This window comes from Myxine glutinosa, chromosome 8, assembly GCF_964187855.1.
Source record: "Myxine glutinosa chromosome 8, kmMyxGlut1.1, whole genome shotgun sequence".
NCBI classification, from domain to species: Eukaryota; Metazoa; Chordata; class Myxini; order Myxiniformes; family Myxinidae; genus Myxine; species Myxine glutinosa.
Window position 1 is genome coordinate 121,058,128 of NC_136268.1, and position 132,435 is coordinate 121,190,562.

At 47.2% G+C, this 132,435-nt stretch overlaps 2 protein-coding genes across 4 annotated transcripts; one reads left to right on the top strand and one right to left on the bottom strand.

Annotated features, from left to right (window-relative positions):
• The first annotated feature begins 13,611 nt into the window (after nucleotides 1-13,611).
• LOC137432889 (N-arachidonyl glycine receptor-like) lies at nucleotides 13,612-59,274 on the top strand. Of its 3 annotated transcripts, XM_078783719.1 has the most exons (5): nucleotides 13,806-13,896; nucleotides 46,102-46,161; nucleotides 52,878-53,100; nucleotides 56,275-56,519; nucleotides 58,168-59,274. In XM_078783719.1, the coding sequence occupies exons 3-5, from the start codon at nucleotides 52,909-52,911 to the stop codon at nucleotides 58,661-58,663; spliced, it is 933 nt and encodes a 310-aa protein (XP_078639845.1). In that variant the 5' UTR covers nucleotides 13,806-13,896; nucleotides 46,102-46,161; nucleotides 52,878-52,908; the 3' UTR covers nucleotides 58,664-59,274. The 3 variants fall into 3 exon arrangements, with proteins under 3 accessions (XP_067981295.1, XP_078639845.1, XP_078639844.1); XM_068125194.2 differs by lacking the exon at nucleotides 46,102-46,161 and having other exon boundaries at nucleotides 13,612-13,896; XM_078783718.1 differs by lacking the exon at nucleotides 46,102-46,161 and having other exon boundaries at nucleotides 13,806-13,876.
• Nucleotides 59,275-69,977: 10,703 nt separating this feature from the next.
• LOC137413188 (mu-type opioid receptor) lies at nucleotides 69,978-79,495 on the bottom strand. The gene is made up of 2 exons (XM_068098589.2): nucleotides 79,439-79,495; nucleotides 69,978-71,627 (listed from the first exon to the last, which is right to left on the bottom strand). The coding sequence occupies exon 2, from the start codon at nucleotides 71,567-71,569 to the stop codon at nucleotides 70,520-70,522; it is 1,050 nt and encodes a 349-aa protein (XP_067954690.2). The 5' UTR covers nucleotides 71,570-71,627; nucleotides 79,439-79,495; the 3' UTR covers nucleotides 69,978-70,519.
• Between the last annotated feature and the right edge of the window lie 52,940 nt (nucleotides 79,496-132,435).

Consider the following 132,435-nt stretch of genomic DNA (forward strand, 5'->3'; position numbering starts at 1 on the left):
GGAGAGACGGATTATTTTTTGTAAAAACAAAATCTAAATTATAAATCCACCAACAAAAACATATTTCAAACCAAAACTTATTTATTCACGTAATACTGATATACACATTGTTGACGATAGAACATTGTTGGTTACTTCCGGTTAGCGACGGTTGCCGTCATTTTATCGCGGTGAAAACAACTCCTGAGCAACGATTTGATTGCAGTTGCTTTATGTGATACTGTCCGTAATTTTAGTTGTGTACTCCACCCAAATGTCGTTAAAATCCCTGGAAACATTTAGTAACGATGCTAAACATCATTGTGAGGTGAAATTGGATGTGATTGGGCGAGAAAATTGTCCTTATATGAATTCAGCAGATGTTTGGATTGACGATCCAAAGTTATGGCCACATATTGAGTATGCTGACGTGTATTGCTACTTGGTAAAAAGCCAGGGTGAGTTGTGTTGGTGATATCGGAGTTCCTGAAATGATTTCCTTCTGCGTAATATAAATAGAGCAAACTCTATGGTTATGTATATTGTATGTATGTAGTATGTATGTATGTATTTATGTATGTATGTATGTATGTAATTGTATGTATGTATGTATGTATGTGTGTGAGTATATATGTATGTATGTATGTAATTGTATGTATGTATGTATGTATGTATATTATATGTATGTATGTATGTATAAAATGTATGTATGTATAAAATGTATGTATGTATGTATATTTGCGATACAAACGTCTGCTTATTCTTCTTCTTCTTCAAATTATATAAAACCGAAAAACACGGTCCTTGAAGCCGTGAGGGGGTGAGGCGGTGAAGCTGTGTGAATATATATCTATTAATTACGTACTATTTGAACATCAGTTGCAGCCTGTCTATTAATTACGTACTGTTGGAAAATACCTTTCGACCCTTTAGAGTTTAGACTGCTGAGACACCTTAGACCTTTGAAGACCCTTAAAACCACCGTACCCCAAAACAAGATGAAGACCCCAAATACCCAGAAGACCCAAAATACCTCGAACACCCAAAATACTTTCTCCTTCCTTCCTTCCTTCAAAATTTTTTTTCTCCTTCCTCCAAATCCTGGTGGCGTCTGGTCAAATCCCTTTCTGGTGTTTGTTCCCCCTCCATCCCCTCCCTGACTTCAAATGGCTACACAGTTGACACCGCACGTGACAAAGCCAAATGCCTCAACTCTATGTTTGCCTCAAAATATTGTGTCCCAAACCCATCTCTCTCTGTTGCCACCTTACCCAGTCGAACCCAACTGCTCCTGGACTCTGTGTCCTTCTCTCCTGACAAGGTGGAGACGTTTTTGTCAAACCTCGACTCTGATTCTGCAACTGGACCAGACTGCATCAGCCCACGGGTCCTAAAATCCTGCTCTGCCGCTCTATCTCACCCTCTCTCTGTCCTTTTCACCCTCTCTTTTGGTCAAGGTTATCTGCCAGCATCTTGGAAATCAGCAAACATTACTGCTTTACACAAAAAATGTGCAAAAACAGATCTTTGCAAATACAGACCAATCAGCCTGCTCCCAATTATAAGCAAGGTCATGGAATCCATCATTTCTTCAGATATCAAATCCTTCCTCTTCTCCAATGGCTTGATCTCCGATCATCAATTTGGATTCAGACCAGGTCATTCTACTCTGGACATGCTGCTTCTGCTGTCTCAACAATGGATGGAGGTCATCAATGCCAAACAGGAAATCAGAGCTGTCTCCCTTGACATATCACGTGCCTTCGATACGGACTGGCACCCAGCTCTGCTCACCAAACTGTCCTCCTATGATGTCCATGGAAATCTCCACGCATGGCTTGCGGACTTCCTCTCAGGTCGTAGTCAACGTGTGGCCCTGAATTGATTTCTCTCATCTCCCCTTCCTGTTCAGGCTGGAGTTCCCCAAGGCAGTGTTCTGGGCCCTGTGCTTTTTCTGGTCTTCATCAATAAATCTCTCTGACTCTTTGGAAAATCCTCTCTATCTCTTTGCTGATGACTCCACTCTCTGCCACTCCATTCCTCATCCCTCAGATCGGCAGTCTGCAGCCTCCTCACTCTCTGCAGACCTGGACAAAATCACAGAATGGTCAAACAAATGGAACATGTCTTTCAATCCTGACAAATCTCACACTCTTACTATGTCTCTCTGAAAAGACCAACCGGACAACCCTCCCATCTACTTTCTCAACAATCCTCTCCAAAAAGTTCTGTCGCTCAAGCTTTTGGGTCTCACTATCTGCCATGATCTTTCCTGGGAAAACCACATTTCCAAGCTGGCCTCCAAAGCCAGTCGTCGACTGGGCATCCTCTGTCATGCGAAGTCCTTCCTTGGCACACCTGATCTCCTCACCACATACAAGGCTTTCATCTGCAGCTCAATGGAATACTGTTCTCCCCTCTGGGCCGGTGCTTCTGCCTCACACCTAGCTCGGCTTCACGCTGTTGAAACCAAAGCTTTCAGAATCATTGGAATCTCCCGCGATGAAGCTAACTCTGAGGGCCTTTCACCTACTCACCACAGGCAGGTTGGTGGTCTTTCTGTCTTCTTCCGACTCCTCTCTGGCCTTGCTTCCCCAGATTTCTCTGTGCTCTGTCCCCCAAATGTTCCGACAGGTCGCACAAGATCTGCCAGCAACCCTCTTATGGTTAAACTGCCAAAATCTAGGCTCTCTGCTCACCTTCACTCTTTCATTCCTCTTTTCTCCCGCCTCTGGAACAATCTCCCCCACTCCCTTCAATCCCACTCCTCCCTCCAGGTCTTTAAAACAACTGTTCATCACCATCTCTTATCTTCCCCCATCCAAAACCTTGATCTTTTCTACCCCCGCTAATTCACCCCAGATCCACTTTTTTGAAATTCCAACTTCTTTCCTGGAAATCCTTGCAGTGTCCATATGTTTTATGCCTCTCCCACCTCGCCCCAAGCCCTCTCCCTCCCACAGATCTCTCGATGTCCCTGCTCTCAAATGTTGTGTTTGTGTCCTTCCCCCTCTCTCCCATCTTGTCTACCGCTCCCCTTATTATATGTTTTATGTGTCGGTTTGACTTTTTGTGTGATTAATGTTAGCTCTTTCACGAGCCTCGATCTTGGATGCAAAAAAAACAAAAAAAACATACACCAAAGGACCCAAGAGACCCTTCAAGACTCTTGAAAACCCAAAAGACCAAATAGACCCAAAAGACACTAAGATCCCAAAGACCATTGAAGACCACGAAGACTCTTAAGAGCCCAAAGATCCATAAGAAGCTTTAGACCCATTAGACCAGCTTGGGCCCTTGACCATTTAGACTTTAGAGCCTTAGACCACTTGGACCTTTTTTGGTGATAAATAAATTACAAATAAATAATATGATCAATATTACAAATAAATTTGTACAAAATAAATATTTGTATTTTGATTGATGTAAATCTTGACAACACAGAAACTCAAGTGCAGTCATTATCCTCAGTTAATACAAGCCCGTGCCTCTGTAGCGATGTGTGGTGAGGCGAGTGTGGTGAGCCGATCCATGCTGGTGTCATTAATAAATGTACTCAGCCATCAATGTTATGTAATTAGTAGATGTACAAAGGTTTCAATGGTATGTAATTAATAAATGTACTCAGGTGTCAATGGTATGTAATTAATAAACGTACTCAGGTTTCAATGGTATGTAATTAATAGATGTACTCAGGTTTCGATGGTAAGTAATTAACAGACGTACTCATGTTTCAATAATATGTAATTAATAAATGTACCAGGTGTCAATGGTATGTAATTAATAAACGTACTCAGGTTTCAATGGTATGTAATTAATAGAAGTATTCAGGTTTCATTGATATCTTTTTTTTATTATAATGGAGCAAACGTATATGGTTATGTATGTATATTTGTGACCAAAAAAACTTCTTCAAATTTATTTAACAATTTCTGTAATGTTTATCTATGTTAAGCGAACCGAAGAAACACATTCGCGATTTACCTGTATTCATCAACGTTAATTTTTTTGTTACTTGCTTAATCAAGATTGAGATATGGGAAATAAAGAAAATATGCAGCGTACAAACTCGGCAGGAAGTCTGCTCGGCGTAAGTGGTGTATTGGGTGCACGTCTGCTCTATAATGGCTGACAGTTTGACTTTCCCATCCAGTTTTTGATAAATTTGTAGAGACCCTTCCCACTCTAACTGATCATTTAAAATAAATATAAATTTATGCTCAGTTCCCTTTTATTTATATGTGTTGGGTTCTGACTTCTGATTTACAGTACCTATATATTCAGTCAGAGCACAAAATGCAGTCATGGCCAAAAATATTGCCACCCTTGCACTTTTTTCAAATAATGTACCATTTCTTCCAGAAGATTGTTGAAATTTAAAAATATTTTGGTATCCACATATGTATTTCTTTGGTTTGCAGTGGAACAAAACAAAACTAGAGCAATGCATCTGTGTCGCCAATATGCCTCCACATAGTCCCACAACGAGTAGATGCCCTCGTTCACTGTCCTAAAAATAAACAAGTTTCATTTGAATCCCCTCAGCCGTTTTCAAGTATCAATTTTTCACCAACCATGGCAAGTTTCACATCGATTGGTGAAGCGGTTTCAGAGAAGGGATTTTTTAAAATATTGGCTTTCAAGCTAATATGGCTGCCATACCACATGACATATGATCTTTAAAAATGTAGATACTGCATATGTATGGGTAGGGGATCACGTTTGTGAAGTTTTGTGTTGATCGGATAAGTTTCGTTTTTCTATCCAAAATGGCTGCCAAACCACATGACTTACGATGTCACCATTTTCAAACTGTATGCAACAATGGTGTTAGATGATATTTGTAAAATATCGCATCGATGGGGTAAGCAGTTTCAGAAATATAATTATTTAATATTTTCCTTCAATCCAATATGGATGCCATACCATGTGACCAATGATGTTTTCGTGATCATCTTTTAATCGCCATGCCTAGTCAATGGCACACGTAAAGTTTCGAGTCAATCAATTTGATGGTTTGGGAGGAGATGTGTTTTTAAGGTTTTAGGTTAAATCCAATATGGCTACCAAACAATGTGACCCATGATGTCATAAATTCAATATTTCAATAGAAATCGGTCATAGACCATGTGCATGCAATTTCAGATATTAGATTAAGGAATTCGATTAAAACATTTTTGGCTGGTATACCACTTCACCTATGATGTCATCATTATCATGATTTTGTTCTCCATTGGGAGTGCTTGACAATGTGCCAAGATTCAATTTTTTCCATTCAGTGAATGAATGAATGAATGAATGATCGTTTTAAGGCCATTTTCCCCGCTAGAGCGGGGGTTAGCCTTGCGGGCCCCATGACAATCATGGTTCCCTGTTTGCGGCAATGTTTTTATGGCCGGATGCCCTTCCTGACGCCAACCCTTGGTCACGCTCTTACGATGCACAGGGATACAGTGTGCCTATTCTGAATCGGGGTACACACCATGACCATTCATCCCAGCAAGCTGGTACTCAATTTGCCGACCTCGGAAGGATGACAGGCTGGTTTCAGTGGTTTCCGATAAAAAAATATTATTATTATTTGCGTTTAATCCAAGATGGCTGCCATGCCACGTGACCTATGATGTCAGAATTATCATAAAAACATTCTGCATAGGTGTCACTCCTATCCTGAAAGTTTCGTATCAATTGGATATGTGGTGGCTCAGAAAAACGAGGTTTAGCCCGTACGTACGTATGGACGGACGGATGTATGGATGGGATGAACAGACGGACGGACGGACAAACAACCTGAAAACACATCCTCTGGCCACCTTCAGGGGCGGAGGCATAAAGAGCTGAAAAAATTACTAAATCTTAGCTTATTCCACACAGAAATCCTAAAAAGGCCCGCACAATATTATTGGCCACTTTTAGAAGTTGTTAGAAATCATGAGATTTCAAGCAGATGATTCTCCTTTACTTTGGAATTGAACTCACCTGTGGTGAGTTGCATGTGCCTGCAATATAAAAATCACTCATTCAACCAGTTTGAATGGATAAATAGAGTCATTTTGCTGTTTTGTGTCACTGTGTGCACCGCAATGAGCATGGTGAAAAGAAAGAAAACCAGAGAATTGTCTGAGGAGGTCAGACACAAGATTGTAGCCAAGCATGGACAATCTCAAGGCTATAATTCCATCTCCAGAGACCGTGATGTTCCTGTGCCCACCATACGCAATGTTATCAGGAAGTTTAAGGCCCATGGCACTGTAGCCAACCTCCCTGGACGTGGCCGCAAGAGAAAACTTGATCAAAGATTGCAGCGAAGGATTTTTCAAATGGTGGAGAAAGCACCTCGATCAACTACCAAACAGATTCAAGCTGATCTTCAGACACAAGGTACGACAGTTTCAACTCGCACCATCCGTCACCAACTCAATGAAAGGGGGTTCTATGGTAGGAAACCCAGAAGGACCCCACTGCTGAGAGAGAGAGAAATAAGAAAGCCCGACTGGGGTTTACAAAAACACACCTGAACAAGCTAAAATCCTTCTGGGAGAATTTCCTGTGGACAGATGAGACCAAATTAGAGCTTTTTTCGTAAAGCACATCATCTCTATGTTTACAGAAAACAAAATGAAACCCTCAAAGAAAAGAACACATTCCCTACAGTTAAACATGGAGGAGGTTCAATGATGTTTTGGGGTTGCTGGGCTGCATCTGGCACTGGGTACCTTGAATGTGCTCATGGCATCATGAAACCAGGAGATTACCAAGATATTGTTGCGGATATGAGGACTGTATTTTTTTTTGTATTGTGTGTTTTATTATTATTGTTGTTTATTCTGCGCCTCCTGCCTCCGGAGTTGTGTAAAGATAAAAAGGGCGTCTCGGTAGTTATTCCATAAACACCACATTGCAGGACCCGATAAAACCCTTGTTCAGTAGCTTATATCTTATTATGTGTTTTAGAGTAAGGCCTTGTCTTCCATTAGAATAATACTCCATTGCACTGAGTGAAAAAGAGATAGATTCCCTTCATTCCCATTCCCAAAACCTCCATTCCCCCTTTCGTCGATTGGCAATTACATCCCCTCCAATTGCCGCCATTGACCACGAGGAAGGGTCGGAGAAGAAAGGCGTGTCTCCACCTCGTCATAGAGGGGAGGAGTGAGCCAGCCCCACTCGACCAACCATGAACAAGGGGTTTGGCTAGAGAGGGCGGAGGAAGAATGTTTGGGGGAGGTTCGCAAAGGTTGAGGGGCGGGGCCTATATAACCCACGGCGGGGCGTTCCCCAAAGAGATGAGCTTTGAAAGAGTTGAGACAAGGAGGGAGGAAACAAGAGCTGGGTCGTCAGAGCTGAGCTGCGTGCTTGAGCCACCGAAACTGCCTCTACAGCAGCTCGAGCCACCGAAACTGCATCTACAGCAGCTCGAGCCACCGAAACTGCATCTACAGCAGCTCGAGCCACCGAAACTGCAGCCACAGCAGCGTGGGGCCTGGACGGCAGTTTGGAGCAGGGCCGCGAAGGAACGGCGGCTGCCCAACGAGCCGATCGTGCTGCAGGACCAGTTGGACCTCCCTATCCCGCCAGCCATCCACCTGCCATCCCTATCATCATTCCCCGTGTAAGTGTGTTCGTAGTCTATCTTTTGTCTTGTCCCTGGGTAGTAAGTAAGCCTGTTAGATAAGCTAAAGATTTCACTGTGTCACCTGCGTCTCATGTCCCTGTAAATAAACGTGACTGCTTTCTTTTTGCTTATATGTGTGAATAATAATAAACCCAGTTACTCCTCCGTACTTCTTCTTCTTCTTCATTCTCGTTCGGTCGCTTTAGAGGTTTCCATATTGAGTAGCTACGGCACGATACGGCCAAAGTTTGGGGTGAATCGGGTTTTAGTCAGGGAAGCACTGTTCGGTCGCGGTAATACCACCGCTCGGTAAAATAACATCCTAATCCGCGGTCCGTAACAATATTTTGGAGCGCAATGTTGAACCCAGTGTCAGAAACTGGGTCTCCGTCGAAGGTCATGGGTCTTGCAGCAGGACAATGACGCAAAACACACTTCAAAAAGCACACAGGAATGGTTCAAGACAAAACGCTGGACTGTTCTGAAGTGGCCAGCAATGATTCCAGATCTATTTCCCAATGAACACCTGTGGGGAGATTTGAAAACAGCAGTTGGGAGATGGCACTCTTCAAATCTGGGAGAACTGGAGCAATTTGCACAAGAAGAGTGGGCCAAACTTCCAGTAGAGAGCTGTAGGAAGCTCATTCATGGCTAAAGAAAGAGCTTGACTGCAGTTATTGTCCAAAGTCTGTGCTACCAAATATTAAGTCGAGGGTGTCAATAATTTTGTCAATGCCATTTCTTTTTATTTTCTGATTTAAAAGGATATATTAGACTCTGAATCAAAAACAAATGTTCTGTAATATTAACAGTGAAATAAAGAATTGTGGAGACCAAAAACTTTTATCAATTTCAACTTATTTTTAGAGAAAATTGTGAGTTATTTGAAAAAAGTGCATGGGTGCCAATGTTTTTGGCTATGACTATATTTGGCTGACCTCCATCACCATCCCCTCCAACACCATCCTCCCCATTCCCCCTTCACCAATCCTCCTTTCCCCCACAAGCTCCGATTCATCATCACCATCACTAACCCACACCCATCATTCCCCACTTCTCCCACTCCCAGAGAAAGCAGGCATGGTCAAAGATGCCTATCCGTCTGAAGCGACGCGTGGTGAGGCGCGTGGAGCACGCTGATCCATGCAAGTATAAATAAAAAAACGATAATGAACCAGTAACTAATGAGACATGCAACGCATACAGTACTATATGCCAATTGTTCCTATGTCCACATCAACACTGCACTTTGTGGAATCCCAATCAATTCCTTTGTTTTGGGCTATTATTGCCTTTACTAGTAAAAAGGCCGTTAAAAATGACGTTTTTTTTTTACAGTTTATTTGACAGTTTAATAGCCGCAGACTTTTTATTATACCTGGTGTTGGCCTAATGGTTTAGGGTGGTGGGCTTGGGATCCTGAGGTCCTGAGTTTGAATCCCGTTCAGCTGTTGAATTAATACCAGGTGGGGTTGACTCAGTCTGTGTCATCCTTCTGAGGTTGGCGAAATGAGTACCAGGGTACTGGGTCTTCTCTCAAGAAGGTTGGTGGCAGGATTTGCACTCCGGCCGCTATAAAAACACCTCATTCCATAGCACACACAGTGGTGTGTGTCGGGATGGTGCTGAGGAGTCGTCCACGGACTCAGTGACGTGCTGATCCAGCATATGCTCCCATATATATTTATATATATATATCCCTTTTATTTGAAAAAAATCTCTACAATAAGTAAAATAACAAGGAATTAAAGAACAAGAAATCAAAGCCAGGAAATCAAAACAAGAAAACAAGACCATAATCAAATCCAGGTCGATAACAATAAATCAAAAGAAGAAACAAAGTCAAGGAAGGAGATTCAAAGACAAATCAATAAAAAAAAAAAAAAAATCACCTTTAGAGGCCATTTTTCCCCGCAAGCGGGGGTTGGCCTTTTTCGGGAACCGTGGTTGTTGTTGTTTTTTGGTCCCCTTTTTGAAGCAATGTTTTACGGCCGGATGCCCTTCCTGACGCCAACCCTTTTTGCCGCCTTTAACGACAAACAGGGAATTACCAGTGAACTGGTACTCAATTAGCTGACCTCGGAAGGATGACAGGCTGAGTCAACCCCCCTGGCGTTAATTCAGCGATCGACCGGGATTCGAACCCAGGATCCTAGGATCCTAAGCCGGCACCCTAGCCGCTAGCCCAACACCAGGGATTGCTACAATAAGTAAAATAACAAGGAATTAAAGAACATTGAACATTGAACAGAGATTGTTCTCTGGTTTTTGATTCCTCATTGATTTGTCTTGTCAAAGACAAATCAATGAGGAATCAAAAACCAGAGAACAATAAACAAGAAAACCCTCACTCATCCACCCTCTGAATTCCCATGGCCTCCACTGCCCCTGGAGGGGAACAAAAGTCAGGAGTTTGGAGCTTCTCTGAAGAGAGCAGGGATGGGGAGGAACAGAGGGGGAATGTCTGGTGGAATCCCTCTCCCCACAGTCCAAAATGTCCTTTCCCGGGATTTCCCCAGCCCAGGATGGGTCGCCCAATGCCCTTGGGGCTCTACGCCCCACAGGTTTCTTCACAGTTTTCTGCTGCTGATAAATTCCCTGTGGGTTCTTTCCCGGAGGGAGCGGTCTTTTGGACTTACAGCCCCTCCTCCAGCACTTGTACTGTGTCCATTCACCAGTGTGTATACTGGCCTCGAAGGAGGAGCCATCACTTTCAGTCCCAGGCAGTGAGGTCTGTTGAATGGAATTCGTTCCCGCCGACATGGTCAGAGAGGGCCTCGACCGCCCTGTCAGCCAGAGACCCAGCTGACCGAGCGGCAGTCCACCTCACCCAGAGCTTTGCAAGTCCCTGGAAAGATCCATCAAACCCCCGGATGATGCAAAAAGTATCCTCAGCCTTGTACCTCAGCACGTCCAACAAAACCGAGCAACCAAATACCTCACTTGACGGTACGGCTCCTTCCTTTGCCAGCACGAACCGGGCGCAGTTATGGCACCTGCTCGCCACGCCGAGGCCCTGGAGAGGGGATGGGGGGACAACACTAGGAATGAGGATGAGTGAGAGGGAGGAGGTGGGAGGCGCGACGCTACATACCTGCCTGGAGGGCGAGGCCGTCAGACAGGAGGAAAGGCGGGGAACACACACCCAACCCGTCCACCAAATTTCGTCCGAATCTGTCCATGAGCTTTTGAGATATCCTGCTCATAGACAGACAGACAGACAGACAGACAGACCAACACCTGATACAGTGCCTTCAGAAAGGACTCACATCCCTTGACTTTTTCACATTTTGTTGTGATCCAGCCTGAATTTAAAATGGATTAAATTAAGATTTTTTCTCACTGATCTACACATAATACCCCATAATATCAAAGTGGAATTTTTTATTTTTTTTTAGAAATTGACTTCAGCCCTAAACCACTATTTTACTTCTGCAATGAAGTCGAGCAGTTTGAACAATTGCCTCCCTTTTCTGATTCATGCTATGAACAGAATACAAACATTAATGTCTTGTTGATGCTTTGTGCCTTGCAAAAGCAGGAATTCCCACAATTGACCATTGAATTCACCTTCCCTATTTGTGGTCATAGTTTCTTACCAGCTGACAGAGCTTTTCGGCGAATTGAGCAGGACATACGCAAGAAAGAAACAGTTATTTTTCCAGAGGAGTACTTCACTATTCTGGAACGGTTAAAGCCAGACATCAGCCCAAGGGTCAACCATGTGAGGCCCACAAAGAAAGCCGATATTACAAAGCTGATTGACGAACTTGCAGATGAGACTGTGCGAGATTTCTTTGAGGATGCTTCGGCTTGATGTGGGACAGCATGATATTGCGAGACGGGGTCTGAAAGACAGCGATGATCAATAAGAGTGAAAACAGTGAATGTGGCTCAAAATAATAGTCTGTTTGCAGTAACCCTTCCCTGGAAAATGACCCTCCAGATTCAGAATTTCTGGTTAGTTCAACGAGTTTCTTTAACGTGGTAGGAAGTAACAGCTTGCTTGCCATTGTCCAACGAGTGGGTGTCGAATTGCCGCAAACAAACAATTATTTATTTAAGCCCGGTGTTATTTCGAGCCAGATTCCTCTATGCTCTGAATTTATGTTTGTGGATAAAGCCATGATATGGATGTTTTTTTTCACCAATCTTGTTGTTTTTTACGGAAACAGTATTTTTGGGTTGGGATTCGGGGTGGTGATGTTGTGGGGATGGATGGTTTGATCAAATTCCAATATTCCAAGGATTCTGAAGAAAAAAAACAAAACAATATTTTTCTCTATTGTTCAGTGATACCAAACATAAGGAACTACACATTTATATCAGTGCGTGATTCAGTGGTTAAAAAGAGCTCCATGTATTAGATATGTATGGATGGAGAACCCATCCTCCAATACTGGGAATGTTCGTGTATGTTAAAGATCACACTGTCTTTCATGCAATGTAATCAAATAACTGACCAAATACAGCACTGTAGTATCAAGAGAAACGCAAAAAGACAAAGATGGAGTCATCAGGAGGAACCTGGATAGGATGCATGTTTCAACCGCTACTCCTCTACCCTCAAACCCATCCAGGCGTGGCAAGGTGAACCCTGCAAAAACTATTTGCAAGAGTCGCCCCCTCTATAGACAAAGAAACGATAAGGAAAGAAAGGAGAGATGGAGGACAAATAGACAAATAAATCATGCATAACACACACACACACACACACAGATGCACACACACACCACACCTGAAAACACCTACCCTCACCGAACCTCACCTGCCGTACCCTAACCACGGAATGTACACAGCAATTCACCAGCACGCAAATCAATACACAGGCCCTCCATTTTTTATGAAATTCCCTTCTGTAAACACTAATGACACACTTCCGGGTTTTTTTATTTATTTATTTATTCCAAAAAATAAATTAAAACGGCTAATGAAAAATGTAGAAGACAAAGAAACACAGATCAAAGACAAAGAAGAACAACACAGGACCTAGCCTTCAGCAGTTACTCCACAAATCTCAAACGCTGCAACGCTTATCCACCTTGTGCGTTCTCCACTACCCCACATCGTTACCTGCATAAGTGAGTTAACACTGAGACCCTGCAGAAATGACAAATTCGGACCCAAATCACCTTCTGCCAAATATGTCAGGCAAATATTACTGCCAAATAAAATCATCAGTTGGTTCCTCAAAGTCTTGGGCCAGAAACATTTCCCAGCAAATCTCATAAATTGCTCACCTCCACTCATTTGTTCCTCTTTTTCCCACTTGTGGAATCGCCTTCCAGACTCTCTTCAATCTCATTCTTCCTTCCAGGTCTCAAAGACAGCTGTTCACCACCATCTCAGGCTATTCCCCATCCAAAGCCATGATCTTTTCTACACCTGTTAAACCACCCACACCCCTCCCAAAAGTTTGCTTATATGTCCATCTTGTCCATCCTTTGCTTTCTTCCCTACTCCTCATCGTTACCTGCATCCCTTGTTTGTCCATCTCCGTCTATGTTCTCTCTCCACCTTGCTCTTGGCGTTCCCCTTTCTCCTGCTTTTCCCTTTGTTAGGTTGTGTCCTGATTTGTTTTGTGTCCGAGCTCTTCCATGAACCTAAACCATGTATATAAAAAATATTGGAGACATTAAAGAAGTAACAGTAATTTGAGAATAGGAATGGTATCTATAATGGAAATGCGATCGAATTGAATTCCAGAAGAGTTTACTTTTTTCCCTATAACTATGACAAATTGTCTGCTAAATTGCTATCACAATGTCCTGGGAAGGAATGACAGCCAACTCAAGTACTGTAAAATGCAATATTGTAGCGGCTACCGCTGGCTTTACACAATCGCCTTGCACCTACCGAGGACGCGGAGCGATCACCATGCCGGGCTCGCCCAGGGCGCCCGGGCATGTCCAGACTCGCCTTTCCAGGTTTCGCCCAGGACGCCCGGGCACGCCTTTCCCAGGCAAACGCTCCTGGATAATGTGTATATATATTGCTGCCCGATAAACGGGCTTTTCAGAGTACCCGAGTTGATTTGACACAATAAAGAAACTCGGACGAATTCCAGCTTTTTGTCGCGTCCATTCTTCCGATTTACGTTGGAGCGCAGCTCCTACAATATATGTGTTCTGTCGCATCAATTTCAAATAAAGGAAGCACATGTTGTTTTAGGGAACTTAAAATCTAGGAAGTTACTCAAAAGAAAAAGTGCACAGATATGAAGTTGCTGTTAACAAATGACACGTTGCCTGTCGTTTCACGCCATTCATCGTTGCTCGTTCTGTGAGTTGTTTCAAAGTGAAGTGAGTACCTTGTGCAAATGGTATTTAAACTACTTGTTAGAATATGTATTTGTGAGAAGTAGCAAATTACCAAATGATTGTCACTGCCTCAATTTTAGCTTATTTACTTGTTGATATTGTAAAATTTGCTTTATACGTTGCTTGTTCCGAGTTGACCGATTGCTATAGCAGTATAAACCAGAACGGTACTCGGTAGAGCGCACACCTCCGCCAGGATAAACAGTTTATGTTTTGTATCCCACTCATCGGCCAGATCTGGATTCGGACCTGAACCAAAATCTAATTGGACTGTTCTTGTCAACTAACAAACTCATCCACCTAGATTTGTCATAATTCGTCAATAACTTTTTCAAATATCATGTGATATATCACTTTTTGTCCGATCTCTCAATGGTGAAGAATCACTTGGAAATTAAATAACTCTCGTATCCGAATCCATATTCAGATCTTCACCCAAATCGAATCAATTCGTCCTTGTCACACCCACAACCTGTCCAGCAAGTTCCGTCCAAATCCGTCCATAACTTTTTGAGTTATCCTGCTATGTATCGTTTTTGGTCCCATCTCCCAATGGTGAAGAATCACTTAAAAGATTTTACTAACCGGAACCGAATCCGGATCTTCACCAAAATCTAATTGTTTCATCCTTGTCAAATACACTACTTCGCTGCCAAATTTCGTCCGAATCCGTCCACATCTTTTTGAGATATCTTGTTCACAGACAGACAAACAAACAGACAAACAGACACGGGTGACAACATAACCTCCATCCACCTTCTGTGGCGCAGGTAATTAATATGAATAATACAGACAGACAATGCTTTTTTTTTTTCTTTTTTTTTTTTTTTGTATACTGAATCGAGGCTCGTGAAAGAGCTAACATTTACTTCACAAACAAATCGACCAGACAAACAAAATACACAAAAAGAGGGAGCGGAAGACAAGATGGGGAGAAACGGGGAAGCACACAAACACAACATCCGAGAGCAGGGAGATGTGTGGAAGGGAGAGGGCCCGGGGGGAGGAGGCATGGGAAGGGAGGGGGGGCGGGAGGGAGAAGTATAAAGCACAAGGACACCAAGGACGTCCAGGACAGAAGTTGGTATTTCAAAAAGGGGAATTGGGGTAAAATTAGCGGGGGTAGAAAAGATCAAGGTTTTGGATGGGGGAAGATAAGAGATGGTGGTGAACAGCTGTTTTAAAGACTTGGAGGGTGGAGTGGGATTGAAGAGAGTGAGGGAGTTTGTTCCAGAGGCGGGAGAAAAGAGGAATGAAGGAGTGAAGGTGAGCAGAGAGTCTTGATTTTGGCAGTTTAACCAAAAGAGGGTTGCAGGCAGATCTTGTGCGACCTGTAGGAATATTTGCGGGACAGAGCCCAGAGAGAGCTGGGGGGGGCAAGGCCAGAGAGGAGTCGGTAGAAGACGGAAAGACCACCAACCTGCCTGTGGTGAGTGAGTGAGAGGCCCTTGGAGTTAGCTTCATCGCGGGAGATTCCAATGATTCTGAATGCTTTGGTTTCAACAGCGTGAAGGCGAGCTAGGTGTGAGGCAGGAGCACCAGCCCAGAGGGGAGAGCAGTATTCCATTGAGCTGCAGATGAAAGCCTTGTATGTGGTGAGGAGCTCAGGTGTGCCAAGGAAGGACTTCGCACGACGGAGGATGCCCAGTCGGCGACTGGCTTTGGAGGCCAGATTTGAAATGTGGTTTTTCCAGGAAAGATCATGGCAGATAGTGAGACCCAAAAGCTTGAGTGACAGAACTTCTTGGAGAGGATTATTCAGAAAGTGGCTGGGAGGGTTGTCCAGTCGGTCTTTTCGGAGAGACATCGTAAGAGTGTGAGATTTGTCAGGATTGAAAGACATGTTCCACTTGTTTGCCCAGTCTGTGATTTTGTCAAGGTCTGCAGAGAGTGAGGAGGCTGCAGACTGCCGATCTGAGGGATGAAGAATGGAGCGACAGAGAGTAGAGTCGTCAGCAAAGAGATAGAGAGGATTTTCAAGAGAGTCAGAGAGATCATTGATGAAGACCAGAAAAAGCACAGGGCCCAGAACACTGCCTTGGGGAACTCCAGCCTGAACAGGAAGAGGAGATGAGAGAAACCCATCCAGGGCTACACGTTGACTACGACTAGGGAGGAAGTCCACCAGCCATGTGTTACGTGGTCCTCCCGGTAACTACCTGGTCTTGGTGACCCCCGGACCGTGGGAGGGACCCCGCCAGAAAGATATATGGTTTATACGCTTTCGTAACGCAATCAATATGAATTCCGGTCAAGAAGAAACCCCACACCAAGGATCCGGAATAATCAATAATATATTCACTGAGCAATCAACAACCATCAACAATGCACAATCAATATTACAACCATGTGAACTCATCTACACAAACTCTAAGATGGCCATCTTAATCTTATACATTCCTCACGTGAGCCCCACTCCTGACTCCCTCCGTGGTCAATGTCTCTCCTCTCCGCACACGGGCGGTTGAACGAGCCCCGGGCGGACGTGCTCTAAACGTGCCGTCTCGGACTGGGGCCGCGGCTGCAGCGCACCTCCTTGCCAAGCCACGGGGCAAACCCAGCGCGGCGTCCAACGTGCGCGAGGCCCCAAGTGCGACTCTTACGCGTCCTTGTAGATGGGCAAAAACCCAGCGCGGCTTCCGACGCGAGAGAGGCCCAACGTGCGGACCCGTACGCGTCTTTGTAGACGGGGCAAAACCCCGCGCGGCTTCCGACGCGAGCGAGGCCCAACGTGCGGACCCGTACGCGTCTTTGTAGACGGGGCAAACTGTCCCGGACGCTTGGTTTCGTGCACGAACTCACAGTGACTGGACGTGTCCAAAGGTATTTACCGCCCAGGTAACTCCTCTCGCCAGACGTTTCGCAACGGCGCGTTTTCCGCGCAGCGTAAGGTCGATTCCACCTTCTCGTCGTCGCGGGCGAGGAAGAAGAAACACCGTCCTTTTCTCTCCTCGTGTCTTTTCTTCTTCCGTTTCCGGCCACTTCCGTTTCCGGCCACTGGTTCCGAAGGGCTCCTGACCCTCCCATCACAACAACCCTTAATATAATACACACGGATAAGCAACCTGAATGGTAATTTACATACATTCACCTAAATATGTAACACTCCCCCCCTTCAAGAAAGAAAGTTTGAACCCAGCGAAAACTTTCTTTGCCGGCCAATTTGGAGAAACAAACCAGATCACTCAACCCCCCCACATTATCAGTTCCCCCTGGGCACAGTTATCACTTAAAAATAAAGCCAGTTAAGCCACTCGATAGCACTTTTCCGGGAGGCCAAGCCGAGTATTCACTACATGGATGCCTTTAGGAACGCGGAGTTCACGGTTAGTCCGTGCAGGAAAGTTCTCTACATGGGCGCCTTGAGGAACGTGGAGTTCACGGTTAGTCCGTGCAGGAAAGTTCTCTACATGGGCGCCTTGAGGAACGTGGAGTTCACGGTTAGTCCGTGCAGGAAAGTTCACTACATGGACGCCTTTAGGAACGGCGTTCACGGTTAATTCGTGTAGGAATCTTGGCTCGGTGGCTCCGCCGCCTTCAGTGCTTCAACTTCTCAGAACGTCCCTAATAATTAGGGTGGGACCACTGGTCCCTGTAGTCCCCGGAATACCGGTCTTCTTCTCGGCCACTACTTTGCCAATTCTTCCTTCGGGAGCGGCCGTAACTCAGGGAGCCTCCATAATAATATTGACTGCGGCCACCACCAAAACTACCGCCCAGTTGTCCTCTCCTGTAGACCTCTCGACGCCTACGAAATGCCTTCCCTACTGTTATGGTCCGACCCTCCAAATCCTTGCCATTCCAATTCTTCTCTGCCTCTCTGGCGTCTTTTGTGCTGGCAAACGTGACAAAGCCGAACCCTCTTGACTGTTGCGTTTCCCAGTCTCTTACCAACCGCACTTCCACCAGCGGCCCATATCTGTTGAAGACAGAGGTCAGAACTTCTTCCTCTGTTTTGAAGTTCAGTCCCCCTACAAATAACTTGGCACTTTTGTCACCATCCCGAGCTGGTGTGGTGTTATTTTCCCTGCTGGGCTCTTTATCAACCCTCAGGTTACCATAAACTTGACCCCCGGCCAAATCATTCCCGAGAACCACAGATACACCCTCTACAGGAAACGTGGCTTGTAAACCGACGGTGACCGGTCCTGACACCAAATCGGACTCCAACTGGATGACCTGAAGGGGAGCACTAACACCGCCCCCGATCCCCTGTAAACGAACACTATCCCTCGTTGCCGTCTCCTCGGACCATGGCAAAATGCCTTCAAGCATTAAAGATTGATGGGCCCCTGTGTCTCTCAATATCCTAACCGGTCTCCGGTTAGTCGAGGCTCCATCCAGTGACACAAACCCCTCGGAAATAAATGGTTGGTAACCCTCTTGATGGCGATTTCTTACGCTAGCCATCGCATTCGGAGTTGTAATAGTCGGACTCCGCTCTGGGTTGTCCCTTTTCATGAGGTAACAACTGGACATCAAGTGTCCAGGTTTTTTGCAAAACGCGCAAGTAGGCCCGGAGGAAAAACTCGGGGTCTGCCTCGGGCCCCCCGAACTATAAGTTTGTCTTGGGCCCGCATCCCTCTGATTTCGAACCGGTGGGGTATCATAGTTGTCCCCATAATCATCTCGAGGCCGCCGCCATGTATGGTCGTTCTCCGCACCTGCTGTTCCCCACCTCCCCTGCGGAGATCTAGGCGAGGAGTTAGGTTCGTGGACCCCTATTCGGTGGGTTAAGGCATAATCATCTGCCATGGTGGCTGCGTCCCACAACTTTGGTACCTTCTTTTCCTGCAGGTACACTTTGATGTCCTCGTGGACACACTGCTGGAATTCCTCCACCAGGATCAAGTCCCGCAATGTCTCGAAGTCTTTCCCGACTCCCTTTGACTCACACCACCGATCAAACATGTTTTCTTTCACTCTGGCAAACTCCACATGGGTCTCACTCTCCCTCTTCCTGGCATTCCTGAATTTTTGCCTGTAAGCTTCCGGAACCAACTCATAGGCTTTGAGGATGTGCTTCTTCAGTACCTCATAATCTGCACATTGGTCCATTGGTAGCGCCGAATAAATTTCCTGAGCTTTCCCCACCAGCACACTTTGCACGAGTATGGTCCATGCCTCCTCCGGCCAGTTTAATTGTCGAGCCACTTTCTCAAAGTGTGGAAAAAATTTCGCGACTTCTTTTTCACTGAACGGTGGAACCAGCCTCACATGTCTGCCCACATCCCAGGTTTTCTGGTTAGGTGTCGACCCCGTCAGCAAGGGTGGTGCCTCTCCCCGTTCTCTCATTAACTCCAGCTCCTTGAATTTGATTTCTTGCTGAAGCTGCATGTCACGTTCCTTTAATTCCCTTTCCGCTTTTCTCTCCTCTGCTTCGAGGTCCCTTGCAGCTCTCCTTTCCTCTGCTTGTTCCTTTTCTCTTCTTTCCTGGAGTTCTCTTTCCACTCTCCTTTCCTCTGCTTGTTTCTCTTCTCTCCTCTCCTCTGCTTTCCTTTCTTCTTCTGCTCTTTCCTTTTCTGCTTTCCTTTCTTCTTCTGCTCTTTCCTTTTCTGCTTTCCTTTCTTCTTCTGCTCTTTCCTTTTCTGCTTTCCTTTCTTCTTCTGCTCTTTCCTTTTCTGCTTTCCTTTCTTCTTCTGCTCTTTCCTTTTCTGCTTTCCTTTCTTCTTCTGCTCTTTCCTTTTCTGCTTTCCTTTCTTCTTCTGCTAACCTTTCCTGGAGTTCTCGTTCCACTCTCCTTTCCTCTGCTTGTTTCTCTTCTCTCCTCTCTTCTGCTTTCCTTTCTTCTTCTTTTAACCTTTCCTGGAGTTCTCGTTCCACTCTCCTTTCCTCTGCTTGCTTCTCTTCTCTTCTCTCTTCTGCTTTCCTTTCTTCTTCTTTGATCCGTTCCTGGCTCCGTAATTGCAACTCCAGTTTCCGGAGCTCCACGTCTTCTGGTTCTTCGGGTAGCCACTCCCAGGCTAACTCGTCCCATTTTCCTAATCCCACCATAGATTGTATCACCGTGGCCTGCAACTCTGCCTTCCTCAAATTAGTTCGGACCTCCAAGTTAAAATGTTTGGCCAATTTCAAGAGATCCGACTTTAGCAATGCTCGGAACTGTGCCTCACTCGGGGTTACCCCAAAGTTCTGTGCCACAAACGCCATGGTGCCTATCGTTAACACCTGTTAACCTTCACCCCAAGACTTTCCCCAATTTCTCAAAAAAAAAAAAATATTACCAATTAATAATTAATTAATAAATTTTAATTACCAAAAATATTATTATTTTATTATTTTATACACTTTTAGATCCCGGACGTAGACCCAATTGCGAAACCGCAAATCGTAATTTGGACGAGCCCCCAATTCTGTTACGTGGTCCTCCCGGTAACTACCTGGTCTTGGTGACCCCCGGACCGTGGGAGGGACCCCGCCAGAAAGATATATGGTTTATACGCTTTCGTAACGCAATCAATATGAATTCCGGTCAAGAAGAAACCCCACACCAAGGATCCGGAATAATCAATAATATATTCACTGAGCAATCAACAACCATCAACAATGCACAATCAATATTACAACCATGTGAACTCATCTACACAAACTCTAAGATGGCCATCTTAATCTTATACATTCCTCACGTGAGCCCCACTCCTGACTCCCTCCGTGGTCAATGTCTCTCCTCTCCGCACACGGGCGGTTGAACGAGCCCCGGGCGGACGTGCTCTAAACGTGCCGTCTCGGACTGGGGCCGCGGCTGCAGCGCACCTCCTTGCCAAGCCACGGGGCAAACCCAGCGCGGCGTCCAACGTGCGCGAGGCCCCAAGTGCGACTCTTACGCGTCCTTGTAGATGGGCAAAAACCCAGCGCGGCTTCCGACGCGAGAGAGGCCCAACGTGCGGACCCGTACGCGTCTTTGTAGACGGGGCAAAACCCCGCGCGGCTTCCGACGCGAGCGAGGCCCAACGTGCGGACCCGTACGCGTCTTTGTAGACGGGGCAAACTGTCCCGGACGCTTGGTTTCGTGCACGAACTCACAGTGACTGGACGTGTCCAAAGGTATTTACCGCCCAGGTAACTCCTCTCGCCAGACGTTTCGCAACGGCGCGTTTTCCGCGCAGCGTAAGGTCGATTCCACCTTCTCGTCGTCGCGGGCGAGGAAGAAGAAACACCGTCCTTTTCTCTCCTCGTGTCTTTTCTTCTTCCGTTTCCGGCCACTTCCGTTTCCGGCCACTGGTTCCGAAGGGCTCCTGACCCTCCCATCACAACAACCCTTAATATAATACACACGGATAAGCAACCTGAATGGTAATTTACATACATTCACCTAAATATGTAACACATGCGTGGAGATTTCCATGGATACCAAAAGAGGAGAGTTTGGTGAGCAGAGCGGGGTGCCAGACTGTATCGAAGGCACGTGATATGTCAAGGGAGACTGCTCTAATTTCCTGTTTGGCATTGAGGACCTCCATCCATTGTTGAGAAAGCAGAAGCAGCATGTCCAGAGTGGAGTGTCCAGGTCTGAAACCAAATTGATGATCAGAGATCAAGCCATTGGAGAAGAGGAAAGATTTCATATCTGAAGCAATGATGGATTCCATGACCTTGCTGATAATTGGGAGAAGGCTGATTGGTCTGTAGTTGCTGGGATCTGTTTTTGCACCTTTTTTGTGCAAAGCGGTGATGTTGGCAGATTTCCAAGCAGATGGAAGATGACCTTGAGCAAAAGAGAGGGTGAAGAGAACAGAGAGAGGGAGTGAAAGAGCGGAAGAACATGATTTTAGGACCCGTGGGCTGATGCCGTCAGGTCCAGTTGCAGAATCAGAGTCGAGGGTTGACAGACACTTTTCCACCTTGTCAGGAGGAAAGGACACAGAGTCCAGGAGCAGCTAGGTACGACTGGGTACGGTGGGTACAGAGAGGGATGGGTTTGGGACACAAGATTTAGAGGCAAACACAGAGTTGAGGCATTCGGCTTTTTCACGTGCGGAGTCAGCCGTGTGGCCATTTAAGGTGAGGGAGGGGATGGAGGGGGAACAAACACCAGAAACAGATTTTACCAGACGCCACCAGGATTTGGAAGAGGGAGACAGATAAGAGAGTTTGGTCCTGAGGACGGAGAGATATTGTTTCCTGGCTCTCCTGAGGGTGGACACACACTTGTTTCGGGCTTTGTGAAAGGAAATGAGATTTCCTTCCGTTGGATTTGCTTTCCAGGAGACGAAAGCAAGTTGTTTCTGGGCAATAGCCTCACCACAAGATTCCGTGTACCATGGACGGGAGGAAGGGTATGACAACTGAAGACGAGAAGGGATAAAACTGTGCATGAGAGAGAGCAATTTACTTTGGAAGAATTCCCAGGATGAGTTGATGTCAGAGGCAGTAGAGATGGGAGACCAGTCCAGATGATTGATGGTTGCTTGAAGACCGTGCCAGTTGGCCTGAGTGAAATGCCAGACTCGTCGACGCTGAGTAGGCTCTCTGAAAATGGTCAGAGAGATGTCCACTTTAACAAGCACATGATCAGAAGAGCCGATTGGAGCAGAAGAAGAGCAGCAGACATTTTCAGGGAAGTTAGTCATAACCAAGTCCAGAAGAGAAGATTCTCCGTTGACTGAGATCCGGGTTGGGAAATTGACAGATTGTGTCAGTCCCAGTGAGTCACAGAAGTCCTTTGCTGAAGAGCCATGGCTGGTGAGAGAGGTACCCACCCCCAGCCAACTGGCATGGTGACAGTTGAAATCACCACATATGAGGAAGAGAGAGTTGGGATGGGTAGATAGAAGTTGGTCCATATTATCAGACAGCGAGATGTAGATGGAGTCATCACTGTTTGGTTGACTGTACAACACGCATATGAACAAAAGGTGGGAGTGAAGGGGAAGCCGTAGCCAAAGGTATTCCTGGGGGTGAGGTGGAGAGAGGGCAGTGCAGGGCGAGTGAGGAAGAGAGTTTTTTATAAAGATAGCAACCCCACCTCCAGAACGAGGCTCAGGTCTATCATACCGGAGGAGGGAGTAACCTGGGAGAGATACCAAAGAATCAGAGACATCATGAAGGAGGAAGGTTTCTGTTAAGCAGATCACGTCTGGTTTGTCAGAAGCAACCTGTATGGAGAGATCAGTTAAGTTTGAGCGAAGGCCCCGGATGTTTGAGGTCCATACTGTTAAGGAAGAGGAAGGGGGAGCATCGGATACAGAACAGGGGGGGGGGGGGAGCGGTAGGGCAGGATGTGGAAGAGGAGGAAGAGGTAGGGAGAGCTGTTGCAGGTGTGTCAGAGATTACAGAATAGCTTGGAGAAAGGGAAGAATGGGGCGGACAAAAGGTTTGATGGTGTTTGGGTGAGGCGCAGTGAGGTGTTATTTGAGGAGGGGGAAGAGTGAGGCAGAAGGTTGAGGAAGATGAAGGTGAAAGTTGGAAGGGGGAAGAAGCGGGGAGGACGCTTTGAGGAGGAGGGGTGAGAGGGGAGTCTAGGAGGGGAGGAGTGAGGGAGAGTGTCGGAGGAGAGGGGTGTGGGGGGAGTTTAGGAGGGAAGGGGCAGGGGGGGAGATTTGAAAGGGATGGGTGTTTGGGAAGATTTGGGGGGGAGGGGCAAGGGGGAAGATTTGACAGAGATGGATGATGGGGAAGATTTGGAGGGGAGGGATGAGATTGGATTTTGAAAAGTGTACGATTTATGGGAAACGAACATTTATTGCAAAATGAGTTTCTTGAGACATTGGAGTCAAAAATACGTTTGAGGACGCTGAAGGATGGGTGGAGTTCTGGAGAGTTTAGGGAATGAATGAAAGATGCACTGTAAGAGATGGAATTTTTTTTTTGAATGAATAGAATTGGTGAGCAAGTCGAAAGCATCCTTTTATAGAAGAAGTAGAAAAAAGTGTTATAGAATATGACATAATAATAAAGTTATTCAGGGGGCAGATGAAACATGTATTAACAACTTGATCACGTGATCTCGAACAACGTGGTCGAAGAACGAAAGAACAAATAACGAAGAACGAAAGAGCAAAAGAACGAAGAACGAAAGAACAAATAAGAACGTACAAGCGGATAAGAACAGGGAAGGGAAAAAAATTTTTTTTTTTTTTTTGAGATTTTAAAACAACTGTATGGGTGAAAAGACCCTGAAAAACAGAGACCGACAGTAGTTGCAGCGCGATCGAAGAACCGCTGAGACAAAAAACAAAAGCCTCAAGCCAAGGTCTGAGGACACGGTAGCCTACTACTACTAGCACTACACTAGGCCTCAGAATACACGATACGAAAAAAACCGACGGTTCTGTACACAGGTATGAAAAACCAACACCGAGAAACCTATTAAAGTCACCTCAATAGGTACATACACCGAAAGAAAGATAAAGATACGCCAAAAACACAAATGTGAAAGATCACTTAGCTTCGAAAGCGTGAGCGCATGGAACAGCTTCGAAAAGACGTGACCTCGCCGTGATCTCGCGAGAGCACTCAAAAAAAAAAAAACCTAGCCTAAAAACCTAGCCTAAAAAAACCTAGCCTAAAAAAAAAAACCTAAAAAAAATAAAAACCTAAAAAAAAAAAAAAACTATTACTATGATATTCCTATTACTATGACTACTCTTGTAATGGCCCTAGTTATCCGAGGAACCTTATTGGCCCATGTCCTTTATGAACTGAACTTGACTATCCTAATTTAATTTGTTCAATGTTTCTTTCCCACGAATGCACTAGCTTCTCTTAGTTCTATATATGGTTGGATAAGGAGGGAAAAAAACATTTGTGAGCTCTAATATAAGATGGTGAATCAAAATATTCTTCCCCTATTCGAAAAGTTTCCAGAGCCAAAGGAATGACTTCAATTCCAATGGCATCAGGAAACTCACCCCCTCCGGGGAAATGTCTGATACTAGCTACAAACAGCACGGCGAAGGACTAACATCTGTGCCGAGTTTCATCGGTGCAAGACCATTCGATCATAGTTGGTGGGAAAGCATTTTTAAAAACTTGTATTCCACAATTTAATAGAAAAGTAAAGATGCATTAATTTTTTTAGATGCTCGCCTTGTCATAAAAATTGTGATTAAAAACGTTATTAAAGCAAGAATCCTGACAAATCTCACACTCTCACATTGTCTCTCTGAAAGGACCACCTGGACAACGCTCCCATCTACTTTCTGAACAATTCTCTTGAAGAAGTTCTGTCACTCAAGCTTTTGGGTCTCAATATCTGCCATGATATTCCGTCGTGCGAAGTCCTTCCTTGGCACACCTGAGCTCCTCACCACATACAAAGCTTTCATCTGCAGCTCAATGGAATACTGTTCCCCCCTCTGGGCCGGTGCTCCTGCCTCACACCTAGCTCGTCTACACGCGGTTGAAACCAAAGCTTTCAGAATCATTGGAATCTCTCGCGATGAAGCTGATTCTGAGGGCCTTTCTTTCTCTCACAACAGGCAGGTAGGTGGTCTTTCTGTCTTCCACCGACTCCTCTCCGGCCTTGTCCTCCTGCTCTGTCTGTGCTCTGTCCCCCAAATATTCCTGTAGGACACACAAGATCTGCCAGCAACCCTCCTCTGGTGAAACTGCCAAAATCAAGACTCTCTGCTCACCTTCACTCTTTCATTCCCCTTTTCTCCCACCTCTGGAACAAACTTCCACACTCTTAAATCCCTCTCCTCCCTCCAGGTCTTTAAAACAACTGTTCACCACCATCTCTTATCTTCTCCCATCCAAAACATTGATCTTTTCTACCCCCGTTAAAACGCTCTAAATCTGCCTCTTTGAATCCCCAACTTCTTTCCTGGGGTTCCTAGAAGTGTTCATTTGCTTTCTACCGTGTAACCCTCCATTCTTCCCCAGCCCTCCCCCTTCCACAGATCTACCGGCGTCCATGTTCTCTTCTGTTTTTGTGTTTGTGTGCTTCCCTCTCTCTCCCCCTCTTGTCTCTCCCCCTTCATTGCATGTTTTTCATGTTCAATGTGTTAGCTCTTACACGAGCCTCGATTCTGTATCCAAAAAAAAGAAGAAAAAAAAAGTAATCCAGAATAGATATCATCGTGCAGTTGTTTAAAAAAATTGTCTGCACTAAAACATAAGCGATACATATCAGTAAACAATCTTCTGGCCTCCATCTTGCGGTGTACATATTTCGTTGTTAGAGAAGTCAGAAAATATTTACAGGAAGATGACTTGTTGCACTATAAATATCTCCGGGCAAATTTCAGTCCCATTGATTTTGTTGGCCTTGGAGGATCTGTAGCATACAGCTTATATAAGGATACTTCTCAGTAGGTAGAACTCAAGGAACGAGTTTACATTTGTGGCGACTGAGAAAATTAGCATAATTATTGCAGGACTTGCAGATAAATTTAATAACGATTAAAAAAGGTAATATCAAGTAAGATGGGGCAAGATGCACCTGTTGGGAATGCTTTGTCAAGATCCCCCCGCCCCCCCCCCTCCCTGAGACCGAGAATGCACGAGTTTATTATGATATAAAAATAGGGGGTGTGGAACAACTTGCCCCACTTTTACCTGCAGGGTCATGTTATCGCACTTTACTCTATCACCTATTTTATGCAAGAGTTACACAAGGAAATATCGACACAAGAGGAAAGTAAGCCAAACCCTAATAGAGCATCATGTCTGTGCCAAAATTTGGGTTCAGTTTAGGTTTTGACATCTTATAAAATGGTCATACCTTCCAAGAATCAAGTCCCTGGAGGAGTTTAATGCATTAATATTATCCCCACATATTACCGCACATGCAATAGCACAAAGATCATGCATTATTTATAACCAGCATACTCCAGTTTCGACAAATGTAAAGTTACGGCGATGGGTGCAGGGCTGGGGGGCAGCGGGGCTGAGGGGTGCCGGGGGTCCGACCGCCGGGGGGCGGCCTTGACGCGGAGGCAGAGCTGCTGGCGGGGGTGCCGGGGGTCCGACCGCCGGGGGGCGGCTTCGACGCGGAGGCAGCGCTGCCGGCGGGGGGGGTGGTCCGGATCGAGGTGGGCCGGCTTGAGGTGGTCCACGGAAATGCGATCCGGGGTACCGCCGATGTCGACCGTGAAAAACTTGTCACCGGTCTCCAGCACGCGGAACGGCCCGTCGTACGGGGGCCGTAGCGGTGCCTGGTGGGCGTCGTGCCGGATGAACACGTACTTTGCCGTGCGAAGCTCCAGGGCGACGTGGGACGGCGGGCAACCGTGGTGTGCCGTTGGCACCGGGGCAAACCTCCGGGCGGTCTCCTGAAGGGCGGAGCGCTGTTGTGCCGCGGACCAAGGAGCCGGGGAGTTGGTGATAAATTCACCCGGTACCCGCAGTGGTTGCCCGAAGACCAGCTCCGCCGAGGACACGCACAGGTCATCCTTGGGCGCCGTCCTGAGGCCCAGCAGGACCCAGGGGCCCAGCCGCCGTCGCGGAGGCTGGCCTGGAGCGCGGCCTTCATGGAGCGATGAAAGCGCTCGCACAGGCCATTGGCCTGGGGGTGGTAGGCCGTGGTGTGGTGTAGCCTCACCCCGAGTCCTTGCGCCACCATGGCCCAGAGCTCCGAGGTGAACTGGGGGCCGCGGTCGGACGAGATGTCCGAGGGGGCACCGAACCGGGCAACCCAAGTGGCGATAAAGGCTTGCGCCACCTCAGCCGCAGACGTCGCCGCCAATGGGACGGCCTCCGGCCACCGCGTGGTGCGGTCGACCATGGTGAGGAGGTGGGTGAACCCTTGCGAGGGGGGCAGAGGTCCCACCAAGTCGACGTGCACGTGGTCTAACCACCGCTCGGGCACCGTAAACGGGGCCAACGGTGCCTTGGTGTGCCGGTGGACCTTTGCGCGCTGGCACGCGAGGCACGTCCTGGCCCAGTCGCGGACGTCCTTCCTGAGGCCATGCCAGACGAACTTCGCCCCGACGAGCTTCTGGGATGTCGTCGCGCCAGTGTGGGACAGGCCGTGGATGGCGTCGAACACTGGGCGCTGCCAGCCAGCGGCCACGATGGGGCAAGGCCGGCCGAGGGAGACGTCGCATAGGAGGGCCGTGCCCGCGGCGTCGAACAGCACCTCGGTGACACGGAGGCCCATGATGGCGGTCCGCAAGGCCTGGACGCCGGGGTCGGGGGTCTGGGCCTCCGCCATCCGGGCATAGTCGACCCCGAGGTGGACCGCATGCACGACGGACCGGGAAAGGCAATCCGCCACCGGGTTGTCCTTACCCGCCACGTGACGGATGTCCGTCGTGTACTCGGACACGGCAGAGAGGTGGTGCTGCTGCCGTTCCGACCATGGCTCGGCGACCTTGGCCATCGCGAACACAAGGGGCTTGTGGTCAACGAAGGCCGTGAACGGGCGGCCCTCCAGCAGGTGGCGGAAGTGTCAGACCGCCAGGTGGAGCCCGAGCAGCTCGCGGTCGAAGGTGCTGTACAGGCGTTCGTGCGGGCGCAGCTGCCGGCTAAAAAACGCCAGCGGTTGCCAAGCACCACGCACCCATTGCTCGTGCACCACGCCCACCGCATAGTCCGACGCATCGGTGGTGAGGGCGATCGGTGCATCGGGCGCCGTGTGCGCCAGCATGGTGGCGTTGGCCAGAGCCAGCTTTGCGCCCGCGAATGCCGCGGCCATCGGCTCCGACCATGCGATGTCACCTTTGCCCGGCTTGCCCCGAAGGGCCTCGTGCAAGGGGCGGAGGAGCCGGGCGACCTGGGGCACGAAGCGGTGGTAAAAGTTTACCATGCCCAGGAACTCCTGGAGCCCCTTGATCGTGCGGGGCCGCGGGAAATCCCTGACCGCCTCCACCTTGGCCGGTAAAGGGACGGCCCCGTGCTCGGTGATGCGGTGCCCCAAGAAGTCAATGGTGGCGACACCGAAACGGCACTTGGCAGGGTTGATGATTAGGCCATGCTGGCCCAGGCGTTCGAAAAGCGTGTGGAGGTGGAGCAGGTGGTCCTCCCAGGATGCGCTCGCGACTAGGATGTCGTCCAGGTAGACAAACAGGAAAGGTAAGTCGCGCAAGACGCTATCCATAAGCCGATGGAACGCCTGAGCCGCATTCTTCAACCCGAAGGGCATCCTGAGGAATTCGAAGAGGCCGAAAGGGGTGATGATGGCCGTCTTCGGGACGTCGTCCGGTTGGACGGGGACCTGATGGTAGCCCCGGATGAGGTCCACCTTAGAAAACACGGTCGTGTTGGCCAACCGGGCGGAAAAGTCCTGAATGTGTGGGACCGGTAGCGGTCGGGGGTGGTGGCATCGTTGAGCCGGCGGTAGTCCCCGCAGGGCCGCCATCCCCCGACGGGCTTCGGCATGATGTGCATCGGAGAATCCCAAGTGCTGTTGGAGCGCCGCACGATCCCCCGCCGCTCCAGCGTGGCGAACTCCGCTTTCGCCACCGCGAGCTTCGTGGGCTCGAGTCGGCGTGCCCGGGCATAGACCGGCGGCCCGACCGTGGGGATGTGGTGCTCCACCCCATGTTTAACGGCCACCGCTGAGAAGGTGGGCCGCGTGAGGGCCGGGAAACTGGCGAGGAGGCGGGTAAAGTCGTCCGCTGCCGGAAGCGTGCAAACTAAACTCGCCGGGACGGAACCTTCCAGCAAGCCACTTGGCAAACCGCTCGGTGAGCTGCTCAGTGAGCAGCTCAACGAGCCGGTCAGCGAACAAGCGAGCGAGCTAAAGGTTTCGGCCTGGACGAGCTGTCTGCGCTTCACGTCGACCAACAACCCATTCGCACATAGGAAGACCGCACCAAGCAATGCCATTGGCATGCTGGCGGTCACGAATGACCATTGAAAGTGCTGCCCTCCGAACCGCAGGGAGAGGCAGCGCTTCCCGAATGTGCGGATGGGTGTACCGTTGGCGGCAAGCAACGCGGGGCCCCGGCCCGCGGTTCGCTTGTCGGACGTGGAGGCGCGGATGACGCTTACCTGTGCTCCTGTATCGCAGAGGAAACGGCGCCCGGACAAGGTGTCCGTGATGAACAGGAGGCTGCCGGAACGGCCGACGCTCAGGGTCGCTAATGAGCGCCGGCCTGGTCGTTTCCCAACTTGTCAAACGAGCATGGCGGGCAACACTTCTTAGCCTTGTGGCCGAACCTGGCCTGGAAATAGCACCAGGCTTGCGGCGGCGGGGGCGGTGGCGGCGGCGGTGGCCGCGGTTTTCTTGGCGGCGGTGGTGGTGGTGGGCGTGGCGCGGCAGCGGCCATGAGGGATGCTGTAGCCTCTGCCCCGGGGTTCACGACGGCAGCACCGTAACTCGACCGCGTGTCGCAAGCCGCGAAGAACTTGTCGGCCTCTACAGCCAGGGCGCAGGGTTCCCTTATGTTGGAACCGGCCAGCACGAGGCGTACCTGTAGAGGTAGCTGGCGTAGGAAAAGCGCCCGGAATAAGAAATCCGGGGCTTGGTCACCCAGCAGCGACAGCATATAATCCATCCGCACGGATGGTCGTGTGTCGCCGAGTTCGGGAAGGTCCAGGAGGCGGTCGGCCCATTCGATCTCCGTGAGGCCGAACGTGGCGATGAGGAGACGTTTGAGCGCCCTGTACTTGTGGTCGGCCGGCAGGTGCCGCAGGATGGACACGACCCGGGCGGCAGTGCCGGGCCCGAGGGCGGCGACCACGTGGTAGTAACGGGTCTCGTCCGCCGTTATGCCTCGAAGCTGAAATTGCGCTTCGGCCTGCACGAACCACACGCTTCGGCTGCTTCCCAAAACTCTGGGAGTTTTACTGCGACGGCGTTGTTGGCCATGGCGCGTTCGGTGGTCAGCAACGGCTGAATCAATCGGGGTCACCAGTGAAGTGTGGTGCTGCGCACACAACTTGCTTGCCAAAAAGGTAGGCCACAACGCGTTAGTTAAAACCAAAAGAGTCTTTATTACGAAAGCTCGAACTGCAGCACTGGGCGGGCTCGAACTTAGAGCCCGCATATATGTGCCGAGGCCACGCCTAGTCCCCGGGCGTGGCCGCTCGGTCGAAGGGCGGGGCATGTGCCATCGGTCCCGCCTGGGCCCTCGCGCCACCCACTGGTGCACAGAATTATTGCCCCATGTGCCCGCCACACCCACCCCTTTTTCTTTTTTTTTTTGCAAATTGCCAATAAAAATATATTTTCTACAATTGTGGTCTGATTCAGGCATATATTCATTTTAAGAATGTTCACATGGTAAATGTTTGATAATAATAATAATACTGAAATATGCCATTTGTGTCTGTCCATCTGTCTGATGAATTTTTGACGCCAATACTTTCCGTCCTTACTTATCCAATCTCAACCAAACTTGACAGGATGACCAAGGGTTACATAATGAAGGTTGTAGCGCATTCATTTGCCCCCTTCCCCAAGCGGGGTTTCTCCCCCTGAGCAGGTTTTCCCCGCCATTGCCATCAATGGGTTGCGTGTTGCGGTGTATAGCTGTATTAAGTTGGCTTTATCGTGGCCTTTGTCCAAAGAAGATTTATCGTAGCGTTGTTCCAAAGACGCTTTGAATAACAAAATTAATGATAATGGCATATTGTTAATGCAATGACAAAACAATATTAATACTAATAATGTCCCACTTCCCCGAGGCGTTTTTCCTCATTTCCTGCAGTGATAACGTGAAAAAATAGCTGATAGTTTTACTGGCGTTTCCGTATGAGTAGCAGCTTCTGCAGGAAGAAAAAATATTGTAAACCACAAACACGTATGATTTTATTTTTTACAGTCGCTAATGCTCTTTATAACACTAAATGAAGAAATTTGGAGGAATCCCGACATCCATGAAGTAAGGTTTACTTACAGAACTGAACGAAGATCTACGGTACTCTATATAACCCATAAATGTTGGGTTAATAACATGGCCTTTTCTGCCGCGACCGTGGCATTTTTCGGAGCAAACCTTTGAAACTCGCTCGTGCTGTTTGATACGAAACAAAGGGAGGAAGACCGGGATGTGCTTATTTACCAAGCGGCTAGCTAGCGCTTGCCAAGCCAACCGTTCCTTAACGGTTTTAAATTGAATGCTTGCTCGAATGCTGAAACCACTTGGCGATCTCTCCACAAGAAACTTGGGAAATTAAAACACACACCCAATGTTCTTGAGATCCGTCCATAGATTGACTGTAATCTATATGCCCCAAAGAGGAATTAACCCCTTCTGCCCCTCCCGTAGTTAGCGGGTGAACTCGTAATAATTAATGGCAGTGTGTGTGTGTGTGTGTGTGTGTGTGTGTGTGTGTGTGTGTGTGTGTGTGTGTGTGTGTGTGTGTGTGTGTGTGTTTGTTTGTTTGTTTGTCGTTTGTTGGTATCTCCATTTGCATGGTTCAGTAGCTGGAACGGAGTCCTCCCACGACCCAAAGTATCCACCTCCTCTTCGGTAAGGGATCACGGTTCATGGACCAAGCTGTTCAACTTTTTCAGAGTTTTGTTCCAAGGTCTCTTTTCAGGATCGTCACCGAACCCGGATTGCCTCCAGTTGTAATTCATTTGTGGTAATATTCCCGGGGATTGTTTTTAAAATCTCAGTGAGGTTCTTCTTTATCATTCATGTTGCTCCAATTATAATTTGATAATTATTATCACTGGTACAATTTCGATGCTCTTCAGCTTCCAAGATCTCTTCACCTCATTTTTGAGGTCCTGGTATTTTTTTATTTTTTTTTAATTCTTTTTTGTATACAAGATCGAGGCTCGTGAAAGAGCAAACATTAATCACACAAAAAGTCAAACCGACACAAACCGACACATAAAACACAAAATAAGGGGAGCGGTAGACAAGATGGGGAGAGAGGGGGAAGGACACAAACACAACATTTGAGAGCAGGGACATCGAGAGAACTGTGGGAGGGAGAGGGCTTGGGGGGAGGTGGGAGAGGTATAAAACATATGGACACTGCAAGGACTTACAGGAAAGAAGTTGAAATTTCGAAAAAGTGTATCTGGGGTGAATTAGCGGGGGTAGAAAAGACCAAGGTTTTGGATGGGGGAAGATAAGAGATGGTGGTGAACAGCTGTTTTAAAGACCTGGAGGGAGGAGTGGGATTGAAGGGAGTGGGGGAGATTGTTCCAGAGGCGGGAGAAAAGAGGAATGAAAGAGTGAAGGTGAGTAGAGAGTTGATTTTGGCAGTTTAACCATAAGAGGGTTGCTGGCAGATCTTGTGTGACCTGTAGGAATATTTGGGGGACAGAGCACAGAGAGAGCTGAGGGAGCAAGGCCAGAGAGGAGTCGGTAGAAGACAGAAAGACCACCAACCTGCCTGCGGTGAGTGGGTGAAAGGCCCTCGGAGTTAGCTTCATCGCAGGAGATTCCAATGATTCCGAAAGCTTTGGCTTCAACAGCGTGAAGCCGAGCTCGGTGTGAGGCAGGAGCACCGGCCCAGAGGGGGGAACAGTATTCCATTGAGCTGCGGATGAAAGCCTTGTATGTGGTGAGGAGCTCAGGTGTGCCAAGGAAGGACTTCACATGACGGAGGATGCCCAGTCGGCGACTGGCTTTGGAGGCCAGCTTGGAAATGTGTTTTTCCCAAGAAAGATCATGGCAGATAGTGAGACCCAAAAGCTTGAGCGACAGAACTTCTTGGAGAGGATTGTTGAGAAAGTAGATGGGAGGGTTTTCCAGTCGGTCTTTTCAGAGAGACATAGTAAGAGTGTGAGATTTGTCAGGATTGAAAGACATGTTCCACTTGTTTGACCAGTCTGTGATTTTGTCCAGGTCTGCAGAGAGCGAGGAGGCTGCAGGGTGCCGATATGAGGGATGAGGAATGGAGCGGCAGAGAGTGGAGTCATCAGCAAAGAGATAGAGAGGATTTTCCAGAGAGTCATAGAGATAATTGATGAAGACCAGAAAAAGCACAGGGCCCAGAACACTACCTTGGGGAACTCCAGCCAGAACAGGAAGGGACAATGAGAGAAATCCATTCAGGGCCACACGTTGACTACTGTTACGTGTTCCTCCCCGACCTCCTGGTCTCGGTATACCTCCGAACCCCGGGAGGAACCACGGCAGAAAAATATATTATTCCGTGTCGAAATCAATATGGAAACCACAACAAGAGTTTTCAACAAACCAATAATATATTAAAAATCACACAGGAATAACGATACAACAATGATAGCAATTAACAATACAATCAATATATCTTAAGATCGTACCATCTGTTAAAGTAATATAACTCACCGCGCTCCCAGTGAATATGACAGAACACTCCTCAATGTCTCTATAACTCAAAGGTGATCCCGGCGATGAGGCGAAGAGTCGATGAGGTGAGTAATGAGATGTAGGTAGAGCATGGACCGTCATGTGGTCCTAACCAACATCAAACCGGCGGCGGAAAGGGAAATCCCCGAAGGCGCGATCTAGACGTGCACATTCGCAGTTCAATCAGCGAACCGCCTCGTATTCTTCAAACGCCGCTTTCACGCACACACATCCCCGGCAGACGACCAGAGGGGTGAGAAAAGTTCACGCGTAACAAAACCTTTTTCGGTGAAAACAGCGCGCGGTGCAAAATGGCGGACGGCTCTTACTCGAGCCGAAGCCTCTAGGCAGGATTCTCCAGAACCTCTTTGCCTATACCTGACCGTAGGTTTCTCAATACTCCCGCGATAACACCTATCGCACAAAATTCCTTTCAAGGACTATAAGTTCCCTCGTGATGTTCGCTCGACCACGCTCGCTACGGAGCTTCCAGACACGCGTCTTCTCCAACTTCTGCCTCACGCCTTCTTCTTTCTCTCATCAGCTTCCGGTTCTCGATCCGGTTTCCTGTCTCATTTTTACCATGAGTGCTTTTAACCTTTTAACCACAATAACCATTTCCCTTAAACAACAATAACCATAATACCTAGAACCAGGAATGTCTCAAGTGGATGAAAACCACAACCACGGAAGTCCCGAATCCGTAACACTACGACCAGAGAGGAAGTCCGCAAGCCAAGCGTGGAGAGTGGAGATTTATTTGGTAATTTTCTTGATTTCTGCCTTGTTTAGGCCAAATCGCTGGGTACTGATATGTCAATTAGCAATGCTGTCTTTTCATTTTTGTTCCCGGGTGCTATGTCTGGACGCAAAGCTTGTTTTCTATATTCACGCTCGATGGAATCAGGTCATCTGTGAGTATTATGTCCTTGTTTTCAATGATTGCTTTCGGTGTGTGTGTGTGTGTGTGTGTGTTTGTGTGTTTTTGTCTCCTCCATAAGTCTAAAACCATGAAACCTCAGCAGCCCCAAACTTTGCATGCATATTTAATGACCTCCAAAGGAGCGTATGAATGAAAACTGGATGTTTGGGTGTGTCAAAACACAACTTTTGAAAATGATGAACCGGGTCCTCATAACAAAAACTCCATAATGGCTTCCCAAAATGGCAGGCCGCCATCTTGATCAGCCCACTGTCACATCGCTGAGATCTTAAGCCACCATTTTGTTTTGGCAGAGTCAAACATGCTGGAAGCCTTGGAAAAACGATATACTATCATGGAATAATTAAAGCATACTAGCAACGGTACCCGCCCTATGGGCGGGGCTTCAATTGGGAGGCCCAAATGAAAAGGCAAAATATCAGAAATTGAAGGCTTTTTTATTTTAAACGATTTGTAGCGGTTACCGCTGGATGCACACAATCGCCTTGCACCGGCCAGAACACGGCCAGACGCGCCTCTCCCGGGCATGCCCGGACTCACTGTTCCCGGGCACGCCCGAACCTCCCGGGCACGCCCGGTCTCGTCTTTCCCGGGCATGCCCGGACTCACTGTTCCCCGGCTCGCCCAGAGCGTCCGGGCATGCCCGCTATCGCCTTTTCAGGGCTTGCCCAGAGCGTCCGGGCATGCCCGCTATCGCCTTTCCAGGGCTCGCCCAGAGCGTCCGGGCATGCCCGCTATCGCCTTTCCTGGGCTCGTCCAGAGCGCCCGGGCACGCCCAGCCTCGACTTGCCAGGCCGCAGCCAAACACGCCCGGGCAGGTCCAGACTCGCCTTTCCAAGGCTCGCCCTTGACACCCGGGCATGCCCGGTATAGCTTTTGCCGGGCAAACTTCCCGACATAAATGTGTATATATATTGCTGCCCGATAAACGGGCTTGTCAGAATACCTGAGCTGTTTTGTTTCAATAAAGCAACTCGGACGAATTCCGTCTTTGGTCGCGTCAATTCTTTTGACTCGCGTTGGAGCGCAGTTCCTTCAGATTCATATAAACATCCGTTGAATCATATCACACGCAAATCATCAAAATCTAAAGAGTACACGGCGCCCATTTTGAAAAAAGTTTGAATTCTGCAAAACGGAAGCGGCCGCTGTACGTCTTTCTCAGTCGCACGTTTGTGGGTGAAGAGTGTGCACCGAATCTGTAACACAGAAGCGGCCGCTACACCTGTTTCTCAGTCGCTTTGCACACGCTGCCATATTACTTTGTAGCCGCATGTTTATACAGGAAGAGTTCGTCAGGAGTCGATCTACTCTCTCCTGGTACTTAGAATAAACAGTATTTGTAGAATTTCAACAAAAGCCACATCACTGTTCATATCGGTAAATATTATTCCATCGTGCTTGGAAAAATTGGAAAAATTGGAAAAATTGGAAAAAGCAATATAGCCTAGTTTACTCCCAGGGGTTCCAGGAATACCCACCCAAAATATTGTTGCGATCGGTTGAGCCGTTTTTGCGGTACCTTTGAATGGACGGATGGACATTTGGTGAATTATAGTAAGATAATCAAACTCTGGATTCGGATATGAGGATCGGATCATGTTCATGAAATAAGTAACAAAATCTGGAGTGAGATCTGACAAAATTTAACACATTAGCGATTCTTATAACTAAGTGTATATATCTTACTCAGCTTTCAGCAAGGCTGTCCTTCCTCCTTCTCCACATTGCCAAAGCATTAAATTAAAAACAAAATTCTACTGTTCCAACAATGATATTGAGTGAAGAAACTATTAAGGAATGTCCCAAAACTTTGGGTAAAACATTGTAACTTTGTTGAGTACAATGAAAATAATTAACCAGCAGGATTGAAGGCATTGCTTCCGCAATCACGCCTTTGTACACCATTGGGAAATCTCCAAGTAAGGAAGGCAAGATAAATCAAATTAAAGTTAGAATTAAAAGTACATGTCCCTCCTTCTGCTATGCTTATAGTCTATTTAATTTATTTCCTTCCTTTATAAAGTAGAAAGTACACCAATGGACAAACGATGGCATTTCTCAAGGTAAATATTTGGCGCTTTGGGGTTGTTGTGATGATGAACTTTGTATGTGCTCATGCTTTACTGCGATGTGCTAATGTTTGTAATGTTTCACTTGAATGGACTTCTAATAATAAGTAATAATAATAAGTGCTAATGCTTTACTTTAATGGACTTCCGCTTCCGGTCCCTCGAGTGAGGGGGCGACTTTGACATCTGCACTGCATCAAAGTTTAAGTATTTCCCCATTTGTGTCTTTGTCAAATTTTTACTCGTTATTTTATTGTGTATGTGTTACTGTGTGTTTCTAGTTAGTGTTGGTTTGTAATTCGTGCATCCTTGTGTATTAATTAATCGTTTTCTGTTCTCACCACATGCGCAACCTGGAAACTTGAGGCTTCCCTCCCCTCGTCGGTGTTTTGTCAATTTAAGTTCTTTCCTTCACTGTATTGCTTGTTTCTTAGATATTCTCTTCTCCCCCGAACTTGCCCGAACATCTACCCTTTGACTAACGTTTTTAAATACAAAAAAAAACCAAACATTTTATTATTATTATTTCCTTCTCTCCTCGTGGGCTAGAACACATTCTCCGTCGAAGGTCATGGGTCTTGCAGCCCATGCACCCTTGCACGTGTGCTGTTGTCTCGCCCCGCCCCCTTTATGTCCTTTTCTTCCATCTCCACCCGATACCCGCCTTTCCAATTCTAGTTTCCTCCATACTCATTCAACCCTTTCTCCTTTCTCTGATCCACGCCCTCACTTCAGGGACTTTCCCCGGATTGTTTCTCACGGGTTTGTTTAAATATTTTTTAACTTTCCCCTGCAGTGTTTTATTCAGTGGTTTATTACAACACGCTGTTTTTCTTCCTATTTAAAAGGCTTTTTTCAATTTCCTCATCAAATCATTCCATTTCAAAAATAAATTTCAAGCTCTTGCAGTCCTTCCTTTCTACATTCTCTAAACTCACCTGCATTCCACCCCTCCTCTATCGTTTTCTAACATCTCTGACTTGAAAATCACAATAAACCCAGTTCGTAATAAGTTTTTGTTTTTCATTAATCATCCACTTTCATCATTACCCCTCCCCTTCAAAACTCCCACTTCACCCCTTGCCTTCTAATCTCCCCCCTACTATCTTCCTCCAATTCTCCACCCTCCCACTCCTCCTCAAGGCTGCCTCCTCCCCACTTCATCTCCCTTCCATCACATACCTCCACCTCCTCCAACCTTCGACTTTGCTCTACCCCCACCCCCACCCCCCCTCAAACAACACCTCACTGTGCATCATCCCATCACCATCAAACCTTTTGTCCTCCTCATCCTTTCCTTTCTCCTCACTTTTCTGCAATTTCCGACACACTATCAACAGCTCTCCCGACCTCCCACTTTCACCCCTCATCTAACCCTACCCCTCCATCCCCTGTCCTGTACCCACTGCTCCCCTTCCCTCTTCCTTAACGGTATGGACCTCAAACATCCGGGGCCTTCACTCAAACCTGATTGATCTCTCCATACAGGTTGCTTCTGACAATCCAGACTTGATCTGCTTTACAGAAACTTTCCTCCTTCAAGATGTATCTGATTCCTTAATATAACTTCCTGGTTACTTCCTCCTCTGGTATGATAGACCTGAGCCTTGTCCTGGCGGTGAGGTTGCTGTCTTTATCAAAAACTCTCTTCCTCACTCTCCTTGCACTGCCCTCTCTCCACCCCACCCCCAGGAATAGCTCTGGCTGGGGGTCCCCTTCACTCCCACCTTTTGTTCATATGTGTTCTTTACCGTCCTCCAAACAGTGATGACTCCATTTACATTTCACTGTCGGACAACATGGACCAACTTCTATCCACTCATCCCAACTCTCTCTGCCTCATATGTGGCAACTTCAATTGTCTACCATGCCAGCTGGCTGGGTGTGGGTTCCTCTCACACCAGCCATGGCACCTCAGCAAACAAACCTCAGCAAACACCTCAGCAAACAAACCTCAGCAAACACCTCAGCAAACTAAATATTCACGGACTTCTGCGACTTGCTGGGACTGACACAATCTGTCAATTTCCCGAACCGGATCTCAGTCAATGGAGTATCTTCTCTTCTAGACTTGGTTATGACTAACTTCTCTGCAAATGTCTGCTGCTCTTCTTCTGCTCCAATCGGTTCTTCTGATCATTTGCTTGATAAAGTCGACATCTCTCTGGCCATTCTCAGAGAGCCTCCTCAGCGCCGATGAGTCTGGCATTTCACTCAGGCCGACTGGTAGGTCTTCAATCAGCCATCAATCATCTGGACTGGTCTCCCATCTCCACTGCCTCTGACATCAATTCTTCCTGGGAATTCTTCCAAAGTAAACTGCTCTCTCTCATGCACAGATTTATCCCATCTCCTCTTTAGTTGTCTTACCCTTCCTCCCGTCCATGGTACACTGAAACTTGTGGTGAGGCAGTTGCCCTGAAACAACTTGCCTTTGCTCTTGGAAGGCAAATCCAACTGAAGGCAATCTCAGTTCCTTCCACCAAGTTTGGAACAAGTGTGTCTACCCTCAGGAGTGCCAGGAAGCACGATCTCTCCACACTCAAGAATGAACTCTCAAACCTGTCTCCTTCCACCAAATCCTGGTGGCATCTGGTCAAATCTGTTTCTGGTGTTTGTTCCCCTTCCATCCCCTCCCTTACCTTAAAAGGCTACACAGCTGACACTCCACGTGAAAAAGCTGAATGCCTCAATTCTGTGTTTGCCTCAAAATATTGTGTCCCGAACCCGTCCCTCTCTGTACCCACCATAACCCAGCTGCTCCTGGAGTCTGTGTCCTCCCCTGACAAGGTGGAGAAGTTTTTGTCAAACCTCGAATCTGATTCTGCAACTGGACCAGACGGCATTAGCCCACGGGTCCTAAAATCCTACTCTGCCACTCTGTCTCACCCTCTCTCTGTTCTCTTTCCCCTCTCTTTTGCTCAAGGTCATCTGCCAACATTACCGCATTACACAAAAAGGTGCAAAAACAGATCCTCGCAACTACAGACCAATCAGCCTGCTCACAATGATCAGCAAGGTCAGAGAATCAATCATTGCTTCTGACATCAAATCCTTCCTCTTCTCCAATTGCTTGATCTCGGATCATCAATTTGGATTCAGACCAGGTCACTTTACTCAGGACATGCTGCTTCTGCTGTCTCAACAATGGATGGAGGTCCTTCATGCCAAACAGGAAATAAGAGCTGTCTCCCTTGACATATCAATTGCCTTCGATACGGTCTGCCACCCCGCCATGCTCACCAAACTCTCCTCCTCCGGTATCCATGGAAATCTCAACGAATGGCTTGTGGACTTCCTCTCTGGTTGTAGTCAACATGTGGCCCAGAATGGATTTCTCTCATCTCTCCTTCTTGTTCCTGTGGAATTCCTCAAGGCAGTGTTCTGGGCCCTGTGCTTTTTCTGGTCTTCATCAATGATCTCTCCAACTCTCTAGAAAATCCTCTCTATCTGTTTGCTGATGAATCCACTCTCTGCTGCTCCAAACCTCATCCCTCAGATCGGCGGTCTGCAGCCTCCTCATTCTCTGCAGACCTGGACAAAATCACAGACTGGTCAAACAAGTGGAACGTGTCTTTCAATCCTTACAAATCTCACACTTTTACGATGTCTCTCTGAAAAGACCGACTGGACAACCCTCCCATCTACTTTCTCAACAATCCTCTCCAAAAGTTCTGTCACTCAAGCTTTTGGGTCTCACTATCTGCCATGATCTTTCCTGGGAAAACCATATTTCCAAGCTGGCATCCAAAGCCATTCGCTGACTGGGCATCCTCCATCGTGCGAAGTCCTTCCTTGGCACACCTGACCTCCTCACCACATACAAGGCTTTCATCCGCAGCTCAATGGAATACTGCTCTCTCCTCTGGGCTGGTGCACCTGCCTCACACCTAGTTTGGCTTCACGCTGTTGAAACCAAAGCTTTCAGAATCATTGGAATCTCCCACGATGAAGCTGATTCTGAAGGCCTTTCACTCACTCACTGCAGGCAGGTTGGTGGTCTTTCTGTCTTCTACCGACTCCTCTCCGGCCTTGCTCCCCCAGCTCTGTCTGTGCTCTGTCCCCCAAATATTCCTACATGTCGCAATCAAGACTCTCTATTCACCTTCACTCTTTCATTTCTCTTTTCTCCCGTCTCTGCAATACATACCCTCACTCTCTTCAATCCCACTCCTCCCTCCAGGTCTTTAAAGCAGCTGTTCACCACCGTCTCTTATCTTCCTCCATCCAAAACCTAGATCTTTTCTACCCCCGTTAATTCACCCCAGATCCACTTTTTTCAAATCTTTCCTGGAAGTCCTAGCAGTGTCCATGTGTTTTATACCTCTCCCACAGCCCCCCCCCCCACCCCACACCATCCCCATGCCTCCTCCCCCCAAGCACTCTCCCTCCCACAGATCTCCCGATGTCCCTGTTCTCTGCTGTTGTACTTGTGTGCTTTCCTCTCTCTCCCCCTCTTGTCTCACGCTACCTTTATCATATGTTTTATGTGTCAATTTGTGTTTTTTTGTGATTAATGTTAGCTCTTACACGAGGCTCGATTTTGTATACAATATATATCTCTATATATAAAGGAGGAGTGTCTGTGTGTGTGTGTGTGTGTGTGTGTGTTTGTGTGTGTGTATATGTGTGTCTGTCTGGATGTCCGCTTATAACTCAAGAACTACACATCGGAGAAAAGTTTTAGACACAGATTCGGAATCAGCATAAAAACCTGGTGGTTATAGGCTACGTTTCATTTTAATATCAATGGTTTAAAAAAACCGCGCCACCTGCAATTCCATGGTGGTTTGTGGCGGCGTAGGACGTTCGGGGTGTATTGCAATGGTTTGTCGGGGTTGGCTGTGGGTCCAGAATAGCTCCCATTTCCTCATGTTCTTGCACTTTTATTTTGATTCTTCTGTTACAACGCCTTCCTTATGTACCTTATATCCCCCCGACGAGGCCTCTACATAATTTCATGCGGCAGAATTTCGTGCATTTTGAGTGAAAGAAGTGAGACGAAGTTGTTCTTGTAGGAGGAAGAAGAGGCGCGGTCACTGTGGAGGCCTCGATCGTGAGTGGAAATGGCGAGAATTGCGTTTGTATCGCAAAGTAAAGGATCTGCATTCATTTCTGAACTTGCATTGGTGGATTGTTATACATCTGCATTATTTTTCATAAAAAAACTTTATGTTGAACTTGAAGGCTCCAAGCACGGACTATATATTATATAGCCCTCATTGAGGTAAAAATAAAAGTAAAAAGCCTGCTATCGCTTGCCAAGCTAGCCGTTCCCCCCTCCACTCCCCCTCCACTCCCCCTCCCCTCCCCCTCCCCCCTTCCCCTTCCCTCCCCCCTCCCCTCCCCCTCCACTCCCCCCTCCCCTCCCCCTCCCCCTCCCCTCCCCCTCCCCCCCCCCCTCCCCCATCCCCACCCCTCCCACCTCCCCACCCCTCCCCCCTCCCCCCTCACCTCCCCCTCCCCCCTCCCGTCTCCTCCAACCCCCTCCCTCCTCTTCTCCCCTCTCCTCCTCCCCCTCCCTCCTCTTCTCCCCTCCCCCCCTCTTCTCCCCTCCCCCCCCGTTCCCCTCCCCTCCCCTTCCTCCTCCCCTCCCTTCCCCCGCCCGGCGGCAATGCCGGGTACTTCCCATGGCCAGCTGTACGTGGGCTGCTCGAGGGTTGGAAAACCAAGCAATCTTTATGTCTTGGCACCAAGTAAGAAAACCAGAAATGTTGTATACCAAGAGGTTTTGAGAAATTGAAAATTGACAAAACGTCATGTAGGAAATGTACTGTGATATTGCTCTAAAATATACATGTTCTTTTCATCATATATTTGTATTATTCTTATTCAACCCGGGTGAAGCCGGGTACCTCAGCTAGTATATATATATATATATATATATATATATATATAGTATTTCAAACAGGCCCAGGCCACAGTGTCTCGATCCCCTCACAAGCGCTCATGTGTGTGTGCCTGTGTGTGTGTGTGTGTCAATGGTAGATTATAGCAAGATGTGCTCCCGGCCTGCCCTATTTGCTCCCGGCCCTAGATTCTGACCAGCCCAAAATAATTGAGTGAACAATATTTTTTTATGCAGTTTCTCTTTTTCAAACGAAAATATCTGTCTGTGCATCGTCCAAACTTGGTAATCTGTTCTGTTCTTTCTGAAATAGCATATGAAGTGCATTTATTGCCAGACTCTTAGGCATTAGAATGCAAGCGACGACATCCAACCTGACCTGCTGACGGCCTCAGAGTATGGTACAGAACTCCTTCCTGAATTTGTGGAAGATCGGTTGCTCCCAGATGCTACAGGAATTCTTCATGGCCCCGTTCACAACAACAAGTCCAAACTATTCACAAATTTGAACATGGTGAACGTCACTACATCCGCTGGCAAAAGCAAGACCATCAAAACAGACCATTGCCTCTTGCGTCGACTACTGAGTGCTGCAAGTCGTGGTTGCCATATAAACATCAAATTAATCCTACAACATGAATTCGCCCCAGTCCCTCTTGCTATAGCAACAGTCAATCAGGAGTTATGACCAACAGATAAAGCTAATCTGTGCTATTTGCTATGTGACAACTACTTGCAGAAAAATCTGCCAGAAACAGATGAACCATCTTGTATAATTGTGGATGGTATGGTGGTGATTCAAGCTATCAGAAAACCAAACAATGCTACAACCTTTGGCAAACTAGCAGACAGTTTCTGTGGTATCTGAGAGGCTACTTCAGAGGCTCTCAGACAAGACTAGATGTCGTCTTTGATGACTCTGGAAGGGAGTCCATCAAATCAGAGACTAGAGTGCATCGAATGACGAAACGTGTAGTTGATGGGCCGGCAGTGCGTCTACCATCTGTATAGCAGACTTTCATATCGCTGGTAGAAAAACAAGGTGAACCTCATTCAATTATTGCGGGATCAACTCCTATTGAATGCACAATACCTACCAGATCAACAGGAAGTCATATTCTCAGGTGGAGATTGAATTCCCTTCTGTATCATCTTCTGGGGGGTAATATTAATCGTCTTAACTCAACTCACGAGAAGACTGATACAAAAATTGTTCTTCCTGCTCATAATGCAAAAGTCCCGAATTTCTGAAGAGTAGTAGTGTGTTCTGGAGACACAGACATACTTTTACTGTTGATAAATCATGACACTACCAGAAGTGTGGATGAGCAGTGCGACGTCTAAAGAGAAGCAGTTTGTACCAGTTAGCATTTTGCACGCAAGTCTGGATCCTGAAGTCGTCAACAATATCCTCAGCTTTCATGCTTCAACAGGAACAGACATAACCAGTCAGTTTTGTGGGTATGGCAAGCTAACAGCTTGGAAGACATACCTGAAGTATCTCAAGCTACTGAAAGATATTGGACGCAATCTCGATATTGGTACGGCTGATATTGAGAAGTTTATGATCAAAATGTACAGTCCAACAACGACAGCTACATGTATCAATTGTCTACACGCAGATGTTTTCCTTCAAATCAGTAAACCTGAGAAATTACCACCCGCTCAAGACTGTTTGGCTCTGCACATACTACGCAGTCACGACCAAGCCATGGTGTGATTGAAGGCTGTATTTGTCAAGCCAGAGCTACCCCTACCAGAGGAAAGTGGGTGGGATGTATGATGTATGAAAGTATGATGAAACTGAACACACCTTACGTCCAAAACTAATGACGCTGGATCCTGTTCCATCTGCCTGTACCGAACTCTTGGTGTGTGGATGTAAAACTACCTGCACATCACTTCGTTGTACATGCAGAAAACACAGCCTGCCATGTAGTCCTGTCCTGGGTGCACAGAACAGTGCCTGAACAACCGAGAACATCTCTTGCCAGGAGAGGAAGAATCTGATGAGGTCGAGTATAGATACTGTCTTGACACAAACTCACTTCGATCAAATATCACCCAGTTTATAGTCACTATTTTGCCAATCATCCAAAAATAATTGTTATATTAGTGCGGGAGCCCAGAAACATTTGTTTCACATCTCGAGTACAAAAGGTTTGAGGCCTGGAATATATGCATCTATGATAGGAGACCCCAAAAAGGCAATTCTTAAGTTCTGCAATTCTGCACAGCAACCAGGGGTCGCCACCAAAGACCCCTAAATGTGACTCTTAATTCACAATTTGAGTACATCTTTCAAACTTGTCTTAAAATGTTCTCTATAGGAGTGGAAATCAGAATTCCCAATTCTTAAGTTTTCAATTTGTGTATTAGGTCGCTTAAGAACGACCTAATTAATGCTAATTAACGCTAATTAGCATTTTTAATTCACAATTTGAGTACATCCATGAAACATATGGCAATGTATTCCTTAGGTCATCCTAAATCAAGATCAGTCATTCTTAAGTATCCATTTCATGTATTAACCCACTTAAGAACGCAAAATGTACTCATTGACCCCGTCCCTGGCAAGGTGAGTGTTAATTCACAATTTGAGTACATCTTTCAAATTGGTCCCAAACTGTTCAGTAGATCATCGTGAATCAAGAACAGCAATTCTTATGTGTCCATTTCATGCATCAACCCACTTAAGAATGCAGTCAGTATTGTAACGGAATTTGGGTTGTCACTGGCTGCTATCCCCCCTCCACTCCCTGGCTGGCCCTCCCTTATATGCAAGGGAGGGGCTGGAGTGCTGACCTGAGGGCAGGCCCCAAGTAGACACCCACACCAGTGCTGAGCATGCACACACCTGTCTGGCTGGCCGGATCGAGGGTGTTCAGTTTTGGTTAAGGAAGGAGTTTTGGCCTCCCAGCCAATGGGGAGGCTTCTTCCCTAACTTGAGCCAATTACACCCTAAACAGGAAGTGCCTCTCTACAGAAATGACTGTCCTGCAGTGAATAACTGGGACCAATATACAACATTGTTTGGGGAATAATAACCAGTGACTTAAAGGGAAATATTAACACATTATCAATCCAGGTTTGTGACACTATCTTGAGGGACGAACTTTCTGGGACACCCTGTAGAGGGAGTTGTCGGTTTATCATAGGACCTAATCATGGGGAATCTCCTGCTCTTTCCCTCCATAGATTCTCTGAATCGGCTGCAGAATGTCTGATGTTGCCTGCAATGCCTAGATCACTGCTTAGGTAAGTCAACAAATAGGGTTAGGGTTTGGGGTTAGGTGGCAAAACCCCGGCAGAGGTTGTAGAAGGTGACGACTCCTTGGACATAAATGTGGGGCATTGCTATGGTGAACATCACTGGCGGCTTTAACAGGTGGCGTTTGGGATGAGATGGCGGTAAAGTTCTTGTAACAAGAAACATGGTAACAAGAAATATCTTCTGCACACCCTACCTCCAAACTTACCACCCACATATGGAGGTCTAGCGAGGAGCATACTCTACCAAGTATTGTCATTGTCCAAAGTCCGGGTACACGTAGCCTTTGATGATTACCCTCAACCGTCACTGAAGGATGCAGAAAGAGCCAGACGGGGGACAACAGCCGAGGACAGCAGATCCTACATTATTACTGGTCCAGCACAAAGAAGGCCCAACGATATCAGCAAAGCGCTAACGTCCAGGTCATTCAAACGGGAACTTCCTGATTTTCTTGCAAGAGAATGGCAGGATCAAGCATACGCTCATATACTTGGGACCTGTGATGTCTTCCTAGATGTTCCGTCAGGCCAGTGCTTCCATTTCCACGTAAGCGAAGGAGAGGTCAAGCGAGATACCGTAGACATGCTCAGTAACAACCATGAAGAAGCGGATACCAAGATCTGCATGCATGCAAAGGCAGCAGACACCTCGAATGGAAATGTAGTAATACGCGCCTCAGACACGGACATAGCTGTTATTCTGCTCTATCATTGTGAGAAATTCAGCAGCCACATCTGGATGGATGTCGGTACTACATCCAAGCGTAATCGGAGGCTCATTGACCTAACAGCGATATCCAAGTCACTGGGACCACAACTGTGCAGTTCCCTCCCTGCCTTCCATGCCTTTACCGGCTCGGATTACACCGCAGCATTTGTAAGAAAGGGCAAGGTTCAGCCCTTTAATAAGCTGGAAAAGATGCCCGATGTACAGCAAGCTTTCAAAGCTTTGTCAACAGATGGACTGCCAAGCGAGAAATGCAAGGACACACTCTTGAAATTCACTGCTATAATGTATGGAGCCAAAGAGAAGTCGAAGGAAACGTTAAACGCCTACAGGTTCAAGACCTTTGAAAGAATTTACACGCCCAAGTTAAGAGGAAAGAACCCACTTGAAAAGCTGAAGGGAGCTGATGCCAGTAGTATTCCTCCATGCGAAAGAGAGGTTGCTGCCCACATAAAGCGTGTATCGCTTGTTTCAAGAATGTGGGCCAATGCTGACCAGCCAATCATCCAGCAACACCCATCAGAGGATGACGGATGGGAACTAGTGGGAGATCAATATAAACCCATCTGGTTTGAGGGAGACCAACTTCCGGAGTCGCTCGTTCCAGATGATGAAGAATTAGCTGATGCTGACGATGATGAGGTCCTAGCGCAGTCATCTTCTGATGAAGAGGACGTTGAAGGAGATGGTGATGATGGTGATGTGTAGGTTTACAATCGACCAAACCTGTTCATACGATTATATTCAGTACGGTACATATCCAAAGCATCCTGACAGGGAATTTGTAATGTTTTTGAAATTTTAAGCAAAATAATGTTAGGAATGTTGGATAAAACAACATATATACAATCATGTTGATGTTTGAGATAAATTCAATAATTTTTCGTTGATATAGTTAGTTGAGTTTTTACATACATTAAAATTTGTTTTTAGTTCAGGGTAATTAGCTTAAACATGTTAAATAGTTTATAAGCGATAGTCAGAGATAAAACAGCAATATCGCTAATAGAGTAAAAGTTAGACATTAGGTATTAATTTTTATAAAATTAACATTAAAAATTGGTTTTTTTTCCGAGATTTGAGATTTAATTGTTGATGGGCGGTAGAACCAGGACGCCAATTTACTACATGACTTACTATGATCTGATTTTGAAGCATAATTCATGCATACTAAGTACATTTTTGTGTAGTTTATAAAAAAATAAAACATTGTGTTTGTATACAATCTATGTTTCTCCTTTTTGTCAGTGTGCATTCTTAAGTGGGTTGATGCATGAAATGGACACATAAGAATTGCTGTTCTTGATTCACGATGATCTACTGAACAGTTTGGGACCAATTTGAAAGATGTACTCAAATTGTGAATTAACACTCACCTTGCCAGGGACGGGGTCAATGAGTACATTTTGCGTTCTTAAGTGGGTTAATACATGAAATGGATACTTAAGAATGACTGATCTTGATTTAGGATGACCTAAGGAATACATTGCCATATGTTTCATGGATGTACTCAAATTGTGAATTAAAAATGCTAATTAGCGTTAATTAGCATTAATTAGGTCGTTCTTAAGCGACCTAATACACAAATTGAAAACTTAAGAATTGGGAATTCTGATTTCCACTCCTATAGAGAACATTTTAAGACAAGTTTGAAAGATGTACTCAAATTGTGAATTAAGAGTCACATTTAGGGGTCTTTGGTGGCGCCCCCTGGTTGCTGTGCAGAATTGCAGAACTTAAGAATTGCCTTTTTGGGGTCTCCTATCATAGATGCATATATTCCAGGCCTCAAACCTTTTGTACTCGAGATGTGAAACAAATGTTTCTGGGCTCCCGCACTATATAGTGTCATTGTGCATACTATGAATATCCCAAATGATTACTCAGTGATAAATGATAAATGGTTTATTGGTTTGGTCACAATAAAATTATATCCATTTTCAACTTGGCATACATGGTTTGATTTGTTCAGTATGATGAAACAATAAAGGGATGGATAATTGCTAACATTACATTTAAAGGATAATTGCTAAATTGCTCAATTAAAATTACGATACCAATAAAGGGATAATTGCTAACATTACATTTGTCTAAGCTAGAGTATGCTGGTTATGTAAATTATGTATGAGTATGCTGGTTTTGTATAAATAATCCATGATTTTGTGATCTACCATGTCGGATAATATTTGGGTAATATGTGGGGACTTGATTCTTGGAAGATATGGGCAATTTTATTGGATGGATATTATGTCTTATATTATATATTTATGTCTTATATAGGATGGATATTTTATATTATGTCTCTCTCTCGAAATATCAACCAAAACAAAAATTTGGCAACAAAAGTAGTTTTTGGTTTCCTGGAGTATGGAAAACTGAATCATCATGATATATGTGTTTTATATGCACAGGGGGCGGGCTTATCTACAATTTGGTACTATATGTGCATATCTGGAGTAAATATTCGTGCCGACATGTAAAATTTATCGAATATTGAAATATCATGATTCGCGCACATGACGAGCCACATAAATATGCTCATACGTCGGTTATTGAAACTTTCAGAGAATGACAACTGGGCATTTCTTGTCCCCAAATGTCCCCTATAGCCAAATAAATAGATTTAAGGTACAGTCGTGGCCAAATATATTGGCACCCTTGCACTTTTTTCAAATAACTCACAATTTTCTCAAAAAATAAGTTGAAATTGATAAAAGTATTTGGTCTCCACAATTCTTTATTTCACTGTTAATATTACAGAACCTTTGTTTTTGATTCAGAACTTAATATATCCTTTTAAATCAGAGAAATAAAAAGAAATGGCATTGACAAAATTATTGACAACCTCGACTTACTATTTGGTGGCACGGCCTTTGGACAAAATAACTGCAGTCAAGCGCTTCCTATAGCCATGAATGAGCTTCCTACACCTCTCTACGTGCAGTTTGGCCCACTCATCTTGTACAAACTGCTCCAGTTCTCCCAGATTTGAAGGGTGCCTTCTCCCAACTGCTGTTTTCAGATCTCCCCACAGGTGTTCAATGGGATTTATATCTGGACTCATTGCTGGCCACTTCCGAACAGTCCAGCGTTTTGTCCTCAACCATTCCTGTGTGCTTTTTGAAGTGTGGTTGGGGTCATTGTCCTGCTGCAAGACCCATGACCTTCGACGGAGACCCAGCTTTCTGACACTGTGTTGAATATTGCGCTCCAAAATGCCTTGGTAATCTCCTGATTTCATGATGCCATGCACACATTCAAGGCACCCAGTGCCAGCGGCAGCACAGCAACCCCAAAACATCATGGTGTTCTTTTCTTTGAAGGCTTCATTCTGTTTTCTGTAAACATAGAGATGATGTGCTTTCCAAAAAAGCTCTAATTTTGTCATCTGTCCAGAGGACATTCTCCCAGAAGGATTTTGGCTTGTTCAGGTGTGTTTTGGCACACTCCAGTCAGGCTTTCTTATGTCTCTCTCTCAGGAGCGGGGTCCTCCTGGGTCTTCTACCATAGAACCGCCTTTCATTCAGCTGGTAACGGATGGTGCGAGTTGAAACCGTCGTACCTTGTGTCTGAGGGTCAGCTTGAATCTGTTGGGCAGTTGATCGAGGTGCTTTCTCCACCATTCCAACAACCCTTCACTGCAATCTTCGAACAAGTTTTCTCTTGCGGCCACATCCATGGAGGTTGGCTACAGTGCCTTAAACTTCCTGATAACATTACGTATGGTGGACACAGGAACATCAAGGTCTCTGGAGATGGATTTGTAGTGTTGAGATTGTCCATGCTTGGCTAAAATCTCGTGTCTGACCTCTTGAGACAATTCTCTTGTTTTCTACCTTTTCTCCCTGCTCATTGCAGTATGCACAGTGACACAAAACAGCAGTATGACTACTTTTCTCTATTGAAACTGGTTGAATGAGTGATTTTTATATTGCAAGCACCTGAAACTCACCACAGGTGAGTTCAATTCCAAAGTAAAGGAGAATCACCTGCTTGAAATGTAACTATTTCTAACAACTTCTAAAAGGTGCCAATAATATTGTCACGTGACTACCCTCTGGTGAATACCGCAGGGTGACACAGATGACCAAACGAGCTTTAACTCCAAGGAGTTCAATTCAATAGCGGACCGTCGTTATACGCAGGGGGAGCAAGCGGGGGAGAAGCCGTAAGCGCTTACCTTCATGAGTACACCCGATGTCCTCGACTCTGCAATAAATCAACTCAAACCGACACGGAATTAAAATGTACCAAAATACCAGATTTATTAAAGAAAATGTCGGTCACAAAATAATGCACGATAAAACTATATTCCTAATTTGAGCACTCCCACACAGACCCGAATATAAACAATTAGAAAAATAACAGAAAATAAATATGTGAAGTTTGTGGCACTCAGCTCAAATAGGCTCTTGAATCTCGTCAGGAATCGTCAAAACTGCCTCGCATCCTTGGAGGAAAAAGCGCTCGTTTGTGCGAACTAGGCTCCCTGCGCTTCCGCTCACTCCTGGGTTTGTCGAGAGCGCAGTGAACAGGCCGTACCCGTCCACTCATCGTTCTTGCGCGGGATACCGCAGTTCTCAGTCCGCAGTTCCTTCTTCTCACGATCACGATGAAGATGTCGGAACATGACCGTTCGTGATGAATCTTCCTTGCACAAGTACAATAGCGACCGTTCGCTATGGAATCCAGAACGAGAAGAAGAAAATGTCAACTGTTCCAATTATTTTGTACTTGAGGCTCTGACATCATCCCACAACATCTCCATGTCTGCTCCTATCAGCGAGTTCCACTTTACTAGGCCTTTTTGCCAATCAAACCCGGACCAATCACTGCATTCGGGGAGTGGCTCCATGGCCCTGCCTGATTGAGGTGGTGATGTAGCGGCTGCGGCACCAGCGGTCGTGTTCGATGCCTGGTTTCCGGTTGGTTTTTAATTAGTGTCATTAATTATGGTGTCGATTGCTTGGCTTGGCTATGGTGTGTAGTGCGGTATCATAAGGAACACAGGAAAAGGTTACAGAGGCAATTATATACAGGGGATTAATTTACCCATAATCCCTCACTAATTAACAAACCTCACCCCTCTCATGGGGACGAAGATACAAGCTTACCTGACATACGGTCTGCACGAATTTCGTACTTATGATACATCGAGGTTTCTTCTTCTTCACGACAGTCGGAGCACACTACCTATGCATTCTACCTGGACTAAGGTATTGCCTACCTCCTACAAATGTAACAATATTGTTCGGGCCATTTTAGTATTTCTGTGTGGAATAAGTGAAGATTTAGTAATTTTTTCAGCTTTTTTTGTTTTGTTCCACTGCAACCCAAAAAATACATATGTGGATACCAAAAGATTTTTTAATTGCAACAATTTTCTGGAAGAAATGGTGCTTTATTTGAAAAAAGTGCAAGGGTGCCAATATTTTTGGCCACGACTGTGTATAGAGCGATGCGTGAATGGAATCACAATACAAGCCATTTTATTGAAGTTTGTTCCCAAACTAAATCGTTGTGGACGGATTCGGACGAAACTTGGTGGACAGGTTGGGTTTGTGACAAGGAAGAATTTGTTTAATTTTGGTGAAGATCTGGATCCAGATACAAGAATATTTTTCAGTGATTCTACACCATTGAGAGATGGAGCCAAAAACGATATTTCACACTAGGCCTATATCTCAAGGTTGTGGACGAGTTATGACAAAACTTGGTGGATGAGTTGCTTCGGTGACGAGAACAAGCCAATTCGATTTTAGTTCAGGTCCGGATCCAGATCTGATCTATCAGTGGATACAAAAGGTAAACTGTTCAGCCTGGCGGAGGTATTCTCCCTTCGTAGTACCGTTCTAGTTATATATGTCCTTATATATAACCACATAATTTTGCAGTAAGACCATAAATCACTAAGTTTGACAATGACAAGGTAATGTAAAAGTGTTTAAAATCTATCTTTTTCTCCCAAACCCAGTTTTGGTACTAGATGACCAAGGCATTGACAAATGACACTTGGAATGCTGAACACGTGTGAGGAGACATTGCAGAATGTGGGAAATGGAACGAGTCTGGGGAAACGGGAATTTTCTTATTTCTCCATTATCAGCATCACCACCTGCATTGTACTGTTTGGCTTGAGCCTCGCTGTCAATGGAAATGCATTGTGGGTTTTTGTTTGCACATCCTGTCGGAAAAAGGTCAGTGATGGCTAGACTTTATTCTTTTCAATCCATCCTCCTTCCGGCATTGGCCATTTTATCATTGCCATCTGAAACGATGGCAACTGGTCACACTGGTGATCCCAGGTTCAAATCCCATACTCAATGTTGATTCATCCATAGTCTACTAATGCCCTGGTAATTCTAACTCGTGTAAAAGTATAATACTGTCTTCATATGTTTTTGCCCTGGATGTAATTTACAGACAAGCTCGACCATGAGTCTTGCTTTTTGAAATTGTTTTCTGCGACTTATTGTTGCCAATACTGCACCTGACTTTTGAAATGGCTGACGTACTGTATGAATGCTAACAAGGCCTTTTTGTGCTTTTTGTGTTTAATTTGCTGTGTGTGTTTACACTGACTCGGTTCTGCTCGCGGGGAACTTTTAACCTGCCATTGTTAGTATGAAATCTGTAAGCCAAATAGTCTTTTTAACATAATTTTAGCATTTAGACGAAAGAGTGGCAATTTCAAAACGGTTAACCACAATTGTTCTGTTCCTAAATGCAAATCAGATTTACAGAAATATAGGAAATAAGAGAAATATCCATGGATGAGAAGTGTTGAGTTCCTATACCACTTCCTGTAAGTACAAGTGAGTGGCCGCAGTAGATATAACACACACACACGGACAGATGCTTCTCCTTTTCCAATATTTGCAAAGATCTCATGTAATTACTTTTGTCGCCCAGGAAGCAACCAAACAACTAATGCTGGCATATCAGATGCCCAGTTTAATGTCCATTTGGGGGACGGCACACACATTCATGAATCACCCTGCCTGCGAGACACCAGAATGACGATTTATATCTACGTCAACATTCAAACCCAGGATTAAATATTGTGTTGCAAAGTATACATCTACCAGATGGCTGAGATGCAAGTGTGCAAACTTCTAGGTATCCTGCCAGCCCAATTATCAAACAAGAAAGATGTCGTGGAAGCACGATACTTGCGAAATCCAAATAAACATTTGTTGCCATCGAAACAGCAATTTGGTAATTTGAAAAATTTGACCAATCAAGAGTTTCAGGATGGAATTTTGTTCATAACAAGTTTGGTTGATACATTTTCTAATTGCCGACTTGCAGACAGTGATGTAACGCTACACAATTGTTTGGATTAAACTGCCTGCTGAGTGGATGGAGTTGATTTCTGAACGGGAAAAGCAGTGAAATTCTTGTAGCACCTACATGTGTTGATGAGTACTCTGGTAAAGCTGCATTGATGGTGCAATATTTTGATGTATCAAACTTTTTGAACGATTTTCTCGATTCGGAAGCACTGAGTATATGCAATCTGTTGTCGTCTGTGAACAGTTTAAGATTTTTGATGGTTGCATAGCCGGTGGTTGCGTAGCCAGTGGTTCATTATTGGGTGGTTTGGTGGTGGGTGTTTCGGTGGCGGGTGAGGCCAGGGTATTTGGAAGATTGGATATCTCCAAGCCCGGCTGGCATGTCTGAAAACATGTATGTTATGTGTTAATGGAGTACATATAAGGCAATGATTGACTTCAAAACTCACTTATAGCATTACATAAAATGACAATATTTAGAATTGCAATAACATTGGTACTTAATATCGGATGTGCGTAGACTTGAAACAATTGGGTATGTTCAGGAAACACAGGCACATCTTACACCACAGAGAAAGAGAAAAAAAATGGCCTTCCCTCCAATTAATGATTGGGCCCAATCCATTGAAATGATACTGTTATGATAAAGTATGTTAAATTGATGAAACATTCCCGTCTGTGTTACTTCTCCTGTCATCCGCCACCTCCCTGTCTGGCTGGAAGTTCTAATGGAATGGCACATGGACTCTTGTGGGTCATTTGAGCCTAAGGGACTTTCTTCTCTGAAAGTGTCGGATCAGAAACTTTCTTACGCTGTATTTTGGTTTCATACCTTTCAAATAGAGCAGTTTGTAATAAACAAAATTCTTGGGTGTGAATTTCTGATTAAGACTATTCTTGAACCCTTGCAAGGGTCCTTCTTATATGCAAATGCCAAAGATTTTCATTTTTTTACCCGTGTGTTTTGTATTACGTATCCAATGTAGATGTCATAAAATAATAATGAGCCTCGGACATCAATATATCCGAAAAGGGGTTTTTAAGGGTCTTTTAAAGGTATTGTAGTTGACGGTTATGCCCCTTCTGAACACCGGAAATGTGGAACTCAATAAATGAGTTTTGCTGGATATCAAGGTGATGCAACACGATTAAAGAACATCAAACCTTTCGGGTGCAACTTTATGATTTACCGCTGACCAGCTCTTAGTCTATAAGTACAAGTGTTGACAGCAGGATGGCCGAGAGGCCGTCGAGTCAGTGAGCTATCGTCGGCACCGTGGAGCACCTTCCAAATTCCTGCCCCCACCTACAGAGGACATTACATCAGCAGCACAGTCGTTCCCTCAGCCAATGATGATACATGGAACAGTACCTGAGAAAGGGCTGTACCTCTGCACAACGAAAGACTTGAAGAACTTTCTCAGCTTGCTGAAGGGGCACCTGCTCCTACTGAAAACTCCTGACCAGGTGGGGTCTGTGGAAGTGGTATGGAGGGACGTGTGATACACAACTCCCTGACGTATCATTACTACGAGTGAATGGACTCCTGTACCTGGATTAGGTTCTTATGAACACAGATGGGGAGGACATATCTGGGGCTTATGCATGTACAGGGTAAGTTTATTTACCATCAATCATGTTGAGGGAGTGTTTGGATCTTTGATGGCTTTTATAAATATATTGTTTGTTTGGTTCTGGGGCTACAAGAGAAATTATAGTTTTTGCATCTCTTGGCAAAAGTTTAACCATCTGTCCGTTTGTTTGTGTATACACGAGTGTATGTGGCTCCTGTATATGTGTGTTATATCCACTGTCGACGCTAGGATGTACTAACAGTACTAACAACGGGCAGAACGGAATCACTATAAACACACGCAGAACGCATGCACAAATGGTCTCGTTTAGCATTCGTACGTCATTTTGAAACTCATATTGAGAGAAGCATTTTTGTCCAGATGAGACTTCGTCAGGAATGAAGCTCAAGCTCAGCCAGTTTTGACGTTTGAACCAAGCTTGCCACCTGCAGCACAGTGCACCTCTTCCATTGCTTGAACTTATTTCTGTCTTTCTTTGCAGGTTTATGTTTTTATGATGCATCTGGCATGCATTCACCTGGTATTTTCTGCTTTCATACCGGTACGACTTTTCCTGGTGATATCCCTATATTTGCGATCATGGAACATCCCAGAGATCTGTCTTCTTGTAACAACCTCCGAGTCCCTTTATGCTTTCTGCACCCTTTGGTTTTACGCACTTACCAGCATGGAGCAGTTCCTTTCTGTCACCAAACTTCAATTTGCAAAAAAGCTTCGAAGCATAAGGTGAGGCTTAGGAATAAACTTTAGTTTCCAAACCAATTTGCCATATTATTAGATTTTTGTCAATGTCACTGGTTTTCTTTGGTATTTGGAAGATACAATTTTTGTTGTAATGGAGAAATTAAAATAACCGATGAGAAACATGCAGAACTTTACTTTTAATTTTTAAATGCCAAACAAATGTTCAAGGACAAAACAGAAATTCAGAAACATATTTGTCTTTTGTTTTTTACAATGATCTAAGGCTCATTGAGGAGCTTGTACCTAAATCACAAAAAGGACAAAGAAATTAGTTGACAATAGTGTACTTTTGGCTGACAGGATGGCCTGGGCCCTAGAGGTACGCACACTCACCTCTTAGCTGTCTAGCCTGGCTTTGAATTCCGGCCCAGATATAAACTGTCATCCCGATGTATCACAGGAAGGGTGATTCATCAATGTGTGTGCTGTCCCTCCGATAGACATTAAATGGGCATTCCATCAGCCAGCATTAGTTGGTAGACGTGAAAGATCCCAAGGTGTCCTTCACGAAGAGTAGGCAAGCAAGATACTTGAGAATAGAGAATACTCAGGAAGGTGATGGGAAGGATGGGGGAGGTGGGTTATGTTTTTTGTGTGTAATAAGTCGAGGCTAACACATATAACATATAATAAAGGGAGCGGGAGACAAGAGGGGGAGAGAGAGGGAAGCACAACAACAGTAGAGAACAGTGCCATCGGGAGATTTGTGGAAGGGAGAGGGCTGGAGAGAGGTACGCGGGATAAACAAGATGGCCACTACAGGGACTTTCAGGAAAGAAAACGGGGAATTTTAAAGAGGTGGATTTAAGGTGCTTTAACGGGGGTAGAAAAGATCAAGGTTTTTGGATGCAGGGGGTGCAAGGCAATAAGAGGAGTCACCAGAAGATAGAAAGAAAGGCCCTCAGAATCAGCTTCATCGCAGGAGATACCAATGATTCTAAAAGCCTTGGTTTATACAGCGTGAAGCTGAGCTAGGGGTGAGGCAGGAGCACCAGCGCATAGGGGAGAACAGTATTCCATTGAGCTGCGGATGAAATCCTTTTATGTGCAGAGAAGCTCAGAAGTGCCAAGGAAGGATTTCGTACGACGGAGGATGCCCAGTCAGCGCCTGGCTTTGGGGCCCAGCTTGGAAATGTGGTTTTCCCAAAAGGTCATGGCAGATCGTGAGACTCAAAAGTTTGAGCGACAGAACTTCTTGGAGAGGATTGTTGAGAAAGTAGATGGGAGGGTTGTCCAGTCGATCTTTTCGGAGAGACATAGTAAGAGTGTGAGATTTGTCAGGATTGAAAGACATGTTCCACTTGTTTGACCAGTTTGTAAATTTATCCAGTTCTGCGGAGAGTGAAAAGGCTTCTGCCTGCCGATCTGAGGGTTGAGTCATCAGCAAAATGATAGAGAGGATCATTGTTGTTTGAGCAAGAAAAATATAGAGAGGATAAAGATAGGGAGGTTGATGATCAATGAAAAGATCATTGGTAAGAGAGGGATATGACCCGATATTGTGGTGATCGACCACGTTGTGATAGACTCAGTGATGTGTCAAAGAAGGATTATTTCCTTCTTCTACAGATGCTATAGACGAATACATCTTTGGACCCCTTTCTAAAAGTGTCATCCCTGCTGTGTGCAGATTGTATCACGCTGTGAGCATCTTCTTTTGGCTTCTCGCTGCTGCACAAATGCACATCGTCATGGTGGCACCCAAAGAAAAGAATGCGAGTGCTTGGCATCAAATCCTATCGATTATTTTTGCCTTCCTTTTGCCCTTTATTGTGATTATCGTCTTTTACAGTCACATCATTACCTTCCTCCTCACTCAGCAGTCCAGAGGCACAGGCTCAATTCGCCGTACACCCCTCCGCATCATCTTTACCATCAATTGTATGCTCACCGTGCTCTTCCTGCCCTATCATGTTGCTGTGGGTTGTGTCATGTTGCTGAAGATTCGTAACCCATACACACCGATGATTCTTCGGTCCCTGGCTTTGTTGATGGAGACAAACTCTGTACTCATATTCCCAATTTATGCCCTCATCTCCAAGTCTTTTCGGAAACGTTTCAGAAGTGTATTTCTTTATCGTAAGTATTTAATGAGGTCTACCAGGACTTCTATTTTAACTGAGTAAGCACAAAGAAAGTGTCTGCAAGATCAAAATGCATTTCATTTTTCCTGTGAAAATTGGAAATTTTCCAACTGGCTCCTCCACAGGCACTATGAACGAGTTGGCATTACCTCATTTGTACATAGATGGTCGGAGCCACCTTACAGAGGCAGTTGTAGCTGCCTTGAGTTTAGTAAGGCATTAAGTGGACCGGAGATGCCCAGAGAGCGTGTGGCACGCACAGCCCGCACGACATAGGACACTCATGGGTAGGGGGCACGAGGAGTTCCAACCGGTCAATTCAGCTTAAAGTTAGCAGGGTCCAGAGTCCAGCGGTCTCATTCCTTCCAAGTTATTTTACCTGCTCGAGCAGGAGTTAGTTTATTATGTTGCTTATACCCACCATTCCTTACTGATCCTCATGTTTTGTGTATAACTTGTAGCGCTAAGCTAAGATTGTGTTTTATGTTTCATGCTCCGTTTTCAAGCTTTATGTTTGTCGCATTGTTCTTTGTATGATTTCAGTTGGATTTGTATCCTTGTTGGGGGGAGGGGAGGATAGAGATTGCTCATTATCTATTTATTACATATGCTGTCTGTTTATTATTTGAATTAAACATTTGTGAATAAATGTTGTTGAGGCATCTTCTTTCCCACCTTTGAGGGAGTTAAAAGGAAAAATCATCGGGAATTGTCTGTCGTTGTAAAACCAGCCTCACACACTGGGGGCATCTGCACCTTGATGACGACATCTTCAGGATGAGGGCTCAGTTCCTTCAAGGTTTCAGCACCCTGTCCTGATGACAATATATTTTATTTATTACCTCCACCACTAAAGTTGGATGGATTTTATGTAATCATCCCTGACTGTCTGTCTGTGAGAAGGATATCTCAAAAAGTTATGGACGGATTTGAACGAAACTGGGTAGACTGGTTGGGTGTGTGACAAGGAAGAATTTATTCCATTTTGCTGAAGATCCAGATGCAGACCAGGCCTGTGAGTGGGAGACAAAATATAAACTGTTCAGCCTGGCAGAGGAATCTGCTCTATCAAATGCCATTCTAGTTCTTTATATGTCTAATTATGTTCATACAGTATTTTATATATATATATAGTTACGTTTGTCAGGGGGATTAAACATCACCTTAGAACAGATAGAACTGTATAGACTAAACTCTATGAAGATTTCTCGATGTGGTTTGTGATCGTGCAGGGCAGACACCTTCCACTTCCAGGTTGGATCTGGCCCCTTAATCAGGCTCATTGTGCGAATGAGTCGCGATCATCATTTGGTCCAAAAGATCATTTGGATGACCGAGAAAGTACACAGAGGGGCCCACATATGGTACGCAGATAGGGCCGATGCAGAGGTATCGGCAGGCATACGTGTGCTCGCCATTTTCAGTCACCACGACGTGCCAGCCGCCTCTGGCCACCGCAATGAAGGACTTCGAGAGCACAACCAAATCAGAGGCCCAATGGGACCCATAGATTAGCGATGCCCATGCCCGACATGTGCGACGACCCACAGTCGAGAGAGGCTTCCCCTGGGTACCAAACACATCCTCCTAGTTGTCTTGGTGCATAGGGAGCAAGTTTCCGCGATCTCACCCACTTGACCAGGCCAGGATGGACAGTGTGGAGGACCTACGCTATGCAGGAACCGCAGTTGGGCCACCGCCGCGCAAGGTCGGAGGCAGCGGGGCCCAGGATGACCCACCATAGGAGGTTTGTCGGAGATCCGGTAACCTGGAACCTCGTTGAGACCAACCCCTTCATTGAGAGAGCCCGGACGCAGCGGCCAAAGACCATTGAGTGGCGGTGGTTGTCAGTGTGAAGCCCTGCAGTCAGGGGATATTCACGCTCCAGCTCGACCAGTCAAGACCAGTCAAGCTGCACCTTGAAATGGGGGAGTTGGACATTAACAGATTCCCTCCAAGAGGGGGTCTGTAGGATGTGACGCACTTAGAAATTCTACTCAAGGAAGATACCGTTGTGCTCCGACACAAGGTGCTTGAACTTGAAGAACTGGCCACCACAAGCGTTGCACTCTGATCGAGTGACTGTGTGGTGCGCTGTTGCTGATGTTGGCATCGTGGGTCCTTATTTCTTTGAAGAGGGTGGTGTAACTGTTACCGTAACTTCTGACCGTTACATTGATATGCTCGAAAACTTTCTAAGGCCACAATTCGAACACCTTGAGCTTGAAGAACTCGATGTGTGGTTTCAGAAAGATGGAGCTATGGCACACACAGCTCGAAGATCATTGCAAGTGCTGAGGGAAATGTTTCCGGATCGGGTGATCTCGTTGGGTGGCCGCCCGTTCCCCTGACCTCGCCCCTCGTGATTTTTTTTTCTGTGGGGCTACCTTAAATCACGAGTGTATACTCATCGACCCCAAACTCTTGAAGCCCTTAAGGTTGCTATTCAGCAGGAGATAGCCGCTGTTCCACCCGACATGACCCGTCAAGCCATGGCAGCGTTCAGAAATCGCCTCCAAGCGTGTATAGACAATGACGGCCACCATTTGGAGGATGCCATCTTTAAAACATGATGAATAAAAACTGTATTGAATGAAGTTTCATGTGTGCAAATAATATCTTGATTATCTTTAACCATTTTTTTTAATTTACCTTTGAAATGTGGGAGGTTTTTTTGGGTCACCCTGTATATATCGATGTATAACATGAGAAGGTTTGGCATGTGAGAGGGTGCACATCGAGGTGAAGAAGAAGCTGCCTATGTATGATGCTGATTGACGTTGCATTTTGTGGTGACAAATGTAGCCTCCATCTCCTAAACTGGAACTCAACGTCGGCTTATTTCAGTTTATAAGGGTGATATACGAGTATAACACTGCTTCAGGAGCGCTAAACTTCTGGATTTTTTAACGATCTATAAAATCATTATCTTATTTGAAATTAGGTATATATTTGAACATTCGTGTGTGGGTTATCATGTTCTATGAACTCTCCAGTTTTTCTTTCTTTCTTTTTACCTCGTTGAGTTAGCTCGGCATTGGTTTAACGTTCAAGGTGGCTGACTTGGGATCTTCGGGTCTTGAGAATGAGCCCCTGTCGTGCCGTTGAAATAACATCAGGTGGGTTTACTCAGTCTGTCATCCTTCTGAAGTCCATGGAATAATTATCAGCAAAGTCATGGAATCCATCATTGCTTCAGATATTAAATCTTTCCTCTTCTCCAATGGCTTGATCTCTGATCATCAATTTGGTTTCAGACCTGGTCACTCTACTCTGGACATGCTGCTTCTGCTTTCTCAACAATGGATGGAGGTCCTCAACGCCAAACAGGAAATTAGAGCTGTCTCCCTTGACATTTCACGTGCCTTCGATACGGTCTGGCACCCTGCTCTGCTCTCCAAACTCTCCTCCTTTGGTATCCATGGAAATCTCCAGGCATGGCTGGCGGACTTCCTCTCTGGTCGTAGTCAACGTGTGGCCCTGAATGGGTTTCTCTCATCTCCTCTTCCTGTTCAGGCTGGAGTTCCCCAAGGTAGTGTTCTGGGCCCTGTGCTTTTTCTGGTCTTCATCAATGATCTCTCTGACTCTCTTGAAAATCCTCTCTATCTCTTTGCTGACGACTCTACTCTCTGTCGCTCCATTCCTCATCCCTCAGATCGGCAGTCTGCAGCCTCCTCACTCTCTGCAGACCTGGACAAAATCACAGACTGGTCAAACAAGTGGAACATGTCTTTCAATCCTGACAAATCTCACACTCTTACAATGTCTCTCCGAAAGGACCGACTGGACAACCCTCCCATCTACTTTCTCAACAATCCTCTCCAAGAAGTTCTGTCGCTCAAGCTTTTGGGTCTCACTATCTGCCATGATCTTTCTTGGGAAAACCACATTTCCAAGCTGGCCTCCAAAGCCAGTCGCCGACTGGGCATCCTCCGTCGTGCGAAGTCCTTCCTTGGCACACCTGAGCTCCTCACCACATACAAGGCTTTCATCCGCAGCTCAATGGAATACTGTTCCCCCCTCTGGGCTGGTGCTCCTGCCTCACACCTTGCTCGGCTTCACGCTGTTGAGGCCAAAGCTTTCAGAATCATTGGAATCTCCTGCGATGTAGTCAATGCCGAGGGCCTTTCACTCACTCACCGCAGGCAGGTTGGTGGTCTTTCTGTCTTCTACCGACTCCTCTCCGGCCTTGCTCCCCCAGCTCTCTCTGTGCTCTGTCCCCCCAATATTCCTTCAGGTCGCACAAGATCTGCCTGCAACCCTCTTCTGGTTAAACTGCCAAAGTCTAGGCTCTCTGCTCACCTTCACTCCTTCATTCCCCTTTTCTCCCGCCTCTGGAACAAACTCCCCCACTCCCTTCAATCCCACTCCTCCCTCCAGGTCTTTAAAACAGCTGTTCACCACCATCTCTTATCTTCCCCCATCGAAAACCTTGATCTTTTCTACCCCCGGTAATTCACCCCAGAGTCCTTGCAGTGTTCATATGTTTTAATCCTCTCCCACCTCCCCCCAAGTCCTCCCGATGTCCCTGCTCTCAAATGTTGTGTTTGTGTCCTTCCCCCTCTCTTTTGTGTCCTTCCCCCTCTCTCCCCATCTTGTCTACCGCTCCCCTTGTTTTTTGTGTTTTGTGTGTCGGTTTGTCTTTTTGTGTGATTAATGTTAGCTCTTTCACGAGCCTCGATCTTGTATACAAAAAAAAAAAAAAAAAAAAAAAAAAAAAAGAAAAAAAAAAGTAAGTACCAGCTTACTGGTACAGAGGCATAGCCACACTTCCAGAAATGATGCAAAACAACAACCTTGGTTAGTATGTGTGGGTATGTCTTCTGCGCATTCGGTCTCCGTGTTGTTTTCTTTCCTTTTTTTACTTTTTCATTAAAAACCTTGGAGTTTGTTTACAGAAAATGCATCCTCTTCAGTTACATCCAAATACAAATGCAAATGCATTTATATCTTTTATATTCAAATGAAAATACTTCTGATGCAGTTTTGTAATGCATACAAGATAGATTAATCTAACCAGACATACACACTCCATAGTTGGAACTTTCATCTTGTAAATTGTTTATTAAAGCATAGAACGAAATAAATATAAATACATACATGCACAAAACATTTCAACATTTTTTGATCGCTTTGTTTATTTTTACAGATGACACCAAACTATTGTTACACTTAGTAAACTTGAAAGTTGCTGCCAGACACGTCTGTCCTCTCAGGATAAAGTAATCGTCTATTAACCCTGCAATTACTTTAACAATTAATTCGTAATTACTATATCATCAGTTGCACTTGTAGGGAGTTATGTAAACGTGTAACACCAGTTAAATGTATTTGGAAGATCACAAATTCATTGAAACTGATCAACTGCATTCTGTCAAAAAGCAAATACTTTGCGAACAGATTGAAATTCCAAAGCAAATACAGTGTATACCTCTTGATCACATACATTTGCACGTGAAAGCGTAAATTCGTTGCATGCAAATGTACCTGCACTTGAACACACCTGCAGTTTAGACAGCGTACAGACCAGAGGGAAGCATACGTCCATATGATATGAGCATGCACTGTGCATAAGTAAGCAAAAACGCCAGAGACAAAAAGGGAAATATTGTTGTGGATATGAGAATGTTTTTTTTTTTTTTTTTGTATAGTAAATTGTTGTAAATATCACCCTCTGTAAAATGTAATGATTCCTTGTAAATACCTCCGTAGTGTAAAGATAAAAAGGGCGTCTCGGTAGTTATTCCATAAACACCACATTCCAGGACCCGATAAAACCCTTGTTCAGTAGCTTATATCTTATTATGTGTCTTAGGGTAAGGCTGTGTCTCCCATTAATTTAAATACTCCATTGCACCAAGTGAAATAAGAGTAGATCCCCTTTCATTTCATTTCAATGGCCAACTGCATTTTGGGCGGTTTTCTTCAACCACCATTGGCCACGAGGCAGGGTTGGGGAAGAAAGGCGTGTCTCCACCTCGTCATAGAGGGGCGGATTGAGCCAGCCCCGAACAACCAACCGAGCACGAGGGGTTTGTTTTGAGAGGGCGGAGGAAGAGCGATCGGGGAGGTTCGCAAAGGTTCAAGGGTGGGGCTATATATAACCCATGAGAGACGCCCCCAGGAGATGCGCTATGACTGAGACAAGGAGATGAGTCTGAAAAGAGAGGTCCATGACAAGAGCTGAGTTGGTCGTCAGGGGTGGTCAGTGGTTGCGTTGAGTGGTTGCGTTGGTTGCGTTGAGTTGTCGGTGGAGAAAGAGTGGTTGGACAAAGAAAGAGAGAGGAGAGAACCCGTCACGCCAGACCCCCCACCAGCGCGTCGGCTCCGACCGTGATCCGACCCGTGATCCGACCCGTGATCCCGCGCACACGACAGGATCGGTGGCATCAGCGGCCGTCGAGGTCCAGCCCGACGTCCCATGCGGGATCAAGCTCCAGCCAGCTCCGTGCCGTCCTCCCCCCTCCAGCCACACACCTCCTTCCAGCCAATCCACTCTGCAATTCCCCGTGTGAGTCGTCTTTGTTTGTTCTGTCCTGGGTAGTAACGAAGTCTGTATAAGCTAGTAATTTTCACTGTGTCACCTGCGTCTCATGTCCCCTGTAAATAAACGTGACTGCTTTCTTTTTGCTTATGTGTGTAAATAATAATAAACCCAGTTACTCTTCTGTACGTCTTCTTCCTCTTTGCATTCGGTCGCTTTAGAGTTTTCCAGATTGAGTAGCTGTGGCGCGATACGGCCAACGTTTGGGTAAATCGGGTGAATCGGGGAAGAACAGTTCGCCCGCGGTTATACCTCCGCTCGGTAAAAATAACATCCTAATCCGCGGACCGTAACAACAACGGTAATCGGTAACCGCGGACCGTAACATTTCAACATTTTTTGATCGCTTTGTTTATTTTTACAGATGACACCAAACTATTGTTACACTTGGTAAACTTGAAAGTTGCTGCCAGACACGTCTGTCCTCTCAGGATAAAGTAATCGTCTATTAACCCTGCAATTACTTTAACAATTAATTCGTAATTACTATATCATCAGTTGCACTTGTAGGGAGTTATGTAAACGTGTAACACCAGTTAAATGTATTTGGAAGATCACAAATTCATTGAAACTGTTCAACTGCATTCTGTCAAAAAGCAAATACTTTGCGAACAGATTGAAATTCCAAAGCAAATACAGTGTATACCTCTTGATCACATACATTTGCACGTGAAAGCGTAAATTCGTTGCATGCAAATGTACCTGCACTTGAACACACCTGTAGTTTAGACAGCGTACAGACCAGAGGGAAGCATACGTCCATATGATATGAGCATGCACTGTGCATAAGTAAGCAAAAAAGCCAGAGACAAAAAGGGAAATATTTTACATGATATCAAGGTAAACTTCGATAGGTTATCTCTATTTGGTTGAAAAGGTTATTTGTATTTGATCAGTCAGTCCTGAAATGAAATGCAAAATGCTGAATTTTCATCTCCATCTGTTCTTTTAAGTCTATCCTTTCCAATACAACCTGTTTCAATCTAAAGCCCAGATTTCTTGCTTATACTCTCACTGTAATCAGTAGACAACCTAATTGTCAACAAAAAGTTCAGGCCAATTTCTCTCGACATATCTCTTGGACTTAAAAAAAAAAGTGACACTAATTAGTATTTGCTCATCTTTCCACTACTTGCACCCAAGACCATGTTCGACCTGACTTCTAGCATGCAGCAGGGTATACTTGCTCTTCTATGGTGATGCATCCATCCACCAAGATCCCATTTTTGTCCCCCGTCGCACAGCGTAGCGAAAGGGGGACGATGGCTTTCCCCTCCGTCCGTGTGTCCGTGCGTGTGTGCGTGCGGGCGTGCGTGTTTGCGTGCGGGTGTGCGTGCGTGTGGGCGTGCGTGCGTGCGTGCGTGCATAAGCGAAGGACCGCATTCGAATTTGGTGTGTGGGTGCAACCCACGTCAAAATCCAACATGGCCGCCGCCATGTATGTCTGATGCCATGTATGTCTGTACCTTGTGAGATGAATATCTTGAAAAATAAGCGAAGTACCAACTTCTAATCTGGTATGTGGGTGTATCTCGGCATAAGGAAGAATGCGATTGAACATTGGGTCGCCACGTCAAAATCCAAGATGGCCGCCACCATATATATGTCTGAAACTTGTGAGCGAAATATCTCGAAAAAGAAGCGAAATACCAACTTCTAATCTGGTGTGTGGGTGTATCTAGGCACAAGGAAGATCGCTGTTTAAAATTGGGTCGCCACGTCAAAATCCAAGATGGCCGCCGCCATGTATGTCTGAACCTTGTGAGATGAATATCTTGAAAAATAAGTGAAGTACCAACTTCTAATTTGGTGTGTATGTGTATCTCGGCATAAGGAAGACCGCTATTGAAAATTGGGGCGCTACGTCAAAATCCAAGATGGCCGTCACCATATATATGTCTGAACCTTGTGAGCGAAATATCTTGAAAAATAAGCGAAGTACCAACTTATAATCTGGTGTGTGGGTGTATCTCGGCATAAGGAAGAACGCTGTTTAAAATTGGGTCGCCACGTCAAAATCCAAGATGGCCGCCGCCATGTATGTCTGTACCTTGTGAGTGGAATATCTTGAAAAATAAGTGAAGTACCAACTTCTAATTTGGTGTGTGCGTGTATCTCGGCAGAAGGAAGAACGCTATTGAAAATTGGGTCGCACCGTCAAAATCCAAGATGGCCGCCACCATATATATATCTGAACCTTATGAGCGGAATAACTTGAAAAATAAGCGAAGTACCAACTTCTAATCTGGTGTGTGGGTGTATCTAGGCATAAGGAAGAAAGCTATTGGAAATTGGGTTGCCACCTCAAAATCCAAGATGGCGGCCGCCATGTATGTCTGAACCTTGTGAGTGGAATATCTTGAAAAATAAGTGAAGTACCAACTTCTAATTTGGTGTGTGTGTGTATCTCGGCATAAGGAAGAACGCTATTGAAAATTGGGTCGCACCGTCAAAATCCAAGATGGCCGCCACCATATATATATCTGAACCTTATGAGCGGAATAACTTGAAAAATAAGCGAAGTACCAACTTCTAATCTGGTGTGTGGGTGTATCTAGGCATAAGGAAGAAAGCTATTGGAAATTGGGTTGCCACCTCAAAATCCAAGATGGCCGCCGCCATGTATGTCTGAACCTTGTGAGTGGAATATCTTGAAAAATAAACGAACTACTAACTTCTAATCTGGTGTGTGGGTGTATCTCTGCATAAGGAAGAAAGCTATTGGAAATTGGGTTGCCACCTCAAAATCCAAGATGGCCGCCGCCATGTATGTCTGAACCTTGTGAGCGAAATATCATATCATAGCATGTTTTCTGCATCTTCCACTTTGTCAACTCACATCACTTCCCCGACGGGGGACCTAGGCGTAACGCTTGTTATATAATATTCTGGGTTTCCACAAAAAGGATCTTTCATCCTTATTTCCTCCACTACCGAAGGTGGGCAGAAGTTAGGTATTCACGCCTGTTTCTCTGTTTATGAGCACGTTACCTCAATAGGTTATGGGCAGAATCAAGCAAAACTTGGTGGACATGTTGTGTGTGCCACAAGGACGAATTGATTCGATTTTGGTGAGGATCCAAATCCGGATAATAAAATTATTTAACTGATTCTTCATCATTGAGAGATAGGGTCAAAAAACATCGGATAGGTGACTCGACACAATCCTGTCTCTGAGCCCTGCAGACAGTTCCTTCGACCTCATGGCTTGGTTTGTGCTCTGGTATGCATTGTCAGCTGTGAGACCTTATATAGACAGGTGTGTGCCTTTCCAAATCATGTCCAATCAATTGAATTTACCACAGGTGGACTCCAATCAAGGTGCAGAAACATCTCAAAGATGATCAAGAGAAATGGGAGGCACCTGATCCAAATTTCAAGTGTTAGTCAGGTTCACTGTTTTTTCCTTCAAAATTTTGGTAGATTAGCAAAACTATACATTTTTGGAATATTCAGAGCATGAGGAATCCAAAAATTAATGTTTACATTTGCGTCGACACCTTTGCGAAAATGACACTCAGGACAGTGATGAAGATCTGTAAAAGCATATTCCTGAACGGTATAGACCTCATAGATCCTGTGTATAGGACTTATAGTTCAATCTGATACTACCTATAACTTCCTATAACAACCTATAACTTCAAAGGACTTGCAATATCATGTATTAGGTAATACAGTTATATCACAAATATAAAGACAATGGTTTTCAATTACCTTTGTTTTTGCTTTTCTATAATCCTGAGCCCTATTTTGAGGCCTCTATTGGATTCCTTGACCCAGAAAACATAGGATTAGCATATTTAATAAAGTTTCTAGGTTGACTAGAAGCCGAGATCGCGCAAAATATGTATTTTATGGCGGCCATTTTCAAAATCCAAAATGGCGGCCATGCAGGTTTCTGTGCAAATGCCAACATTGATTTACAGATTCTCCATGCTCTGAAGATTCCAAAAATGTACAGGTTTGCTAATCCCAAAATTTTGAAAGAAATTATATTTGTTAACATAGTGAACCTGACTATCTTCATCACTGTCCTGAGTGTCATTTTCGCAAAGGTGTCTATGCAAATGTAAACATTAATTTTTGGATTCCTCATGCTCTGAATATTCCAAAAATGTATAGTTTTGCTAATCTACCAAAATTTTGAACGAAATTATATTTGTTAACATAGTGAACCTGACTATGTCATAGCAAAGGGTATGAATACTTATGTAAATGTGATATTTCAGTTTTTCTTTTTAATAAATTTTCCAAACTTTCTAAAATCCTGTTTTTTCTTTGTCATTATGGGGTATTGAGTGTAGATTGATGAGGGAAAAAAATGAATTTAAACGATTTCAGCATAAGGCTGCAACATAACAAAATGTGATAAAAGTGAAGGGGTCTGAATACTTTCTGAATGCACTGTAAATGAAAATTGCTGTTAAGAGCATTTGTGATTTGTGCAATTTGTGGAATCGTGCACCAAGTTGAGGATGGATACGTTTATGGACATCAGAAGCAAGCTTGCTTCAAGGGTAAGGAAGTGCTGCAATTTGGCCAGAACAGCATGCTGTGGCAAGAGAACAGAGTGTCCTGGAGAGGAAATGGATGAATCGTGGAGGTTGGGGAGATGGTGTGGCGGAAGTAATATTATATGCACAAAAGAAGGCTAAAAGGTTAGGAGTTGTATGAAAAAGCGTCTTATGGTACAAAGTGCTCAGATGGGTACTTATTCGGAGAATGTGAATAAAGCTCCCAGCCTTTGTTGAGGGAAAGGATGAACTGGACAACTTCCTACTCAAAGTTTGAGCATTTTGATGCTAGCAATGGCTGGGGCAGGGCAGATTGCACAACATCACTCAGCACTTTGTTAACTGAAAAAGCATTCAATGTGTATTCCAGGCTGTCAGATGCGGCAGCTGTTGAGATAAGTTAATTTGAAGAGGCGACATTTGAATCATCCAATACCTTGTGGTTGACTTGTTTTGTCCTTGGAGCGAATTACGATGGACACTAAAATAGTACCCTAAGAGAAAAAGGACGACACTTCCAACATTCAATGAACGGGATCAACAAAAGGTGATCACCGGTGTTGAAATATCAAATTGAAAATAAAAAAGCATAACCTGAAAAAATTCTCCCATTAAAAGTAACCATTGGTGACTCACAAGAAGATTCAATAAATACATAGTGGATGAATATCGGCTTGAAGTGGATGAATATCGGTTAAAATGCAAGATTGTTCAGCCATGTGCCCGAGATTCCTGGTTCTAAGACCCTGAAACGAACCTTCTGGACCTTTAAGTCGATTAAGACAGTCAATGCACTGGTAAAACTCAATTTTCTGATGCCTAACGATCATATTTTGTTGCTCAAGAATCAAAGCATTCATTTTGTTTGGTATTCAGGTTTTGACAAGTCTTTCTTGTCAATAGACAAGAACAGTGTCGCCCCAACAGACATTTCAAACTTTTCCGGAAATTAGGGCTGACAAACGCGTACAGGATTGGATTAATGCAGCTGTTGCTGTATGCCATAAAGATGGCAAGTTCTCGGTATTGTAAAAATATTTTGCTGCACAAGGAGAGCGGAAGAAAACAATAATGATCACACACGCTATGAATAATTGCGAGCAAGTGGAAGGGCAGCCAGCAAATTACAAATACAATAACGATTGTTATCAATATATAGAGCGAACGGCGATACCTTGTGACTGAGGTCTGAGTGTGTACGTTGCTGCGTTGCTGCAACAGTTTTTGTATGATCATCGATGACATGATGCCAATGAACAGCACTGGTAGAATGAAACCGAGAATGCTTTTCACAAAGGAATAAACTGGAAGATTTTCTCTGCCAAACAAATCTGAAGAACAAGTTGATTTGCTACCGTTATTCGAATAACGATACTCGTCGACTTCCAAAACGTGAGGGGGAATTGATGGAAAAGCTGCAAACACCCAAAGAGAAACGGCCACTACCCGTGCCCGGGTAATTGTTCGCCAACGAGGAGCTGCAAATGGCCAGACCACGGCGATGTAGCGATCAACGCTTAGGGCAGAGAGGGAGAATACACTGGTGTAGAAGCTGTGCATGGTCACGAAAGAACAACATTTGCACCACAATCTTCCAAATGTCCAGGATTCCCAAACTTTTTCAAAGGCAAAGAATGGTAGTATGCAGAGCAGGAGAATATCAGCACCCGCAAGGTTTCCAATGTAGACGGACGTCACATTGCATCTGAATGGATTGAGGAGACACGCGACCAGCACAACTGCATTTGCCGGAACTCCAAGAGAAACGATGAAGAGGTACAGGGCTGCGGTTGCATTTCCTGAGAGTAGAAGCGACGCTCCAGGTTTTTCTGTCAGGTTGCTTGATGATGTTAAGATGAATTTTGGGCATTCGCCATCCTGGCTCCCCATCTGCTCTTGGGGTATGTGGGACTTCTCCGAGCTGGAGAACCTCTGTTGATACGGCAAGCTTGCAGCAAAGAGAACAAAGCATTTTTCATTATTCAAAATATCCAGCAATTTCTGCAACTAATATATTCACAACCAAATCTTGTTCGGACCATATAAGAAGTGTTCATATGACAAAATTTGTGAACTCTGTTCCTAAAATTGAAGCTAAACTCCATCAACAACAACAACACAACAGGCATTTTAAGGCCATTTTCCCTGCAAGAGCGGGGGTTAGCCTTGCGGTCCCCATGACAAACTTCTCCATTTTGCCCTATTTTCTGCATCTCCCCTTGTTCACCCCCTTGCCCGCATTTCTTCTTCGACCATCTTTAGCCAAGTCTTTCTTGGTCTTCCCCATCCTCTACTTCCTTCTACATTCCTTTCCATCACTCTTCTCAAACAGTCACTTTCATCCTTCCTCAACACATGACCAAACCATCTCAAACTGTTTATCTTCACAGCATCCATCACAGGCTCTATTCCCATCATCTTTCGCAATTCATCATTTGTCTTCCTCTCTCTCAACGATACTCCATACATCCACCGAAACATTCGCATTCCACCCTTTCCAGCCTTTGTTGCTGCTCTACGTTCATTACCCATGTCTTGCTCCCATAAATCATAGCACTTTTCACACATGCAGCATACACCTTTCCCTTCAGCTTCAACGACACTCCCCTCCTCGTCAGCACGCCACTCAGTTCCCGAAACTTCTTCCATGCACATCTCACTGCCTCTAGCAACCATTGCCGAGTCTGATCCACCTTCTCCATTCAGCATGTCTCCTAGGTAACAAAATGTTTTCACACCTTCCAGCTTCACGCCGTCTCCAAGATCCAACTCAACATTTTCTCCATCTGCAGCTTCCTCTGTGCACACCTTACACTTGAATGTAGCTGCCACACTGGTTAATGACCATCTCAAACCACTACATTTTTGATGAACCCACTCAGCGCACATTGTACATTGAATGGAATTCACTCCGACGCCCTTCCTGCACACAGCACATGGCACTTCCCAGTTCTTTCCACCTCACCACATGTTTTACCACTTGCCATCACCTTCATTTTTCCGATATTCACCTTCAGACCTTTTGTCTCCATACATTCCTTCCACTTGTTCATCTTCTCCTTCAGTCCATCCATACTTTCTGCAATCAACACCATATCATCTGCATACAACAACTCCCACGGTAAACCCTCCTTTACGTTCCGAGCCAGCACCTCCATCACAGCGACAAAAAGTAGTGGACTTAGTACCGACCCCTGATGCACTCCCACCTTCATGGCTTCACCTCAAACTCACCACTGTTCCCATCCTTCGTCCTTACAGCTGTGCACGCTCTTTTGTACATTGCCATCACGACTCTGATCAACCATTCCTCCACTCCTAACTTCCTCAATGCCCATGTCAATGCTTTGCGTGGAACCCTATCGAATGCTTTCTCCAGATCAACAAACCCAAGAAACAACTTCTTCCTCTTCTCCATGTACTTCTCCTGCAACTGCCTCACAATGAAAAGTGCATCTGTAGTTCCTCTTCCTGGCATAAATCCAAACTGCATTTCGTCGATCTTCAGTTTCTTCCCTATCCTCCTCTCCAACACCCTTTCCAATACCTTCATTCCATGCTCCAATAACTTTATCACTCGGTACGAGCCACACTCCAGAGGGTTACCTTTCCCCTTGTATAGAGGGACGAGGGTACTCAGTTCCCAAATCCACTGGAATGTGGCCTTCTTTCACCACCAGATTACAGATCTCGGTCATTCTCTTCACACCCCAACTTCCTGCTGCCTTCAACATATCTCCCACAACTCCCGTCGGCCCTCCCGCTTTTCTACCCTTCATTGCTTTTATCGCTTCCTCAACTTCCTTCTCAGTTATCTTCTCTGCCGGTCCTAAAACTGGGTTACTTTCTATGTTGCCATCCCATTCATTCTCTGCATTCAACAGTATTTCCATATATCTGTTCCATATTCCTTTAATTCTATCTGGGTCCACAACGATTTGTCCCACTTCATCCTTCAAGCAACTCACCCCCATCACATCACACCTCTCTTTCACTATCTGGTTTGCAATCCTGAATACCACTTTCTGACCCTCTTCCAAATCCAAGCGTTCTCCGAACATTTTCCTACATGCCTCCTGCGCCTTTGCTACCTCTTTCTTTGCAGCCTTCTTGGCTGCCTTATAATTTCCATGCTCTGCCTTTTCTGCCCCCATACCCTTCGCCTTCTGACACTCCCTGAACTTCTTCCTCTTCTCCTCAATCTTCTTTCCAACTTCATCATCCCACCACCATGTTTCCGAGTGCCTCGGTGGTCCTTTTGTCCATCCACACACCTCACCAACGGCTCCCAACAGACTATCTTTCATTGACATCCAACCACTATCAAGCTCAACCACATCATCCTCTACCATACCCAGCCTCTCTTTTAATGCCTCCCTCACTGTCACCTCTTTCAACCTCCACACCTTCATTCTCGGTTGGTACTTCACCCGCCGAGCTCTCCTCGCACCTTTCACTCTTATGTCGCCGACAACCAAGTGGTCCTGTGATACAGCCTCCTCCCCCTGGATCACCTTTGTGTCCTGGAGGTGCCCCCTATCTCGCCTCCGCACCAGCAGGTAGTCAACGATTGTCGTCGACCCACCTGACGTGTATGTAACAAGCTCATTATCCTCTTTCTGGAACTGAGAATTACAAATCAACAAATCAGCTCCATCAGCAAACTCCAAAATCCTTTCCCCTTCTCAATTTCTCACACCATATCCGTAACCCCCATGAACTCCCTCAAAACCGTCCATACTCCTTCCCACATGTCCATTTAGGTCTCCTCCTACCACAACAACTTCCTCATCTTTCACGTTTTCCATCAGCTTCTCTATCGCACAACAGAACTTGTCCTTCTCTTCATCGCTCCGACCAACCTGCGGAGCATATCCCGAGATGACGTTCACCAAGAGCTTTCCAATCATCATTTTCACCATCATCAACCTTTCACTCACTCTAGTCACACTCACCACACTGTCTACAAACTCCTCAGAAAACAGGACACCAACACCATTCACTCCCTCCGGGCACCCTTGCCACACAAACTTGTATGTCTGTCCCTGCCTACCCTTCACCATTCTCACACCACTTCCCTTCCATCTCGTCTCCTGCACACAACATATGTCCACTCTTCTTCTGACCAATACTTCCACCACTTCTCCTGATCTCCCTGTCATTGTCCCTACATTCCATGTCCCAAACCTCAGAAACCGATCTCCACGTCGTGCATCAGACGTTTCGTCATCATAAATGGAGTGATTTCCACCCTTGCTTCGATCGGGTTCCCCACCTTGAGTTTTGACGAGAGGGAGTGGGGTCTCCCGCGGGGTATTTCGGGCTGCACCCTGCCCATATGTAGTTGTAATTGTCATGGTTCTCTTTTTGAGGCAATGTTTTTATGGCCGGATGCCCTTCCTGACACCAACCCTTTTAGTCGCCTGTTACGACACGCAGGGATTCGGTGTACCTATTATAACCTGGGGTACACACCAGGCATAGTACCTAAGCTAAACTCCATCAATGTTGCTTAACTTTCCTTCCATGTATCTCCTCAGCATTTATAATAGAATTGGCTTCGTGAGTTTCTCATTCGATGCCATGAGAGAGTCATATCGGACACTGTGAGGGGCATTGCAACGTTTATCCTTGAACAAATGCATCCTAGAATGGAATTTATTGACATCCAATTAAAATGAACCAAAACTAAAAATTTCACCAAACAACATTTTGATTGCCTAAACCACGTTGGGAACGAGTTTGAGGTGTGATAGTTTTTCTACAAGTTTGATCTCAAACTGCAATAAGTAACTCAGACTCACCCTAAAAGTTGCTATTTGAGAGCAACAATAGCGTACGGCTCTTACTCTCAGACCACATTGAGGGCGCACATGTACGGGCTGGCAGAATGGCCGAGAGGTACGCCCATTCACCTCGAAGCTGTCTAGCCAGGTGTCGAATCTGGACCTAGCTATAAACTGTCATCCGGGTGTTTCACAGGGAGGGTGATTCATCAATGTGTGTGCCATACCTAGAAAAGACGTTAAACTGAGACATCCCGTCTGCTGGCATTAGTCGGTGGACGTTAAAGATCCCACGGTGTCCTTAGCAAAGACTGTGCGAGCTGTTACTGCCACCTTGAACAAATTCCAAATTCCTGCCCTAACCTGTGGACCACATTGCATCAGTGGCACAGCCACACCCTCAGCCAACCATGCTACCCTGCACCTCGTGCTGCGCATATGGGAAAAGCAGATGAGCATGTACAAAGCATTCTGTAAAGATGTGCACAGGTAACTGTAAAGACAAATGCAGGGCAAGTCAATGTTACTAACGCTCCAAAGTTGAAGTTGCAATAACATTTCACAATCGATACTGATCTGCACATCAATTTGCAATATTAGCAAGGTGGTAGAGCATTTGACAAGCAACGCAGATCCTCACTGGTGTGTAGAGCTCTTGATTTAAATACAAAATCCATAACGTCGGATTATTTCTACGCAATACTGCGTGTATGTGACGTAGCATTTTTCAAATTTTTTTTTGAATGAACGATATCGATTCCATTGGATCTCGATCATGCGGAAAACACTCTCAGAAATGCATGTTGCTAACTTGGGCATCATCCTCATTTAAGGTGTATAAAAATCAGCTTATGGTTCAATTACACTTTAAAAAACATTTTTTTAAATGAGACTATTTCGTTGTCTCAAATTTTGCCTAAGTTTGCCCGGGCATGCTCACCGAGCCTGTTCTCCAAGGTGTGCTTGCAAGGCTTGAGAGAAATGCTGTCAACGTTTTATCAACAAAACAATTTCCTGTGGCTGCAGATGCCGCACATAATCCGTGCATTCATCGCTTGTTATAGCAAAGTTAGACAACTCTGTTTAAATTTCATTTTTGGAAAAGAAATAGATCTCTTAAATCATAGGCAATCTTTTGTCATCCTCAATTCAGACCCATGATATTTTTTACCCCCATTAATCGTTCCGGACTCATTGGCATAATGGTTAGCGCACCTGCTCTGAGTCTGGGAGCTCGGTGGTTCAAACCCCTTTAATTTAACCCAACCATCTTGATAGTTTCAGCGTTTCCTCCCCTCCTCAGTCACCTCTTTTCCTGGTCATTTCTTCCCCTGGTGTTTAAAAATCCGAAAATAAAAAGCTTTCAACTTGCCGCCATAAAAGGAATCAATTAGCACTGACGTTTTAGGCCTTACCTTTGTCCTTTTGCTCCGAGGAAGGGTAAGGCCCGAAACCTCAGTACTCTGTTTGCTTTTACGATGGAAAATTTTAACCTTTTTATTTTCATAAATTTTATTCTCCTGTGCCACCTCCATCAATGGAGGGGTTCCCACACACACATTCATCAATGGAGGGGTTCCCACACACACACTCATCAATGGAGGGGGCATCTTCCGACGCAGATCGCAAGTACTGTGCGGGAATTTGCAACTTCCTTTCCCCTGATGATTGTCCCACTGTCAGTTCTATATTTTGCTCTTCCATGAGTCTCGCTTCTGTAAGAAAAAAAATGCAGGATCTTTGGAACGTTTCCATAGATTATGTTAGATTTAAGAATGAACGATGTACTACGTTTAAAGTGCATCTGTGTGTGGACTGGCTCACTGACACAGACCCATTACATAAACAACTCTGCCTCCCTTGGGGAATGGACCAGACTAATTACAAGCGGATGTGGACTCTAAGTTATATAACACTCCCATGAACAACATACACATACATACATACATACATACATACATACATACATACATACATATACATACATACAAACATATTCATACAAACAAACATATACACACATAAATACACATACATTCATACATACATACATTCATACACATACATACATACATTCATACACATACATTCATACACATACATACATACAATCAAACACATACTGTACATACATACATACACATTCATACATACATACATATACATACATAAATACACATGCATTCAAACATACACATTCATACACACATACATATACATACATAAATACACATACATTCATACATACATATGCATACATACATATACATGCCTACATACATACATATACATACATAAATACACATACATACATATACATACATACATACATATACATACATACATATACATTCATACATACACATACATACATACATACATATACATACATACATACATACATACATATACATACATAAATACACATACATTCATCCATACATATACATATACATACATATACTTCCATACATACATACATACATAAATACATATACATACATACATACATACATACATATACATACATAAATACACATACATTCATACATACATATACATATACATACATATACTTCCATACATACATACATACATAAATACATACATATACATACATACATACATATACATACACATACATACATACACATTCATACATACATACATACATACATACCTACATACACATACTGTACATACCTACAAACATACATATACATACATAAATACACATACATACATACATACATACATACACATTCATACATACATACATACATACACATACTGTACATACATACATACATACATACATACAAACATAAATACATACATACATACACATTCATACAAACATACATATACATACATAAATACACATACATTCATACATACATACAATCATACACATACTGTACATACATACTCATACATACATACGTACATATACATACATTCATACATACATACATACACACATACATACATACATACACACATACATATACATACATAAATACACATACACTCATACATACATGCATATTACATACATACATATGTAACACACATGTACAACATTCATGAGAATGCTTTCATATCCTCGTGCCAATCCAGTATGATGTACTGAAAACAACAACAGGGAGTTTGAAGTTTGTTTGTTTCCTAAAGCATTTACTATCGGATGTAATTTTAAAATACCATTTGTAAACAAAGGGTTGAGTTAGTGTTTGTGGAGCCAGTACAGGAATGATAGACCAAATGACCTAAACCCCAACAGGAGACCCATGAATGAAAGACTACAGGAATGAAACGAACCCTCCTCCTCTGACACCATTCCCCTTTTAGGTTGTTAATTTTAGCTCATCCACTTGTCCCAAGTCTTTCACGATCGGGTTGGTTAGGTCTGACGCAAGACTCGAGCTGATAAAGGCATGAACTTGTAATTAGTTCAGGATGCTGGCGATAACTCGCCGACTCGATTAATCTTCTTGTTGTGCAACGCCCTCCCTGTGATGTATATTGTTGGTAGTTGTATCGGGAATCGAATGCAGACGAGACAGCTCAAAGGTAAGTATGTTACCTATGCTAAGAACAATAGTAAATAAACAAAACAGTAAATACAACACAATTATATGAGTAAGTGAATAAGACCTTCAGGTCGACGTGATCTAATTGGTCTATTACAGGAGGAAACACCATATTTGAAATAAAAATGAGAAAACGTTTTTTGTTCTTTTTTTAAACAGGTAAATTCAAAGATTTAACATTTATATTTCTCTCTTTATCTTGCAATTGCAAATTGATTTATGTGTCCGTTTCAAACCATTTATAAACCTTTTAGCTGAACAGTCATGACATGTTTAACTCGTTTAAACACTGAAGTGTCTGTCGAAGAGAGGCAGGAAAGAGAAAATACAAAGATACAGTGAAACAAAGATAAATGTGGAAGAGTATCGGAGTTCTTTACCTGCACGGATCCTCTAAAAGCACAAGCGGTTTGGAACGGACAGCACAACAAGCTGAGGGCTGTGACCGCAGATCCTCCTGGAACAGTCAACCTCACAAATCAGGCCACACCCACAATACAAAAAAACGTTTCATCCCATTTCTCAGAAAAGGCTCCTTCTGTCACATCGTATAAAAGTATTGTTGCGGAAATGAGGATTGTGTTTTTTTATTGTGTGTATTATTATTATTGCTTTACTCTGAGCCCTCCTCGCTCCAGTGTGTATAAAGGTCAAAGGGCGTCCCGGTAGTTAATTCCATAAAGCATACATTGAAGGACACTATAATATCCCTGTTCAGTAGTTTAAATCCTTATTATGTGTTTTAGGGTAAGGCCTTGTCTTCCATTAAAATGACACTCCATTGCACCAAGTGAAAAAGATAGATTCCCTTCATTCTTCATTCCCATTCCCAAAAACCTCCATTTCCCCTTTCGTCATGGTCAAGCCTCAATTTGCCAATTACATCCCCTCCAAGTCTCCATTGCCAACTGCACTGGGCAGTTGGCCAGTTTGTTACAGCTGTGGGTTGTTTTCGCCCCAAAGCCGCCATTGAACATGTGCTCGGGTTGGGGAAGAAAGGCATGCATGCCCGCCCGTCGTCATCAAGGGCGGAGCCAGAGGGTCGCGCGACCAACCAGGGCCGAGGTGAGCACACCGATGGGCGTGTCCTAAAAGCCGGCGGCTTAATCGCCGGAGGCGCAAAAGGTGCGCGCGCAAGAAGTTGCGAGGAGGTCCATGACAAGAGCAGAGCTGAGTCGTCAGAGCTGAGTTGTGTGGTTTTGGGAAAGAGCTGGGTTGGTCATCAGTGGTGGTCAGTGGTTGCGTTGAGTGGTCAGTGGTTGTGTTGAGTTGTCGGTGGTGAGGAGTGATTGAACCAAGAGGAAGAGTTGGACCAAGAGAGAGAGAAAGAGTGGTTGGACCAAGAAAGAGAGAGGAGAGAACCCGTCACACCAGACCCCCCACCAGCGCGTCGGCTCCACCAAGCAGCTCTGACCCGTGATCCCACGCACACGACAGGATCGGTGGCATCAGCGGCCGTCGAGGTCCAGCCCGACGTCCCGTGCGGGATCAAGCTCCAGCCACACACCTCCTTCCAGCCAATCCTGCCTGCAATTTCCCCATTCGTGTACGTGAGTTTGTTCTGTTTGTTTTGTCCCTGGGAATAAATTAAGACTGCATAGGATAAGCTAGTAATTTTCACTGTGTCACCTGCTGTTTCAATGTTCCCTGTACATAACCGTGACTGCTCCTTTTGCTTGTGTGTGTAAATAATAAAACCCGTTACTCTTCTGTACGTCTTCTTCTTCCTCTTTACATTCAGTCGCTTTAGAGTTTTCCATATTGAATATCTGTGGCTCGATACGGCCAACGTTCGGGTGAATCGGGTGAATCGGGTGAATCGGGGAAACTGTTAGGCCGCGGTGCCATCCGCTCAGCAAACATAACATCCTTAACCGCGGACCATAACAATTGGTGTCTGGGAGTGAGATTCGGGGCCCGAACCAAATTTTTAAAATATCTAGAAAAAATTTGGTCAAAATTTGGAGCGGCCGAAATTTGGTTTGTTTTAAAGAAAAAAACCCGAATTTTGAAATCGCGCCATGGCTGGTCAAGGCGATCGGATGCAGGTGGGTGAGCTAGAGGAGGGGTTAGGAGTAACCCAGGATCAGAGGGACGAAGTAGAGGAGAACATTGGCAATGTGGTTGAGGAGGTTTCAGGCGCGCAAAATGGCCTCCTCGCGCACGTGGGTGTAGCGGCACCAAATTTTGCCGCGCCCGTGACCGTAGCAGCGGCCGCAGCACCAATGAACTGGGGCCTATTCATGCAGCAGATGCAGGCCTTCATGGTCAAGGCGGATGAGGAGAGGGAAGAGAACAGGGGGATGAGAAACCAAATTGTAGGAATGGGAAACCAAATGGAAGGGATGGAAAGCAGAATCAAGGATGAAGCGAGGGGTACTAGTGAGCAATTAAGAGACGGGTTAAACAATATGGGAAATAAATTTGAGGGTTTAGACAATAATTTTAAGGGGTTAGACAAGAAATTTGAGGGTTTAGACAATAATTTTAAGGGGTTAGACAAGAAATTTGAGGGGTTAGACAAGAAATTTGAGGGGTTAGACAATCAGATAGAGGGGGTGAAAAATGGGTTAGAGGGGTTAGAAAACAAGATGGAAAACAAATTGCGGGAAATAGGGGAGCAATCCGCCCGAGAAATTAAACAAATGGGAGAGCAGATAGAGGAGGTGAAAATCGGGGTAGAAACCAAATTGGATGCTCAGAGGGATGAATTGGGACAGATGAGGGTGGCATCTACAAAAGAGAGGGAGGAGATGAAAGAGGAGATACGACGAGGTGTAAGTGAGGAGGTCTCGGGGGTACGCGAGGAGGTAAAGCGAGGTGAAAAGCGGATGGAGAAAGAAGTGAGGAATAATACGGCTAGGTTACAGGGGGGAATAGAGGGTCTGACGAGGGGAGTAGAACAGCTGACAGTGGGACAAAAGGAACTCGTGGACCAAGTGGAAAAGAACACTGCAATAATCGGGGGGTTAAAAGCAACACAAAAGGACATTAAAAATGAATTAATAGCGACACAGAAGGAATGTCAGATGGTACATGAGGGGTTGACGAAGAAGTTGGAAGAGGTGACAGAAGTAATGGAGATGAAGGACCGAGAGGTGAGGACGCATATAGAAACGGTTAAAGTGGCGTTAGAGGAAGAGATAGAGGGGGCGCACCGGGAGATGAAGGAGGTGAAGCAAAAATTAGAGGAAGTGGAAGAAGAGGTGAGTGAAATTAAGAAGAGACGGACAGAAACTAAGAGAGAAATACAGGAGGAGGTGATGGAATATGTACAAGGTCGGTGCTCAACTCATAATGGTGTGCTCACTACCCAAATAAAGAGTTTGCAGGTGGCGAAGGAGGTGCGGAGACGGGGTGCCAAGGTGAGTGGCGATATACGTGGAAATGTATATGATGTAAGGGGAGCTTCAGTCGGCTTGGGGGTTGATTTGGATCCGGGTGTTCATGAGAGGCCGTTGGTGAAGTGTGCGACAGGTACGGTGTGCGAAGGAGGAGGTGTGCGAGAATGTCCGACTCTGGGGTGTGTGAGGAAAAAGTGCGCGCCAAGGAGTGAGTGTGCTGTCGAGAGTGAGTTGGCCGTAGTGCGTGTGCGAGGGAGCACATGGAAGCACGTAGTGAGGAGTGTTACGGAGGAAGTAACGGGAGAGTGTGCGCAAGAGGATGCGCGAGAAAGGTGTGTAATGGACGGGTGCATGAGTACAGAGTGCGCTGTCGAGAGTAAGGGTGAGTGCGCGACCGAGTGTGGAGGTGAGAGTAGTAAGAGTGACACGGAGCGTGAGTTGGTTGTGGCAGGTGAGAGAGGATGCACACCTAGAATGGAAGGATGTACACCTGGAATGGAAGGAAGCACACCTGGAATGGTAGAGCGTGTGTGGGAATGCACACTGGAATTGGTAGTGAGGCACGTGGTTGGGTGTGCGAGTGAGGGCACACCTGTGGTTGTCACAGAGGAGGTGACCAAGGAGGGGGCGCGAAGAGGTGTGTTGGTGAGGTGTGCGAATGACGAGTGTGTGCAAAGGTGTTCGGTGGTCAGGTGTGTGACCAAGTCTGTGAGCGGAAGGAGTGTACCTGGGTGTGTAAGAGAAGGTGCAATGACGAGGAGCTTGGGAACAGCTGGATGTATGAGCAAGGAACGGGCTGCGGGGTGTAAGCATGCAGGTGAGGCATCGACGGTAACCGGGTTAGCGGTTAGAACGACATTTAGCCGAATCGGGCCCTCGGTGCGCGCCGGGCAGCTTCGCGTGCCGGGAGGACCAGCGGGGATCTGAACCACGGCGGTTTCGAAAGAACCGCCGTACGCGATCCACGCTGGGCCGCGCTTTGAATGGCCGCGTCCGTGCTCCACTAGGCGGAGCGGGCAGCCCGATAGGAAGGGTCGTCATGGCAACCCCTTTTTGTTGAGGCGTTCCGGCAGGTCGAGATCAGGCAATTGGACGGTGCTGTGCCGAGATGGTGCGTGGGATCTCGGCCCGGGTAAGCGTCCTTCCCTTCACCGAGTGTCGGACGCATCCAGCCGCCGGCACCAAACAACCCGCATTCATTGCTCGGCTGTACGAAGCCGGGCTGTGGAAGTGAATTGCCGCACCGAGAGGCACTAGTAAGTAGACTGTGATGACGAGGATAGTGTTTTGGCCCCGAAATTAGAAAAAGCAAAATTTGATGATTGGCAAAGGATTGGCAGTGATGATTGGCAGAGGATTGGTAGATGATTGGCAAATTTTTGATTGGCTGAAATTTGGTGTGCAAAATTGGTAGTGGGAGATGCCCGATGTGGTGGGATGGCAACTGTCATCCCTCACAGCGGGGGCAAAGGAGCACTAGTCTTATGGGGTTTGGCAGTGAAAACTAGCCCGGGAGGGTTAGGATATATCGTGTGTAGGGACCTAGAAGATGACATTAGGTAACGTTAAGATTAGGTAGTGACAATGATACCTGTAGTGGGGACGCAGGTAGATTAGAGTGGATGATAATGACGTGGTATGTGCTTAGTTTAAAGGGAAGACGGGGAGCACTACGTTAGCAGGGCACCAGGTAGATTAGATGATGCCGTGTGAGTGTTGGAGGTGTATAGAAGTGTATTGTGAAAAGTGTGTAAGGAACAGGTGTGATTGCACAGATGTGCAACTGAACAGGTGTATGGAGCAGTGTATGAGTGAGTGATGGTGATGTGTATTGTGTTGACCAAATGGTCCTGGCAGGAAGGAGGGTGCAGGTGGCACCAGGTGTGATTGCACAGGTGTGCAACGACAGGTGTATGGAGAATGGTTGTGTGGAATAAATGGTATGGAGTACATGGAGTATTGGAATGGATGGTCGTGGAGTGAGTATGGTGGAAACTATGGAGTGGAGTGGATGGTGCGAAGGTGTGAATGGGGGAAGGATGGACCCCCATCACGAATACCCGGGGAGGGTAGTGTAAGTGTTAGGTAGAGGGTATAGGTAAATTGTGGTTGGATATTGGCATCTGTGGTGCGGGTGAAAGAATGGTGTTTGGATGGGTGCATTCGTGTTGTGGAAATGGCTGGGCGTGTAGCCTGTTAGTGTGTGTAGTTGGTTTGGGCACTCCACCACTGTGAGGATGTCGGACAGGTGAGGCCGCAGGTGGGCTCTGGGAGCCGGTAGAGTTGTTGTGGATGGGGCCCGAGGATCCGGAGGACGGACCCGGGTAGCCCAGTGCCAGAGGGCACCGAGGGGTGACAGAGCCAGGAGGGGCCGTCCCCAGTTAGATAGGTTAGGGTGAGGAGCAGGTAAGCTCGGGTGGCAACTGCAGTGGTGGAGGTGTGCAGGTGGGTAGACCTGCTGGGAGAGCTACACGCCCCAGCCCAGAAATTGTGCAAGGGCACCGGGAGATGAATCGGGGGAGTGAGACCCCAAATTGAGAAGCACCACAGTTTGGTCAATGGGAATTGGTTTTTAGAACCCATCGTGTAAGTTGGCCAATGGATTGGCAGGGAAAGACCCCGGGTAGTGTAACGTGTGTTAATGTCATTTAGAAAGTAGTTAGGATGAAAATCTCCTTGCACCATCTGCATCCACTCACCTGAGGTGACGTAACTCCACACCATGCCATGTTTTATTATTTTTGTTGTGCAGATGTTTGGAATGTGAGACGCATCATGACGTGGGTGTGACATTGTGCTTTGTTGTTCCATCTCTTCCTCCTTATGAGGATTGATGATGAATTGGGTGATGGCAAATTTTGGATAGAGGGATTGTGGGAACGAATTTGGAATAGAAGAAATATGGGGAAGACGTGACAGTAGCGACGAATTTGTAAATGTGTAAATTTTTGTAAATATGGGGTAAAGGCAAGGGTAGTGTAGGTGACAGGGGGGGGTGACGTACGGTAGGGACGAGCTTTCTCACTTCGCTCTCCGTACGCATTTCGCCTTGCATTGCCTTATTGATGTGTACCCTTGTGACCTTACCCCTCGCTCATCTGTCTCTCCCCCCCTTTGTCTCCCACATGAGGACCTGAGCGCCACTGGGCGCCAAGGGGAGCATGCGTGAGTCCGCCATTGTGCGCCCGGAACTCCCAGAACCAGCTGTCTGCATCGATGCACCACATTATGGACCACACGTCTGTGGCCGAGCACCACTGATGGACCCCATGGGTTGGGGCATGGCCCCTCTGCTGGAACCGGCCATGAAGGCCCGAAATCTTGCTGGCGGACCTTGGCCACAGGGCACCGATGCCCCGCAGGTGAACCACACGTAGTCGGCCTTGTGGGCCATAAATAAATAAAATGGACACGTTGGGTGCACTTTTATTATCACAAATAGGCCGCCAGCAAAGAAAAGACAACATCTGGAAGAAGAAATAATAATAGCCAGCAGAGGGAGCCGAAGAGCAAGAGACCACCTGCAGGGTTAGGGGTTGTTGTTTTTATTTTTATTCAGTGAACAATGATGACTGTGCACCGATTGGTGCTTGAGGGTGCTTTGGTGCGTTTTTTGGGTGCTTTCATGGTGCATTGATGCAGAGCAGACTGTCTCTCCCCCCCCCCAAAAGAACAATCACAGGTCCTGGGTTGCGTTTTGTAAATAAAAGTAGAGTCATTGTAAATAATGCTCCCCACCATCAGTGTATAGTTTGAAGACCATTCCGCAATTCGGTTAGCTGTGGGCGTGAGTCTGTTAGGTTGGGTGCAATGGAGCAGCGGGACATATTTATCTATGTTTTAAAACTGTCGCACTCAGGGTCAGGTTAAAAGTAGAGGGAACTACACCTACGTGTCACACTAAATTAAAGTTGTAGGCCCGGGACGTGCCTAAGAGGAGGAGGGTGCAGTGTTGCGGAAATGAGGATTGTGTTTTTTTATTGTGTGTATTATTATTATTGCTTTATTCTGAGCCCTCCTCGCTCCAGTGTGTATAAAGGTCAAAGGGCGTCCCGGTAGTTAATTCCATAAAGCATACATTGAAGGACACTATAATATCCCTGTTCAGTAGTTTATATCCTTATTATGTGTTTTAGGGTAAGGCCTTGTCTTCCATTAAAATGACACTCCATTGCACCAAGTGAAAAAGATAGATTCCCTTCATTCTTCATTCCCATTCCCAAAAACCTCCATTTCCCCTTTCGTCATGGCCAAGCCTCAATCTGCCAATTACATCCCCTCCAAGTCTCCATTGCCAACTGCACTGGGCAGTTGGCCAGTTTGTTACAGCTGTGGGTTGTTTTCACCCCAAAGCCGCCATTGAACATGTGCTCGGGTTGGGGAAGAAAGGCGTGCCCGCCCGTCGTCATCAAGGGCGGAGCCAGAGGGTCGCGCGACCAACCAGGGCCGAGGTGAGCACACCGATGGGCATGTCCTAAAAGCCGGCGGCTTATTCGCCGGAGGCGCTATAAAGGTGCGCGCGCAAGAAGTTGCGAGGAGGTCCATGACAAGAGCAGAGCTGAGTCGTCAGAGCTGAGTTGTGTGGTTTTGGGAAAGAACTGGGTTGGTCGTCAGTGGTGGTCAGTGGTTGCGTTGAGTGGTCAGTGGTTGCGTTGAGTTGTCGGTGGTGAGGAGTGATTGAACCAAGAGGAAGAGTTGGACCAAGAGAGAGAGAAAGAGTGGTTGGACTAAGAAAGAGAGAGGAGAGAACCCGTCACGCCAGACCCCCACCAGCGCGTCGGCTCCACCAAGCAGCTCCGACCCGTGATCCCGCGCACACGACAGGATCGGTGGCATCAGCGGCCGTCGAGGTCCAGCCCGACGTCCCGTGCGGGATCAAGCTCCAGCCACACACCTCCTTCCAGCCAATCCTGCCTGCAATTTCCCCATTCGTGTACGTGAGTTTGTTCTGTTTGTTTTGTCCCTGGGAATAAATTAAGACTGCATAGGATAAGCTAGTAATTTTCACTGTGTCACTTGCTTTTTCAATGTTCCCTGTACATAACCGTGACTGCTCCTTTTGCTTGTGTGTGTAAATAATAAATCCCGTTACTCTTCTGTACGTCTTCTTCTTCCTCTTTACATTCGGTCGCTTTAGAGTTTTCCATATTGAATATCTGTGGCGCGATACAGCCAACGTTCGGGTGAATCGGGTGAATCGGGGAAACTGTTAGGTCGCGGTGCCATCCGCTCGGCAAACATAACATCCTTAACCGCGGACCGTAACAGTATCCAATTCAAGTATCAGGGTAGGATTCCCAGCTAACCCAACAACGTCGGGCAAACGTTGGGGGTAACGTTAGCCACGTCGTTGGACTAAAGTCAAAAACAATGTTGGACCGATGTAATTTTGTCCTGGCGGGCCAACGGTGGGTCGACGTTCCCATTTTTCAGAAAAGGGTCGTTGGGTCACATTGAATAAAAGTATCCAATTCAAGTATCTGGGAAAGGTTCCCAGGTAACACAACGTTGAGCCAAAGTAAAAAAACAACATTGGGCTGAGGTAATTTAGTCCCAGCGGACCAACAGTGGGTCGACGTTCCCATTTCTCAGAAAAGGCTTGTTGGGTCACATTGAATGAAAGTATCCAATTCAAGCAGTGTCCATGTGTTTTATAATTTCCCATCCCCCTGCCCCCCTCCCCCCGCCTTCCCATACCTCCTCCCCCCAAGCCCTTTCCCTCCCACAGATCTCCCAATGTCCCTGTTCTCCGCTGTTGTACTTGTGTGCTTCCCTCTCTCTCGCTATCTTTTCTCCCGCTCCCTTTATTGTATATTTTGTGTGTCGGTTTTTTTTTTGTGACTTTGCCTAGATCAGGCCGTCCCTCCAAACCGGATGACCAAGCAAGGAGTAGACTGATCAGAGAGGCCACCAAGAGGCCAATAGCAACTTTGAAAGAACTACAGGCCTCTATGACAAAGACTGGTCACTGTGTGCATGCGGCAACAATATCACAAGCACTCCACAAGTCTGGCCTGTATGGTAGGGTGGCAAGAAAGAAGCCATTACTCAAAAAAGGCCCACCTTGAGTCCGGTTTGAGGCAAAAAGTTTTATGGTCTGATGAAACCAGGATGGAAGTTTTTTTGCCGAAATGCAAAACGTTACATTTGGCGCAAAACCAACACAGCACATCACCCAAATAACACCATCCATACTGTGAAGCATGGTGGTGGCGGCATCATGTTATGGGGATGTTTCTCATCGGTAGGGACTGGGGCACCTGTAAGGATAGAAGGGAAAATGGATGGAGCAAAATAACGAAAGATCCTACAGGAAAACCTGCTGCCCTCTGCAAGAAAGCTGAAATTGGGACGGAAGTTCACCTTTCAGCAGGACAACGACCCAAAGCACACAGCCAAAGCTACACTTGTGTAGCTAAGGAAGAAAAACCTAAATGTCCTTGAGTGGCCCAGTCAGAGCCCCGACCTAAATCAAATCGAAAATCTGTGGCATCACTAGAAGATTGTTGTCCATCAATGCCCCCACACAACTTGACTGAGCTTGAACAGTTTTGTACAGAGGAATGGGCAAATATTGCCCAATCAAGGTGTGCAAAGTTGGGAGAGACCTTTCCCAACAGATTCACAGCTGTAATTGCTGTCAAAGGTGCTTCCACCAAGTATTAATTCAGGGGGGTGGACATTTATCCAACCAGGATATTCTAGGTTTGTATTTTTAATTAATTGTCTGACATTTGTTGAATTTGTTTTACGCTTCGAGGTTGTGGGTTATGATCTACTATATAAGAGATATGTCTGTCTGTCTGTGTGCTGCCATTTTTCTCAGAGATGGCTGAACAGATCTTCGTCAAACTTTCAGAGGTCCATTAGTGAGTGCCTGGGAGTGTTTTAGGCCAACAAACTTTTTTTTTTGAAAAAAAACAAAGTTCATTTTTTGGGATAAAAAAAAAAATCGCTCCATAGTGCCTAAACCTTTTTGATTAATTACAATTAAATACAAGTACACATTCACATACATTAATACAAAACAATCATCAGACATTTGAACACAAATAATAAAACAATTCCGGAAGCGGTCGAAGTTGGTTGTTAGGCTTCTTTTTCTTCCTGAACGTCATCATACTTAACTCAGAAACGTGATGAATGGCACATTCAGCAGCATATATTCAACAAAAAGGTAAAATGCTGATTTGACATTTATGATGGATTCTGATTTGGATGTAAATGCTTTTCCATTATATTTGCCTCCTTTCAAATATGTTAATGTTTCTTTTTCGCTTGCAACAGGTACAAATACAAATACAACTTTGTCTGGAGGGTGACATAGGCTATGTGGCTGCGGCCTCATTCGGTGGTGTGGGTGACCAGTAGAGTGGCATAAATTCTCCACGTAAATGTGTACCATATAGCGCCATCTGGTGATGGTGGCAGAGGGTATTACAATTACCTTTGTTACCTGCACAACAAGGAGGTTATGAAGCACTCTTTTCATGGGGAAATTTTCTTCCTTCCCTTCCCCTCCTCCCCCAAAACGGAGGGGCCTGTCAAAGCCATCACTCCCTCCCCCACCCCCCTGCAACGCCGGGTACTCCTGCCAGTGTGTAAATGAAGGTGGAAAAAGTCTGATTTAATGCAACTTAATTTCAGGCTACAAGGCAACAAAAGGTGAAAATTTTGAAAGCGGTTGTAGACTTTCTATAGGCACTGTATACAGTCATGTGAAAAAGTAAGTACACCCCATGTAAAATTTTGACTTTTTCAACATATTTCAACATACAGCTATTTGATCTTCATTTCAACAATATTGAAAGATAAAGTTGATAAAATATGACAAATATCATGAAACATTTACATTTTGTAGTCCATTGTATAATTTAAATAAACAGAAATGCAAATTTCGCATGTGGAAAAAGTAAGTACACCCCAACATTTATCACTACTTCAAATACCTAAAATTTGAATCAGGTGCACCAGCTCAGGTGCAAATGATTAGAACATCGGTAGAGAGTATCTTGGAGGAACCTGTATTATTTAAACCTCAGACATTTCGTTTGGTTTGCTCTTTGTTGTTGAAGTGTGCGGAGTCACCATGCCTAGATCAAAAGAGTTCTCTGAGGCCTTCAGAAAGAAGGTTATAGATGCCAACGAGTCTGGGAAGGGATTTAAAAAGATCTCCAAACAATTTGAAATGAATCATTCAACTGTCCGGAAGATCATCTACAAGTGGAGAAGATTCCAAACTACTGCCAACTTGTTCAGGCCAGGCCGCCCGCCCCAGCAAGTTCAGCCCGAGAGCAGACCGCAAGATGCTGAAAGAAGTCTTTAAGAACCCCAGAATGTCATCACGGGACCTACAGGTAGCTCATGCCACTGTTGATGTCAAAGTGCACGAGTCTATCATTAGAAAGATGCTGCACAAATTTGATCTACATGGGAGGTGTACCAGGAGGAAACCTTTGCTGTCCAGAAAGAACATCAGGGCAAGACTAAAGTTTGCCAATGAACACCGAGGCAAAGACCAGCACTTCTGGAAAAATGTGCTCTGGACAGATGAGTCAATGGTAGAGCTATTTGGCCACAGTACCAGAAGACATGTTTGACGAAAACCAAAGACAGCATTTGACCACAAGAACCTGATACCAATTGTAAAGCATGGTGGTGGAAATATTATGGTTTGGGGCAGCTTTGCTGCATCAGGGCCTGGGCAGCTCACCATCATATATTCCACTATGAATTCTTCATTGTACCAGAGGGTGCTTGAGGATAATGTGAGGCCATCTGTCGGAAAGTTGAAGCTCAACCGAAGGTGGACCTTGCAACATGACAATGACCCTAAACATACCAGTAAATCCACCAAGGAATGGCTGAAAAGAAAGAAATGGAGGGTTCTGGAATGGCCAAGTCAAAGCCCGGATCTAAATCCCATCGAGATGTTGTGTGGGGATTTGAAACGAGCTGTGCATGCAAGAAACCCCTCAAACATCGCACAGCTGAAAGAATTCTGCATGGAGGAGTGGGCAAAAATTTCTCCCAGTCGATATGTCAGAGACTGGTAGACAGTTATAAGAAACGCCTACTTGAGGTTGTTTTGCCAAAGGGGGCAATACCACCTATTAGAGCCAAGGGTGTACTTACTTTTTCCACATGCGAAATTTGCATTTGTTTATTTAAATTATACAATGGACTATAAAATGTAAATGTTTCATGATATTTGTTATATTATATCACCTTTATCTATCAATATTGTTGAAATGAAGATCAAATAGCTGTATGTTGAAATATGTTGAAAAAGTCAAAACTTTACTTACTTTTTCATGTGATTGTACATATATACATACATACATTCATTACTTTCAGAAAGTCAGCATTCACACCCTTTGACTTTTTCTCATTTGGTTGTTACAGCCTGAATTAAAAATGGATTACATTCACATTACCATTACAGTCACTGATCTACACAAAATAACCCATAATGACAAACTGAAACCATGTTTTTTAAAATGTTTACAAATTTATTGAAAATAGTTTACAAATTTCTAATTTACATAAATATTCAAGCCCTGAGCCAATACATCGTAGAAGCGCCTTAGGCAGTGATTATAGCTTTGAGTCGTCTTGATATGTCTATCAGTTTTGCACATCTGGATTTGTGGAATTTCTCCCATTCTTCCTTGCAGATTTGCTCAAGCATTGTCAAGTTGGATGGGGAGCGTTGGTAAACAGCAACCTTCAAGTCTTTCCACAGATTCTCAATGGAATTCAAGTCTTGGCTTTGGCTGAGCCAGTCAAGGACATTCACGTTCTTGTTCTGAAGCCATTCCAGTGTTGCTTTTGGTTGTATGCTTGGGGTCATTTTCCTGTTGGAACGTAAGGCTTTGCCCTTATCCAAGGTCTTTTACATTCTGATTCAGATGTTCCTTAAGGATTTGCTTGTATTTGGCTCCATTCATTGTTCCCTTTATCCTTACAAGTCTCCCAGTCCCTGCCGCTGAAAAGCATCCCCATAGCATGATGCTGCTGCCACCATGCTCCATGGTAGTGATGGCATTAGTTGGGTGATGAGCTGTGCTCGATTTCTACCTGACGTAGTACTTTGCATTCAGGCCAAATTATTCAATTTTTATCTCATCAGACCACAGAATATTTTACCTCATGCTCTCAGAGTCTTTCACGTGCCTTTTTGCAAACTCTAGGTGTGATATCATTGCCTTTTTATCAGGAGTGTCTTCTGACTGGCCACTCTCCCATGAAGCCTAGATTTGTGAAGTGATGGAGAGACTGTTGTCCTTCTGGCAGGTTCTCTCATCTCAGCCAAGGAACTCTGTAGTTCTGTCAGAGTGGTAAATGGGTTCTTGGTCACCTCCCTGATGAAGGTCCTTCTTGCCTGGTTGCTCAGTTTGGTCGGACTGCCAACTCTAGGAAGTGTCTGGGTATTTCCATATTCTTTTCATTTCATAATAATGGAGCTCATTGTACTCTTGGGAACTTTCAACACTCTAGAAATTGTTTTATACTCATCCCCAGATCTATGCCTCCTCACAAATAATATCTCAAATTCTATGGACAGTTCCTTGGACTTAATGGTGGAGTTTCTTCTCTGACATGAACTGTGAACTGTGGGACCTCATATAGAAAGGTGTGTTTCTTTCTAAATCATGGCCAATCAATTGAATTGGTCACAGGTGAACTCCAATCAAGTTGTAAAGACATTTCAAGTTTGATCAAAGGAAATTGGATGCACCTGAGCTCAATTTGGCATGTCATAGCAAAGGGATTGGATACTTATTTATTCAAGACATTTCAGTATTTATTTTATATTAATCTGTAAAAAATTATATTTAAAATAAAAACATTTTGACATTATGGGGTATTATGTGTAGAGCAGTGACTAAAAATAAAAATCTGGAGTTAATCAATTTTAAATTCAGGCTGTAACATAACAAAATATGACAAAGTCAAGGGGTGTGTTTACTTTCTCAAGGCACTGTACACATGTGGGGAACAAACTCCTTGATCGTAACAGAAGTTCACCAACAGATTGAGAATGGCGAATCTTTATTAAATACCAAGTAGTACAGATCTGGAGGAAACGAAGACGTCTACAGCACGAACCACCATCATGCCATGTCTACCTTCCTAAAACATATCGATTCACAGTTCATTTATATAGGGACACGCTTTATCAGGGAATCTCCGAGAGGACAAAGAAACTGGCAAAAGTTCCTCCCACCGTCCTCCCCAGTGGGCCGAGCCCCCACCGTCATCCGTCCTTTCATCTTGGGGGAGTGAAGCACGCACCGTCAGGATCCGGACCAGATGTGGTTTCAAGGCTCCGAGGTGACAGAAAATATAACTCACCGAAGGGGGATTGCATTCTTGGTCCTGATAAGACCATAAAGTGTATGAGGGCGTTCTGAAGAGTTCCAGGTGTTAAATGTACCTTTCAGTTCACATTTCTCATTTAAACTTAAATTCAAAGCATATTTATCGTAACTCAAGCGTCACTGTGATTATACAAAATATAGTTAATGTTTTTAACAGTTTATCAAAAGGTTTATGCCTACGATCCAAGCATCCTACGTAAAGTTACACATTCCACACGCATATAATCCATTTTCCTGCCCGCGGCTTGAGGCGCCGTCTGCGGAGAAGGGAGAAAGTTTACGACTAGGCTTATCTAGCCTTCAAGGGGCGCACGTATCCAACGAGGCCATCTGTTCAGCACGGATGAAGCGAGTATTTTCTCATTTTAAACTATAGCAAAGCGGCAACCTTTTATTAACTTTATGAAATAGCATTTTTAAACAGCATTTATAACATAACATATTAGTCAAACGACATCTATAACAGAGCATTAAGCAGTAACAAATCTGCGACCTGACTCCCCTTCCTCTTGTCTCGTCGAGACAAAGTATCTCAAGAGACAACATGCCGCATCGGGCTTTATTGAAAGACAATCGTGTAATGCGGGTATCTCCCAAGGGCATACCGTGCGCCCATAGCGCCTCGCCCGTGCATTTGGGGAACGTGTCGTGTGGTGCGTGCTTGGAACCTGAGGGCTCAGAACATGAAAGTCCATTAACGTTTCGGATCCACAACGAAGGCGTCTGGTCCAGATGAGGTTCTGCCCCGCCATGGGGCCCACAACCTCCCCTGCGGAACTTGCTCCCCCCCCACCCTTTGCAGACGCGGTCCTTGCAGATCTTCGAAGTTAATCAACGATCATGCCCATGAGATCTCTCACGTGCTGCTGTTCTGGGGAATACATAATGTTGTCAGTATCTTGTGTCTCATTTTCCTGGTCAGGGTACAGAACGTTAAAATCCGAATCACTTGAAGCATTTGAACTTAAAACTTTTGAAACAAAGAGAGGGACTTCCTTTATGTCAAAGTCTCCCATGGACGCCTGGTCGGCTTGCGGGTCTAGGATATCCACGTCGGGTCCCTCGACTGCCAGACCCAGCGTCGCAATCAGATCCATAGTTGGGTCGGAAGGGGGTGTACAGCTGTCAGCTTGTAATACATAAGAGGCGTTAGCCAGTACACGCAAGGGGTTTACAGCACAAGTATCACAGTCATCACAAACATCAATACAGGCAGCAGCCAGTTCCCACATGGGATTTTCAACACAAGTATCACAGTCATCACAAAAATCAATACAATTTTCTGGAGCGCCGGTCACATCTGCCTTGTTGAAGGACCCATTCAGGTCGACGGCCTCTGTGGTCAGAACCATTGTCATTGTCGGCGGCTTCTTCACTTTCCATCCTGTAAAGTACTTTCTCATACAGAGGAGGACTAAAGATTTCATTAGTGCCCCCCAAATTACTACCCCGATTATCACGGCCAGTGCGGTCAATAACCACTTCACTATGGTGCCCGTCCATCCCCGGAACCAGTCAGTGAGCCAGCTAAATTTATAAGAGTTCTCGCGGGCGATCCGATCGATCGTCAGGGCGTGGCTGGTTTCCCTTAATCTCACTATTGCGGCTGACACTCCTTCGGATGGATCAGGTATGTAAGTGCAACATTTTCCCTCTATTATTCCGCATACCCCTCCTTTCTCTGCCAGGAGCATGTCCAAAGCCACCCGATTCTGCATCACCATTGTACGCATGTGAATTACCGTGTCCAATAGTATGTCATGAGCCGTAGCGGTGTAGTTTGCCACCTTTTCTAGGGCCAAAGCCAATTTATCTATCCGGAAGCTGTTCATGGCTGTGCCCGCACCTGGGAAGAAGAAACCTAACACCTTTTCCCATAGGCTCCCGTGTAGTTTAGTGGTTCCATCTTCATTCATGACTGACCTCTTGTGTCGCCTGTCCAAGGACTTTGGGTCTAGCTCATCCAGTATCTCAACGTCAGGAAGGACTGAACCAAGATAACATGTGCCCCCCCAATTATTTGGTAAATAGGGGTAAGCCTTGTCGCCGCATATAAACATTGTCCCATGGGGTGGGACCAGGTGGGTGGATAAGCACTGGAGTCCCTTTATCACCCCATTAATCCTACTAACCCCCCTAGAGAATGTTATAGCCGTTATGTTGTGGTTGTGTTTATCTTGCAGTACTATTCGTAATGTAATCCCCGAGCTTCCTTGTCCCAGCTTCCCGGGGAGAGTGTAGGCGCATTCTGATTCTCCCATACGCAAGTGGCCGGAACCCTGGAGGCAGACCGTCCCTTTCTGTGGTTTGACCCAGATGGGGGCAGGCCTCTCGGCCACATGGGCAATCATTGATGGGCGATAATTAAATTGTCGATTGCAACTCTTGCCGTTGCCAACCCCTTCTCTTTCCAGCGTGGTGACTAAACATGGGGAATCGATAGGTTGTGAGCAAAGGTCGTTGAGGGACAGAGATAGCACTATCATGTGTATTCCTGTGGTGCCTGCTTGGGGAAAGTGCATGCACGACCAGCAGTGTGTCCTATTTTGAATTGTTGCCACCTCCCTTGCCACTTTCCAATATGTGTTTTCACCCTTCTTTGGGGCCTTATCCTGGGGTTGCGGCGTGAGTATGTATTCGATGCATGGTGTGTATTTAGTTTCGCCACTGGCCGCGCCAGGGGTCCAGACGCTGCACCGGACCTGCATAGTCATGCCTTTCTCTAGGCGTGTGCGTGTTTGTAGCTTAAAATCAGGGGTTCCCCATTTGTATCCTGGTTGGGCCAAGGTCTTAATGCTAGCTTGCCCGTCTTCCCGGAACTCTCGTTGCTTTCGTAGTACAATGCCAACACGTCCGGGCCCTGCCGACAGTGCTAGCCATCTTACGCTTACCCAATTTGTGTACAGGGTTTTCTGTTCGAAACATGGTAGTGATACTCTTTGTCCCCATGTTACGGTGAGGTGTCGGGTTCCGTTTTTGCATCTATTGGGATCGGAGCTTCCCCTAGCTGCTGTCGCTATCAATAGTATCGTACCTATGATTAGGCCCATCCTTACTGTGGTTGCTGTGGTGTAGTGTCTGGTGCTTGTATGGCCAACTTACAGTGCGTGGCGTGGATCCACGAGGTCTTGCCCTCGCAAAAGACTGCCGTTGGTGTAGTCAGCAACACCTGGACTGGTCCCTTCCACCTTGGTTCCAAGGCGTTCTTGCGGGTGAAGTGTTTTACGAGCACGTAATCGCCGGTCTGGAAGTCGTGGATGGCGTGGCTTGTTGGTTCAGGCAACGCCTCTCGTACCTGGGCGTGGATGCTGCGTGCCACATTGGACAATCCTCTGCAAAACTTTAAAAGCATGTCATCCATCACAGGCAAGTCAAGTTTGGACATGTCCATCGGGGCCGAAACAGGCAAACTCATAGGTCGTCCCATTAATATCTTGTGGGGGGAAAGGCCCGTGGTGCGGCCCGGGGTGGACCGAATACTCAGTAACGCCAGCGGGAGTGCTTCCGGCCACTTCAAACCTGTGTCTGCACAGATCTTGGCTACCTTGAGTTTCAGAGTCCCGTTGGTGCGTTCCACAAGTCCCGCTCATTGTGGGTGATAAGCGCAATGGAAAGATTGTTTCACGCCCAGTGCCTTTAGGATACCCTTAATCACCTCTCCCGTGAAGTGGCCCCCTTTGTCTGACGAAATTTTCTGAGGGATGCCGAATCTGCACATGAAATCCCGCACGAGGCGCTTGGCTACTGTCGGGGCGTCTGACTTAACGCATGGATAGGCCTCGACCCATTTTGTGAACATGTCCACGATTACCAGGACATAGCGGAACGACATACTTGGTTCCATGTTTATAAAATCGAACTGGACATGACAGAAGGGCCCGATTGGTCGGGGATGGCCCGCATTATGTGGGTGCCTTGGTGGTGCCCCCCTGTTGTGTTGTTGGCAAACCGCGCATGACCGGCACACCTCTGATGCGATTCGCGACAGTCCCGGTGCCGCCCAGGTATAGTTTATCTGTTCCATCACCCCCCTCTGGCACACATGGCCATTTTGATGTCCCATACGTGCCAGCCAAGGCAGTAGTTCCTTGGGTGCTATTGGTTTTCCGTGAAGGGTCCACATCGCATTTGGTCCGGGGCGTGTGGCCCCTCGTTTTACCCAGTCATCGTGTTCGGCTGCTGTTGCTGCGTTTTGAAGTTTTATAACGTCCTCATTAGTCGGTGAGGCGGTGATGATGGTGCACCCATTTTGCGAGGAGGGGGTTGGTCCTGAGGTCGGTACGTTGGCAGTTTGCGTGTGTGCCCCCTTTGCTCGCGTTACCATCGGCATGTTCCGTCCTATTTGTTGGTTGGCCGCTTTTCCTGCCGCTGCGTCCGCTCTGGCGTTGCCTCGGATGACGTCAGAGTCTGTCTTTTGGTGGCCGCGACATTTAATTACCGCGACCACGCGGGGAAGCAAGATGCTTCGGAGTAGCCCTTCAACCAGTTCGCCGTTCTTTATGACCGAACCCGCGGATGTGAGAAAGCCTCGCATCTTCCAGATTGCCCCTTTGTCGTGAACTACCCCGTGCGCGTATGCTGAATCTGTATAAATGTTGACGGCAAGGTCTGCCGCCAAGCTGCATGCTCTAGTCAAGGCACACAGCTCCGCCTGCTGGGCGGAAAATGTGGGCGGAAGGCGCCCGCTTTCTACCGTCTCATTATCTGAACACACCGCGTATCCGGATAGCAAAGAGCCGTCCCATCCGCGTTTAGCTGATCCGTCGACGTAGTACACACGATCGGGGTTGTCGAGGGGAACGTCCTTCAAGTCCGGACGTACCGTGGAGACTTGCTGTACTACATCGACACATACGTGGGGTTAGCCCTCCTCTGGGGTGGGCATCAGTGAGGCCGGGTTGAGTGTAGTGCAACGTTTAATGGTGACGTTGGCGGCCGTAATCAGTGCTGTTTCGTATTGCATTAATCTAGTGGTCGACAAGTGTTGTGTTGTCCGCTGTAGTAACAGTGAAGTGACGCAGTGTGGTACCTGTAGCGTTACCGGGTGCCCCATCACAATGTCCGCTGTCCTTTCCACAGCGTACCTAGCCGCTGCCACGGCTTGCAGGCACACCGGAAACCCTTGCTCGACCGGTTCTAGCTTTTTGCTAAAGTAGGCTACCGGTCGTTCCTTATCTCCATGAGTCTGTGTCAAAACGGACTGAGCAAAACCCCTTACTGCATGAGTGTAAAGGGTGAATGGTTTCGCATAATCGGGGAGTCCTAAAGTCGGTGCCGTTACCAATGCCTTTTTCAGCCCCTCGAAACAGCGCATCAATTCGTCCGTCCAAACCAAGTAGTTCGGTTCTCCTATTCTGGTGGCTTCGTACAGCGGTTTAGCAAGTAGCGCGTAGTCAATTATCCAAGAGCGGCAGTAACCCGTCATACCTAGGAATCGCAACATCTGTCGTTGCGTGCTTGGCCGTGGCAATTCCATGATGGCGGTCACCCGTCCAGCATGCAGTTCTCGCTTCCCGTGTGAAATGGCATGACCCAAATAGGTTACTACCTTCCGTACAAATTGGAGCTTTCTCCGTCCCACCTTGTGGCCCTTGGCCGCCAAGGCTCTTAGCAGGGCCATGGAGTCCCCTTCACAGGCTTCCTTGGAAGGGGAACAAATCAACAAGTCGTCAATGTATTGCAACAACACCGAACCCCCTTTTAGTTCCACGTCTGCCAAATCGCGGTGCAACGCTCGGGAGAACAGGGTGGGGCTGTCGGAGAACCCTTGGGGTAACACCGTCCAGGTGAACTGGCGCCCTCTAAAGGTGAAGGCGAACAAGTATTGTGAATCAGGTGCGATAGGTACGGAGAAAAAGGCAGAGCATAGGTCAATAACGGTAAAATGTGTTGCGTCGGGTGGGATAGATGTCATAAGGCCTTCCGCATTTGGTACCACTGGGTGTATGCCTTGTATGACTTTGTTCACTTCCCTCAAATCCTGCACGAACCTCCATTTATCCTGCATTGGTTTCTTCACGGGCAAAATTGGTGTGTTGCATTGGCTGTTAGTTTCCACAATTATTTTCTGTTTCACCAAAGATTGAATCACTGGCTCTATGCCCGCATCGGCCTCGTGCCGCAATTTATATTGTCTCACGTTTGAGAGGGGCATTCCTGGTTGGACCGGTATTACCAGAGGTTTGGCATCGCGAATTCGCCCGACATCGTTGTCGTGTTGGGACCACAAATCGGCCGGAACCTCCTCCAAAAGGTCATCGGACTCGCCCGGGCTCTGAGACACCGTTCGTACAACGTGGGTGCCCTTTGGGGGCAGGTCTGTCTCTTCAAATTTTCCTTCTATACTTTGCTCCTCAAGGGTGATCAAATACCCCTCGTCCTTGTCGAGCATCGTCACTGTCCAGTGGTCCACTTCATAAATGGCGCTGCACGGAATTTCTCGCAAGCGCCCCACCATCCAGCCTACACTTTCCGCCGGCCACCCTTTGGCGGTGGTGAGGGTAACATGGGCGTCCACCCCTGCGGGATACTGAGACAACGCCCGCTGCTCCGCAGTTAGGGTTACCTCGACGCCTATTCCCTCCCGTCCAACCCATATATTTGACAATAGTAGGTCCGAATTCTTACCTATTGACCCCTTTATCTTTTCTCGGTACTCGTCGTCATCGCCCCTGGCATCGTAGTAAGCCGTGCAGTGGGGAGGGTTGTCCTTTACGTCTGTTGTAATTTGGTGTACGCGCAGCCAATCTCGCAACCCGTCGTTCCGGGAGCACACTGTGTCTAGGACGTGTGCCCAAGTGGCCAAAGCCCCCTTGTCCAGGCTCCACCAGTAGGCGGTGGGGCCGGGCCGAGACAATGCCGTCATTAACAGATCGCGTTTGGACTCCGCGACATCTACAAAAACTCCCTGCTCCATGCATGAAATTTGGCAGCCTAAACGGCAAAGTAGATCCCGTCCCAACAAGTTAGTCGGGGTGGTGGTAGTCATCAAAAAAGCGTGTCTAGCCTCTAGTGGGCCGCACACCACTCTTACCTCTTCTGAAATAGGGAGCGCTTGGGGCAAGCCTGAAACTCCCACTATCTGAACGTCCCTATCAGTGGGGCGCAAGGATGGTAGCTGCCCTTCGTTAATAGTACTGCGAGTCGCACCCGTATCGACGAGAAAGTCTACCTGTTGCCCATCCACGTCTAGTGTCAAGGTCGGCTCCTCGGTTGGTGTCATAGTCAAGAGGGGGCATTCTACGGGCGGCCCGCCGGCGTCCCGTCAATAGGCTACTTGATTTCTCGGTGGCGGGTATCCCTGGCGGGGCCCCCGGCAATCACGTTTCCAATGTCCCATCCATCCGCAGCAGAAGCACGCCCCTTGTGGAGCGGTGGATGCGGGGTACCCGTTGTTATTGCGCGGACCCTGTTGCGTCGGACGCCTCGCAGGCTGTTGGTTCCGCTGTCCCCATTGTGGCGGCCCATTCCCGTTTGCTCCGCTTGGGGCCCAATAACTTGGGGGAGGCCCATCGTTTTGGGGAGGGGGTCCCTGTGGATACCCGTTCTGGGGAGGGGGCGTTTGTACTGCCCAGGTCTGTGGAGGGGGTGTTTGCACGGCCCAGCTCTGCGGCTGTGGAGGGGGCCCCTGCATGTTCCAGTTTTGGGGAGGGGGCCCTTGTGGGTTCCAATTTTGGGGAGGGGGCCCTTGTGTCCGCATGTCGACTCGTCCACTGTCGTTGTCATCGGCGTCATTTTCGTTTTCGTCATCGCGGCCCCACTCTTCGTTGGGCTCTATCCTGGTGTTCCGATTCTGGGCCCGTCCTTGGCCTCGATTTCCCTTCTTATTTTGGTTGAGTTGGGCCCGTTTTTCCTGGACAAGCATTTGCAACATGTCGTCCTTAACATCGGCCTTCTTATCGTCGCCGTCACCACATTGTTCGGCCGCTTCGACTAGTTGGTCGGTTGGGGTGTTTCTCCATCCTATCATAGCCGTTTGAATGCGCTTCCTAACTGCCGGTCTCATCCCTTCTACCAAAAAATTGTTCACTACAGCGCGAGGGAGATCTTGTGCCCGCACCTGGCCCAGTCCTCCCCACTTTAACACTGCTCTTTCTACCCTCTCTCTCCAATCGATGGCTGCTTCGCCATGTTTCTGTTTTAGGCCGTATATTTTATTCCAATCTGGCCCCGCGGCTGGCATCAGTGCGGTGTATACCCCGGTCAACAATAGGTCGACAAGGGCATCCCAATCGGCGAGGGTCTGGGCCACGGTTTGGGCCGGGGGTGGTGCTACATTTGGCCAGCGTGCGTGTATTTTGGCCTGGTCCCACACCCGCGCAGGCAATACAGCCTTCCCCATGTGGCAGACGTCCCGCCAATCTGCGCCTGTATTTTGTATCCACAAACGCATAAATTCCGGTATCTGACCGGGCTGTTCAGCCAGCAAGGTTCTCACCCGCTCCTGCATAGACGCCAAATCTGATTCTCTCCAGGGTATCATGATGTTAATGGGTGCCCCCCTGTTCAGTCCTATGGTTTTTAAGGGACACATCCCGATTGTAGGCTGTGGGTTCTCCGATTCCGTGAACCCTTCCAATGAGGGGTACAGTACTCCTAGCCCTTCTGGAGGCGCGAACCCGCTGTCCGCCCCACTAACTTCTTGTCCCCTAAATGGATTGCCCGGGCTAAGGTGAACCTGAGGAGCGGCTGGTCAAGTTCTCTGGGGGTCTAACCCCTGGGGAAACAGGGGCGGGGGTGGGAGAGGTGGCGCCTGTGGCCCGGGGCAGGGCTCAGGGCTTGGGGGGGTAGAGGCATGGTGGCTACCTCCCCTGTCGCGGGGTCTTGGTCCGGATTTTGGACGAGCGGCATTAGCCGCTGATTTGCTTGCTTAACTACCTCCCTGATTGTTTTGTCCTGAACCTTGTCTGCTTGTTTCTTTTGGCCCTGAAGCTTCAGTACTTCCCCTGCCAAGCTAGCCTGTCTTGAGGCCGCCAGTCGCTTCATTCCTTCCTTTTCCCACCACCCATACACTTTCCAATAATCGGTTGGGAAGTGTTTCCTTTCTTTTTCTAGCTTATCCAAAGCTCCGTACAGCACTTCCAATTTGTCAAGTGCAAACGATCCCTCCTCTGGCCAGGGATTACTTAAATCTTTAGTTAAAACAGCCCAGGCTTTTCCTGGTCTTACCGCGGCAAAATGATGCCTCTTAAACATGAAAGATGTCGGGGTTCCCTTGAGGGGTTCCCCTTCTTTCGTTAGCTTGCTTCCCATCTTATTGCTCTGGGCTGATCCTTCCTGGAAAGTTCTTGGCCACCGGCGCAGCTTTTATGGCTGTCCGACCTCACATTCCCCCCTCCTCCTTGTTAACTGTAACGTTATCCTTACTGATATCCTGCGCAAATTCTACCCTTAGCGTTACCCGTTACCCTCTTAATGTTATCCTGGTGAATTTAACAAAGGCTCGCCATTCTAAGGCTGGTAATTTAGCGTTTACTTACAATTTCTGTTCGGAGAGCAGGCAGTGCAGATGGCAAGGAAACGGACTGTGCCCGTTCGAGGGAGGGAGGTTCGAATTTGGAAAGGTAGCCCTTCAATATAAGACAATGCTCACCTTAAAACAAATCAGCGTGCCGGCGCCGGCCTCAGTCAGCCTCCCTCCGGTCGTTCAGGGTCCACTTCTCTTGTCCCTGCTCTGCTGCATCCGAGTCACGGCACCAAAATTGTGGGGAACAAACTCCTTGATCGTAACAGAAGTTCACCAACAGATTGAGAATGGCGAATCTTTATTAAATACCAATTAGTACAGATCTGGAGGAAACGAAGACGTCTACAGCACGAACCACCATCATGCCATGTCTACCTTCCTAAAACACATTGATTCACAGTTCATTTATATAGGGACACGCTTTATCAGGGAATCTCCGAGAGGACAAAGAAACTGGCAAAAGTTCCTCCCACCGTCCTCCCCAGTGGGCCGAGCCCCCACCGTCATCCGTCCTTTCATCTTGGGGGAGTGAAGCACGCACCGTCAGTATCCGGACCAGATGTGGTTTCAAGGCTCCGAGGTGACAGAAAATATAACTCACCGAAGGGGGATTGCATTCTTGGTCCTGATAAGACCATAAAGTGTATGAGGGCGTTCTGAAGAGTTCCAGGTGTTAAATGTACCTTTCAGTTCACATTTCTCATTTAAACTTAAATTCAAAGCATATTTATCGTAACTCAAGCGTCACTGTGATTATACAAAATATAGTTAATGTTTTTAACAGTTTATCAAAAGGTTTATGCCTACGATCCAAGCATCCTACGTAAAGTTACACATTCCACGCGCATATAATCCATTTTCCTGCCCGCGGCTTGAGGCGCCGTCTGCGGAGAAGGGAGAAAGTTTACGACTAGGCTTATCTAGCCTTCAAGGGGCGCACGTATCCAACGAGGCCATCTGTTCAGCACGGATGAAGCGAGTATTTTCTCATTTTAAACTATAGCAAAGCGGCAACCTTTTATTAACTTTATGAAATAGCATTTTTAAACAGCATTTATAACACTAGGGCATGCCCGTACTATATATATATCTAAAATTATATCCCCCCCCCTCTATTTACATGAAATGGTTTGGTCCATTCGCAAAGCCAAAGCGAACGGCTTGCGAGTACGGTAGAACCCCCCCCCCCTCTATTTACATGAAATGGTTTGGTCCAAAGCGAACGGCTTGCGAGTCCGGTGACAATCCCCCCCCTCTATTTACATGAAATGGTTTGGTCCATTCGCAAAGCCAAAGTGAACGGCAGTTACGAATCGCAGTTACGATGAATCGCAAAGTAGTTTTAATTAGTTTTAAAACATAGTTTAACGCCAACATAGTTTGCCAACGTGAAATAAATGAATACGCTCTCAAATGTGCCGTCCGAGGCAGAGTCTGTTCGCCATGTTCGGCACACGTGATAACTCGCTGCTCTCTGATTGGTTGAATCGTTTTTTGGACATAGCTCGGTAACTACTTGTCCGATTAATATGAAACCTTGAAAAGGCACATCCTCGGGTCCCCAGCAATATACCTGGCAAGTTTCAAGTATATCGGACCGGTAGTTGTCGAGAAACAGCGGTCGCATACACACACACAGACAGAGATTAGTGGAATTATAGATAGACTAGGGCATTGCCCGTACTATATCTATATCTAAAATTATATCCCCCCCCCCTCTATTTACATGAAATGGTTTGGTCCAAAGCGAACGGCTTGCGAGTACGGTGACAATCCCCCCTCTCTATTTACATGCAATGGTTTGGTCCAAAGCGAACGGCTTCCGGAGTTTGGTAAAAAAATCGCCATCGCGTGCACAAACGCGCAGGAAAGCGAATGAATCGCAAATTCGTTTTTATTAGTTTTAAAACATAGTTTAACGCCAACATAGTTTGCAAACGTGAAATAAATGAATACGCTCTCAAATGTGCCATCCGAGGCAGAGTGTGTCCTCCACGTTCGGCACACGCGATCGTTCGCTGCTCTCTGATTGGTTGAATCGTTTTTTGGACATAGCTCGGTAAGTAATTGTCCGATTAATATGAAACCTTGAAAAGGCACATCCTCGGGTCCCCAGCAATATACCTGGCAAGTTAAAAGTATATCGGACCCGTGGTTGTCGAGAAACAGCGGTCACAGACAAACAGACGTACAGACGTACAGACGTACAAACGTACAAACGTACAAACAGAGATTACTGGAATTATAGATAGATAACATATTAGTCAAACGACATCTATAACAGAGCATTAAGCAGTAACAAATCTGCGACCTGACATCATTCTCTTGGGAAACATCTTGGGAATTCTCTTGGGAACTTTCAACACTCTAGAAATTGTTTTATACTCATCCCCAGATCTATGCCTCCTCACAAATAATATCTCAAATCCTATGGACAGTTCCTTGGACTTAATGGTGGAGTTTCTTCTCTGACATGAACTGTGAACTGTGGGACCTCATATAGAAAGGTGTGTTTCTTTCTAAATCATGGCCAATCAATTGAATTGGTCACAGGTGGACTCCAATCAAGTTGTAAAGACATTTCAAGTTTGATCAAAGGAAATTGGATGCACCTGAGCTCAATTTGGCATGTCATAGCAAAGGGATTCGATACTTATTTATTCAAGACATTTCAGTATTTATTTTATATTAATCTGTAAAAAATTATATTTAAAATAAAAACATTTTGACATTATGGGGTATTATGTGTAGAGCAGTGACTAAAAATAAAAATCTGGAGTTAATCAATTTTAAATTCAGGCTGTAACATAACAAAATATGACAAAGTCAAGGGGTGTGATTACTTTCTCAAGGCACTCTACACACACACACACACACACACACACACACACACACACACACACACACACACACACACACACACACACACACACACACACTCATGTATGTATGTGTGTATATATATATATATATATATATATATATATATATATATATATATATTGTTGCGGATATGGGATTTGGCCTCCATCCATATCCGCTTGTAAATATTCCCCTATTTCCCCAATACTCCCCAACTATCCCCAATCCCCCATTCCCTAGTCCGATTGTCTGTAAACAACACTCTGTAGCCCCGACCTTCCCCTTTTTCCCCCATTAAATGTCGTGCCCAGGTTCACCGCATCTCACGTAGACAACTATAGGACATCTTGCTAGTTATTCTTAGTCTATGTCAGTTAAGGACTCGTTTCCATTAATTCTGACTCTTCGTTGCACCAGAATGTGATTGTATGGCACCATTAGTAAGTTTAGGACCTCCCAATACCTCCCCGCATCTCTTCCTCATGAAACAACAACACCAACAACAACAACAGCGGCGCGGGGAGTGCGCGTCCTCACTCCGGCTTGGTTAGCCGCCATTGACCATGTGCTCCGACGGGGTTACCACACAGGGGCTCACTGTCAGCTCCTCGTCAAGGGCGGAGCCCGGTAACCCCCCGCACCCAATAAGAAGCGGCGGACCGATTCCATCTGGGGCGGAGCTAACGAGCCGAGGGCGTGTCACTCCCCGCTGGACATGCGCAGGAAGATGGAGGTGACGTCAGATGCGGCTCAGCTACGAAGAAGAAAGGACGCCACCTCCTAGCGCTGAGAGATACCTCCCGCCTCTCTGGACCGGACCGGGTCGATTCTGCCCCTGAGCCAAGGTGCACCTTGAGCCATCGACTACCTGCCCTTCCTTGCCATCAATCCCTGTGTGAGTCAGTCTTGTCCCGTTTGTCTGTGGTCTGTCGGGAAAAAGATAAGACCGTGTATAAGTGCCCATCTTTCTGTGCTGTACCTCTGTGCCGTGTAATCTAAACGTTCTGCATAACCCATATTATATCCTCCTCCGGAGGTCTTGAGAACTGTACCCCTTGTGTCGTGTCATTTAACCCAGCCGTTGTGTCCTTTCCTTCATTGATCTAGCGTAGCGCGATTCGGCCAACGTTCGAGTGTAATCGGGTAAATTGTGCGAACACGGCGGCCATTCCGCTCGGCCCATCATAACATCTAAGTCGTGTCCGTAACAATTGGTGTCGGGAAGTGGGATCGGTCCCGGAGCGCGTTTCACGCGCTCGAAATTATAACGGCGAAATTTGATTGTGTTTTACAAAAAAAATAAAAACCCGAATTTTGAAAGTCGCGCTATGGCAAATCAAGACGGCTGGGTTCCGGTAGAGGAGAGTGAGGCAGGGTCGATCCAGGACCAAATTGAGGGACATGAGGAGAGCGAAGCAGTGAGGGTAGCAGGGTCGCAAAATGGCGTCGTCGCGCACGAGGTTGCGGGCGCGCAAAATGGCGCCTCGCACATAGCTACGGCGGCCGCACCCGCTGCACAAGTGGGAGGGATGGCCCAAATGCAGGCCCTCATGGAGCAATTTATGGCGCAAATGCAGGCGTCCCTCAACCTGCAGAAGGACGATATGAGGGCTAATAGTGAGCAAATGAGGGCTGATAGTGAGCGATTGGGTGAGCGATTGGAGGGCCAAATGGGGGTAATGAGGGACGAAGCGAGGGCTCAGAGTGAGCAATTGGGGGTAATGAGGGACGAAGCGAGGGGTACCGGTGAGGGGTTAGACAATAATTTAAAGGGATTATACAAGAAATTTGGGAAATTAGACAATAGATTAGGGGAAATACAGGAGGGGTTAACGGGGGTAGAAAATAGAATGGCTGCCCAGGAGAATCAGATAGAGGGAGTGAAAAATGGGTTAGAGGGGTTAGAAAACAGTATGGAAGGCAAATTGAGGGACATGAGGGACCAAGCAGAAAGGGAAGTTAAACAAATGGGGCAGCAGATAGAGGGGGTCAGAATGGGGGTAGAAACCAAACTGGATGCTCACAGGGAGGAAATGGAGCAGATGAGGGTGGCATCTGGGCAGGAGATGCAAGTGATGGGAGAAGAGATCAGAAGAGGTGTGAGTGAGGAGGTCGGAGGAGTGCGCGAGGAGGTGAGGCACTGTAAGGAGCACATGGAGAAGGAGGTGAGAAAGGGGACTGTAAAATTGCAAGGGGGCATAGAGGACCTGACGCAGGAGGTGGAACAGCTGACGGAGGGACAAAAAGGACTAACGGAGCAGGTTCAAAGGAACACTGCGGTATTAGGAGGGTTAAAAGCGACACAGAAAGAACTAAAAGACGACTTGATAACGACGAAGAGGCAATGTCAGATGGTACGTGAGGGACTGACAATGAGGTTGGACGAGGTGACAGAGGTAATGGAGACGAAGGACCGGCAGGTGAGGACGCACATGGAAACGGTCAAGGTAGCCTTGGAGGACGAGCTTGAGGAGACGTACCGGGAAATAAAAGAGGTGAAGCAGAAATTAGAAGAAGTGGAAGAAGGGGTGAGCGAAATTAAGAAGTGACGGAGAGGGGATAAGAAAGAGATAAAAGAGGAGATAAAAGAATTGGTCCAAAGTCTGTGTTTGGATCGTGGTGATGTGCTCATTAACCGGATGAGGGATTCGCAGGTGATGGAGGAGAAGCGAAGAGGAAGAGGACCCGGTGTAAGTGGTGACCAATATGGTCGTGCGTATGATGCGCCAGGTGATTTAATAAGCTTGGGGGTCGAGATGGACCCGGGTGTTCGTGAGAGGCCGTTGGTGAAGTGTGCGACAGGTCTGGTGTGCGAAAAAGGAGGTGTGCGAGAAAGTCCGACTCTGGGGTGTGTGAGGAAAAAGTGCGTGCCAAGGAGTGAGGGTGCTGGCGAGAGTGAGTCGGTCGTAGCGCGTGTGCGAGGGAGCACATGGAAGCGCGTAGTGAGGAGTGTTACGGAGGGTGTAAAGGGAGAATGCACGCCTGTGGTGAGTGTTACAGAGGATGTAACGGGAGAGGGTGTGCGAGAAAGATGTGTGACGGACAGGTGCATGGGGAAAGAGTGCGCTGTCAAAAGTAAGGAAGAATGCACGCCTGTGGTGAGTGTTACAGAGGGTGTAACGGGAGAGTGTGCGCGAGAAAGGTGTGTAACGGACAGGTGCATGAGGAAAGAGTGCGCTGTCGAGAGTAAGGGTGAGTGCGCTGTCAAGAGTGGAGGTGAGAGTAGTGAGAGTGACAAGGAGCGTGAGTTGGTTGTGACAGGTGAGAAAGGAAGCACACCTGGAATGGTAGAGCGTGAGTGGGAATGCACACTGGAATTGGTAGTGAGGCACGTGGTTGGGTGTGCGAGTGAGAGCACACCTGTGATTGTCACAGAGGAGGTGACCGAGGAGGGGGCGCGAAGAGGTGTGTTGGTGAGGTGTGCGAGCGACGAATGTGTGCCAAGGTGTTTGGTGGTCAGGTGTGTGACCAAGTCGGTGAGCGGAATGAGTGTACCGAGGTGTGTAAGAGAAGGTACGACGAGGAGCATGGAAACGGCTGCATGTATGAGCAAGAAAGGGGTAGCGTATGCTTGTAAGCATGCAGGTGAAGCATCGACGGTAACCGGGTTAGAGGTTAGAACGACTTATAGCCGAATCGGGCCCTCGGTGCGTCCCGGGCTTCGCGTGCCGCGAGAACCAGCGGGGATCCGAGCCACGGCGGGTTCGAAAGGACCGCCGTGCGCGATCCACGCTGGGCCTCGCTTTGAACGGCCACGTCTGTGCTCCACTAGGCGGAGCGGGCAGCCCGATAGGAAGGATCGTCATGGCGACCACTTTTTGTTGAGGCATACCGGCAGGTCGAGATCGGGCCATGGGATGGCTCCGTGCCGAGATGGTGCGTGGGGTCTCGGGCCGGGTAAGCCCCCGTCCCTGCCCCGAATGTGGGACGCATCCAGCCGCTGGCACAGAACAACCCGCATTCATGGCTTGGCTGTACGCAGCCGAGCTTTAGAAGTAAATTGGCGCACCGAGAGGCATTAGTGAGTAGACTGTGTGATGAGGTTAGTGTTTTGGACCCAAAATTAGAAAAAAACAAAATTTGATGATTGGCAAAGGATTGGCAGTAATGATTGGCAGATGATGGGTAGTGATTGGCAAATTTTTGATTTGTTGAAATTTGATGTGCAAAATTGGTAGTGGGAGATGCCCGATGTGGTGGGATGGCAACTCTGTCATCCCTCACAAACGTGGGGCAAATGCGCTATAGTTTATGGGGTGTATGGCAGTGAAAACTAGCCCGGGTGGGTTAGGATATGGTGTGTAGGGATCTAGCGAAGATGACATTAGGTAACGATAAGGTTAGGTAGTGACTGATACCTGTAGTGGGGACGCAGGTAGATTAGTGTGGATTATAATGACGAGGGAGCGCAATAGTTTAAAGGGACGACTGGGAAGCGCAAGTTTCAGAGGGGAGTAGTTAGATGAGATGATGCTGTGTGAGAATTGAACAGGTGTGATTGCACAGGTGTGCAACTGGACAGGTGTGTGGAGCAGTGTGTGAGTAGTGAGTGTTGTGGATCAGCGCGAATGCGCTTGGGGAGAGAAGGGTGCAGGCGGCACCAAGAGTGAGAGCACAGGTGTGCAAGTACAGGTGTGTGGAGAGAGTTGGAGTAAGTGGTACGGAGTGGTGTGCATGGTGCGAAGGTGTGGATGGGGGAAGAGTGGACCCCTTTCACGAGTACCAGGGGCGGGTAGTGTAAGTGTTAGGTAGAGGGTATAGGTAAATTGTGGTTGGATATTGGCATTTGTGGTGCGGTTGCAGAATGGTATTGTGGATGGGTGCATTAGTGTTGTGGAAATGGCTGGGCGTGTAGCCTGTTAGTGTGTGTAGTTGGTTGGGCACTCCACCACTGTGAGGATGTCGGCCAGGTGAGGCCGCAGGTGGGCTCTGGGAGCCGTTAGTGTCAGTGGGGCCCGAGGATCCGGAGGACGGACCCGGGTAGCCCAGTGCCAGAGAGGGCACCGAGTGGGGAGAGCGCCAGAGGGCCTTCCCCAGGTAGTTAGGTTAGGGTAAGGAGCAGGTAAGCTCGGAGGCAACTGCAGTGGTGGAGGTGTGCAGGTGGGTAGACCTGCTGGGAGAGCTACACGTCGCAGCCCAGAAATTGTGCGAGGCACCGGGAGATGAATCGGGGGAGTGAGACCCCAAATTGAGAGGCACCACAGTTGGGTCAATGGGAATTGGTTTTTAGAACCCATAGTGTAAGAGGGCCAATGGTTTGGCAGGAGAAAGACCCCGGGTAATGTAAAGTTGTTAAAGTCATTTAGGAAATAGTTAGGATTGATGAACCTGTCGCACCATACGCAGCCACTTACCTGAGGGGATGATGATGACTCCACACCTGTGTTTTCTTTGTTCTGTGTTGCAGGAAATAAGAATTGCTGGTTGGATTGGTGAGACGCATCACGGCGTGGATGAGACATTGGGGTGATTCCATCTCTCCCTCCTTAGGAGGGACTGATGATGAATTGGTGATGGCAAATTTTGATGTTGAGTTGGAGATGGCAAATTTTGATGAGAGTTGGAAATAGCAAATTTGATTGGTTAGGAGGGAGAGAAGACGAATTTGGTTTATGGGAGGAACGGGGAAGACAGTAGGGACGTTTGTTGATGTGTAAAGTAGATGTTTATGGGTAGTGTTGTGTTTTGTGGCTACAGTAAGGGGTAAGGGAGGGGCAATGTAGGTTACCTGGTGGGGGGGGGGGGGCGTACGGTAGGAACGTACCTGTCTCACCTGGTTCCCATGTGCCCCCAGTGTGCATCATCTTGTATTGCGTGCACTTTTGCGCCCTTACCACCTTACTCACTTGTCTTCTTCTTTTGTCTCCCACCTCCGAGGATCTGGCTTTGGGGCAGAGAGAGAGGAGAGAGAGGTGCTGGCTCCGCAGTTGTGGGCCTGTACTTTCGCTGCTTGCTGCCTGGATCGATACACCATATGGACCGCAATTTTTGTGGCCGCCCACCATGGACCGCAGTTCTTTTGCGGGCAAGCACCACCCGTTGATGGACCTATGGGTCAACGTGGCACCTATGCCATACAGGTGAATCACTAATAGTTGGCCCCCCTGACGGCCACAATTTAGAAATGGACGCGGTTGGCGCCTTTCTTTATTTCTAGGGAAGCCAGAACACCAAGTGGGCTCCAAGGCAAGACCAGCGGCAGAACATCGGCCGGCTGCGACACCACCGGTGATCATTGAACACTTTATTGGTGCACCGGATGGTGCTGACTGTATGAATAAGGGTGGTGCTTTTGGTGCTTGGATGGGGTGCTCTGCACATTATTAAAGGCCGTAAGGCCACAGAGCACTCGTGGGTTGGTGTATCGATGCTGGCATGCGTGCTCTCTCTCTATGCATAATATCTGCATGTGTTCCTCCAAAAACAGGTCCTGGATCGTAGTGTAAATATCAGTGTAGTCTTGTGTAAATAATGCTCCCTACCGGCTGTATGTTTAGTTTGAGGATTCTTTCCGCGATTCGGTTATCCTGTGGGTGTGTTTCTGTGAGGAGAAGGGTGCAACGTCGCAGGGGGACATATTTACTCATTTGTGAACATCTGTAAAACTGTTGCACTCAGGGTTGAGTTAATAGTAGAGGGAACTACATCTGAGTGCCACACTAAAGCAAGTAAAAATTTATCGGGTCGGGACGCCCCGAGGTAGAGAAGGGTGCAATGTTGCGGATATGGGATTTGGCCTCCATCCATATCCGCTTGTAAATATTCCCCTATTTCCCCAATACTCCCCAACTATCCCCAATCCCCCATTCCCTAGTCCCATTGTCTGTAAACAACACTCTGTAGCCCCGACCTTCCCCTTTTTCCCCCATTAAATGTCGTGCCCAGGTTCACCGCATCTCACGTAGACAACTATAGGACATCTTGCTAGTTATTCTTAGTCTATGTCAGTTAAGGACTCGTTTCCATTAATTCTGACTCTTCGTTGCACCAGAATGTGATTGTATGGCACCATTAGTAAGTTTAGGACCTCCCAATACCTCCCCGCATCTCTTCCTCATGAAACAACAACACCAACAACAACAACAGCGGCGCGGGGAGTGCGCGTCCTCACTCCGGCTTGGTTAGCCGCCATTGACCATGTGCTCCGACGGGGTTACCACACAGGGGCTCATTGTCAGCTCCTCGTCAAGGGCGGAGCCCGGTAACCCCCCGCACCCAATAAGAAGCGGCGGACCGATTCCATCTGGGGCGGAGCTAACGAGCCGAGGGCGTGTCACTCCCCGCTGGACATGCGCAGGAAGACGGAGGTGACGTCAGATGCGGCTCAGCTACGAAGAAGAAAGGACGCCACCTCCTAGCGCTGAGAGATACCTCCCGCCTCTCTGGACCGGACCGGGTCGATTCTGCCCCTGAGCCAAGGTGCACCTTGAGCCATCGACTACCTGCCCTTCCTTGCCATCAATCCCTGTGTGAGTCAGTCTTGTCCCGTTTGTCTGTGGTCTGTCGGGAAAAAGATAAGACCGTGTATAAGTGCCCATCTTTCTGTGCTGTACCTCTGTGCCGTGTAATCTAAACGTTCTGCATAACCCATATTATATCCTCCTCCGGAGGTCTTGAGAACTGTACCCCTTGTGTCGTGTCATTTAACCCAGCCGTTGTGTCCTTTCCTTCATTGATCTAGCGTAGCGCGATTCGGCCAACGTTCGAGTGTAATCGGGTAACTTGTGCGAACACGGCGGCCATTCCGCTCGGCCCATCATAACATCTAAGTCGTGTCCGGAACAATATATATATATATATATATATATATATATATATATATATATTGTTGCGGTTTTGAGAACCCACACAGGTAACATCATTAAAGGTTAAAGGTTGCACCCCATAGGTAGGCCACATGCAACACGTAGGTCACCTTAGGATGGTAGTTATTTCATAGTATGTGTTTAGATAAGGCCATGTCCAGTAGTTGCATCTGCGTTGTGTAAAACAAATAAGAGTAGGCCACGTTCGTTCATTTTTGCAGCCTCCCTTCCATCGACGCCATTAAGCGCTAGCCAGTCTGTACATCACCCTCGCCCTTTAGGCTGCCAGCAGCCTTCGCGAACTCGCTGGGCTTCCACTCAAACCAGCACAAAGGCCACGAGGTAAGGCCCAAAAAGGGGGCGGAGTGCAAGGGTGGAGGTGCGGCCACGTCAAGCAGCCATCAAGGCAGAGCCGGTAAGCCCTCACCAGCCAACCAAGGCTCGAGGGACATGGCCTGACAGGGTGTAGCTAGAGATTCGAGAGGGTTCGCTGGGCATGGCAATATAACCCCTTGCGCGAGGCCCCCACCTCAGTTATGAGGAGAGAGAGGGCTTGATCAAAGCTATGAGACAGGCGCTCGAGTCTTGACCTGATCGGAGTTGAGTAGTTACGAGAGGGAGAGATGCGCTGTGGCAAGCATTTTACAAAGGGCGGGCGCGCGGCACACGCTGCAGAGGACTGCAGCATGAAAAGGACGTTAGTGAAAGGCACTTGGATCGATCATAGTAATACCGGGCGCGCGTGTAAAGGCGCTGGTACACATATTACGTATGCCGTCTGATCGCCAACTTACCTATCCCCCGCAATATAATTGACCGTATCGCGCCTACGCCACGGGGAGAGCTGCCTGCCATATCCTACCATCTGCACGGTACGAGTCGGGGACCGGGCGAGCTGTGGACCCTTGGACCCTCAACACCACCATCTACAAACCCCGTGTGAGTGACCCTGAGAGTGAGTCTGAGAGTGAACGGGCCCATGTCTAGGGAATAAGTATAAGATTGTTATTAAGGCTGCCCTGTGTATCTGCTTCTTCCTCTTCCTTGTACATTCTTCCTTTTCCTTCCTCTTCCAATTGTACAAATTGTTAATAAATTACTTGTTCTTCCTGGTTTTCCTCTTAATCCGATCGTCCTGGTGATTTCTCAATTGGGTAAGCGTGGCACGATACAACCGCTTAGAATCGGGTTTAGTTCCTGCTAACGGCCCGAATCGCGGCTCGCTTTGTTCGACGTGTCCACTAACGCCGTGGTTCAGGCGGGAGTTATTTCCTCGTTTCCGGTCAACGTTAGCACTAAAGTAATAGGACAAATTCGACCAACAACCCTATTTAACGCTGCCCGGGAAGGATGTTATGGCCCCCAGGATCGCGTCGGCCAGATAAAAGACAAGGGGATTAACCCCCCCTTGATAAGGGGGAAGCCGACGTTTGGAGATCCGCAACAATATATATATATATATATATATATATATATATATATATATATATATATATATATATATATATATATATTGTTGTGGATTTGAGAATTGTGTTTTTTTTGTGTGTAAATATCACCCTCGGTAGTGTAAAGGTCAAAAGGTCGTCCTCGTAGTTACTCCATCGCATCACGTAGCAAATCATAGATCTCCCTGTTCAGTAGTTATCTCCTTATTATGTGTATTAGTTTAAGGCGTTGTTTCCATTAATTGACACTCCATTGCACCGAATTCAAATAAGGTAGATTCCCTTCCAATTCCCCTTTTATCAGCTATTGCCAACTGCATTCGCCGCTGCTGCTTTGGGGTTGCGGTTTTTGCCGCAAGCCTCCATTAGCCACGAGGTAAACTCGGAGAAGAAGGGCGTTGGCCGCCGATCGTCATCAAAGGTGGAGCAAAAGAGCCCGTGCCAGCCAACCGGCACTGCAGTGAGCGGCCCGGTAGGAGTGCCCTTGTAGTCCGCGGCTTGATCTCGGGGAGGGCAATAAAAAGGGCGACGGAGGGACTGCTAAAAGGAGATGAGTGAGGAGGACGGACTGAGCAGTTCAGTTGAGGAGGAGCTGAGAGTTGAGTGGACCGCAGTTCAGTTGGAGTTCAGTTGAGGAGGAGCTGAGAGTTGAGTGGACCGCAGTTCAGTTGGAGTTCAGTTGAGGAGGAGCTGAGAGCTCAGTGGACCGCAGTTCAGTTGGAGTTCGGCTGAGGAGAACTTGAGCTTTGACACGCAGTTTCGACCCGCTGCTGCGACGCAACGCCACCGTGCGACCCAGATTGCGGAGGGTCGGCGGCCGCTCACCTCGAGCCTTGCCGTTTACATGGACCGGACCCGCATCCTCCCCGCCTTGTGATCCCGCCGCGTCCGTCCAGCCATCCCTCTGGTCCGAGCTGAACCTTCCTCCCTTTCCAGCCATTCATGCCTGCCTTCATTTCCCATTCGTGTGAGTCTGTCTTTGTTTGTTCTGTCCTGGGTTAGAAGTAAGTCTGTATAAGCTAGAAATTGCACTGTGTCCTTCTGGTCCGTCCCTCTTTCTGTCGTTATTTTCTTATCTTTCCATTCTCCTTGGTTCTTTTGGTCTTGTAAATAATAATAATAAATTCGATTTGTTCTTCCTACCTTGCCTTTCTTTCCCTTACATCCGTCGTCTTTGTGATTTCCCTCATTGGACACCTGTGGCATGATTTGGCCAACGTTTAGGAATCGGGTCTAGTCTCTTGTTAATGGTTCGTGCCGCGGTTGCTAAACCACTCGGCAATTCACATCTGTCCGCGGTACGAACGAGGTTGTGCACCTGCCTCTTCGGGGGTAGCTGTGCAACTTCAGGACTCATGTCAGTCAGTCAAAGACAAGGGGGTTGATCCCCCCTTGATAAGGGGAAAAAGGCCGATGGAGAGATCCGCAACAAATTGGTGTCAGGAGTGTCGGATTCGGACTCGAAGCGCGCTTAGCGCGCTCAAAATTACGAGTGGCCCGAGATTTTATTTTTAACATCCTAAATTAAAAATCGTGCCATGGATGGTCAAGGCGACAGGATGCCGGTGGGGGAATTAGAAGAGGGGTTAGGGGTAACCCAGGACCACAGGGAGGAGGTGGGAGTAATGATGGAAGAGGGGAGCAATGGTGATGTGGTAGCGGAGGTCTCAGGCACACGAGATGGCGGCGCCTCGCATGATGTGGCGGGTGCACAAAATAGCGCCTCGCACGAGCGCGGGGTAGCTGCGCCCGCTGCACCAATGGGGATGGTTCAAATGCAGGCCCTTATGGATCAATTTATGGCACAAATGCAGGCGTCCCTGAACCTGCATGGGAACAAATCAAGGGCAGAAATGGAAGGGATGGAAAGCAGAATGAGGGACGAAGCGAGGGGTACCAGTGAGCAATTGAGAGACGGGTTAAGTAATATGGGAAATAAATTTGAGGGTTTAGACAATACATTTGAGGGGTTAGACAACGGGATAAAAGGGGTGAAGAATGGGTTAACGGGGCTAGAAGACAAGATGGAAGGCAAATTGAGGGAAATAGGGGAGCAAACCGCCCGGGAAATTAAACAGATGGGAGATCAGATAGAGGAGGTGAAAATCTGGTTAGAAACTAAATTGTATGCCCAGAGGAATGATTTGGAGCAGATTTGGGTAGCATCTACCAAAGAGATGGGAGAAATGGGGGAGGAGATCAGACGAGGTGTGAGCGAGGAGGTCTCGGGGATACGCGAGGAGGTAAAGCGAGGTGAGGAGCGTATGGAGAAAGAGGTGAGAACTAGTACGGCTAGGTTACAGGGGGGCATAGAAGATTTAACGAGGGGAGTGGAACAGCTGACGGTGGGACAGAGGGAATTAGTGGATCAAGTGGAGAAGAACACTGCGATAATCGGGGGGTTAAAGGAGACGCAGAAAGACATAAAGAAGGAACTTATAGTGACAAAGAGGGAATGTCAGATGGTACATGAAGGATTGACAAAAGGTTGGACGAGGTGACAGAGGCAATGGAGACGAAAGAACGGGAGGTGAGGACGCACATAGAAACGGTCAAGGTGGCATTAGAGGACGAAATTGAGGGGGCACACCGGGAAATGAGGGAGGTAAAGGAGAAATTGGAGAAAGTGGAAGAGGGGGTGAGTGAAATTAAGAAAAGACGGAGGGAAACTAAGAGGGAGATAAAGGAGGAAGTGATGGAATATGTGCAAGGTCTGTGCTCAAATCAGGATGATGTGCTTGCTAACCAAATAAAGAGTTTGCAGGTGGCGGAGGAGGAACGGAGACGAGGTGCCGAAGTGCGTGGCGTTATACTCGGAAATGTATATGGTGTGAGGGGAGATTCAGTCGGCTTGGGTGTTGATTTAGACCCGGGGGGTTCGTGAGAGGCCGCGGGTGAGGTGTGCGACAGGTACAGAGTGTGAAGGAGGAGGTGTGCGAGGATGTCCGACTATGGGGTGTGTGAGGAAAAAGTGCGCGCCGAGGAGTGAGTGTGCTGTAGAGAGTGAGTTGGTCGTAGCGCGTGTGCGGGGGGGCACATGGAAGCGCGTGATGGGGAGTGTTACAGAGGGTGTAACGGGAGAGTGTGCGCAAGAGGATGCGCGAAAAAGGTGTGTAACAGAGGAGTGCATGAGTACAGAGTGCGCTGTCAAGAGTAAGGGTGAATGCGCGACCGAGTGTGGTGGTGAAATTAGTGAGAGTGACACGGAGCACGAGTTGGTTGTAGCAGGTGAGAGAGGATGCACACCTGGAATGGAAGGATGCACACCTGGAATGGAAGGAATGTACACTTGGAATGGAAGGATGTACACCTGGAATGGAAGGATGTACACCTGGAATGAAAGGATACACACCTGGAATGGTCGAGCGCGTGCGGGAATGCACGCTTGAGTTGGTAGTGGAGCACGTGATTGGGTGTGCGGGTGATTGCACACCTGTGGTTGTCACAGAGGATGTGACCGAGGAGGGGGCGCGAAGAGGTGTGTTGGTGAGGCGTGCGAATGACGAGTGTGTGCTAAGGTGTGCGGTGGTCAGGTGTGTGACGAAGCCCATGAGTGTTCAGGGGGGGTGTGTAAGAGAAGGTGCAATGACAGAGAGCATGGAGACAGCTGGATGTGTGAGCAAGGAACGGAACGCGGGGTGTGAGCATGCAAGTGGAGCATCGACGCTAAATGGGATAGCGGTTAGATCGACTTGTAGCCGGAGCGAGCCCTCGGTTCGTGCCGGGCTTTGTGTGCCGCGGGACCAGCGGCGATCGTAACCACGGCGGTTTCGAAAGAACCGCCGTACGCGATCCATGCCGGGCCACATGCTGAACGGCCGCGTCCGTGCTCTGCTAGGCGGAACGGGCGGCCCGGTAAGAAGGGTCGGGACGGTGACCCCTTTTGGTTGCGGCGTTCCGGCAGGGCGAGATCGGGTCATCAGGCGGGAGACCGAAAGGCTCCGCGCCGAGGTGGACCTGGGGATCTCGGCCTGAGCGAACCCCCTTCCCTGCACCGAATGCCGGGCGGATCCAACCGCCGGACACGAACCACCGCGTTCATTGCTCGACTTGGCGAAGCCAAGTTCTGAGCATGTAAAGACGCACCGAGGCTCAAGTTTAATGGACATTTGGTAGGGATAGGGAATTTGTGATTGGAAATTTTTGATTGACTGGAATTACATGAGCCAAATTGATAGTGGAAGATGCCTGATGTGGTGGGATGGCAAATCCACCATCCCTCACATACGGGGGCAAAGGAGCAATAGCTATGGGGTTTGGCAGTGAAAGCTCGCCGAGGGAGGGTTTGGATAATGTGTAGGGACCTAGAAATGACCATAGGTAACGGTAAGGTAAGTAGCAACATTGGACAGGTAGTGGGGACATTGAGAGGGTAGTTGGATTATAATGACGAGGGAGCGCAATAATGTAAGGGGCGACGGGGAAGCGTGAGTTTTAGCAGGGCACCAGGTAGAGCAGATGATGCCATGTGTGTGAGAATCAGAAGTGTATTGCGAGAAGAGTAAGGTGATTGTGGATTGTATTGAGCGTGAACAGGTGTATGGAACAATGTATGAGTGAGTAAGGGTAATTGTGTGTTGTGTGGACCAAATGGTCCTGGGAGGAAGGAGGGTGCAGGTAGCACCAGGAGTGATTGCACAGGTGTGCAAATACAGGTGAGCATGGTTGTATGGAATAAATGGTGTGGAATACATGGAGTATGGATTGTATGGAGTATGGAATGGATGGTGTGGAGTGACTATGGTGGAAACTGTGGAGTGGAGTGGATGGTGCGAAGGTGTGAATGGGGAGGATGGACCCCATCACGAATACCCAGGGAGGGTAGTTTAAGAGTTAGGGAGAGGGAGTAGGTAAATTGTGGTTGGATATTGGCATCTGTGGTGCATGTGGAAGAATGGTGTTTGGATGGGTGCATTAGTGATGTGGAAATGGCTGGGCGTGTGGCCTGTTAGTGTGTGTAGTTGAATGGGCACTCCGCCACTGTTAGGATGTCGGCCAGGTGAGGCCGCAGGTGGGCTCTGGGAGCCGGTAGAGTTGTTGTGGATGGGGCCCGAGGATCCGGAGGACGGACCCGGGTAGCCCAGTGCCAGAGAGGGCACCGAGTGGGGTAAGCGCCAAGGAGGGCCTTCCCCAGTTAGATAGGTTAGGTTAAGGAGCAGGTAAGCTCGGAGGCAACTACAGTGGTGGAGGTGTGCAGGTGGGTATACCTGCTGGGAGAGCCACACGACCCAGTCCTGAAATTGTGCAAGGGCACAGGGAGTTGAATCGGGGGAGTGAGACCCAAAATTGATGAAGCACCACAGTTTGGTCAATGGGAATTTGGTTCTTAAAAACCGCATAGAGTGTAAGATGGCCAATGGTTTTGCAGGGAAAGACCCCGGGTAGTGTAAAGTGTATTAAAGTCATTTAGAGGATAGTTAGGATTGGAATCTCCTTGCACCATCTACATCCACTCACCTGAGGCGATGACGTAACTCCACGCCATGCCATGTTTTGTTATTTTTCTGTGCAAATGTTTGGAATGTGAGACGCATCATGACGTGGGTGTGACATTGTGCTTGTTGTTCCATTTCTCCCTCCTTATGAGGATTGATGATGAATTGGGGATGGCAAATTTTGGTTAGAGGGATTGGGGGGACGAATTTGGTATAGGGGAGGTATGGGGAAAACGTGACGGTAGCGACGAATTTGTAAATGTGTAGATTTATTTTGTGTACATATGGGGTAAGGGCAAGGGTAGTGTAGGTCACATGTGGGGGGGCGTACGGTAGGGACGAGCTTTCTCACTTCGCTCTCCGTATGCACCTTGTTCTGCATTGCCTGTTTTGATGTGTACCCTTGTGACCTTACCCCTCGCTCACCTGTCTTCTGTTCCCCTGTATCCCACCCGAGGACTGTGCTCACTGGGCACCGAGGGGAGCGTGGGGGAGTCCGCCATTGTGCACCAGAACCCCCGCAACCAGCTGCCTGCATCGATGCACCACTAATGGACCACATGTCTGTGGCTGAGCACCACTCATGGACCCCACGGGTTGGGGCATGGCCCTTCTGCTGGAACCGGCCATGATGGCCCGAGATCTTGCTGGCAGGCCTTGTTAACATGCCACCTATGCCATACAGGTGGACCACTAATAGCTGGCCCCCCTGTGGGCCATAAATAAAAACAATGGACACGTTTAGTGCACTTTTATTTCCACCAAATAAGCCACCAGCAAAGAAGAAAGACAACATCTAGAAGAACGACAATAGCCAGCAGAGGGAGCCGAAGAGCAAGACACCAAAAGGGGGTTGTTATTTTTGTCATGAACTGTGATGACTGTGCACTGGTTGGTGCTTTTGGTGCTTTATGGTGCTTTGGTGCGTTTTTGGTGCTTCATGGTGCGTCGATGCAGCGCAGGCTGTCTCCCCCCCCCCAAAAGAACAATCACAGGTCCAGGGTCAGTGTTGTAACTACCAGCATCAATTGTAAATAATGCTCTCCCACCGTAAATGTTTAGTTTGAGAACCATTCCGCAATTCGGGTAGCTGTGGGCGTGAATCTGTTAGGCAGGGTGCAATGCAGCAGAGGGACATACTTATTTGTGTTTTAAAACTGTCACACTCAGGGTCAGGTTAAATGTAGAGGGAACTACACCTACGTGCCACACTAAAGGTAACAGTTTAATAGGCCCGGGACGTGCCTAAGAGGAGGAGGGTGCAGTGTTGTGCATTTGAGAATTGTGTTTTTTTTTGTGTGTAAATATCACCCTCCGTAGTGTAAAGGTCAAAAGGTCATCCTCGTAGTTACTCCATCGCATCACGTAGCAAATCATAGATCTCCCTGTTCAGTAGTTATCACCTTATTATGTGTATTAGTTTAAGGCTTTGTCTTCCATTAATTGACACTCCATTGCACCGAATTCAAATAAGGTAGATTCCCTTCCAATTCCCCTTTTGTCAGCTATTGCCAACTGCATTCGCCGCTGCTGCTTTGGGGTTGCGGTTTTCGCCGCAAGCCTCCATTAGCCATGAGGTAAACTCAGAGAAGAAGGGCGTTGGCCGCCGATCGTCATCAAAGGTGGAGCAAAAGAGCCCGTGCCAGCCAACCGTCACTGCAGTGAGCGGCCCGGTAGGCGTGCCCTTGTAGCCCGCGGCTTGATCTCGGGGAGGGCAATAAAAAGGGCGACGGAGGGACTGCTAAAAGGAGATGAGTGAGGAGGACGGACTGAGCAGTTCAGTTGAGGAGGAGCTGAGAGTTGAGTGGACCGCAGTTCAGTTGGAGTTCAGTTGAGGAGGAGCTGAGAGTTGAGTGGACCGCAGTTCAGTTGGAGTTCAGTTGAGGAGGAGCTGAGAGTTGAGTGGACCGCAGTTCAGTTGGAGTTCAGTTGAGGAGGAGCTGAGAGCTCAGTGGACCGCAGTTCAGTTGGAGTTCAGCTGAGGAGAAGTTGAGCTTTGATGCGCAGTTTTGACCCGCTGCTGCGACGCAACGCCACTGTGCGACCCAGATTGCGGAGGGTCGGCGGCCGCTCACCTCGAGCCTTGCCATTTACACGGACCGGACCCGCATCCTCCCCGCCTTGTGATCCCGCCGCGTCCGTCCAGCCATCCCTCTGGTCCGAGCTGAACCTTCCTCCCTTTCCAGCCATTCGCGCCTGCCTTCATTTCCCATTCGTGTGAGTCTGTCTTTGTTTGTTCTGTCCTGGGTTAGAAGTAAGTCTGTATAAGCTAGAAATTGCACTGTGTCCTTCTGGTCCGTCCCTCTTTCTGTCGTTATTTTCTTATCTTTCCATTCTCCTTGGTTCTTTTGGTCTTGTAAATAATAATAATAAATTAGATTTGTTCTTCCTACCTTGCCTTTCTTTCCCTTACATCTGTCGTCTTTGTGATTTCCCTCATTGGACACCTGTGGCACGATTTGGCCAACCTTTAGGAATCGGGTCTAGTCTCTTGTTACTGGTTCGTTCCATGGTTGCTAAACCGCTCGGCAATTAACATCTGTCCACGGTACGAACGAGGTTGTGCACCTGCCTCTTCGGGGGTAGCTGTGCAACTTCAGGACTCACGTCGGTCAGTCAAAGACAAGGGGGTTGATCCCCCCTTGATAAGGGGAAAAAGGCCGACGGAGAGATCCGCAACAATATATATATATATATATATATATATATATATATATATATATATATATATATATATATATATATATATATATATTGTTGCGGTTTTGAGAGTGTACGTATAACATCATTAAAGGTTAAAGGTTTGCCCCCATAGTTAGTCCACAAGCAACTCGTAGGCCACCTTAGGGTATTAGTTATGTCATAGTATGTGTGAGTATAGTGTTACGTGGTCCCCTCAGTGCATACCAGGTCTCGGTGACCCCCGGACCGTGAGAGGACCTTCGCCAGCAAATAGTATTATATAGGCGCATTCGCCACGCAATCCATAGGAATTCCACCCAGGAGACAACTGATGTGCAAGTATATATTTCCAATGGTAATGATACCAAACACTTTCAAAGACACAACCACGGAGATTTTCCCCGAGCAATCAACAATACACAACCAGGCGCAATCAATATTACAACCATGTGAACTCATCTACACAAACTCTAAGATGGCCATCTTAATCTTATACATTCCTCACGTGAGCCCCACTCCTGACTCCCTCCGTGGTCAATGTCTCTCCTCTCCGCACACGGGCGGTTGGACGAACCCCGGGCGGACGTGCTCCCAACGTGCAGTCTCGTACTGGGGCCGCGGCTGCAGCGCACCTCCTTGCCAAGCCACGGGGCAAACCCAGCGCGGCGTCCAACGGGCGCGAGGCCCCAAGTGCGACCCTTACGCGTCCTTGTAGATGGGCAAAAACCCAGCGCGGCTTCCGACGCGAGCGAGGCCCAACGTGCGGACCCGTACGCGTCTTTGTAGACGGGGCAAAACCCAGCGCGGCTTCCGACGCGAGCGAGGCCCAACGTGCGGACCCGTACGCGTCTTTGTAGACGGGGCAAACTGTCCCGGACGCTTGGTTTCGTGCACGAACTCACGGTGACTGGACGTGTCAAAAGGTATTTACCGCCCAGGTAACTCCTCTCGCCAGACGTTTCGAAACGGCGCGTTTTCCACGCAGCGCAAGGTCGCTTCCACCTTTTGTCGGAGCGGGGCGAGGAAGAAGAAACCTTCCTTTCCCTCGTGTCTTTTCTCCCCCGTTCCCCGTCACTTCCGCTTCCTGCCACTCTTTCAGAAGGGCTCCTGACCCTCCAACCACAACAACTACACAACAACTTAATATACTACACACGGAAGCAAACACCTGCATGGTAATTCACATACATTCACATAAATATGTAACACTCCCCCCCTTCAAGAAAGAAAGTTTGAACCCAGCGAAAACTTTCTTTGCCGGCCAATTTGGAGAAACAAACCAGATAACTCAACCCCCCCCACATTATCAGTTCCCCCCGGGCACAGTTATCACTTAAAAATAAAGCCAGTTAAGCCACTCGATAGCACTTTTCCGGGAGGCCAAGCCGAGTATTCACTACATGGATGCCTTTAGGAACGCGGAGTTCACGGTTAGTCCGTGCAGGAAAGTTCTCTACATGGGCGCCTTGAGGAACGTGGAGTTCACGGTTAGTCCGTGCAGGAAAGTTCTCTACATGGGCGCCTTGAGGAACGTGGAGTTCACGGTTAGTCCGTGCAGGAAAGTTCACTACATGGACGCCTTTAGGAACGGCGTTCACGGTTAATTCGTGTAGGAATCTTGGCTCGGCGGCTCCGCCGCCTTCAGTGCTTCAACTTCTCAGAACGTCCCTAATAATTAGGGTGGGACCACTGGTCCCTGTAGTCCCCTGAATACCGGTCTTCTTCTCGGCCACTACTTTGCCAATTCTTCCTTCGGGAGCGGCCGTAACTCAGGGAGCCTCCATAATAATATTGACTGCGGCCACCACCAAAACTACCGCCCAGTTGTCCTCTCCTGTAGACCTCTCGACGCCTACGAAATGCCTTCCCTACTGTTATGGTCCGACCCTCCAAATCCTTGCCATTCCAATTCTTCTCTGCCTCTCTGGCGTCTTTTGTGCTGGCAAACGTGACAAAGCCGAACCCTCTTGACTGTTGCGTTTCCCAGTCTCTTACCAACCGCACTTCCACCAGCGGCCCATATCTGTTGAAGACAGAGGTCAGAACTTCTTCCTCTGTTTTGAAGTTCAGTCCCCCTACAAATAACTTGGCACTTTTGTCACCATCCCGAGCTGGTGTGGTGTTATTTTCCCTGCTGGGCTCTTTATCAACCCTCAGGTTACCATAAACTTGACCCCCGGCCAAATCATTCCCGAGAACCACAGATACACCCTCTACAGGAAACGTGGCTTGTAAACCGACGGTGACCGGTCCTGACACCAAATCGGACTCCAACTGGATGACCTGAAGGGGAGCACTAACACCGCCCCCGATCCCCTGTAAACGAACACTATCCCCCGTTGCCGTCTCCTCGGACCATGGCAAAATGCCTTCAAGCATTAAAGATTGATGGGCCCCTGTGTCTCTCAATATCCTAACCGGTCTCCGGTTAGTCGAGGCTCCATCCAGTGACACAAACCCCTCGGAAACAAATGGTTGGTAACCCTCTTGATGGCGATTTCTTACGCTAGCCATCGCATTCGGAGTTGTAATAGTCGGACTCCGCTCTGGGTTGTCCCTTTTCATGAGGTAACAACTGGACATCAAGTGTCCAGGTTTTTTGCAAAACGCGCAAGTAGGCCCGGAGGAAAAACTCGGGGTCTGCCTCGGGCCCCCCGAACTATAAGTTTGTCTTGGGCCCGCATCCCTCTGATTTCGAACCGGTGGGGTATCATAGTTGTCCCCATAATCATCTCGAGGCCGCCGCCATGTATGGTCGTTCTCCGCACCTGCTGTTCCCCACCTCCCCTGCGGAGATCTAGGCGAGGAGTTAGGTTCGTGGACCCCTATTCGGTGGGTTAAGGCATAATCATCTGCCATGGTGGCTGCGTCCCACAACTTTGGTACCTTCTTTTCCTGCAGGTACACTTTGATGTCCTCGTGGACACACTGCTGGAATTCCTCCACCAGGATCAAGTCCCGCAATGTCTCGAAGTCTTTCCCGACTCCTTTTGACTCACACCACCGATCAAACATGTTTTCTTTCACTCTGGCAAACTCCACATGGGTCTCACTCTCCCTCTTCCTGGCATTCCTGAATTTTTGCCTGTAAGCTTCCGGAACCAACTCATAGGCCTTGAGGATGTGCTTCTTCAGTACCTCATAATCTGCACATTGGTCCATTGGTAGCGCCGAATAAATTTCCTGAGCTTTCCCCACCAGCACACTTTGTACGAGTATGGTCCAGGCCTCCTCCGGCCAGTTTAATTGTCGAGCCACTTTCTCAAAGTGTGGGAAGAATTTCGCGACTTCCTTTTCACTGAACGGTGGAACCAGCCTCACATGTCTGCCCACATCCCAGGTTTTCTGGTGAGGTGTCGACCCCGTCAGCAAGGGTGGTGCCTCTCCCCGTTCTCTCATTAACTCCAGCTCCTTGAACTTGATTTCCCGCTGAAGCTCCATGTCACGTTCCTTTAATTCCCTTTCCGCTTTTCTCTCCTCTGCTTCGAGTTCCCTTGTTTTCATCCTTTCTTCTGCTTGTTTCTCTTCTCTCCTCTCCTCTGCTTTCCTTTCTTCTTCTGCTCTTTCCTTTTCTGCTTTCCTTTCTTCTTCTGCTCTTTCCTTTTCTGCTTTCCTTTCTTCTTCTGCTCTTTCCTTTTCTGCTTTCCTTTCTTCTTCTGCTCTTTCCTTTTCTGCTTTCCTTTCTTCTTCTGCTCTTTCCTTTTCTGCTTTCCTTTCTTCTTCTGCTAACCTTTCCTGGAGTTCTCGTTCCACTCTCCTTTCCTCTGCTTGTTTCTCTTCTCTCCTCTCTTCTGCTTTCCTTTCTTCTTCTTTTAACCTTTCCTGGAGTTCTCGTTCCACTCTCCTTTCCTCTGCTTGCTTCTCTTCTCTTCTCTCTTCTGCTTTCCTTTCTTCTTCTTTGATCCGTTCCTGGCTCCGTAATTGCAACTCCAGTTTCCGGAGCTCCACGTCTTCTGGTTCTTCGGGTAGCCACTCCCAGGCTAACTCGTCCCATGTTCCTAATCCCACCATAGATTGTATCACCGTGGCCTGCAACTCTGCCTTCCTCAAATTAGTTCGGACCTCCAAGTTAAAATGTTTGGCCAATTTCAAGAGATCCGACTTTAGCAACGCTCGGAACTGTGCCTCACTCGGGGTTACCCCAAAGTTCTGTGCCACAAACGCCATGGTGCCTATCGTTAACACCTGTTAACCTTCACCCCAAGACTTTCCCCAATTTCTCAAAAAAAAATATTACCAATTAATAATTAATTAATAAATTTTAATTACCAAAAATATTATTATTTTATTATTTTATACACTTTTAGATCCCGGACGAGCCCCCAATTCTGTTACGTGGTCCCCTCAGTGCATACCAGGTCTCGGTGACCCCCGGACCGTGAGAGGACCTTCGCCAGCAAATAGTATTATATAGGCGCATTCGCCACGCAATCCATAGGAATTCCACCCAGGAGACAACTGATGTGCAAGTATATATTTCCAATGGTAATGATACCAAACACTTTCAAAGACACAACCACGGAGATTTTCCCCGAGCAATCAACAATACACAACCAGGCGCAATCAATATTACAACCATGTGAACTCATCTACACAAACTCTAAGATGGCCATCTTAATCTTATACATTCCTCACGTGAGCCCCACTCCTGACTCCCTCCGTGGTCAATGTCTCTCCTCTCCGCACACGGGCGGTTGGACGAACCCCGGGCGGACGTGCTCCCAACGTGCAGTCTCGTACTGGGGCCGCGGCTGCAGCGCACCTCCTTGCCAAGCCACGGGGCAAACCCAGCGCGGCGTCCAACGGGCGCGAGGCCCCAAGTGCGACCCTTACGCGTCCTTGTAGATGGGCAAAAACCCAGCGCGGCTTCCGACGCGAGCGAGGCCCAACGTGCGGACCCGTACGCGTCTTTGTAGACGGGGCAAAACCCAGCGCGGCTTCCGACGCGAGCGAGGCCCAACGTGCGGACCCGTACGCGTCTTTGTAGACGGGGCAAACTGTCCCGGACGCTTGGTTTCGTGCACGAACTCACGGTGACTGGACGTGTCAAAAGGTATTTACCGCCCAGGTAACTCCTCTCGCCAGACGTTTCGAAACGGCGCGTTTTCCACGCAGCGCAAGGTCGCTTCCACCTTTTGTCGGAGCGGGGCGAGGAAGAAGAAACCTTCCTTTCCCTCATGTCTTTTCTCCCCCGTTCCCCGTCACTTCCGCTTCCTGCCACTCTTTCAGAAGGGCTCCTGACCCTCCAACCACAACAACTACACAACAACTTAATATACTACACACGGAAGCAAACACCTGCATGGTAATTCACATACATTCACATAAATATGTAACAATAGGCCATTTCCACGAGTGATACCTGCATTGTGTAAACAAATAATAAGCTTAGGTCCTTTCATTTTGCAGCCGCCCTTCATTTTCCAATGGGCAAACGCGATCCCACGCCCCATTCGGCTAATCCACCTCGTTTGTTACGCTTTGGCCACCAGCAGCGTTAGCTGCCTTTTGCTCGCTCAAACTAGTCGGGTGGCCACGAGGTAGGCCTGAAAAGGGGGAGGAGCGCGAGTTCGGGGTGTGGCTGCGTTAAGCAGCACGTCAAAGGCGGTGACGGTAAGGGCAACAACCAACCAGGGCTCGGTGGGCATGGCTTGATAGGGCGTGGCAAGAAACGTCTGGTGAGTTTGAGAGGGTTCCAAGGGCGTGGTAATAAAACCCTTGGCGTGAGGCCCCCACCTCAGATGAGGAGGGAGAGGCATTCGTGAGCTGAGTTGAGCTGGAGAGGACTGGTTGAAGCAAAGGGCTGTGAGGACTTGCACGATTTGCGCTTTGTAAAGGACTTGTATTGGGAGCGCATACGAATTTGGATTGGGAGCGCATACGAATTCATATTGGGAATGCTTATAGCACCGGTCCAGTTATTACGTACGCGACCATGGCCGCAAATAACCACCCAGCCAGCCTTACCTTTCGCCCCGCATTTAATCCCGTGTGCGCCAACGACCCGCGGGGAGCTTCTGCCGCCCTGACCATCTTCTTCGCGGTGCGAGTCGGGGTCCGGAGTGAACTGCCTGGACGCCATCATCCCTGACCATCAACCTGACCTTCTGCAATCCCCGTGTGAGTGTCTGAGTGTGAAATGGGACCGTGTCCTGGGATAAGTATAAGACTGTATAAGGCTGCACTGTGTGTGCCTCTTCTTTTCATTGTACATAGTGTAATAAACCAATCTGTTCTTCCTGTCTTTCCTAATTCGACCGTATCAGTGTTTTCCTCCATTGGGTAAGCGTGGCACGATCAGAACCGCTCGGTTCGGGTTTAGTCATTGATAACGGCTCGGGTCACAGTTCGCTATCGCTCGGCATTTCCACCTACAACAGTGATTCGGGCGGGGCTTATTTCCTTGCTTCCTAGGTGGCGTTGGTACTTAGGTAATAGGAATTCGGCCAACAACCCTATTTAATGCCGCCCGGAAGGAACGTCATAGCACCGGATCCCGTCGGCTAGACAAAGACAAGGGGACTAACCCCCCCTTGGTAAGGGCAAAGGCCGACAAGGAGATCCGCAACAATATATATTTATCGATCTTCTTATGTGTGTGTATATGTGTGTGGCCGATCTTATGTGTGTGTGTGTGTATCTATATATACTAGCAAAAGTACCCGGCATTGCCGGGTGGGGGAGGGGAGGGGAGGGGGGAGGGTAGGGGAGGGGAACGGGGGGGAGGGGAGAAGAGGGGGGGAGGGGAGAAGAGGGGGAGGGGAGAGGGGAGAAGAGGGGGGATGGGGAGGGGGAGGGGGAGGGATGGGAGGGGGAGGGTGGTGGGAGGGGGAAGGGGGGGAGGGGGAGGGGAGGGGGAGGGGGAGGAGGGGGGAGGGGCGAGGGGAGGGGGATGGGGGAGGGGGAGGGGGAGGGGGGAGGGGGAAAGGGGGGAGGGGAAAAGGGAGGGGGAGGGGGAGGGGGAAGAGGGAGGGGGAGGGGGGAGGGGAGAAGGGGAAGGGGTAGGGTGGAGGGGGAAGGGAGGGGGAGGATGGAGGGGGAAGGGAGGGGGGAAGGGAGGGGGAGGATGGACAGTGGAAGGGGGAGGGAAGGGGGAGGGAAGGGGAGGGAAGGGGAGGGCCTGTCAACAATGATGTTGCAGTTCTCATGGTCGGAGAGCAGCACAACAATCGCGACATCGTCCTGCATATTCGCAAGAGCACGAAGCGGCTTTTGGAGACTCACCGATCCTGTGACCCACGCCCTCCAGTACCGGCGTTGCCGGGTGGGGGAAGGGAGACCCGTACATTCCCAACCCGTGCATTTGCCCTCTCGACTCAAGCTCGTATTCGATTCGTATTCGAAATCGAAAGGGGAAAGGGGAAATCCTTCATATTCGAATTCGTAAACACGAAATATGAATTAAAATTTAATTCATATCACACAAAATCGACACAAAACACGATCGCATAAAGGTGAAAAAACGCAATCGCTTTTCGCCCTGAATTACGTGCAAACGTGTGACGTGTGACGGGATGGAACATCACGTGATCGCTCTGAGCGAATCAGCGGGCTGTTCTGGCACTGCCTGAGATTAGGGGGTACTTCGCTGAAATGCGCTGAGGTAAATATGAATAAAAAATATGGATCTCGTCAAATATGGTCTTGGCCATGTTTGTCCCAGGCTCAATGGCCATGTCTATGCCAAATATCAAGCACGTGAGCCTCTCCGTTTCGGAGTCTATCGGTAACATTACACACACACTAACACACACACACACACACACACACACACACACACACACAAACTGTCCCTTGGTTAGGGCAAAGGCCGACGAGGAGATCCGCAACAATATATATTTATCGATCTTCTTATGTGTGTGTAGATGTGTGTGGCCGATCTTATGTGTGTGTGTGTGTATATATATATACTAGCAGAAGTACCCGGCATTGCCGGGCGGGGGAGGGGAGGGGAGAAGGGAGGGGAGGGGAGAGGAATGGGGGGGAGGGGAGAAGAGGGGGGGGAGGAGAGAAGAGGGGGAGGGGGAGGGGGAGAGGTGGAGAAGAGGGGGAGGGGGAGGGGGAGAGGGGAGAAGAGGGGGGATGGGGAGGGGGAGGGGGAGGGATGGGAGGGGGAGGGGGGTGGGAGGGATGGGAGGGGAGAGGGGGGAGGGGGGGAGCGGGGAGGGGGAGGGGGAGGGGGAGGGGCGAGGGGCGAGGGGGAGGGTGAGGGGGGAGGGGCGAGGGGGAGGGTGAGGGGGGAGGGGGAAAGGGGAGGGGGAGGGGGAGGGATGGAGGATGAGGGATGGGAGGGTGAGGGGGTGGGAGGGGGAGGGGCGAGGGGAGGGGGGAGGGGGAGGGGCGAGGGGGAGGGGGGGAGGGGGGGAGGGGGAGGGGGGAGGGGCAAGGGGAAGGGGGAGGGGGAAAGGGGGAGGGGGAAAGGGGGGGAGGGGAAAAGGGAGGGGGGAGTGGAGAAGGGGTAGGGTGGAGGGGGGAGAGAGGGGGAGGACGGAGGGGGAAGGGAGGGGGAGGACGGACAGGGGAAGGGGGAGGGAAGGGGAGGGAAGGGGAGGGCCAGTCAACAATGACGTTGCAGTTCTCATGGTCGGAGAGCAGCACAACAATCGCGACATCGTCCTGCATCTTCGCAAGAGCACGAAGCGGATTTTGGAGACTCACCGATCCTGTGACCCATGCCCTCCAGTACCGGCGTTGCCGGGCGGGGGAAGGGAGACCCGTACATTCCCAACCCGTACATTCGCCCTCTCGACTCAAGCTCGTATTCGATTCGTATTCGAAATCGAAAGGGGAAAGGGGAAATCCTTCGTATTCGAATTCGTAAACACGAAATATGAATTAAAATTTAATTCATATCGCACAAAATCGACACAAAACACGATCGCATAAAGGTGAAAAAACGCAATCGTTTTTCGCCCTGAATTACGTGCAAACGTGTGACGTGTGACGGGATG

What these genes read in the sequence shown, in the direction of transcription:
- LOC137432889 (XM_068125194.2), top strand. Translation starts at nt 52,909, where the DNA reads ATGACACTTGGAATGCTGAACACGTGTGAGGAGACATTGCAGAATGTG. An exon ending in GCACATCCTGTCGGAAAAAG is followed by an intron (nt 53,101 to 56,274) that starts GTCAGTGATGGC and finishes CTTTCTTTGCAG; the next exon opens with GTTTATGTTTTTATGATGCA. An exon ending in AAAAAGCTTCGAAGCATAAG is followed by an intron (nt 56,520 to 58,167) that starts GTGAGGCTTAGG and finishes TGCTGTGTGCAG; the next exon opens with ATTGTATCACGCTGTGAGCA.
- LOC137413188 (XM_068098589.2), bottom strand. Translation starts at nt 71,569, where the DNA reads ATGGGGAGCCAGGATGGCGAATGCCCAAAATTCATCTTAACATCATCA.